Source organism: Haliotis asinina, chromosome 2 (assembly GCF_037392515.1).
Source record: "Haliotis asinina isolate JCU_RB_2024 chromosome 2, JCU_Hal_asi_v2, whole genome shotgun sequence".
In the NCBI taxonomy this organism is placed as follows: Eukaryota; Metazoa; Mollusca; class Gastropoda; order Lepetellida; family Haliotidae; genus Haliotis; species Haliotis asinina.
The window spans coordinates 71705765-71849943 of NC_090281.1; the positions used below are offsets into that span (position 1 = coordinate 71705765).

At 39.1% G+C, this 144179-nt stretch overlaps 1 protein-coding gene across 3 annotated transcripts; it reads left to right on the forward strand.

Annotated features, from left to right (window-relative positions):
• Nucleotides 1-27273: 27273 nt before the first annotated feature.
• On the forward strand, nt 27274-96979 carry LOC137274251 (glycine receptor subunit alpha-1-like). Of its 3 annotated transcripts, XM_067807342.1 has the most exons (9): nt 43597-44269; nt 54818-54919; nt 81874-81956; nt 85880-85947; nt 87870-88108; nt 88880-88962; nt 91007-91156; nt 91487-91881; nt 92616-96979. In XM_067807342.1, the coding sequence occupies exons 1-9, from the start codon at nt 44184-44186 to the stop codon at nt 92787-92789; spliced, it is 1380 nt and encodes a 459-aa protein (XP_067663443.1). In that variant the 5' UTR covers nt 43597-44183; the 3' UTR covers nt 92790-96979. The 3 variants fall into 3 exon arrangements, with proteins under 3 accessions (XP_067663444.1, XP_067663445.1, XP_067663443.1); XM_067807343.1 differs by lacking the exons at nt 43597-44269; nt 54818-54919 and adding an exon at nt 27274-27482; XM_067807344.1 differs by lacking the exon at nt 54818-54919 and having other exon boundaries at nt 43413-44269.
• Nucleotides 96980-144179: the final 47200 nt, after the last annotated feature.

Below are 144179 nucleotides of genomic sequence, written 5' to 3' on the forward strand. Positions count from 1 at the left end.
TAGCAGGCATATAGCTATTGTTGATTGCTGCTCAGACAGATACATGTCCAGACGACCGTCTGTGAAATGTCTGCAGACTAGTATTTGCTGTTTACTGAACAGAAACTCACAGTTAGTTATGCTGACTATCTATTTAGTTTGTCAGTGGTGTGCAGGTGATACAGAAACCATCCAACAATCATCTTGGCGCTTCCTATCAATTATTCACTAATAGTTTCTCCCCATTGTAAGAAACGTTGATAGCGCTGTGCATCTACTTCAGTTTCGTTGCCTGTTGTGAGTAGCCCAACGCATTCTTTATATGACCTTTATATGGAGTTTGCGCAAGTTCTTACTCATCGGAAATACATTACGAAACAGGATTTTTTTGCAGTTTACAAGAATGCCTTTGAGATTACATAGCGCTTTATGAGAATTCAGTAAGTTCTTTATGGTTTGGGGAGGAAGTATTGTTAAAGTTCTCCTTTCAGGCGTCGAATCGATGTACTCATAATTAAAATGGCGGTCATGTCAGAAATGTGCGCAATGTTCAAGTCCGCTTGTCGAAAAACTTGACAAATACACAAATATTTATTAACCTGATTAGGTTATGTACATTGTAAGTGTGTAACTACATGACACGTTTCCATCCAAAATAACTTTATCTGTGATAGTTTCCGGATGTGTACAATAGTACGTCAAGACGGTGTTAATAGAAACCTGATTTTACGTTCATTTGAATTCAGGGCATCTGGCCTTGATCCTAGAGCTGGAGTCAAAATATGGTCGAAGACAAGGTACTGTCGACGTAAGTGTTCACTATAGCTTTAATACTCTGATAGCTCTTGTCCTTCAGTGAGATTTATATACACTTCCTTTTGCCTATTGCTCAAGTGGTGCCACTCTTGCACGATATATGTATGGTAGAAATAGGAATGGCGCAAACATAATTGTCGGACTTGTTATTCATGGAAATAGTATAATAATCGATTCTGAGATGTCACCTACAACAGCATATTTACCGAATAGATACTCACGTACCAAATTCCTAAGTTGGGACAAATCAGCAGAAGAACAGTACACAGCTTGTAAAAGAAGTACAACATCCGGTAGCGACGTGCAGCCATACGCCCAATTTAGTTTCCGGTTCACCTTTAGGTACGCCAAACTTGGTGTAATCAGCTCCTGCGGTTCAAGAGAGAATACTGGGACAGTATACAGTTTAGACGTGTGTCCACGTTTCACCTGAAAGGTTCTAGGGGCATCTTGTGGAGCTTTTTAGTGACGGGTGCTCTGCCCAACGTCAGGTTGGAGGTGTTAAGACAAACTGATCACTGCAAGATGCAATGTGGTCTGTCGTGACATCGCTCCTTGCGCAAACACATGGACGTAATGTCCTATTGTCGCAGGATAATGTCGCCTCTAACTGTGTATGTGTTGTTGCAGAAAATATGAGGCATTATAACATTGCTATACTGCCATGATGGGCTGTCGATTTTTTTAAACTGAACACTGAACATATACTAGGAGGCTGTAGTTAAATGCAAGATGACCTCATTCTATTATATCGTGTAACACTGGTCCATTTTCAATACACTGTTCTGGTATACTGTTGTAGCCAGCGAAAAAGTAATATTGAAATGTGGTTTTGCGTATCATTACTCAAGATTAAATGTGTCACGAACTTTTTTCTGTAATCGCTAGAGGTTTATTCAAAATGCCACATTTGTTTCAGAATCTTCCAGGGATAAAAACAGTCTATGCCCTTTTCCGCAAACCATCACCACTTAACATGCGTAAATTAAATATTGAATAGAAAAGAGAGAATTTAAAAATATATTTTTCGTTACAAATGCCTCCTGTTTAATTGAAAAATGCTCACTTCTCTGGGTCAGTCGCAATCAAAATAATGTATAACTACAATACCTTCCCTCAGTGAAACTGCTGAACATTGTATTTATCGTAAGGTTTTCATTTCGACATATTGTTTGGAGACATTTTAAAAATAATTACATGCATATGGAGACATTTCCCTATGGTAGGGTAATATAGGTCCCCACTATCAGTGTCTGTCTAACCATGATAATATATGATTGTAAAATGCTTCCTCACTACCAGTGTTAATAAAGATTCTTGGGTGCTGTAGATCCCAGCTATCAGTGTCTCTGTTCCCACAAAGATTCCATTTTGTTTAACACATTTGTGCAAAGCCTTCAATAAACCCTCTTGATGTATGATCTAGTTGCATGTATTAGTTTCTTTCAACATAAACAAATACAAGTAATTTACGTATTACGTTACAATGACACCTTTATCAGTATGATAGCCCAAGTGAACTGTTTGAAGAGATGTGTTTGTCAAGAAGAAGGAGTCCAAATTCATACAGAAAGGCTCACCTTATTATAACTGCACCGTTTATATTCATGGAAATAGAAAATGTCAAACAACAGAATAAAAGAAAAAGAATGAAATGTTCTCCCTGTCTGACGATACTGTAAATTAGAAGAAGTCACTATTTGGCAAAGGCTAAACCTAAACTATTTTAAACATCTGTATGTTGTTCCTTTGTAATGAAAAAAGTCCCATTGGAGATAGCATTTATCTTTATTCCGACGCTCTGACGCAAATTGTCAGAGGTATATTTATTCAACGCCATTATTTAAACAATTCTTGACACCACATTATCTCTGGAATCGGAAATATCCGAAACGGTGTTTTCTGAATAATGTCATTACGTCCTTAAGGATGAAAAAGCGTAGAAATCATGTTTTGAAAGGTTTTGCCCATGGGAAGAGAACACGTTGTTATAAGGGATTTTCCTTCTATACGAAACTCTCAGGAAGCTATTCACATTGTCTAAACTGAAGTTGGTGTCACTCCCAATACCTTTGAAAATTGTGTAATAAGCAAAATAAAACTTCAGCGTCTCTGGATGATAGTATTCGTCAGAGATATACTAGGCCTGTTACATACTTGATGTAAAGTATGATTTCGACTTTCCCATCACCATGTGTGTATGAAACACTATTAAATTGTGAGGATAAAAGATGATGTGAAATAGATGTGAGTACATTGCCCCACCGGTGTCAAATGTGACAGGCAAGTAAAGTGTTCACTTTTAAAAATGCACAGGAACATACATGTCACAAGGGAAAACGGATATTGGAATCAGACAATTACGTGGGACTGGTGACTCCCAGGTAGCATCACTTTGAACGTCCAACCATAGCGTGTATGGCTTAAGTCCATTTTACCAGTATTTAGGGAACACCACAGGCTTCACACATTTTGCCCATGTGGAGAATCCAACCTGGGTGTCTAGCTCGACGTGGAAACACGTTATCCTCTTTGCCTTCATACCGCCCCCTCAACGCCAGGAGGGATAGTGGATCATAAAACTTGTACCAGAGCGTTGACTATACCATTGTGAATCTAAAGTGTAACTTTACTTGAAATGATATTCTGAAAGAAAATGCGGATAAAAACGTTTAAGCCCTGTAAGTTACCATCTCCTTTCTTAATATTTCTTCCCACACATGGAAGTGAAGCCCAGAACACGCCTGTTCCTATGTGATCAACGGTAGAGTTGATCTACCCTAATAAACAGATGCCCATAATGAAGAGTTAGGGCGACCACTTAGGGGTTGTTAAAAGCGCTCACTCCCCGACTAACCTTAATTACATTTTGATGAGAAATAACAGTCAATCGAGATGTGCCTTTATGTCGACAATGTCAGGAATCAATCTTGTTAACACTGCATGTTGAAGGCACTGAGTGGATGAGTAGGTTATAGGCAGCACTTACTGTAGTAGGATATTGATCCCAATACACAAATGTGTAAACACACCTTATCTATAAACACGTATATAGAGCGTCAACTCTGCAAAATAATCAGTTTCCGTCAGCTGCTAAAACAGATTCCTTAAGGGAACATAGTGGTGAAAATGGTTTACTGAAATGTGTGGTGCATCAGTTTTCGAGAAAATGCTAATCATGTACTGCGCTTCAGATACAATTGCCATGTGCATACAAATTTCTTTGTGTGGTGTGTTACGCCATGCAACAATGCTCATCAGACGGCGTTTTGAACCCAATCATCTACATCAGACAATCCAATGACACTATTGAGCGTTAAATGATACAACAGAATTACGAAATAGATGTGTACATGTGAAGTACAAAGAGTCACCAAATTGATAATTCACGTCTGAATTAACTACGTGACAATTCAGTCTGATTTGAAGGACCACCAACGCATAGTCAGTGTTTTGTAATCTTCTGTAGATCAATTGTCAGTTCAAATCCAGAAGAGAAACCAGGGAATTAGGACTAGTACAAAACAGGAACTTTCTTTTGATTGATTTACTAGGAACTGTTTCCTATTTCGTGAAGCCCACGTCGTGGTTTTAAAGGATCGGCTTAATATGTTCTCAGACAATGTGTGGGTTTCAAATTGCCTTTGGGATATTCAACGGAAGATTAATTTAAAGCATTCGGAGCTAAAGGGTGCGTCATTGTTATCCAGCACTTTACAACATATACATGTGTATGCAGTGCGTCGGTTTGAACATACACAGTTTAGGCCTATCACAATCTACGTAAAATCTAATTAAATATGTTTAAGCACGCTCTGGGCAAGTTAGTACACCGTTCCCATCAATTATGACAAAATATACTATTAAGTGCAAGGCTCTCGAGAGCCTTGTTAAACGCTGATGATAGTACTGGTGCTTGTCATGATGGCATGAACATATATCTACGAGATAGGTAATACTGCATAATTTAATTTACTGAAGTTTGGAGAGAATAGGACTTCGAAGTAACCGCGAAGTCATCGATTAATTTTGCTCTAGTGAAATCATATTTAAACAAAACGAAATAATGTTGTAGATGTTTTTCTTTTAGAAGTCAGCTTGAGTGACGAGATATAAAATGAAAACTTATAATGGGAAAAATCATAGAACGAACCTTCAATTATCTCCTCTTCTTGATGCAAGCTCACAAATTTGTGAATTTTGACGACAGGACCACACTTGCATCACTTGACTAAGATAATTCTGTCATGTTAGAAAGCTGATAGTATGGTTTGCGCCTTCTTTAGCAATATTCAAACACCGTCACGCAGAGGGGCACCAGAAATGCACTTCACACATTGTGCTATGAGAATCGAACCCGGGTCTTCGGCTTGACGGCATGAATTTTCCGGATACAATACATAGTGAATATTAGCGTATTCCCGTATGTTTCTGTTCTAAAGTCAGAAACTGACATAAAGATAACCAATGGCTAGCGCTGACAGAGTTAATCATTAAAACATTAATGAACTGCGATAAAGTGCGGGTTGATTCAACACTGAAACGACATTGAAAAACGAATGCCGGTCACCAAGGTAAATACATAAACGCATGGATCACATCTCTCAGGGTTCTCGATGCTGGAATGAGGCACATCACCAGGGGTGTCCACAAACTGAATAAAGTCATGACATGTGTATACTTCGTCCAGTTCAGATCAGCTTTACTACAGATTTACCACAATGTTGACTGTCTCAGTAAACAAACGATTGCACTTTGCCTTATCCTTATGAATCATAAAGTAAAACTATTATGTCTACATAGGAAATAATGTATATGATCGAATCTCAAACAACTCAGAATATTTATGTACGTAATGCACGAGTGATACAATCTTGGCAACTAATGTTCTCCATAGTGGGTGAATTTATCAGGTTCAGGTATGGGATTCAACTCTGCCCTCGAGTAAGGTTTTGCCCTTCCACAGAGACGTAGCTCATTTTCTGCTTCTGAGATTCATATACATAACATCAGTAGCTTCTTTTTAATTCAAGACAGAAGTGACATCCTCCCAGACAGACACACAGTCACCTATAAGTTCTTTAGTTCGATCTATGTTTTTGCTGTTTCTTTTGGCTTTCATCTTCCGACAAGGCATCAAGGAGCTGTATCTTTGGAAAACATGAAACACGTTCTTTTGAACTCTATGCGTGTGTATATGTCAATCCAAATCAGAGTGAGAAGGCTGTGATGTAAATATTGACGGTAACAAGGCAATGTTTATTTTCCTGTTTTTGCCATTTTACCACGTCGTCTCCTGGGGAACCTGTATCACCGAAATACCAACTGATGAAGAGAGGTGAATCCCCTTCCATATGACATGGTGTCAACGCTGTTAGCTTAAGAGATAGATTAAGATGCTTTAATACAATGTTGGTCATGCGAATATGACTGTAGTACCCATTGTATACAATTGTACTATGGGCCATGTGGCCTAAAGTACGGAATAAGCTGATGATTGGTGTCAACGATGTGTGTTTTTGCGTTAATTCAATGCTTTTTTTCTGTCCAAACTATAATAACTTACGTCTAAAAGTAAGAGATGTAACGTTAAAACGTAAGACGCATTTCCTGGACACCAAACAATAACAGCAATATTGAAACAGGATTTATAACAATGATTCACATGATTTAAACATTTCTACTTATAAGTTTCCATCCCCTTGGAACAACTGTTGCAAACTGAATATAGGTAATTTACATACGTCAATACACTATTACGGTAATTGGACTGCATCATTAAGTATGTAAGCCTGCTGGCCCGTGTTTAACAGGGGGGAAGTCACAGTTATATCGACAGCCGATGTGTCTTATTACATATTAGCTGGAACTCTGTGTAGTTTTCTACACCAGGGTCACACCCCAAATGCCATACCTTGAGGGGACCTAGTTGTTGAAGAGTTCGCTAGTAGCATGAGTACAATGTACGACGTCAATTTCTGGTGGAATCCACCGTGTTATTGCTGAAATACTGCCCAAAGCAGCGTAAAACTAAACCCACTTACGCTACTTTCTGATATCTTCAAAGCCTTGTGATATCTAACAAACACGGACGCCAGTTCTGCAAATTATGGCAATCGAAAGAGTCCCGACAAGAGTGTATACTTCGAGATCACATGTCACACGGTGGGATAATTAATTTCACGTTTGTTCAGTGTTTAAACGGTTAGCCATTTATGGCGAAGTGACTTTTTTGGGCATTAGGAATAACAGTAATGCAAGTACTCATACCTCATGCATGATGTCGACAATACTCGCAATCATTATATCAGTGATCATTAACAACATAATCGTTTTTAAACTAATGATAAAAAAGCATACACTTCCTTTCTCTCATCAACCTTCAACATTAACAATTAAACAAGTATAATTCACATCGCTGTTGGCTACACGCCCATGCGTGAAAAGCCACGGGTGTGACTAACGAGTCAACGACCTAAAACTGAATGCAGTTTCTAGAAAAGCAGAGCTGACACTATGTGTTAAGTATTTATAAGTTGGGAGAATGTGTACTAGTTTAATAACTCCTTATTCCAGCAAACCTAAACGTACAGGGCAAAGCAAACTGACGACAGAACGGGGTTGCTTGTACTATAGTTTATGTTTTCTTTTTGTATGTCGTATTGTAGATTTTGGTGTGTTCTCTTGAGTAATTATTATACGATGCCGTATTCTGATCGAGAGAAACCTGTGAAGCGTGCTATATGTCATCCCACATTTACATTGCAAAAGCGCGAGCCAAGACAGGAATTCTAAATTATGACAGGACAGAATCAATGATCTCACAGTATTAACAGAAATTTATATATGCCTACCTTCATCTGGTTCTCCGAGCTGTCGGCTTCATTTCAGCGTGAGATAATACATTATCAAACAGAAATGTAAATCCACGACGAAAACATGAAGCTGTAAACCCTGTTTAGAAATGCATACTTTATATATGTTACTAAATGGGAAACTTTGTAATTCGATCCAGTTTAATCTTGCACACAAGGTACAATAAGGTAAACAAACGACAAAACACACATACATTTTGATGCTAAATTAATTCGTATTTGCTTATGTTGAAAGAAGATTCATATTCAAAGGAAATAAGAGAGAGACCCCTGGGACATGTTATTGTTATCATACATTATCATGAAGTATTTTATAAAGGATTGTACGATAAAGTTCGGATAAACTTCGTTGGAATGAAAGATAAAGGTTCATGAATTCGAAGACTCTAGCTGTTGGTTGTGAACGTTAAATGAAGTGAATATTTAGCAAAACAAAACAAGCTGATATGACATCACTGTAAATCGATAAAGTATTATCAGGACCTAAAATCATCACGTTTGGAATAAATATTCTTAGACTAATATTAAATCCTTTGAAAACATAACGTGGGAAAAACATTATCTTCACGCCTCTTTTTGTGAACAGATAGAACGTCTTCAGCAGAAAACCACATCACATATACAATCCACACAACGCGCAGGGAACGACATGACTGCTACCTCTAAAGACTGAGATATACTAACAGTTTCTCTCATCTAATTTCATCTGTTCATCTAACAGCACAAACCACTTTTGTGGAATGGTGTGCAGCTATTATGATCCTGCAGTGATTATATTTTTCATGGACCAATGCTTCTTGGAATCACAAAGTGACAGTATGGTATATACACCTCGTCACAAGTATCCCACAACATATTTTAGAGTCAAATTAGAAAATATAATGTTCGGTTTTTACACTACAAGTACATGTTTAATATACTACACCTTGGTGAACAAAAGAATGAGCTGTATGTGCTTGCGTTGAGCATACTTGTTCCGGGGGGTTACTTTGCTAAAAAAGCAGTATACTCCTTTGGCGTATGTTATGTTGGCAGACACAGCTAAAATTTTGTTTAGACATGCATTGAAATGTCCCACAATCAATTGCCTCTGAACACAATATGGCAAATTATTGGCATGCTCGAGACTGGTATGTAACATCGTGCTATTGGGGCACAAATGAACATTAAGCAGCAGACTAATACGTAGGCATACTGCTTTCTGTGGAGCAAAGAATTCACCGAGGTCTGCATGTCTCAGATAAAAACAATGACAAGGAAGATCGTGCTCTCGTACGCCAAACTCTTTTTGTACACAGCTGGGACATGGATGACATCCATGCAACTGAGTATCCATCAGCAACATTAGCCGAAATTCTGCAGGCTTGAGAGTAAGACGACCAATCAGACGTATGCCAACAAATCAGCCCTTTCATGCATGTTCAGCCTGGTGCCAAGCACGAGCTCGCTGGAACCTGAGGACACAGAGAATGATCCACTGGTCCGATGAAAGCAGATGTTTGATGCATCATACGGACGGGAGGCACGGGTTTGGAGGCCGAGAGGCGCAGCATGTGATCAGAGGAACATCCAAACTGAGAGTTTGGATCCGTCATGGTGTTGTTCCAATGACTGTAAAAAATGACCTCATCACCCTTCCCGGGACAGCACCCGGAAGGACTCTCGCCACACTTCCAATCTTCCTGTACGATAATGCCAGCCCACATCCTGCTCCAGCTACTGTTCAGCATAGCCAAGACTATGCCACTGAGACACTACCATGGTCAGCCAGAAGTTCAGACATGAATCCTGTTGAGCATTTGTAGGCCATTTTGAGACGTAAGGTGAGAGCAAGGGATCCTCCAGCTCAGAACCTTCAGGAATTGAACTATTCATTGCATGATGGGTGGCACCAGTCATGGGAACAGAGAATCAGACGTCTGGTGACAAATATGAAACGACATGTAGTAAATGTTATCAAAGTGCGAGGTGGTTACACCAGATGCTGAATTAGCCACTCAGTGTGGACGTCACTACTGCGTTCGAGAATAATGAAATTTTAACTGTGTTGTGTGTCTGCTGTAACAACACCAACAACAGCAGCCATACTTACTTCAACTTACCTTACGGTGATTTTAGTGAACTTTAGTTTGCTACAATTAAACGCTCGATTAGTGCTGAAATCCCGCCTTGCGTTGTCAATTTGCTCACTGAACGCTCACATGAGGCCATATTAACAGTTTAATCTAAGCACCATTTTATGAGTTTGAAGATCCAATGTTAATTATTGAAAAAAATGTGGGCGGTGCGATATGTATCACGAGGTGCATATTTAGAAAGCAGTTTTACTTTCCACAGTAAATTAATGAGTTCAGTTTTACACAGTCTTTAGCAATATTCTAGCAATATCACGATGTGGGACACCAGAAATGGACGAGCATTGTACCCATGTGGGGAAACGAACTCGGGTATTCGGCCTGACGAGCGAACGCTTTAACCACTAAGCTTCTGAACTGCCGCACTTTTAATAGTAAAGTGCAACATATTTCTTATGGTATGTTCATGGAATAACATGTGATTCGAACGAATTCACATTGGAAACTGTTTGAATTTGGGAGGTTACCGAAATGTAGGTCGAAGGATAAAACGTAATCTGAGATTTAATCCAAAGATCAGTGATATTTACTGATATTAGTGACTGAGTGAGTAAGTATGGCTTTACGCCACTTTAGCGATATTCTAGCAATGTCACTTCAGGCGATAACACACATGGGCTGCACACATTATACCCATATGGGGAATCGAATCCTGGTCTTAAGCGTGATGAGTGGACACTAATCTTTAGGCTACCCCCTCGCCTCTGTGTGAAAGAAGAGGCATTTGATACCTGTCTGCTTGCCATTATGAAATATGTCCGTTTAGCATTTACTTGATGGGCACTGAGAAATCATGCCAAAATATTTACACGAGTTCGTTGACATAATACGTCAACACCTCCTGGCTACAATGAAGTGAAGTTTTTATCACAATATATGCACTGGGATCAAACAAACCAGTTTTTGTTATCGTCTAAAGTCCACGAACTAGGTTTTATAATGTGTTATAAGTATTGAGCTCTTTGTTACTACTTACGTATAGGGCTGAATCAAACAAATTTCATATCCTTGCAATGCCTTGTGCATACATTCTAAACACTGGTCCACAGATATCTGTCAGTCTACAAAACCGGTTAATGATAATAACACTGTGTTACTATTAGCTGACATACAAGACATGCCAGAAACAAGCTGTGTATATTGATATGGCCGTACTCCTTCACGAACAAAACATCACAGTTTATGATTACACAACCAGGCCTTATGTGACATCTACGAACAAAGAGTCGACGACTGTGAAAGTCATTAGTCAACGTCTAAAATAGCTCAAACTTCCACCAAAACTTTAAACCCAAATCCTTTCTGATTCCACTCGAATAAATCTCAAGGATAATACGTCTTAAACCGTGCCAAAGCGCCGCCGTCTCTTTTCCTAACATTTGCACAGAACTTACAGGAACTGTGGACACTGAGTATGCGCTATATATACGACATGAAGGTGAAGAGCAGAATACACAGAGGTTCCCCATGCAGAAAGGAAATTAAACAACACCCGTGTTGATCTTCGCCCCGATACACAGAAGCATTCAAAGCAACGGATTCTGAAACCACTTAGGGGTCGTTTAACCGCTTAGTTCCCGCGTAACCTTTGTTAGATTTTGATGAGAAATAATACGGAGTGGAGAAGTGTCTTTATGTCCTCGTTGTCAGGAATCAATCTATAGTTAAATAGTGCACTGAAAGGTGGTCCCAGTAGCACCTCCTTGCGGGGTAATACTGCTCCCAACACGTGAACCTGCAAACATACATACTACCTGTCAGTTTGGGTTGCATAATGGACGTGTACATATGAATTGAAGCGCATGAAAGTCATTAAACTGCTGTTGACTAAGTTAGAATCGAAAATGACATTGCAGTGTCAGAGCGGTGTAATGGACTTCCGATGTCAATTCGCATTCATAAATACACGTTCGAAATGAAATATAGAATTTGGGTCGTAATTTAACATTTCCGTGTATCCCCAGTGGTATATTTAATTTGGAGTTGTAAATCTCAATCTGAATTTGAAAAGACTGGCTGATTATGTTCCAAAAGCATTGTTTTCTTAATGAACTGTGTGTGTGTGCCTATTTAGATCATAGTGAGGGCAACTATACGACCACATTCGCAGTTTTAGGGAGTGCCAGTATTATCCAACACCATACAAGATATTGTAACTAAACTTTGAAAGTCTGCCTAACAAAATACATTTGATAAAACTACACGCTATTACGGCGCTCAAGTTGTAAATGAACTCTTGCGAAAACATCACGTAGCTCAAGTTCTTTATCATCAGAAAGGAAACTTTCAAATGCGTGGTTCTCGGAAAACGTAGAAAAGTTTAAGAATTTAATGATGCTTGTGACGTGAAAGAAAACCTCCACAACGCTACAATGCACCAAATACTGAGGCTTCTTCACGCAGACACATTAGAACAATGCGACCTCAACGGGCTCGTTGTTGATTTTGCTATTTTGTATTCGCCAACATAATTATCGAAAGGCAAAATCATGTAAGGCAGGTAGAAATCGTTCAGCATTTTAGACCAGATTGAGAAAAAAACATTAATAAAAGGAGGAAAATCTTTGAATTGAAAGGACTCATCTGTGCATAGGGAATTCTGACTCCGGGGTTGAGTTGGCAGCTTTGCACACTTGCCATATCATTTGTGTGTTTTCATCATTCAAAAGATGACTAGTTCCTGTACACTGTGACGCTCGTAGAAAGATCGGCTTGCTACGTCACAGACCTTGGTTTGATTTCCAGCAGAGCTGTTATGCATGAAGCCTGATGCCCGAAGTCTCTCGCAGAAATTTGCTGTAAAATGGAAGGGTTAAACGAGACTTATAGTACCTTGGTAAAGTTGAAGTTTGCCTACATTCTGCCAACCTGTGTGGAGTATCAAATAGGGATCACATGAGATGACAAGTGCTACATGCGCTAGTCACAATTTACACTTGAGGTCACGATATCCGGACGGGTTCACATTGGTTGGCAGAGTGTAGGTCAAATTTCACCTTTACTAAGGTAAGTCTCGTTTAACCTACCAACCAGTTACATGACGAAGGTCACTTGAGTCTTCAAAAGCAATATCGTGTCCAGGTCTTTAGTGAGCCGATAAAACAAGATCGAAAAGAATCTTATGGAAAAGACTCATTTTAGAGTATGCCAAAAGCTTTAAAAGAAAACCACATAAGACAATGTGCCTTGACAAATATTCCAACCAACAACTTTTGGTAACATCACTCAAAACAGAGTCATTAACATACTACTGTGCCTGGACTGATCACGTACTGCCTCTTACAAGACAGAATCGCCCGTGAGAAACTGTCTGAACTGCACTTAACCAAAGGTTTATTGTACTATTTGGCAAGCGTTTTAACTGATGACCACCGGCTCTCTGAAGAATGTTTGAAACAGGTACGCTTGACTTCATTGCAGCAGACACTGAAGCGTATCTCGTACTATGCGCTTTAAACCCATTTGTGTCTGTACCAGCACAGCTAAGACCAAGTCTAATCCATCTACTGACGGTATCTCGGGAAATTCGAGTATAACGTTGATTGTTCTAATCAAAAGTTTTGTTTCTAAGCCTCTCAACGTTCCAGCTCTAGCAATGTGCTCAGTAAGATCTGTGAAAAGACAAATGTTCCTATCCGGAGCGTAAGCATGTACATCCACTTGGGAAACGCTTTCCGACATCTTGCCTGTTTAATATGTTCTTGCAAGTAAAATGTCATACTTGAATACTTGTTTCTGATATCCATATGATCAATATCAAATAAATGCAGCGTTTGTTGTCTCTGGGCGGTAGTTAATGAAAACAGTAATAAACGTTTGATTGACAAATTCACTAATGAGAGCTTACGCACAGGCGTCAACTTTCTCAGGTAATCGAAAACAACATTCGCGTCCCATATGTCCGAATATCTAGGAGTAGCTTAGAAAACGCCTTTCATAAACCTCTCCACTAGTGGGTGTTCTCCGACGGGTACAGTAGCAGAAACGATTACCACAGACAAAGAACTCCTGGCTGTGTTAAGACTGCTATAACTCAAAACTTCTGAGCACAGTTCATACAAGAATTCTAATAGCATTTCTTGTTTCCTAGAACAAAACCTAATCCATCTGTCGCGGTATGTCTTGTTCTGTTTGCGAGTACTTCCTCGCCAGGACTGCAACATAACGTCGGCAACACGCGGAGATAATCCTCTCTCGTCCTAGCATTTCCTGAGACTGGGAAAACTCCTAATATCATCTGATTCAACTTTGGATGAGTGTCTCAACTCCATGGGAGGTAAAGGGCTTGGTTTTCCCCACAGATCATCCTGGGTCTGTCAAAGAGAAGGCGCAGTACATGAGAAAACCAATCTGCGTTGGCCATACTGCGGCTACAATGATACCAGTAGAATTATCAGCAGTGACTTTATGAATGCCTCGTGATGAGAGACACAAAGGTGGAAAACAATCAATGCATCAGCATGAATTGCCCAAGGGTCTGGATGTCATAATATATATCCATGGAGTTTATTGTTCAATCTTGTAGCAAACAAATCCATTTTGGGCACTACTGTATTAACAGATATAGCCTTTTCAAACACTGACATTTTAAGGGAAGACTCAGTCCTTCTAGAAGCATTTTCTGCTTTCACATTTTCAGTACCATCTTCATAACGATCAAGAAACTGTTTTGGTTTTACAGAGAGAAACTTCTGCCTTTCTTACTGAATTGTATGCATGACATATAAAGATCTGAAGATAATAGTTAATGTAGTCATCTTTAAAGTCCTGTCTTCGGCACTCCATGATTGTCGTTGGAGATGAATAATGGCATGGGATATTCGGGCTTGGTGAATTGATTGCCATATGTCAGCGTATCCAAACTGCTAATGTCGATGCTCATGACGTCAATCACCGGCGTTTCAGACCCAAACACGATGATTTACAAACCACTTTCATATAGCTGTATTATTGCTGGGTGCAGTGTCGTTTTAAACACCTAACAAAATTATCTTTCACCGACCATGTGCATGGTTTCTGGAAATATTCATAGTCTGTTCCAAACTCTCTTATTCCGCACATGCCTCCGTCATTTAGCTGGAACAGCAAGCAAAACACCATATGTCAAACAACATCGTTGAGTGCTAGTTACTGGGCAAAGTTTACTCATGTTTATATACTTAGTATTAAAAAAATAAGCGCCACCTAGTATCTTTTGCCACTATAGCTTGTGTGATAGGAAATCTTTCAGAAAACTAACAGTTATCATAATTAGGTTTAGTACTTTTCAGTTTATATACAAAAACCATTATTGAAATTATCTTTTAATTCAACCAGGATATATGTGCTTTTTGACAACTGGCTTTGTGTTTTTCTCAGACAAGTTACCTTTTTTTTTGAAACGTGAAAATCAGAAATGATTGTTATATGACAACATATCTGGCAGGTGAAAGATAAGTTTAATAGTGTTGCATAGGCAGGATGGGAATAGATATTTAGCTTTCAAAAGCAGTACCATCATATCTTTAACAACATTTCCTTTAATTTGAAATACAAGACTTAGTGATTATGATATCCACAAATCAATTACCAGGTGAACCTTCCCTAAATAAGGATTGATCTTCCCAGTTATTTCTGCCTAACATTTCCACAGTATCACATCTTAGTTTTGAAATAAGCTGTCGAACTTTTTATTCTGGATATATTAACCTTACCTTGTGCAGCACTTGTTTCATAACGGCGTTAGCATCTACACCGAAAAGTCGCTTACAGTAATAGTAAAGAAGTTGTAATCCACATTACTGTTGCATGTCACGGATCAAACGCCTCCATGGACCTGTTGACATAAGCGTGCCACACTACGTAAGGTAAACCACACATGCAGACCCATCATACAAGCTCTGGATACTATAAGCCTTGTCTTCTGTGGATGAACATACTGGATTGTATTTAGAGTCGGTTAGCCCAAAACGTCTTTGCTTACCTACTGTTTATCATAGGTGGTGTGTGACATATAACACAGATTGGTGTTGTAGTGAGAAGGGTTCAAATAACACAGAACGATAACACAGTGGTGATTGACCTTGTTCATGTTTTTTTCCATTGCTTTAATAATTTTAAAGCAATATCTCAACGGGGCATAGCAGAAGTGGGTTCCACACATTGTTTTCACGTGTTGAATAGAACCCATGTCTATGGTGTGACGAGCGCTCCGAAAGATAAAAGAAGATATTATATAATATTTCAGAGGAAACCCAAGATGCGGACTCTCCAGACACCAAAATCTGTGCTTGTTATGTAATGGAATCAGATATGATCGATTTCGGGATTGACTGGTCCAGACTCGATCGTTCACTGACTGACAAAAAGTTGGAATAATGTCGAGTGCAGCAATTAAATAAATGCCCCTTTCAGCCCACAACTGAATTAGAATTTCAAAGAGATATGATATATGCAATGCTAATCGCTGGCCTAATTCGTTTGTGAACGAGGCAATTCTCAAACTCTTCATGGATAACATAAGTCGTCGACACACTAATGAGAATGTCAGATAATGGCGAACAGTGGAGCTGGGACTGTCTAAAGGGAGACACTTGTCTTACCATGAATGTTTGGTTAGTGATTGGCGTGTAGAGATTGTGTTGCTTTCTAAATAACATTGAATATTTTGGAAACATCTTTTAGTCTGGTAGTGCGATTAGGGCATTGTTTGGCATCAGTCAATTTATGGGTGCATTGCCCTTCACGTGTAGAGTAGCAGTTTTTAGAGCCGAAGACTGTACTTTGTTGATAATGACTCAACTTGTAAATATCTTCATCACGCCTTGTATTTTTATCTTCAAACACAACCATGATATTGCTGGAATATTGGTACTCATTCACCGTCTCTTATTACGATCATTGGCCTGCCAGCAGAGTGCCCGTGCTCATTGGAATAACACAAAGGATACTCACATTTATGGAGTGTATCCCTCAACTAAGAGAAACCTGTCTATTCAGATAGTTTAGCCGAGTGAGAATGTTTCACGCAATACGTAATGATGAGGGTAATCGCCCCTTATCGAATCCTAAACCACTTACAATATTTGCCTACCTATTATACAAGTGTTACAGTCTTGGCAAATAATGCCTTCTATAGTGAGAGAAATTTTTCAGACTGGGAGATGGGATTCGAAAGCATAATCAGCACATCCAGTCATCAAAAGATTGAAACCGGCTGGCCACTCTTTTGACAAATAGGTAACACTGTCCTTGTGTGCGGTAAATGTTTCAGCTGTTTCTGAGATTCAAATACATGATCCAGCAGCTACAAAACCCTACCCTGCCAGGGTCTCGTAGCTGCTACCCTCCCAGGGTCTCGTAGCTGGTACCCTCCCAGACACGTGCACGTAGGGACTATAGTTTCATCACTATGCTATTACTGTTTCATTTGGCTTTCATCCTGTGACATGACATCTGGGAGTTAATTCTTTCGGAAACTTGAAACACGTTCCTCTGAACTCTGTTCATGTACATATGTCAGTCCAAATTGAGAGTGAGAAGGTTGTGATGAAACACTGACTTTGACGAGTCATGCCTCTGCCATTTTACCACAACGTCTTCCTCAGAGTAGTTGTTGGGGACCCTGTGTCGTATCATCGACCTTAAATATCAACCAATGAAGTGACCTGAACTCTCTTCCATATGACACGGTGTCATCTTTGCATTTTATCTATTTATTTTTTCATTTAATTTTTCTTAGTTTTTTCATTTTTGTTTCGTATCAAAAATTATAATAATGCATATCTGAAAGGATGAGATATGACGATAAACAGCGAGACGCTTTTTCTGACCAGCAATCAGTTGCAGGGATTCGACTGACATGGTATCTAGTGCATTATTTCTGGCAGAGCAATGAACACTACGAATAGACATGCCATATAACTACATGCTCTGAATTCTCCAACTGTAAACATCAGTAATGATAATATTATATATTGATTCATATAATTTATACATTTCTAGTTTCCGCTTTCATCCCCATTGAATAACTGTTGCAAACTTAATGAAAGTATTTACATTTGGCAATACACTATTACGATAATTGGACTGCATCATTACGGATGTAAGCCTTAACACAGCGGGAGGGAACTGTTGTTCAAGTATTGTTAGTCTCACTTACAACAATAACCCATGTCCCTCTTTTGGTAATAGCTGAAACTGTTTGTAGTCTTGTACTTTAGGGTACAATGTGCAACATAAATGTTTGGTGTCCCCCGCTGTGATTGGTGCTATATTGCCAAAAGCGTAAAAACTAGACTCACTCACGATAACTTAAAAACCATGTGATATCTGAAAACATTGATGTTAGTTCAGCATATTATGATAATTGAAAGCCTCCCTAGAGATGTCTCCACTTCCAGATCATATGTTACACGCTACTATAATTCCTTTAACGCCTGTTCGGTGTTGAAATGGTCAAATATTAATGGCGATAATGACGTTTTGTGCATTAGGAAATAACCATTTGTGTATTATAAAATCGCAAATGCTGATGCAAGTACTCATACCTCATAAATAATGCATATGTAGACACTGTCCACAATCACATTATATCAGTAATCATTAACAACACCATCATTTGAAACTAGTGGTCAACAAGCATTTATTTCCTATCTCTCATCTCCCTTTAACATTAACAATTAAACAAGTATAACTCACATCGCGGTTGGCAACACGTCCATGCGTGAAAAGCCACTCAGTGTGACCAACGAGTCCACGACCTACAGCTCAACGCAGTTTCTCGTTAAGCAGATTTGACACTATGCGTTAAGTATTTATAAGCTGGGAGTATGTGTACTAGTACGATGACTCCCTATTCCAATGAATCCAATCGAATATTGCCTACAGAACGGAGTTATAATGTAGTTTTGGTTTTCTTTTTGATATTTCGACCGTAAGGGTTATGGTATTTTTGCATCAGTTCTTTTGAGTAATTATTATACAATGCCGTGTTCAGATCCAGAGAAGCCCTGTGAAGCGTTCTATATGTGATCCTACATTGATATTTTCTTTGAAATACATTTTAGAAGCAGTGATCGATAACGGTGTCAGTACCTACACCGGAACTTCGCAAATCCATAGAACTTGGTTTTCCCACATTTATATTGCAACACAACGAGCCAAGAAAGGAATTCTAACTTATGACACGTCAACATCAATCATTTAAAAGACAGCAAATGTATATGTGGCTACCTTCATCTGGTTCCCAGAGATGACCTGTTGATCATGAACGTTGAATGAAGTTAATATTTATGAAAACAAAACTAACCGTTACAGCATACACATCACAACACCATATAAGGGCTCAGACTCAGATGATCAGTAGTAGTCAACAAGACTGTCTGTGGAATTAGATATAATTGAACATGTTTGTTCTGAATTATATTATTTACCATCGGATGTAATAGTAATGACGTTGTGTTTGAACGTTTCTGTTCGTTACTGCTGTGAGGTATTTACATGAATAACTATTTTTAAACTAAACTGCTAAGCAAAACAAAAAATATTCAGATTCTTTTTGACACTTGTTTTAAAAACATCTTCAGTAGAAAATGGATATGAAAATGACAGACGACATACATACTGACCACACAAAGTGCATGAAATTGACGTGATTGCCACCACTAGGAACTCAGATATACCGACCGGTAGCAAGCGGTCCTGCTTTTGATAGTAAATGGCAACATTTGACTTATGACTATACTATAGTTATGAAATAACATTTGAACGAATTCACATTGAAACATTTCGAGGTTACCAAACGTTACCAAGAAGTAGATCGAGACATAAAACATAAATAATCTGAAATTTAATCCAAAAATCCCTTATATTTACCTTGGAATGGCGTGTCACCTTTATAAGTAAATATAGACTACCTCTTGTGAACGAAGGGTCATATCAGGGCATGCACGCCTGCGTGTTTGGATGTTTCCATTACCAATTTTAAGCACAATCACACTTACGTACACTTGCTGAGTTCCAAATACAACACAGACTATGTATGTTAACATGGTCTTACTCTTTCACGAACAAAGCATCACTACCTATGATGACACAACCAGGCCTTATGTGACACCAACAAACACAAAAACCACGACTGTGGAAGGCATTAGTCAACGTCTAAAATAGCTCAAACTTTCACCAAAACTTTAAACATATTCTTTCAGGTTCAATTTAAATAAATACTTCTAAAACCCTGCCAAAGCGCCCCTGGTCCTTGACCATACATTTGCACAGAACTTACAGGAACTGTGGACACTGAGTATGCGCTATGTATAAAATTATACATACGACATGAAGGTAAAGAGCAGAATACACAGAGGTTCCCCATGCAGAAAGGAAATTAAACACCACTAGTGTTGATCTTCGCCCCGATACACAGAAGCATTCAAAGCAACGGATACTGAAACCGCTTAGGGGTCGTTTAACCGCTTAGTTTCCGCGTAACCTTTGTTAGATTTGATGAGAAATAATACGGAGTGGAGAAGTGTCTTTATGTCCTCGTTGTCAGGAATCAATCTATAGTTAAATAGTGCATTGAAAAGTGGTCCCAGTAGCACCTCCTTGCAGGGTGATACTGCTCCCAACACGTGAACCTGCAAACATACATACTACCTGTCAGTTTGGGTTGCATAATGGACGTGTACATATGAATTGAAGCGCTTGAAAGTCATTAAACTGCTGTTTACTAAGTAAGAATCGAAAATGACTTGAAGAACAGGCATTGCAGTGTCAGACCGGTGTAATGGACTTCCGATGTCAATTCGCATTCATAAATACGCGTTCAAATTGAAATATAGAATTTGGGTCGTAATTTAGCATTTCCGTGTATCCCCAGTGGTATATTTAATTTGTAAATCTCAATCTGGATTTGAAAGGATTGGCTGATTATGTTCCAAAAGCAATGTTTTGTTAATGAGTTGTGTGTGTGCCTATTATAGATCATGGTGGGGGCAACTACACGACCACATTCATAGATAATAGTGTTAGGGAAAGCCAGTATTATCCAACACCATACAAGATAATGTAATTAAACTTTGAAAGTCTGCCTAACATATACATTTGATGAAAGTAGGGTCTATTACAATGCTAAGACTAAAGGTGTAAATTAGCTCTTGGGAAAACATCACAAAGCTCAATTCTCTATTATCAGAAAAGTAACCTTTAGGTGCGTGGTTCTCGGGAAACGTAGGAAAGAATTAAGGATGTTTTTGACGTGAAAGAAAACCTTCGTAACGCTACAATGCACCAAATACTGAGGCTTCTTCACACAGATTAGGTCAAAGCGGCCTCAACGCTACTTGCTGTTTTAGCTATTTTGTATTCATAATTATTGAAAGGCACTAACCATTTGAGGAAGGTACGTATCGTTCATCAGTTTAGAGAAACCAGACCGAAAAAACAACATTCATATGTAACAGGAGGAGGATCTTTGAACTGAAACGACTCAGCTGAGCACAGAGAATTCTGACGCCTTAGGTCAGTTGGCAACTTGGCCATATCATGTATCTGTTGTGTCAAGCATACTCTCTCACGTTTTCGCCAACAATACTTGCAACCACGACACTAGAGAAGTACAGATTAAGTTTACTGTTTCTCTCAGACTTAAGAAAACGACTTCTCGCCAAGAGAACTACGACTTCCCTCTGCCGGAAGAGCTCTACGCTTTCATGTTTGCATGTTTGCGGAGTCTGCCATCCCCAAACACTGGCAACAATGACAGAGTGACCAAGGTAAATATAACATTAAGCACGTGGTGTATGTGCTTACGTCTTCGATTGATGTGCACAGCGGGATGTGCCGTACGAATGAAATGATGGAGAATGAAAATAGTTTATTTTTTAATACACCGAGGGGCATGTTAATGTTCTCATCATGTTGAACAATGATTTTGAAAAAAGAATATTTATCGTAGACACGAGCGATAAGAACTGTTTTAAACATTCGGGAAATAACGGGATCGCTGATGTGAGCACAGACTAACGTGAATCGTTTCTGATAGATTTTGAAAACTTTTCTCGTCGAGGGAGAGCAGTCGAGAATGAAAACACTGATATTCGCAACACAGATAATTTCAATATAGACATGCAGCAGAAGTAACATTGGTGCTTCAGCCCACTACATCAACCATAGATATATGTGAAACACTAGTACCACTATCATGCGGACGTTGCCACAAGAATCAGTGAGTGAGTGAGTGAGTGAGTGAGTGAGTGAGTGGTCACATACTCAAGCATATCATGGTGGGAACAGGTCCACGGCACTCTGTTTTTGCTATGAAGCATGACATATAGAGAACATGACAGTTGACGAAGTCATCTTTTAAAGCTCGCGAAGATCAACCGGCTTATATCAAGGATGTCTACAAATCAATACTGTCTACAACACATGGACTAGCTTGCTTGCTCATAGCCCGAGGTATGCCTTCTAATGTGCTCGATCGTCAAACTGGTTACTGTAAAAGCAGTGGTTACCGTAAGCAGTGTCTTGGATGAACATCAGTAGTGGACTATATAAAGAGCCAGTTCCCCACAACGGGGATACAAAAGTATTGGCTGACTTACAGTTAAACATAGGTGGTTTGTAACACAGCACAGCTACGTGTTGTAGTGAGATGGTTAAACACAGACGAGTAACACAGTGAGGGAGTGCGTTGATGTTTGTCCTTTGCTTTAGCAATTTTACAACAATATCTAAACGGGGAAAACCAGAAATGGGCTTCACAGATTGCTTCTACGTGTTAAATAGAACCCGGCCCCGTGGCGTGACAACTGGGTTAGCCTAAAATAAAAGCAAGGATTTGAGAGGAAACCTGTGACGATCAGAATTAGAATTAAATTTTTAGCAATATGAGTACTTGCCGCCCCGGGTTTGTCTGGTCCAGATTCGATCTTTCAGTGACTGAAAGTTGGAATTTTGTCGAATGCAGCGTTGAACAACAACCGCATTCAGTCGACAACCTTCCAATAATTCTTCACTATTACTGAGAGAAATTCTAGGAAATATTGTATGAACAATGTTACTCGCTGGCACAAGGGTTTAGTGGCAGTGTTCTTGGCAGCAGCGGCCACGTTCCCAAAGCCATCAAGGATAACAGAAGTCGTAGACACCCTAATGAGAATGTCAGATAATGGCGAACAGTGCAGCTGGTAATGTCTAAAGAGAGACACTTGTCTTACCATGAACGTCTGGATATTGATTAGCGTGTAGAGTTCGTGTTGATTTTTTAACATTGCTTATCCCTGGAAACAACCTTTGGTCTGGTGAGATTAGAAGAAAACTTTAGTGCATTGTTTGGCATCACGTTTTGGGTCCAGTGCCACTCAGGTTCAGAGTTGCAAAATAAAGAACTCAGTACTGTACTTCGTTGATACTGTCTCAACTTGTAATTATCTTCATCACGCTTTGTTTTGTTTTTTTGTTGTTGTTTTTTAATCTTCGAACACCACCGCGATATTTCTGGAATATCGGTAACGCAGCGTAAAACCATACTCGTTCACCGTCTCTTATCACGATCATGGGTTTGCCAGCAGAGTACCCGTGCTCATTGGCGTCAATGACTTAACGTCGACAGATATACAGTGAAACTTACATGAAATGGATCACGAGAGTCGGGCACGACACCAGGTGCTCGCGGACTGGTAGACCAGTAGGACACCCGAAGCGCAATTACTGTTGATTGTTTGCTGCCTGGCGCCGTACAATAATGCACGTGGATATTTATATTGCAATTCGTTTGTTTAACGCCTCACTCAGCAGTATTGCAGCTGAATGACGGTGGTCTGTAAATAATGGAGACTGGACCAGATATCCTAGTGATCAACAGCATGTGCATCGATGTACTGAAATGGGATAAGGTGACATGTGTGACACATGGTTACATCAAGTATGGGTTGCTGAAGATCAGTTCTAACCCTGACCTGCTTGTGTGTTTGGGGTTGATAAGTACCCTTAGCTAAAATGTGCACAGAGGCCTTTTGATGGGCCTTGATCTACTCGGTGCACCTTTTTCATTTAGGATAATGACAATGTTTGCCACAATGCCTTGATACCTCGAATGGTTAATGGTATTTCAGAAACATACCAATGAATAGACAGTAGTCAATGGAAAAAAGAGAAAATGATAACTATCAAAGGAACATTTTATTCGGGTCAAGCCAACACAACAGATGCTTGGTTAAGTGAGTTTAGTTTCAGAACGCTCTTAGCAATAGTCCAGCAATATCACAGTGGGAGGGGCACCAGAACTCCCTAACTTTAACTGAGTATAACGTAATATGACTAAACGTACAGTCATATATTTCCTTGAGAAGGACTTGGGTACGTTTACGTGAGCGTTGATACAAGACACAGGGATCGGTTACACGGTATCATAATTTATGGCACAAATCCAGGAAGTAAAACTTTATAAATTAAAATGTTAGGGTCTGAAGAATTATAGAGAGAACATGGTAATTCCACTCAATGTTTATATTGCAGATGGAATAGATTGCTACAACACGCACGTTGTGATGTAAAGCAAGAATTAAGGGTTTGTCTGAAAGACTAATCACCCGAAGCTATTTAGCTTTTCTACTCCAAGGAACGGCCGTGCAAACATCCAGCTTTTTGTGTTCTATGCATATTACCTTCATCATCGCCCGTGTTCACTTCATGCGTAGTTTATGAAAGGATTAGTGTATTGCCAAAGAGGCGGACTGCCCCAACCAGTCTAGGTTATTAGTTGGTGTAGAATTCTGTACATTGAAATGACAGAATAAGCTGGCGTTAATGAATAAGTGGTTGTATGGTGTTGCAGCTGTATGAAAGGGATATTGTTGTTAGTCGTATTTGGACCAGACACATTAGAGTTTGATGTGATGAGGGTTGATCTACGCCGCCAGAACATGATGACATCGGCAAATGTACACATTGTCACCCACCGATATTAGAAATCTGCTCTCACATTAATAACAGTCTGACTTGTGATGAGTGCACTACATATGTCACTGTACATAGTTGCGTCCCTTGGGCATGCCAGAATCCTATGATAGTTGGTTCGATTTCTGGTTCGCCACTATTATATGTCAAGATTTGTCTGACCATACTCCTACTCGAGGGTAATGATGGAAGTCTGCCACCTGCATGGTTCATCATTGAGCTGCCAAGACGCCATTTAAAGGATTTTAATACAGTTAAAAGCATCGTTAAAACGAAAGTCAATTACTCACGCACTCGCAACGAAAGACGAGCGCTGCAGTAATAATTACATGTATTTCATTTTATTACCTTACAGAGTCTGTCGCATGAATCTCCCATACGTTTTAAAGGATAAGCGAAAGCATGGTAGCCAAGTGGTTGATGCGTTCGCTCGTCACGCCGATTAACCAGGTTCGATTTCCTACATGGGTACAATGTGTGAAGCCCATTTCTGGTGTCTCCTGTCGTGTTTTCGCTGGAATATTACTGGGAGCGGTGTCAACCTAAACTTAAAGGAAGAGTGAAGAGTGACTTCCCGTAAGAAACGGCTCACTGGTGATTTCAAACTAAATGAGTTATCAGTGAATGATTCAAGAGATAAACTTGAGATCTGAGTCACTATTGGGTTCCTTGTTATACTTATCTCACACGTCGGGATGTTATTGAAATATAGACAAAGCAGTCGTAAAACCATTCACTCATGACATATCAGCTGTGGCATGTGACCACTTTCATAGTCGCATCTCGATACCATCGGGGCGCCGATCCCAGTTTTCAATGTTTAAACCCTTTATTTAAGTTATTAAGGCGAGAGACGCATATATGGGGCAATGTTAACCTCCTCACGGCGAGTGACCTGCCCGCCTGGGAAATGCATATGAATGTGTACGGGAGGTGTGATAACTGACCAACGTGGATTGTGGATGTGACGAGCGAACGCTTTGACCACTAGGCTACTGCGCTTGCCCTAGTTTGTTCAATGTGTACGGAATTTTTTGAAAAAGCTTAATGAACTCCTGATGGCCCACAATAAGCTGAATGTTTACGGGAATTAAAAGCTGACGAACTCGAATCACGTGCGTGACGAGCGAACGTGTTATCGACAAGTTACTCCATTGCCAACATTTAGCTGAGTGTTTATGGGGAGTGAGACTTAACGAACTCAAATCTTCAGCGTGACAAGTGAACGCTTTAACCACTCAGCTACTCCGCCGCCCCCCGTTAGAGGAATGTGTAAGTGGAGTGAAAATTGATGAACTCGGATCTTGATCGTTGACGAGCGAACACTTTAACCAGTAGGCGTCTCCACCGTCTATTGACAGCTGAATATATGTACGCACAGTGCAAATTTAAACATTTTATAGTTATTTACTGAAACTAACGAATACGGTATGTGGATGCCAAATCTCAAGCAGAGAGCGGGTTCTAACACGACTAAGGGACGCTACTGTGTAAAACGATACGTGCGGTCAACGTTGCCTTCCGTACATGTTGAACATTATTAGAACGGATTCACTTACAATAATGGGGACTCCTGGAAAGAGCAATAAACTCCGAATATCGACCCGTACATGACGTTATGTATGTTTATAATGCGCATGTAACACTTTAAAGGTAGCCTGGTAACATCGCCTTACCAAAGCGCTTGTTTTCCCATGTTATTCCAGATTCCATATGTAATAAGTTGGCGGGCCAAACCGACTTCTGGGCAATCCCAGAAATTAGTGGCAGCATACTGAAGCGGTTGGCTGCTTAATTCACCATGATTAAAATCAAGGTTTACTGGTTCGGGTAATCCCCGATGTAAATTGGTTTCATATTAAAAAGGGCAAATTCTCCAAAGATCTCAGGAAACGTTTTTCTATGGGATTATTCTTACTGTGAATCGATGCGGACACTGTGACGGTTGTGGAGGCTTTCTCGGCAACCTCAGATCGGTCATACTTAGATAACCAACACACGACGAAAATTGATCCGACGACAGAAGAAAGTGCTTGCGCCAGCAGAAGTGTCGGGTACAAAGAGCGGCTATTGGAATTTAGTCCATTTCAAACACCAGTGCGAGAAAACTGAACAGGTTGTGAAAAACACAGATGAAGAGGCAACAGAACAGCGTTCCCTCATAATCAGCAGCATGAACAGGCTTCGATCACCGGTGAAATCGGAACCCAGTAATTAGCGCTGCGCCGTGGTAATCTACGCTTACCTTTGCCGTTGAAGGCGGAGCTAACGCACGCGCAGAGGGTGTAAGATTGACAGGTGGGCTAGGCAGACAGCTGTTCAGCATTGAGAGTTTGCTGTGTGCGGAAGGATAAGTTATCAGAGATACGGGTTACTTTGTGGAGGATATTCTTTCACCGTTATTCAGCCCGGGGCTTGATCTGGTTCATCAGTAACTCCACGTACTTCAAACCTTGTAGTGACACGCAAAGCAGAGCTCGTGGAGCTATTGTTTTCACCAAGCTTCTCACCCCATCTCTCTGATTATAAAATAAGATACAGTTCTTACAAGAAGAAATTATTCAAGTTTCAAAATTGTAAACTCAAACCTTCATTTAAGATAACAGGCTTCCGTCTGACCTCTCCTCACAATGAGGACACGTGTAGGGTCCACTGGCTGGATATTCTTGGATCTCCTTTTTGTGATTGTGGTCTGCAGCATTGACGTAGCTGGCTCCGTGGACAAAAACAAAAAGAGGTGAGTGGGAATGTTTGTGATGACAACCATATTTCAGGATGAAGGAATGGACACGTGCCGGGAACCTAGCAACGTGTGCTTATAGAACCTCATAACAGCTATTTATGTTAATGTCGAAGTTATATATATTTGCGAATTATTTTTCACAGGATTTACAATTTATATTGTGAAGTTAAATCTGAAGTTTCATCACTGAGATCCCATATGTCACGAGTGTTTCTATTTCAGTGTTAACGTTACTTGCCATTATGATAACCTTGTGATTAATATACCATCTCGTATGGGAGGTCAAAGGCGCCTGTACTATAGTACGTGGAAGAATACGGCAACCATCTACTTTGAATGTTCAAATGATAAGGAACATGTTACCACGTCTACCTTTATCCAAACACGTGGTTCATCTTATGCCAGAATGTCAATGTATATTCATAGATATTGATATCGATATTGATATTGATATTCAATGTATATTCATCCCTCCACTAAGGTGGCTTGTGTTAATTAAGCTGTGGCGTTTCCGTTTAATACAATGACAGTCATACAGTCGACATTGTTGACACATTTTTGAAATATATGAAAAGGAAATAAACTTTATTCTACCCCCCACCCCCACCCTCACCTTCATCACAATGGACACGGGATACTAACACGATAACACATCGATTGTGAGAATTAAAATGATCTGACCAGGTACATGAAACAATTAATGGGTCTCACATGTCAAACTCTTGGGGAAATCAATCCTGGTACATAGGTTCAATGAGCGCTTAAGCCACAAAGTAGCATTTGATCAAAATGCATTTATGAAAATCTCATTAAAACCACTTTAGGAGAAATAATCATCGCATTTTCCTCTTTGATATATATTTACAAAACGTCTTCAGTTATATGAACATCGTGTTAACTACATCAATATTATGGCACGTATTGTGTTCAACATGGTGTAGCATAGTAAACCAGATATACGCGCTAAGATGCTGTTTCTGTCATAACAACGTGCAGGTTATTGATTAAATTGTCCCCGTTTTTATCACTTAAGTGGATTTCCCATACAGAACTCGCTTCCTCCATGCTCAGTAAGTTAACTTAATGGCCATCCCCATAATCACGTTCTGCTAATTTTGATAACTCCTCATTATATGGGAAGTGTTCCTTTGAAGGTGACTCTAGTCACGGAAGCGGTTATGTTCCCCCGTGTAAAAATCTCCTGGCTTGGACAAGCTGTGTGTATTGCAGGCTATTATTATCTCTCCAATCACCGACTGTGTTTATGACAGTGTTGTTCAACATAAACCTGACCACATTCTGGCATGCCCGTGCCATCTTCCGAATGACTCTAACAAACCTCTAGTGCTTTGCAGATGTCGTTCCATGGTATAAATGTTTAAGTGATCCTTAAGAAAACATTGCTTTCTGACCCATGTGCCAGTGGAAGGGATAGCAAAGGTAAAACCATCTTCCCAAGATTAAGACCTAATGAGAACATTACTCACTGTAAGCCTTGGGCAAAGGTCTGGGCCAAACAGAAGCCATTCTCCATCATATCGGTCTGAGATAACGTCACGAGCAAATTGCCGTGTGTTATCTGAGGCAATCGGTGCAGTATAAGACACGTATATGGTTATGTATCAGTCTCATTGTCACACTTAAGTGCCAGTTGATACTGACATCGTTCGTGGCCTTCTACTTTGCATTTAGCAAGCAACATACTTCATCTTGTCATCAGCTATACCATTAACCATAAATAGGTCTCATTATTCTGGGCCTAGATTTCCAAGCTCTCTTAGCGCTAAGATAGTCGTAAGTGCCATACGTTAACATTAATACACAACTATCTTCGCGCTAAGAGAGCTTCTAAACTCTAGGCACTGGTCATCAACAAGATGGTTGTTGGTTTGAATTCTGGATTTCCCCCACTGTATATACGATTTACTACTCGGGAATTCATCAAATTATGAACGTCTTTGAACCCATTGGTTGTGTGTAAATGTTTCTACTCATCGTTGTGACAGATAATAAGACAGTGGGAGAATCAAATTTTGAATTAGATTACCCCCTGTCGAATCTAAAGACTGCTACATAGTTACCATGGTAGCCTTGGGCATCGAACCACAGTCTGTGGTGTTGTGAATCTCTTTAACCTCCAGACCAGCACATAGATACCTATGAATGATTTACGATATTTGGAGACATGAGAACACATGTAACTAAATAAGATCCCCAAAATGATCTATCACATCGACATCATTCATCGCAAGAGACTGTGGCATAAACTAACAACACATGTAGCGCAACAATATTGCCCTGAATGACAGAGCATGTTCCTATTTGAATCTTATTTGTAACTAATGCATGTATTGAATATTTCTTGTTTGCCATTGGAAAAACATTATTCATATTCAGCCACCTCGCTTGGCAGGAGGATAACCATGAAATAAAGTTTATTATTCTGGATTGTGTGGTTTTTTCGTCAGAAGGAGTTCATTTAATATATGCATCAAACAGATCCTCCATTCCCTCAGGGAATATATTCTGTAGATGATTTGAATGGCATGATAACCTAGAAGAAGTTGTATGTTATTGTGAGTGGCTTGCAAACCCTTGCAAAGAACCATGGCTTTAACAAAACGTTGAGTTATTTGTCTTCAAATCGTGGAATGTTGCAGAATGACTTCTGTGGCTTCCTTGTTCATCTTCAATTTAAACTGAATACGTACAATAATCACAACACACGTCCCGGTTGTCTCGTTATGCATATCAAATGATGAAATGATGTAGAAGCAGGTGCTTGCTGTGAAGTATGGAGAAATGCAAATTGCTAAAAAATACTGTCTTTTGCTGTCGGCCCTTTGAAACGGTTTTGCACGTTCTTGTCCTCAAACAGCCCTTAACAGAAAGTGAGATGAGTATGCTGCTCATAATTGTAGCGACGGTTGAGGATGTACACATAACGTGTTTCGGTTTTGATCTGGAGTGAAAACTATGGGAAAATAACAAAGGAATCAATTCGTTAAGGGAAAATTGCCATTTCATGAGACCTCACAGACATGAGTGCATTCACGCTCGTATAAACATCATATACAGCGGTAAGGTATGAGAGCAACATTCATGGAACCCCACACTTGCGAAGCCTCAGATATTTTTATGATGCCGTTGTGGATCACAACGTAGCCCTGTCGTTGTGACTGAAGATCAAACTCAAGTCGTCCAAGAACCTCATAAAAATTTATAGAAGAACCGAAGTAAAACATGCAATTTCGAATACAGACAGCTTCTTGTAAAGCGGCATTATTGTATGCATAAGACATTATACATATACAAGAATCGGGTCACATCAAGGCCGTTTGAGTTATGCGTGTTCAAACGTATTGCTATAAGAGATTTCTTAACACGTTGGCTGGTTGGTTGGTTGTTTAACGCTGCATTCAGCCACAGTCCAGCTATAATGCGGCGGTCTAAAATCGAATCTGGACAATATAATCCAGTGATCAACAGCATGAGGATAGATCTAAGCGACTGTGACGTGAGACAGCGTGCCCGACCACACGATTCCGTCAGTAGCCTCTGACGATAAAAACAGGTTGCCAAGACCAGTTCTAGCCCGATTTTTTTCTCGACCTGAGACGTGGGTGCGTAGTGAAGTATTAATGGTGTTTACACAAGAGGAAGGTACCACTCGATGTAGACAGGTTACGTTGTGTGTTGTGTTTTATGGAGCACATGCACGGCCATGGCCTACGAGTCAGCATAGAATTGCTCGAAATGCTCAGGTACTCGACAGTTAATAGCTATGCCATTTCGTGCCGGGAACGTTTTTGCAGTAACAGGATAGATAGCAGAGCTCCCAGGAGAGGACACAATGACAGTCTTAGATATCATTTACAAATACATGTGTATCTGTAAATGCTAACTTCATCAATATACATTGTGCAAATAATTACCTGAAGACATTATGATCTTCAACGTTTAAGCATTAAGTAAAAGGCAATGCTGTAATGCTTATGGGTATCCAATTAAGGTTTTCTTGGCTCATTATAAGAAAATTATCCACTCAAGTCTGACATTTGTGTACATCACAGGTGTATGATAGATTTTATAACCAAAATGAATTTGTATGTCAGCTATTTTACATGGTTCCCTGCCGTAAGAGTTGTCAATCCATCACTTAAGAAGATGACGATAAACATGACTAACACATTTCGTTATGGATTCCTTCTGTGTAAAAATGTAAGGAAAGTGGGTGCATTTTTCAAAGTCATGTGTAGATCAATATGTCTGTATTTTATCATTTCTCCATTTCTCTTTATGTTGGTACTTGTAGTCTGCATGTATGATCTATAAGTGATTCTGATTTAGGTCCGATTTAATTAGTGTACAAGTAATGATTCCAAGGTATCTGTGTTTTCTTATATCAAGGACATTGAATTCTGGTAATGGAGGGACATCAATACTTTACAAGTGCACAGTTCTAAGTTTTCATATTGTGGACGTGTAGTCAATGTACAGTAGTCTCGGAATCGGACAGAGGTTCTACAGGCGGTGCCACGTGGTTGCTCTGTTCCAGCTGTTGTCAGAACCATGTGCTTCTGACTAATTGGTGTTTCTGAAAGGCGGTGGAGAACAGAGTTAATCATGTCCACATCGATTAAGTCTCACATCTATGCTTCAAAACCATTTTTCAACGCTGAGATATTTTTGCATAAGTGCATGTCCGCGACCCAGTATTATTATGTCTTTCCGTGTGCTCTCATTGCAATGCATGTTCGATATTAATTTCATTGCGGTTTTGTCCATGATACATAATTCATATTCTATTTATCATCATTATTACAGCATTGTTCTGTGCACTTAGATCTGGTTCGTTTAGACCACTGCGTTGTGACCTGATCATATATTGAGATCTTTTGTCCCTGTAGCAATGCAGAGTTACAGAGCCGTGTCTATGTTGATTCATCTTTTCCTGGTTGAGAAATGAGAGTTCCCGTCATTAATTCCACTGGTTACAAATGGTTTGAATTACTGTTCGAAGTTGCAGTTTGTACATGTTGATAGTATAATAGCTCCCTTTGTCACCAGTAGTGAATATGGCTTTGGGTAGTTGTATTTTAGTTTGATTGATGATAGTTATTTATTGGTGATCAAGACTCAACGTGTAATGTTATTGCACAAAACAAGAAGGTACATGTCGCTGTCGATACAATCGAACAATAATGTCAAGTATTATGCTCTATAGTATAGCGGATATCGACACATGCATATGAAATGGAATGTAGCCGTTTCAGAACTACTTCGTTAGTTCGAGGCACAACGACAATTGCATCTGGGAGTTTCCATAGTACCAGTGAAGGTGGCCATTCATCAAAAATGAACAAACGGTTCTATTTCACACTATTGTTGCTGATTTCGCCTTGGAGATTTTGTTCAAATTGTTTTAATATTGTCAGAAATTTGTTTGTGTTTTATACAGTTCATGGATGTGTGAAACATATTAGGGTTATCGTTCCTTGTCAGAAATATACATCATCACAAGGGATACCGGTCAAGTCAAACCGAAATAGCACACAATGTTCTGTAGGATATGGTTTTAGTAGTGTATCAATCTTCAAACAAAATATTGATTATCAGAAAGCATTTCTATGTCTTGCTCAAATAGTCAGGGCAAGACTTCACCACAGAAAAGTACCTCTAGGTATTGCCTCTCATGTACTGTGCTCTATGTGGGAATTTGGTTTTCCCATCTCCTGTGCTTATTAGGTCGAGCAACAAACCGTAGTTATCGGCCTCATTGAGCTTTAAATCATCTTTTGAATGCGTCAAAATATCTCACTGGGAAAGATTCATTGCACAGTGCTAAACTACACCACCCACTAAATCTAGGATTAACTAATTACCCAAGCATCAGATTCCCACGCACACTGTCATCCCTGACAACCCAAATTTATTAATTTACCTAATCATTCATCGTTCCTTATTGCTATCCTCTTCCAAAACCACTCTTGTCTTGTCCTTTTTCATCAACATAAGTTCATCCATAAGGGATTAGAGGTATTCATTGCAACACTTTAGTCTTTACACTTGTCTGTGTTTTTGTTCTTACGTACATATAAGAATTCCTGAGTGACACATTTTGTCTCTACGCGTATTTGTACCATATTACCTCCACCTATCACATATAGGTCGCTCACACAAGAGCACTCCCTAGGTTTACCTTTATCATATGGGTTCGACCGTGATCTAGGTACTGATGTGGCTATGCATCATCGAAAAGTATCACCTGTTATGTTAGCTCCCACCTCTAACTCATCTAGTCCTAACTACAATGGGTAACATTGGTTTACGTGTTGTACCGTTGTAAGGTTAAGGGTAAGGTTTCAAGAAAAAGGCTTCCTTGATTTCAGCTGTGTCATCACGCATCTGTTCCTCCCAATCCTGGCCTCTCCTCAGTAGGTTCATCTTCATCATTAGCCGTATCTTCCCGAGGCAACAAGGTCTTCCACCTCACTAATCTTGTTGTAAGTGCCGGGGGAGTGGGAGGGATGAGGTAAGGTGGTTGAGGTGAAAGGTTACCAGGAACCGTATGGTGCACACCTTTCCACGCACCATACACTCAAGGCCAGGCCTTGTATAATGTTCCCAGTCTGTACTGCCAGGGTGATAACAATAGATGTACCTTTCCACGCACCATACACTCATGGCCCGTCCTTGCATAATGTCCCGGTTACATCTAGAATGTAATTAAGCAACACTTCAAATGGGTATAGGATTTATAATGTGGAGTTAATTCAAATACCATACGTATTTCGTCACCTAAGGTTTAAATAATATTTGCTTATGAAAGCTTAGATGAAATTCAATTGGCAAAGTGTTTCTCCACGTACTGCCTCATATATAAATATATTTTCATTTTACGTGAAAAGTACATTGGGGGGATCATCGAAATTCAGTGATTATACTTGTCTACCATCTTCGTGTGAAGGATAAGCATGGCTGTCTGTACCGACTGTAGCTGACACTGACACAGTTAGCACCAAAAGACGCCGATGGGAATGTCACTGATGAGGATACTATGAAGTGAATGTTCTGGGCACCCTTCAGACCGTAAAGTTAATTCCATACTCAAACATGTCACCTGACACTAGTCCGTAAACTGTCACCAAAAAAAAATATGCACAAAAAAGAAGAAGATGAAGATTACATCAGTCAGGAATAAATTGTTTTGTGTTTTTGTGACTTGTTCCTACTTTTCATGAATTGCTCATCCAGGAAAGTTTCTTTTCTCGAAGTAACAATCACCCGCCATTATTCACCAAGAAACAGCATTAAACTGTACTAACCTTATCTGATAGCATTATTATTGGATTCATCCGTAGCAGTCATCGTTATATATTTTCTCTCCGTTAAGTTGTTCTTCTTATACTAAAGAACACCATCTTGGACAGGCGTATGCAATTCAGATTATCCATATCCAACCGTCATCTACGAATGCTTTAGTTTGTTTTAGCGACTTGGTACTTCCCAACAGACAATATGTGATATGCGGGTCGTGTTTTTGTGTGCTGCATTGTTCCCTGGTACATGTACGTGTTTTTGTTCTTGACATATCATCAGTATACATCGCTTGTAGTTACACGCTGGGCTGAATCATCTGCCCAATGCTTCTCATCGTTGGGTGAGCATTCATAGCATACCATCAACGCGAGGTGTACACTCTCCTATGTAAAAAGAACACAAGAGCCAAATTGTTACATACATCCCAATTCCCAATTTGTGTTTGGTGTGTTTCCTATTGTGTGGGATGCTGATATCAGATGGTACATGCCTGCTAGTTATTCTGTAATGGCAATATACCGTCCACATGGTCTCCAGCAAACGGTAAGAATGCTCAACATGCCAGTCAGTGATGGCACAAATATGAATTAGCAATTCTTGCATCCTGTCGTACATTGCAGAAGATGATTTGTGAAGGTCCAATGGAGCGGTCTAGAGCTGCCCTTGTGCCTGATGTTATGTTGCTTGGTTGGTCCTTTAAGGTCGCACTCTGCGGTCCGTGAACAGTCGAGCCTGGATAAGTATTGTTATATTATACGGCGGGTACTCAGGACCCTAAATCTGACAATATAGGGACTGAGCCCAAATGACAAAATTCTGCCCCAAACAGAACCGATTGTTAAGGTGTTAAGCCAGGATTCTATTTGAATGAAAATAACAACACCGTAGATATATGGAATGTTTGCTATGAGCGGCGTTGTTTGTACGCACCATCCGAATGTATCATATCATTTGTTCAACACAGGCAAAGGCAAGGCAAGTATTTCAACCGTGTGCATACTAATGGATGTTCATGTGCTTTTGTGTTCGCGTAAACGAACGGTACTCTTATCATTAATAATTAAGATACCGACTCTAACCTTCACTGTAAAAAGTGAACATTTAATGTACACAGTTACTTAATGTCTTTATAATCCATCATTTTCCAATTTTGCATGTACCCAAACACATTTCAAATATCACTTAAACATCCAGGTTCGGACTCACCAAATAGTCACACACATCATTAAAACACGCTCGACAGAGACTAACCACAGATGGACAATGCATCACTCTGCCTAATACTGGAATCCCCAATTGGTACCACTAGGATGTTTGCACACTCTGTATTCGGTACAAGTTGTAGGAGCTAGAGTGCGTGATTTATTTCTATTACAAAGCAAGGAATGTGTGTCTAGCAACGCTTTATGCATCATGTCAATATAATGGCACACGGGTAATTAGTATTATTGTTGCGCGTGTACTGAAGTCACCATGGTCCCCTTGCGAGGGATGCGAAGACTAATGCGATTTTTGGAACAATTACTGTGAGTGTTAATCAATAGAGTTTGGGAATCAGCGTTTTTAATTTTAACTCTGAAATGTTTGGAAAAGCTAATCAGAGTTTGGTTTTTCGGAATCCAGGTTGATGGGATATTGGAAATCTAACATAATAATCAAATCAATCTGTTATTGGAAATTCAAAAGTATGCATAATTGTAGCCGTGAAAAAAGTTGTATGCATAAATGATTCCATGTGGCGAAGAAAGAGACCACACTAGACGCCGTTTGAAATGAACGTTCCAGTGTATGTAGTGGAAGTACCGTTTGGAATGATGACTACACATGTACAACTGCTAGGTGATGATGGATGTAGTTGAAGTACCGTTTGGAATGATGACTACATTTGTACATCTGTTAGGTGATGATGAATGTAGTTGAAGTACCGTTTGGAATGATGACTACACATGTACAACTGCTAGGTGATGATGGATGTAGTTGAAGTACCGTTTGGAATGATGACTACACATGTACAAGTGTTAGGTGATGGTGAATGTAGTTGAAGTACCGTTTGGAATGATGACTACACATGTACATCTGTTAGGTGATGATGAATGTAGTTGAAGCACCTTTTGGAATGATGACTACACTTGTGCATCTGCTAGGTGATGATGAATGTAGCTGAAGTACCGTTTGGAATGATGACTACACATGTACATCTGTTAGGTGATGATGAATGTAGTTGAAGCACCTTTTGGAATGATGACTACACTTGTACATCTGTTAGGTGATGATGAATGTAGTTGAAGTAAGGTTTGGAATGATGACTACACATGTACATCTGCTAGGTGATGATGAATGTAGTTGAAGTACCGTTTGGAATGATGACTACACATGTACATCTGTTAGGTGATGATGAATGTAGTTGAAGTAAGGTTTGGAATGATGACTACACATGTACAAGTGTTAGGTTATGATGAATGTAGGGATGGTGAGTAAGTATGGTTTTACGCCGCTTTTAGCAACAATCCTGGAATATCACGACGGGAACACCAGAAACGGACTTCACACGTTGTGGTCTTCAGCGTGACGAGCGCACATATTAACCATTAGGCTTCCCTACTGCTCCAGGGACTGGGTGAATGTGTGAGGAAAAATGGAAAGGGGTGGGAGCGGGTGAAAAAGGGACGAGATTACGTAACCAGTTTAACAATTTAACGTTTTTCAGCCAAACGGTTTTATGTAGTAGAAGATAAATCACTCCAAATTAATTCCACATTACATAAGGAAATGAATACATGCTTTAAGGACGTGTCATTAGCATTACAATAAAAACGCCTGCTAGACGCACCATCATTTCCCTGTTACTCGTATCACATATTTTCCCTCTGAAGCCAAACGTGTAGCTCTCATAATATACTCGTAACACATACACAGCACAACGTTTAACAATGAATCTGCGAGTAGATAAACATATTGTTTTGTTGTAGTCAATATATCCCAGTGTAGTTAAACATTCATGAATCAACAAAATGAAAGAACGTCTTTCCAAGCCCAACATAAACAATCCTTTGCATGTGTTAAAAGCTCTTACCCTTGTTATGTCTTGCGACTCATTAATTGTTTAGGGGAATTTCCTTTGCAATGCATCACCCTGCTCCCAATAATGTTCCCTTAAGAGAAGCTTCTTCTCTTTACTCATGACTTGTTTTACTGAAGTATTACATGTAAAACGCATGCTACAATGGTCCGCCTATAGTTTGAACACGTTGCTGTAGATGCGAATGTATTTTCCACAATGGTGTGTTTTCCACGTGCTTGTTTGCCTTTGCATTCATCCATTACTGGTGACACCGATACGGCAGGATACGGTACCCTATCGCAAACAATATGTGCCAAGAACAGAAACATACTTATGTCTTTGTTGTGAAATGAACCCAGTTTACAGATTTTGCATAATTATTGTATTCTATTTATACAGAATGGATCTTCCGTAACCCAAACTTACCGTAAGATGCAACTAACTGGATAGGGCTGATCTGGTTCATACATGTCACATATGCTCATGCTGTTGATCACTGTATTGTCTGCTCCCGACTCGATTATTTACAAACCTCCGCCATATACCCGGAATGCTGCTCAGTGTGGCGTAAAGATAGACTCGCTCGTTATGATATTTGCCCGTTTGTTAGTTTCACATAATTATTTCTCTCCCTAATCAAGTCTAGGTAGTTAAAATGAAATTTCAAAACACCAAGGATAGGCTGTGACTCACGCATGTTTAAGAAGCGAAGTCAAGGACTTTAGACAAGATCGTAAGCCTGCCTCTGAAATTATCGGTGAAAACAACCTGGTGCAGATGTGTAAAGCTGAGCTGTTGGCTTACATATCGCAATCTTGCCAGATAACAGCTTAGCGTCATTCTATGGGAGGAAGTGTAGGCGTTCATGATTAAGACACATGATTATCGTGCTTCTAATCTGTTGATATCAAACAGAGATATGGACACTGTATCAGATAGCATGTGACTGATGCACCGTCGACAATCTATACCGGTTGGTGTAGATCTCTTGATTTTTTCGAAGGTTTTACAAGAATCATCCTTTTGATAATGTATATCTTTTGATGAGAAATATACGACTTCTCTGATGGGGTTTTACATACAAATCCGTTTCCCATTGTCAGGTCTGTCAGGTAACATTACAAGAAGACACAATACTTAGTGAGTGAATATCAATATGGTTTTTTAATAACCTTAATTATGCATAACAGCGAAAACACTCTTTCCCTAATCATAAGAAGCCTGTGTTTGCATGTTTGTTCTTTAACGTCGTTCTGATCCCGTTATATGAGGATGGTCTTGAAACAATGAAGCCTAGATCATAAAATCCATTGATTGAAATGATGAGCATTGATCTTCAAATATGTTCATGAATTAGACTGTCTATTTTAAAATCTCATGGTCCGCATGAATATGCTGCACTTACTTGAAGAATATAATGACATCAAGTGTTCGTGCGTCGTATCGAAACTATTTGTAGGTCACATTTATTAAGGGTCAGTGGGTAGTCTTGTGGTTAAAGTGGTCGTTCGTCAGGCTGAAGACCCTGGTTCGAATCCCCAAATGGATACAATGTATGAAACCCATTTCTGGTGTCCTCCGCCGTAAATATGCTAAAAGCAGCGCAAATCTGCACTCACTCAGTCACTACTGTCAGCAAAATGTTTAGGACTGATGCTCTCTGAACTATGTCTGAGGTAAAGGAACAGCGTGTTTATCATGGCAATATAGGTCTGTTAACGCTTCATGTTCACAGGGATACTGCTTTGCCAGGCACCAAACAAACACAAAATGGTGTGGGTGGTGGGGAATATAGTTTTCGCCTCGTTTTCTTGATATTTATGTTGAAAACAAACACAAGCTAACATAATTGAAAAGCTGAAAACAAAATTCGTATGTTGTGGACTCGATCGGATCCTCACGCAACCAAGGGACGTAATTCTTCACCGCGGCTTGACGCATATGAAGTATTTTTATTACATAATCAAGGCAAGCTTGGTTGACGATGGAAATGTACGTGAAATGTTAAGTTTGGAGCGCAGACGAGTTATGTTAAGTGGCAGTACGTTAACAGCATTTGTCTGAAGCCATGGTCAAACATATTGGGTTATCTGACATATGGATCATGGATACAATATACGCATTCTTCCCAACATACTACATATCTCATCCTGACAGAAGGCATTCCTTTTCCCATGCCGGAATCTAAAAAGAAGAATGAGCAACAATGCTGTGTTCATTCAAAAGTGTTCTGAATTTCCTGATAAATAAAACAAAATTAGTGCTCTCAGTTTAGGTTATTTCTGAAAATGCAGACCGCGCCCAGATAAAACGACCGACCCTTCAGTTAATACATCTACAATCGACACTTGCTATATACACAGGACAATCTAAACAAGAGTTTTGGATGCTCAGCAAGTTCTTGCTGCCGGTCCGAGTTCATTTTGACGAGATATAAGAGAGATCTCAACACTGCAAAGTGGGCTAACAAACTGCACATACACGCCCGCTAAGATAACACCAGAAGCAGTCGTTATGATAACAGTGTTATAGATGAAACATCAACGATCAATGCTATTAGGACTAATGAGAAACCACAAGCGTGCATTAACTGAAATCGTTGATTGTACTTAAGCCTTTAACAAAATATTTCGACGGGACATAAGGACCCCGTGAGCTAGAATTGCAGAAGAACAGTTCCAGAAATTCACCAAATCAGATAGCAATGTTTTCCTTCAAACTTGAGCCTATTCATCTCTACTGTACAGTCAATACTGTGAAATAATACGAAAACACTGGAAGTACCAGCAATGTTTTTTCAACTTTTTATGGAAGGAAATTGGTTCGTTATTGAATCTTTGTAACCAAGTTCAGTCGAAAAGGAAAATAAGGAATGGTCCAGAAAGCTTCTAGATAATCAGGTATACGAAAACAAATATATTGGCTTGATTGTGGTCAGAGCAGGACATTTGAAATGCAATAGCCCTTAATTTCTGATAACATTTTGTTCTTCTTATTTTATTTTGTGTTTGTAGTTTATCACAGCGGATAGACAGCTCGTGTGCACACAAACCAGCAATAGGTATAAGAGCAACAACGCAATCATTTGTAATTCGATGACACCCGATCAACCAAGCTATCAAATTTTAGAGGTTTTGTTCTGCGCGGGTACTATCTTAAATGGCCTTATTTCTAATAATACTTTGCCAATCTAATACGACACATAATCTCATGTTTTACATTTCACATAAAATATGCTTGAACCAGATCGTAAGTCTCTAATATAAAGAATGGACAGCTCTAACAGTCAGGTTGGATTCTTTGTGTCTACTGTTTACTGTCACGTTCAGCAACATTCCAGCCATATGACGAAAGCTTTCAATTAAGCTGGTCTCAATAAGACATTGTTTAGCTAGTTAACCAGACATCCGATCCCCCTCGCTATCCCTTTCGACCAAAGTATTCTTCTGGGGATATCACCACATGTATCCAGTGGTGCTGAACATAAAGCTGATAGTTTGCTGATGTCACACGACCTGTATCATCGGTCAACGCACAATACAAATCGATTCAAGTTTTGCTGATCATATGTACAGAACATTTCATGACAGTTAATGTAACTGCAAATGAATTACGCCAAAGAGTATTTTCAAACGTTTGGTAATTACTAGAATTAGTTTTCTGAAATTTGAAGGTGAGCCACACGGCCTAGGGGGTCTGTAGTTGAAAGGTTAGTATCAGCTTTCAGTATTTTATACATTTGCTGACTGACATTAGTCGGTACTGGGCGGAAATACAGTCTCAAAATAGCCTTTACGATGTCTGAGGAATATAACTTTTCTCCCACAGACCATCTGTCTGTATCTTTTGCCAATGGAAGTTTGTTATTCAAAGAGAACGTACAGCAATAGCCCACAAAATATATTTTTGTTGTTATTTCGTAATGGGGATCTGTTTTTTGTGTTTTTAAGAATAACAAAAACTTGTTTATCTGCATCATTTTTTAAAAAAAGGGTTACCATAACGTCCGTCTAGTTGGGCAGATGTTGTCATCGTATCAGTCATCCATGTACTTAAACATTCTGAACTTATTTCACCTTAAAAGAACCGGTCACACCGCTCCATGGATAAGATAAGATAAGATAAGATACTATAAGCTACTGAACTAGCGTTATAGAGCATCTGCCCGCCGAAGATTGGTGAAACGATTCACTTCTCGCGTCATACCTAGCGACATTAAAAGATGGTACTTGTTGTTATTCTGCCTGACGCTCGATGTTGAGGCTGTGGATGACAATCACCGCCCCCATCATTATCATCATCATCATCATCATTTTATGTGCAATTGGCATTTGTATGTTACTTTAATTTGTAATGAATTGGTTACGTGATAGAAATGACGTTTTGGAATATGCAGCACAGATATTGTCATGACAACTGTCATCATATCTAACCTGACTAATGACTATATCAGTACATGTTTTTACTGATTGTTTCCGGAAATGTAATGAACTTTTCTAGATATCAACGACTTAATGAAGGTATTAGATGAATTAATTTCCCGTCAATGCACATGGGATGTTTCTTGAATGGTACCACTTAGCATTTTAGTAGAGAACAGAATAATCATTGACAAATCTGTTTTACAAAATCGCAGTTCGTACATTAATGTTTGTAAAAGTAATAAAAACGTTTGCAAGTTGTGCAAGTACTTCATAGCCCAATCATTCATTTTAATCCTACACAGCGGTTGAGGTCAACAAGACCCCACTGAACTATTCTAAACGTCTTGCGTTAAACATTTGTAGGTCAGTTCCAAATTTGACACATCAGTGACAAATTGTATGTCCAATGCATTTCATTGGATTCATTCGCAATACAGGTTTTCCAGTAGTTTCGCCTGATTCTTTCAAGTGGACGGTTGTTGATTTCTGTGTGTCCTTGGGTTTCTGACGTTGTGCATGTTCTTCGCGAACATCTCCCAGTGTCACACCTAAACATGATATAGTGGAAATGGCTAAAGTGGGTCTGCAATCAGCAGAGATTCTTAGGAATATGGAAATGGTTTTGTCACTTTTATATTATTCGGGCTAATGAAATACACAAATATAATACACACGTGTGGGGAGGTCCACTAACGGATTCTCAATTGATTATACGATCCAAGGATTCAAAGAGTCAGGAATCATTTCTATAAAGGCGCACGTGATCACATGTTACAATAGGTTACGAAAGAAGTCGTGCTGAGAAATTATTTCCTTTGAGATCACGAGTCAATGCAACGGGAATGTTTGTGGGCGCCTATTACATTCACGACGGACAATTATTGACAGTAATTTATTGCATAAATCGATTGAATTGGTGGCAAATTCGTGAAGCTAACACGAGGGATATCCGTTCTGGTCTAACATAACACAGATCTGCAGAGGATAACGACGGTTTAAAAACATCAGTTCTTATGAGTCTGGTTACATCGAAAACTCACTGAATGCAGACAAGTTACCTCCGGTGCCCTGCTTATCTCATGCTGTGGTAGCGTTGCACTCGTGCGAACAGGTGCTAACTACCACGCAGTTGGTCAGACACGAAGTGGGTGTGACCCTTCCTTGTGCTTCTTACATGGTGATAGCCAATGAAACAGCCTAATGTTTAAGCTAAACAACGTACAGGGTATACATGGACAAGCCATGTTACCTGATTGAATCATTCAGTATACTTTATCGGCACTGCAAGACGATTGGAAATTTGATGAAGCGAAAGAGGTAATTGCACTGATCGTGCCTCCAGATGCGATATCTTAGGAACTCTGCCTTAAGGGATTCTCTGTTACTATGAAGCTGCAGTAACGCTCTGACTTCCTTATCCCCAGCACAGATGCTGCGATGATCACACCTGCCAACAAGAGGGTGCTTTTCTCACATGCACAATAAATGAATGGGCTTGAGAAGATGCGATTCCGTGGTTAAGATATCATCAATCAGCTTTGCGGTTACTCCAGAGGCTTGTGTTTGAGTATAGGTTTACGCTCCCGCTTGCTGCGCCAGAACATGTTCAGGCAACAGCGACGGAAAGTTCTGCAGATGCCTGTGTCTCGATTGTGATGCTGTCAGGCCCTGATGGTAAACTGTCAGTACAAGATTGGCCTTTGCCTGCTTCTCGTAACCATTCACATACAGTGTTCCAGCCGTACCTCAATTCTCGATGCTCCCTCGCTTCAAGAGTCACAAATCTTGAAAGAGGTGCAGATCTCAAGACTGGACGAAGCGACAGATTCACTATAGAGTGCTAAATGAGCTATGATCTGTACTTAAGGAGAAATTACATCAGCAAGGATGGAGATGTACAGATTCGTGACTTACTTGTTAATGAGTTCAATGGTAATCCACGGCGCTGTATCTGTGGAGAAGAGCGTAAAAAGGTAAGCGACATCAATGATGAAACTTATTTTTTATTGCTTCCCACGCACATGCATCTCCTTTTCTGTTCTCGTTGCTTTTGAGATGAAAACGGCTTTGGACACTTTTCCAGTACCTTTGTCTGAATCATGACGTTGATGACTTCTTTGGCATTTTATACAATAATGTAATCGTACATTCTAGGGCTATACATTAAACTGTGATTAGGTTACTAATTCCAGTATACACTTGGATTTTCAGGTCTAAACAATCGGTGAATGGCCAGTTATATGCATATGTTACACATAATCCGAAATGGCTGGCTGTGAGTAATGCTCGGTGATTTACAGTTTGCTGCTTATCTCCAACCATTTAAGAATTTTGTTTGTCAGACTAGAAGATCCATCAAATAATGATAACATAAATCTGTGTATACCCAACAGACAGTGTGATATACCCTTTCTGTAGTTTCCAATTAGCCCTTGAGCTCAAGCCAGGGTGTATGCAAGATACTGACACATCTGAGTAGTTAGACTGCTGCTGACTAGCGGCTTTCACGTCAAGATGCTGAACCAAGTGAAATTCCTCGTACAATCTCCGTTCTTCACAGTTATCCATATCAATAAGCCATATCAATAAGTACTGACAATGTCACTTCAGCACAATGAACTAACACGGAGATGTATTGGTGGGAACCGGCGTACCATTTCATGTTCAAACGCTTTCATTCAAACCATTGAAAATGCTGGATCCAGAACCCTGATGACGTGGGATCTTCATAACCTTCAGTTTATGAGGACTATGTAGATGAATTAAAACGACAAACAGTTCCGATGTATCATAACGGTTGTGAAACAGGGAATGACGAAGCTTCTTTGAGTGGCATTTTAGAAGCTGGGAAGCGCAATAGAGAACAAACTTTTGGGACAATAACTTCTTTTTTTTTCGTGAGAGCAACGTTTCTATACCGATTCTTGTACCGTTGTCAACCATTTATGCTTTTCAAAGGCAAAGGGGTCTGAATCGAAACGTTGCCCTCAGAAAGAAAAGTAGCTGCTATCCATAACGTTTGTTGTATAGACCTTATTTCACATTTACTTTAGTGTTTTAGCATTCACAACGGATGTTATATTCGGGGCAAGGTCTGTATAAAGGTGCAGAGAGGAATATAAATGAGAACGTTTATAATGAACGCGCTTATAACGAACTGACGGATATAACCAACTGTTTCTTTTGGTCCAGGCCACTAGGTGTATATTATTGATTGCTGATCCCTTTAAATTTGTTATAATCGTATAGGCCTGTAAAAGGAAGTACAACGGCCTCGTTGTAAAACATGCTGCGAGGCGGAAGTGTAATTAAGTTGGAAGTCCCATTCACGATTATTGCACTTATGTAGCGCACACATGCACGTGTACATTGATGCTTGTACAAGCCCCGGTTGATGTTTCGTTTCTTAATGTTTGCTCACTGGCATACCAGGCCGTATTTAAAAGTGGATACCCAAATCCGTATTCAGAGCATTTTGACTGGAGCCCTTGGATGTGGAGCTCCAGGCAGAGTTGCAACAAGTTTGGTCTTTTGAGGTCTTTCAGTGGGACAATGGCATGGCGTAATATTAGTGACATCGTTCCATTTCTGGCGTCTCTCACCATGCTATTCCTTAATATTGCTAAAAGTGTCGTAAACTAGACTCACTCACTCTCTTTCAGTATGGATCGAACCACCAAGCCATTCTTTCTTGATGGACGGTTAATCCACTTGACCAACGAGGTCGGCTTAGGCTACACAATGCTTTGTAACTATTGTTCGTACTGTCAGGTTATCTTTTTCAGATGTCATATCAAACTGACATTCAGATCCACAATACTCAGGATAATATTACTCTGTTACGTAACTGTACAATTATGCTGTATGTGTAACCGAGTGGGAATGTCAAATTTACCTAAGGAGAATAAGGAGGCAACCACACATCTGTCCGTCTGGTAATTCAGGTCTCCCGAGTACAAACCCTTTATTTAACTGAACCTACGGTAATAGCAGAGTACGTTTCATATGAAATATTTGCTGGGCCTTCGTTTCCATCACACATGTACTAAAATAGCCCATTAAGACCCTAAGTCAATACATATCTGTGTTAAGTCTTTTCGTTCCCTCGAATACCTTTAGCCATCTCTACATAAAACAGATGGAGTAATAATGAATATTTGCACTCCCAACCCAATGGTTTTTTACAGCAATCCACTAACCGCATTTGGGATCAAAATTGCAATTATACCTGAAAATCAATAGCCAAGAACGTCCATGTGATTGTAATCCCCTGCATTACAAGAAAATACCGAGCTGACTTTGTGGATAAAAGTATTTATCCATCATTTACATCTGGCACACGCACGCAATCCTAGATTCCACCAGTACGTAAATTTGGTCATCATTATTTTTGCTGATCCTTTCGGAAAGAATTAGCAATGAACACCGTTCATTCTTAAAGCAAACGTTATGAATGCAGTTCTTTGTTTCATTGATTACCTTATTTATTAAAGAGATGCATGGATTTAATCTGGAAATCAATTATGCTGCTCGCCTGTTTCCGTAGTTCCTGAAATAGTGAGATTCTGTTTCATTTCTAATTATATCTGTAATAGCGTCATTACCACAGTAGAGCTTAGATGGAGACAATCCTGTCTGGAAAATTGACCATTTCAATATCGCTGCGGATGATATAACTACTACCATTGTTGAACTGGGACACCAAGTCTGTGATGTGTCGATATAAATCACAAACTCGTGTTGATAAACATACGTATGATATGCGTCAGTATACAAGTAATACAATCATGTTCACGTAATGTAATCTTAAACAACATGCATCAAATTATCAGGAGGAATGTTTACGACTTAAATGTTGAAAATGTGCATTTGGGATACAAATTAAGAAACACCTTTGTCGTTTTCAAAAATCATTGCTTACTTTCGGAAGGATATAATTACAGTACAAAAAAACCAAACATTTTCTTTAATGCTTCTCCCAACCGAGCAAGTACCAAGTCGTTCAGTCAACTTTATAATGTATTTCTTGGCTTAGGCTTAACCCATCTTTAAGTGATACAGACTCGCTGAGTACATAACCCTAACATATGGTTAAATTAAAATGCATTTTCCAGGCGTACATTTGCTATTTTCGTCGTTTAAAAAAAGAAAAAGATAAACGACCTTTTAACTACTGGTCTGTGGGATGAATGTGCGCTATCTTCATGGAGCTGTCTTCTCGTTGGTGTCTATCATCTAGTGAGGGGGTTATCAGCCCTCCTGTGTTCTTCTCGCGTTAAGGAGGGTCGTTTAAATGACAATCGAGATGATAAGAACATGTTTGCCAGAACACGGATGCTGACGTTTCTCTGATGACTATTGATACTTTGCACATTCCAAGCCAAGCGTCCCGTGGTCTTCATATTGGCAACAGATGGGTCAGAAATACACGCTTGGTTTGAGAATTCCATACAACATACGCTCTGTTAAATTTTGTATTGCACGAAGACAGGAAAGATCAGATTTGTCAGAAATGTGATCAGGCATAAATCCGCTCAAGCTTTTCTATTTTGGTTGGTAGAACGCATTTTAAAATATTGCCCTTCTCGTTTGCCACTTAGCTACTGTGCAGGGTCACCGATGGCGCCTCGTTGCTGTATCTCCTATCGGTTCTGTGTGGTTTCGTATAAAGTGCCAACACTTAAATATCTATACTTCTAGGGCCATAATCGTAGTATTTTTATCCACCTTGTGAGACAAGAGTTCCAGCGACGGAGGTCTATCCATAGTAGACAGCTCTCTGTAAACTGTTTACCAGTACACCTTACATAAATAGAGATCCGGTATTAACATTTAACACTAACTTTTTTCAGACACGTCCACGTGGAGTCTCGTGATCTTTTACGCTTTAAATGGTTGCGTCTCTTTCACTTGTCAGACTAAGCAGATCGCGTTTTCGAACTTCATCAGATTTTCTCAAAACCTAATGTGTTCTCCAAATGGTAACCTTCTACGGCCTGGGTTTCGTCACATTTGGTTTTGACATACTCAAATACTGTTCAGTACGATTGACTCACATATTTATAATAACATCAATGTAATATCATATATACAAACCAAACTATACATTCAAAACATCTGAAAATGATAAATGGGTTAAATCAAGTTTCCAACCGAGAATGTTCCGTTTATCAAGAAAGCAAAAAGCCTCTTGACTCTTGTTGAGAAGTTGCTCGGTTTTGGGAAGGGTTTTGACGTTTTTATTCTCAAAGACTTAAAGCTCAGCTTAAATTTTCAGCAAACACACATGATACATGATTACGAACGTAAAGTCAGATCCAGATGGACCCACTGTGCATATCTGACGCATATCAGCATACGGACATCAAAACAGCACACGGCTGTCGACAGCAAAAGACATATCAGTGGCCCGCTGAAGTAGATTCCTCTATCAGCTGTTGATCCCTGTGGCTTCATTTGTACAGATATGAACATGTGTTTTTCCCTATCGGGCAACAGCGTATTACAATATGACGACTTTCGTCTGAGCTACTAATCTTAGTTTTGTCTTCAACACAGAAGGTATGTCCATTCCGTCGGTACCATCCAGGCGTTCGCTTTCTTGACTGTTTTACGTTTACGTACATATTGGAATGATTTAAAGAAATCGTAGGGCGGGAAACAATGGTTTATTGCAGTCTACGTACTGTGTGTATGCTTTGAGATGATTCAGACAGACATAGTTACAGTAATGAGAACATTGTAAAATCAACTGTTTGTGCCGCTGCAGTTGGATTGCGTTTAAAGAGATGTTAAATGCCATTGGATCCAGACTTCGCAAACTCACCTAAGAACAACGTGTTATTCGGCTTAGAGATGTGGATTCGTTAATGAAATGATAAGACTGACAGTCTTTACTGTAGGTCCGAATGGTACGTATTAATGACTTTTATCATAGCCATCAGATGTTACGTATAAGTGATGCTTTACTGCACACTGTTTACTCTAAAGCCATGTGAAATAGTTTTATTATATAGAAAACATAACATTCCTCAACAAAGCTAAGTCTAGACTCAGTGCCAGAAATATAATGATGGCTTTTATCTCAAGTCAGTGAGCATAATGCCATACATTATTCCGCACCCACGAACCAGAATCCACTATTTTTGTATTCAGCTTACTCATCCGACTAACTTTTACCACAGTATACATTCAGACGCATCACTGGAGACGTCTACCAGCTACATGGGGTTCAGATGAACAGCTTGCAACAGCTAAATATGAAACATCAATGCAGAGAATAACCAGGCTCGATTATCCGGCCAAATGTTTCCACTGGGCGTACAGGGCAGTACAGGGGGCAGTACAGCGGTGGCAATTATACGAATGGATAACTGAAAAATAGTGGTGTCCTGCCCTGTCGTGGTCTAATTCAGGAGACACAGACAGATAATGATTCTTTTAAAGCACTGGTTGTCAGGCGATTGTGTATTGAATCGTGTGCTGGGACAATGAACTGATGTTACTTTTGTCGTTTAAACACATTTATACAACCACCTAAGTGTCGAACGTTTTATGTGTCGAACGTTAATTTGTCTCGAATAAAAAGCTGGTAGTTGCGTATTCCCTCTTTGATTTCTCTTTTGTGTTGTGTCGAATCTCGCATAACCAGAAGTAATATCGTAGAGCCATTCACCGACACAACACTGTTTTACTGTATAAAAAATAGTATAAAAGCAAGACACAAGAACATTTGGTTGATACGGATGAACATAAAGATAAAATAACCTTTCATTCAGATATCGTTAATAAACAAACATGTTATTACAATTAAAGTGATATATATTATTCCATTTACTGTAACACATTTAGACAGCATAGCTTGACTCATATTGTCTTCATTTAGGACTACGTGAATTCAAACTGAGACCATATTATGTTGCATGCCTTCTGACCTCACTACCACGACCCAACTTCTTATTACTTTATTTCAATCATTTTTCTCAAATTCCACAATACGTTTGCAGGGTGTATCAAGAAATCACTTCAGTTTATCGTTCACAGACAATGACAACATACACACGGGAAGGAGGTCATATGTTGAAATATTATACTGGTAACAACTGCTTTTTTACTCATATATGATGACAAAATGCAGTTGCTTTGTTCGTCAATCTTTTTAAGGCAAGGAAACAAAGAAAAAACTAAGGAATTGCATAAAACATGATAAAATTCGACAAATATGGCCAAACAGATTTTCGTGAAATGGAACCAGTTTCAATCTGGAATGTAAGACAGGCCGTAAACGTGGGTCACCTTTCTTTGATGTCGTATTGAGGGCTGAAACACGTCAAGGAACGCTGGTTCATGCAAAGCTCTGAAACAAACATGACCAGGAATTCCAATACCGATAGGACATTGTTCTGAAGTCCGCATCGCATACTAACAGCTGCATCATGCCTTCTGTACTTCCTTTCTGTTTCCAATAACCATAAAAAACAATCAGTCGTATTTTGTCCTTCATCCACGATAATGTTAGGGATCACACTACCAAAGATCTAAAAGTATCTGAAAAATACGTGTTAAGTACAAACGTAAACTGTGACAGTGAAAGCTGCATAAGAAACCGATAAGCTCAATGTCGAATAAACAATAATCAAGTTGGTTCGAAATGTGGACATCCATCAAACATGTTGGCAGCTACTTCGATTTCAGGGCCATATATCGACTCTGATACTAAAGTTGGATCACCAGAATCGAAAGCAGTGTCGGTTTGATGATTGTTTGGGCTCAGAACGAAATCTTGGAAAACGCATTACCAGGCATCTTTTGTTTATATCGATTGTTTTTGCTCAAAAGACGTGTCAATTGCTGAGGTTTTATTGTTTAGGGGATGGCGGAGATACTTTCAGAGCTGTTGCTGATGGTTGAACACAAATCCTAATTGGTTGAAACAGAAATGATGTCCAGATATTTCTATTAACTGGACTAACGAAAGTTTCATACGTTGTTAACCTTAAGCTGTAACTGATAGGAAAGTCGCTGGATGGGATTGTTCCCTCTTTTGTTTCAGGCAGGTCTTAATATCATGTGATGATAGCCAGCGTTAATTCATAGGGGTCATATATACTGAATAGCAAAAGAAACGCAAGTTTAAAAAATAAAATTTCCTAAACGTAAACGGTAATGTCTATGTCTTCGAATAAAGAGCATGACAAAAACAGAGTTGCGTGTCTTCTGATATTCAGTATAAATTACCTTCTAAGTATCACGTATGTATTAGATATGTATCTGCATTTCTAAACCAAATGCACATTTATATAAAATCTATCTAAATGTTAAGAAGGCCTATTGTATTTCATATGATATTTTGTCATGAAACCAGTTTTCTCATAGAACTGTGGTTAATCTGTCATGTTACAAGTTCTTTTAACGGTATACGTTGATGGTCATTGTAGTAGTTGTTTGGAAAGCAGTGTATCTGGAAAAAACAGGTTTCACTGCCAGCAAGGCGTTATTACTTTTGTAAATATATGTGTCCCCGTTTGTTTTCAGACAGTGCTGCACCATAGCACTTCGATATGATAGACACTATTTATTAAAGGAAATTACGGGCCTATTATTTGTATGCAAGGAATAGCACAATACAGTCATTAGGACAAGGAAATACATTTGTAATGAAGATTTATAAGTAGACTCCTGTCAGATATTGAATCTAATAACCAAATCGTTCAATGTCAGCACAAAAGACCAGAACCAAATTGCCATTAGAGAAAAATTCAGATGTTTTTACACATTATCATAACAATATTGCTTTGCCCATTGCATAGAGAATTAGGCATTGTGTTGCCCAAACAAAACTACTTCCTACGTTTACAATAAGACCGACAATAAAACAGTCTCGGATCACTCGCCCGGGTCGAACGTCATATTGTGCAGATAAAATCTATTGCATGACCATTTATTACCTAGAGTTTTACCAGCTGTCCTGAGTCATGCAATTACTCACTTGGTAGAGTTAATTATTGTAATTGATTTGAAATTTACTACTCTTATTATGCATTGGCAAGGTTCACGGGTGATCAGTAGAGTGTCAAATCTAATCAGTATTTGATAAACTATGGTGATGTAATTGTAATCCATTAGACTGAGAAACACGCAAGTAATTAATATCATTGGGGCTTCTGCCTTCCATTCGATTGTCCAGTGAAGACTGAAATGTGTATGACCTATCGTGGTGTGCCACGTACTACTGCGTGGGTTGAATCCAACAAAACAAACACGCCTTGCTTTATGCAATTTCCACTGTGGAGAGTACTGTATCCTCACTGACTTTAAGTTATCCATTAATACCATCCCCACCCCCACCCCCACCCCCTTCTTCTCATCATTGATGCTTGATGACAGTTAATCAAGACTGATTATCATCTTGCGTTGATGTGTTACAAGATTTTGGTATGGAGATCATTGAATTACCACAGATCTGTTCATTTAAACATTTAATGCAAATTGGTTTATGGAGATAGCAATAGAACCATACTGTTTCACTCGAGTAAGCTTATCAAGGGAACCAAATTGCTTTCGTATTACCATTGGTGGTTGACTGCATCCAACCATTCAAGAAGTAAGAAGTAAGTTTATGAATATACTGTAAAATGAAACCGCTTTTTCAATGGAATCAAACTGCCTGCATATTAAACAAACGGCATTGATGGCTGACTGCATTCGAAGAAGTAAGAGTAAGTTTATGAATATATTGTAAAATATAACAACCTTAACAAAGGATTCGAATTGCTTTCATATTACCAAAAAGACGTTGATGGTTGACTGCATCCGAACAGCGTAGGAGTAAGAAGCAAGTTTATGAATATACTGTGAAATATAACGGCATCGTCAAAGAGATCATATTGCTTTCATATTACCAAAATGCATTGATGATTGACTGCATCCGATCATTGAAGATGTCTATAGCATTAACTATCATTATGGAAAACAAATACTCCTAGAAAGAAATCAACACACTGGTATCATTAATCTATGAAGACCAAGTTTCTAGTGTCCAGTTTCCACACACACAAGGATTGTTTCTTTGTTGTTACACATAAAATGAAAGTGATATTTTTGAAAACAGTTTCTGCATTTGGCCATCAAACTGAAAGCATCCGAACATATGCTACCAGGTGCTGTAGGCTGTGGACAAATGAAGGACATGTATCCATTCTTTAGTTGGTTAGTAGTCACACATAAGATGGGAATGACATATCAAGTCACGTATGTTCCAGAGGTAACCTAAATACCTTGGTTAACTGGAAGCAAGCATATAAATGAAGCTAGGTGTCGCTGTCTGTGAACATATTGTTCATCATTGTCTGTCATGTCTATCCATTATATACCCACATATGTGTCCTAGTTGTTCCACACCAGCTTCGGGATGTAAGTCATCGAAACACCTATGTTAATTGGTTAATACACAAGGTATTGCTGGTTATGTACATATGTCGCTCGTCCATAACATACTATTCTGATGTAATATAGATACTCACACTATCTGTGACAGATGATACCACATATATGCAACCACAGTATCTCTGTAACTTATTGGAAGCAACTAAAACCAGGTGTTGATGGCTATGTAGATAAATTAGGCATTTTTGTCCATACTCTATCCTTCTCTTGGGTTGTGGTCACACGCAAGATGTGAATAACATGTTGCTTTCCACGTGTGCCAAATCTGATCTCTATAGGTAACCGAAATACTTTGGTTAATTGGAAACAACTATATTCAAGCGACCAGGTGTTGAAGACTATATACAAATATATGTCATGTGACAATAATATACTGCTGTGTCTGTAGATACACATGGTAAAAATGACATCTTGCTTCACAGCTGAGCCAATTAGGCTGCTACAAGTAGGTTGCCGAAATACCATTGTTAATTGGTAGCAACTTCATTCATGCAATCTGGTGTTAAAGGATATGTACATGTTTATGTCATGTGTCCAAAACATACTGTTCTAGTTACCGACAATTGTCTTCACATCGGCTCCGAGATCTCTACAGTTAAAAGCTAAATGCAGACACATGTAAAAAAATGTAAAAGAAAAGTTGAAAGGCTGTTGCGAAATATAAGCAATGGTATTGTGTTGACAGAAACGATACACCACGCATATCTGCTCTTCGACATGATGCCATTGCGAAACATGTAAATGTATGCCATTTTTAATGATGAAATAGGGATAAGCGCTGCGTTCAAAACCAAATGAATATGGCTGTGACTGTTTGTACCAATCAGAACGTAAGGTGGTTTTGTTTTACTCTCCCTCTGAATAAATGAATACAACGCCAAAACAAATTATGATGAGTCGACCAGCCCTTGTTTTACTTCCCTCATATCGTGTACAGCGGATAAAACGAGTTGTTTTGGGATACCGGGCCCATAAATATTTGAGTGGAAATGCTTATAACGAACTTCGGATATAACGAACTGAAATAAGATGCCCTCTGAGTTCGTTATGACCGGAGTTTACTGTGACGTTTTTAGGTATGAGGCGGCCAGGGGATCGGACCACCGACCTTCCGCTCTAGGGGCCGACGCTCCTTCCAGTAGGTCACGGAGGCGATCAACGTCACAAGGACTATCTAGGTTAGTGGAATACTGGGGAAGGTATCAGAAGGTTAAGGTAGGCAGCTCTGATTATTGCCTGATAAAAGTTAAGCGACTTCTCAATGCAAAAGCCACCATCTCTTAACATAAATCATGATCATTGTAGTAATATTCCCATGTCCCTGCTGTAATCAGTATCATCGATACATAGAACGGTATCCATGTCGAGAATTACTATTCTACGACGTGATATAGCCAGACAGTCAGTGTCATTTGATACCTGCAATACATGGATAGTTCCAGTGATTGTTATCAGATAAAATGTTACCCAAATGTTTATTCTACGCGAACGCGTAATGAACATCAAAAACAACGTTATTACGAATGGGCGTTACAGAAAACGTTCCAAAAGGCATCATTTATATCAACAAGATCATATCAGACGGAAGCGAAAAAGTCATTAATTTTCATTCTGTATTGTTAAGCGTCATGATAATATTGACCAAAAAAGAGTGGTTGTAGTATTTAGGCCTCTAGATTAAACAGATGGGTGTAATATTGGCGATGACGTTCCGGTTTCAATGTTATCTGTAACTCAGTATACGAAACTGATCGACAAACAGAAGCCAAAGTACACAAAACAGTGAGGTCGAAGAATCCGTTGGATTCCGACTAGGGCGAAAGATTCCGAGTTAGTGATGTTTTCCGTTGAATATAAATTCGCTACGGTTCCTTCACCGTAAAGAGCCTGGGGTGCAAGTAAGCATGCTTACCCAAATTCCACTGATTGTCATGATGAACATCAAACACGTCCAGTCTGCTGTTGGAATTTCTTGGAAAGTCCTAGAGAAAAGCGAAAATTTTAAAGCAGATTCTATTTCTTTTTAATTCCATTGTACCACAGCCTACAAGACCATAATTTCAACTCATCGGTCCACGAAAAGGAGGTGAAACTTCATCTGTAACTTACTACAGCAAACTTTGATAGACAAACAGAAGCCAAAGTACTAATCGGAGATCGGAGATTCCATTGCATTTCGACCTGGTCGAAAGGTTTGTTTCATAAAGCGATTTCAGTGCTAAAACCATCGTTAATAGTCATTGGGGGTTTACTTTGGTTGGTTTCAAGTTCCACACCGCCCTGTACAATATTCAGTTTATGGCGGCGGACTGTATATGATCGGGTATGGACCAGACAATCCAGTGATCAGATCAACAACATGATCAACGATTCGTGCAAATGGATACAATGAGTCAAGCACGTCAACGAGCCTGGCCATCTGAGGATCAGTTGCTGATTACCGATTCCACCACGGGTTTTGAGGTCCTACGATATTGATAGAGTTGTCATCACTTCGTGGAAGAAGGTGCTGGGCACACCTGTCGTTGTAACGTTCTTGGTAGCGATTTTGCCAAACACATGACACTGAAATTCAAAACCTTTTGCAATACCAAGCCTTACAACCAGGGAGACCCTTTGAATTAGTGTCCGCAGCATTTCAATCCTCCACCCGAGTAGAGGAGACAGTGTATGACGACTGCAATCTCGTGTTTCGTGGTACGTTAATGAAAGTTAACAGCAGCTTTCATTGTACATATGGTCCCACGAGCCTCCTTTAACACCACCATTGTGAGGTTAACGTTATTTCTCAACTGAACACTGAAGGAACGTTAAACGTTGACAATTTCGGCCAGCCTTCCGAGTCGGGATACAGTGAATGAAGGGTATTTGGTGATGTTTTCCGTTGAGACAAAACATAAATTCACCTCAAGGATACGGTTTCTTCCCGTAAGGGACTTAGGGTGCAAGTACTCATGCCTACCCAAATTCCATTGACTTTCATGATGAACATCGAACACGTCCAATCTGCTGTTGGACTCTGTTGGAAAATTCTGGAGAAAAAAAAATATATCAGATTCTATTTCATTTTAATTCCTATCCGTTACAACCCTCAGAGCCATAATTTCAACGCGTCGGTCCCTTAGACACAGGTGAAATCTGATTACTATTTCTGGTCTTGTCATTGTAGCATTTTGTGTCACAGCCTCATGATGTATGTACGCTATGGTGCACTTTCGTCAGATGTCATGTAGAAACACATAGTGAAGTCGTTTTCATATATATACACGTAGAACAGATTTACCACCGACAACTCACATGCTTCTCTTATACTTTTGTGGTCTTTTATAACACTGAAACAAAGATGCCGCAAAAAGCAGACCTTCCTAGAAATGGATGTGCCAGTCTTATTCTATCCCTCAATCTGAGGTTACAATACCTAGTGTGTAGACAGTGATATACATATATATCGTCTTTTCTTAAATTTCAAGTTGGGGGCACGTTCAGGCATGGATTGACTTGTGACGTATGTCGGTTAATCTCTCTACCACAATTCCACCTAGAGATATAAACCATTTTTACGTAGAGAGGATATATGGGCGATAGTCTACTGGTGGAATATGACGCCCGTTATCAAAGAACCATTAGAGTACTTCTTAATCCCAGCAGATCACTGGTTTGAATACAAGCCCAGAATGAAGCATGAATGAATAATTCACTCTGTTTCAGGTTGTAGGTTAACTCTTACAAGAATACTGTTATCTGCATATACCATTATTGTATGTTTGTGTAAATGTAATGTAATTGTTGTAAATTGTCACTATGTTTAATTAGGTATGTTCACAAATTTAATTATAGGACGATGTATGTATATATGTATGTATGCATGCATGTATGCATGTATGCATGTATGCATGTATGCATGTAGGTAGGTAGGTACGTACGTACGTACGAATGTATGTGTGGATAAATTGATGGATTAATGCTTTTGACGATTCTGGTGCTTGTGTGTATGCATGTATGTTTTCTTAAATTGGTATTTACAAACAGGAACATTCCTCAGTAAATATACATTTACATGGATTCAAGGCTGGTAAAGGTTCCAGAGCCGTGTATTCAGTCATTTCCACTCTATCCTGATACATGCATCGTTCAAACATGGAACATTTTCTAATGTATTTGAATGTTGCTATATAGTAGTCCAGTATTATCAAATATATTTGCTACTTTGGGTATAACTTAAGCCTCTCTTGGTTGTTTCACGTATTAGGCTGTACATTCAGTTATAAACATGTATGGACAAACAAACATCAGTAGCCAAGTTGTTTACAGGTGTGAGTTAGTCTCCACTGAAAGGACCTGACAGTTCCATTAGACAGTATAAACAGTCTGTTTGTGGCCGACGTTGGTCGTCAGCTGGGATATCTGAAAACATATGTAGTCAGTCTTGACAGCTGCTGTTCCAACTTTGAAGCAAACGTGGGTTGTGATTTATCTTGCACCGCTGATCCTACGATAACAGTGTTTCCAGCACGGATCAACTATCTTTTTCGTAGCAAAAATAGTCTTTCAACTTTGATACAGATAACTGTGATAGCTACCTGAAATTATATCCAAAATATTTTTTTTCAAATGTTTCAATTAGTGGCAAGTTGATCGTGCGCGTGCGTGCCTGCGTGTTTGTTTGTTTGTCTCTCCCCATCTCTCTCTCACTCTCTCTCTCTCTCTCTCTCTCTGTCTCTCTCTATCTCGCCCTCTTTCTTTCTCCTTATTCTTGCAAGGCAGTTTTTAAAGCTCCGAGGGCAATAGCGGGACTTACCTTTATTATTCTTTCTTGTACCATGATGAAACCCAAGTGTTCAGTGATGACCCGAGCAAAAATGTTATAACCGAAACAAATACATCCAAGAAAGCATGGTATATGCATGTAGCATTTCTAGGTGACCACTGTTTCTGAAAATGAAGAACGTCTCTGGGCTCCTATTCATCATACTTTAGAACTGTTTTCTGTACAATATGTTTATTTCAATGACAAGATCTCACTCTGTGATGACTTCAATAGCTCATTAACATCAATACAGGCAACGCTGTATCAGCATTGCATGAACTGAGGTTATTCAGCTGTTCTGAAAATACAGAACAACAAAGTTTAAGGATTTGTTAACTGATTTATAGAGATGATAGCGCAAAGACCACTACAAAAAAAGTACTACCATGAGTGATCAAGACCATGTGACAGCCATGGTCATACATATTACACATGTACAAAGAATCAGACCGCAGGGCAAGAACACACTTAAAGACATGAATGGTGGGGTCAATAGTGTTTAATGTAATTTGATCTCACAGTTTGCTTTTAGGAACGACAACTGTTTGCCGTAATATCGACAGTTGTAACAAATGAGACAATTCTTGCACTGAGCTGTAAGCGATGCAAGGGCCATTTGGGACATTGCAGTTGCCTGAACTGGTGGGTTATTTCCTGACGGAGAGATAACTGGGTGACAGGCAGGAAGGTTAAGTAGCTCAATCACAGATAATTCAAGACACCTTATTTCACTCTTCCGTGGTTAGGAGTGGGGATTGAAGTCTCAAGTAATTGGTTTCCTCCAGTCACTTACTCACGCTGCTAACCGAACCTGTTTGAAATACAGTACATAATCCAGTTCCAAATGAGGTCTCAGTAAAGTATCACCGTGTGCGATAGATGTTTCATTCCTTCAGATGAAATGTTAAGCAGCCTAGTCCTAACCTAATCGCTGAGATGTGATTTGAAAGGAAAATATGTGTAGGCTTTTCGTGAACCGTAAATTCTTTTCAAATGTAGGATTAAGTGAGCGAATGAGTTTGATTTAACACCACGTTGAACATTATATCATGTCGTATTTGTTTGACGAGGGAAGAACGGTCAAACTGATGCAGGTCTTGGATGTTACCACATTGGTGACGCTGAGAACGCCTACAACCACATTTAGGAGAGATTTGAACTGCCAGTCATAAGACTCTGGAACGCCAAAAGGAGGCAACTATGGTCACGGATTGCGGCAAAGCAGGCCACGCGAGTCTCAGTTGAGGGAGTGAGCAAGGGTTTTACGCCACTTTTGACACATTTTGTAATATTCCATCAATGTACGACTCGGGACATCGGAAATGAGCATCACATATTGTACCCATGTCGGGAATCGAACCCGGGTCTTTGACGTGACGAGCGATCTCTTTAACCAGCAGACAATCCCACTGCTCGCTTAATTTACTGGAGCCAATGATAAGGGATCACTCACCACATTCAGGCAGGATATGGTACTCGATCCCGCGTTTACCCTTGATCCTTGAGAAATGTTACTGACGATTTCTTGTTTGTTTGTTGCGAGGATATGTGCATTCCCATGTAGCTGTTGCGTTGCGTATATACATGAATTGTTTAAGTTCATCTACCACAGCTGGTGCTTAGGTTGAGCTTGAGGCAAGACAAAGGTACAAAAACCCTGCCAGCTGTGGCGTCTTAGACAACAGAGAAGCTTCCGCTGTCTCTGAAGATACAATTCTGTACGTTAGTGACCGACAATTCGATATTGTTGGAGAAACCTCCGATTTTGTCTGGAAACTAGATATTACAGATGTTCCTGAAGAACAAGGTATTTTTCTAATTTTTAAATCTATAAGCAAATTTTTTAGACAACAAATCTTTCAATAATGTGTTCCTTGGCCGACAATTTCTTACTTTTTCAACAGCCTGAAGAACACTTTTCAGCGTGGATTAGACAGTTTCATATTTTCACATATATAGAAATGTCACCAGGTGTTCTCCAATAGGGCATTCATGATCTGTCCAAGGCTACATTCAATCGCCGAAATAAAGTTACCCTAAAATAGTTATGTATATTTCCACTAAATGAAAAGGAAAGTTCAAATATATTTGCTCATTTTCAGGAGCTTGCAGGCATTCTTGGTATGTGTTGGACTTCGTTTTAAAGGGTCTGAGAGGTAGACTAGCGGGCCCGGAGCAACCGCCACTTGTACAATCTAGATTAGGTGGGACCTAAGTACCACACAGACCTTCAAAGTCCTGTGTACTCGAACAGAATAACAACCACACAGGAAGCCACAATAAGTGTCGTGTTATGTTATAAAACTCACCCATTGTTATGTTGCTAAACATATTTGGGCATGTTTGTGGCATGTAAACTATGGAACATGATATGCTAATTACTTCTATTGTAATAAACAGTCAGGCCACCTGAGCGTTTAGTCATACACGCCATTCTATTATACACTGTCGCTCTTCGGAAGTACATAATAAATCTTGAGGCAATATGTTTTGACGTTAGTCTCTTGCTTATGTGAGGATGCATCGAATAATGGCAAGTGAAAACAAACTAAGATACATGTGGTAAACGGCTTGAAGGGGTCTGACTGGTGCTCATGGCGTGCTGCCATAGCTTTTCTCGCGAGACTTCGCTTGCAGCTTTGAGCCCGAGGATCCGTGAGCTAAACGAAAAGGGAAATCTAGCTTACCTTAATCGTCGAAATGGCGAGTTGCAGCATGTCAGGTCTGTAATTGGCCTATTTCACAGACATACGTGAAGAAAGAGTACGGTTTACGCCGCATTTTTAAAAAGAAAATAATACAAAAATACAATCATGTGTGAACGTTGTTTAAAGACTTCACCGGGCAAAGTTGTCCCGTTGCTTTATCGTCACGTATTGATTGGAAGAAACAGAACTGAAGATTTTGACTGAGATGTTTTTCTTAACGACAGGACCCGTGAAGATCTTGACCAGAGTTTATCTCCAGCAACCCACGCCTTTCATAAGAGGCGACTAACGGTGTCGAGTGGTCAGGTTCGCTGACGTGGTCACGTCATGTCATGTCATCGTATCCGAATTGCGTAGACGGATGTTCCTGATGTTGATCACTGAATTGTGTGGTCCAGACTCTATTATACACATACCGCGCATATAGCTGAAACTTTCTTAAGTGAGACAAACAACAACAAACAAACAAATCATAAAGACAGGAGTTAGAAAGGTACTTATCATTTTATTAAAGCCAGATTTAAAACCCTTTCCTTATTCTATAACATCTCTTCCAAAATCTCATGATACGAAATGAGCGTATCCTGACCCAGCAAAAGTCACAAACACATGTAAAGTCAGCATTTGAAATTAACCCATTTTGAAACGAAAATCGGGTCACTTAGAACGTTCACGGAAATGTCGCTCTCATTGCGGAGAAGTTGTTCATTCATATCTCCTTCCTTACTGATCCAGCTATATGCGTCTCAAAGAAGTGATGAGATAACACATTATCTAGAATAGGCGGTAGGGTAGCCTAATGGTTAGAGGGTTAGCTCGTCACACCGAAGACTCGGGTTCTATTCCCCCATGGGTATAGTGTGTAAAAAACATTTCTGGTGTCCCCAGCCATGACATCGATATTGCTGGGAGATTGCTAATAAGGGGCGTAAAACAAAACTCCCTCACTCACTTTAACTATAAGGCTGTGATGTACAGCTGGTTAAGATGTTATGTATCCCTTTTCATCAACGTATCTGAAAATATAATTTGAAATACTTTCTCAACATTTACACAATCACCCTGATGAAGGTCGCGTCTGAGATGTAAAGGAACTGTGGCCACATTGCTGATATAATCACATACTGAGGACGCGATGGAGTAGGTTATCTATCATCGAGTAAACATGATGAGGGGCGGCATATGTATAACAGTCGGTATACTCGGCACTTCAATGTTCCCTCTTAGTCATGCCTCTCGAGAAGGTGTTAAAAAATCAACAATGAAGTACATTGAACATTTGACCTTATGTTAGATTAATTAGCTAAGGCTGGCATGGACGCGTTTGCTAATTGCCTAACGCTGTTGTGTCATAAACAAGATACACTATGCACGGCAACTTGCTCCCATACGGATTTCCCTAGTTAAGAATAATTTTTGAAAAACATGAAAGTATATGAGGAAATATATGCACTGTAATAATATAACAAAAGGATAACAACTTTTGAATGCTTTGTGTGCACTTTGTAAGTGAGGATGGTATTATTTGTTGTAAAAATTGTATGTTCACCTCTTAAATAGTATGACTCTTAAATAGTATTCAACTTGTTTTTCGAAAGGCATTAATGATGGTATGTTCTCCAGACTACTCGTGCTACATTGCGAGGAGTATATTCACCAGTCTGCTTATGCTGCAAGAAAATTGCTTCGGCTTGTTTCTCGTGAGTCATGGCGGGTGATATATTCACGTAGTAACTTGCGCAACTTGACTGAATTGTATTCACACTGCTACTCGTTGTGCATGACATGTGTGACACGATGGATGGTATACACAATTGCCTACTCACCAAAAGACCAACGGTTAGTCGTCTTTGCTGTTCCAGTGACATGGCAAATGGTATGCTCACCTGGCTGTTTTCGTGATTTTGCAAAAGATGTATTCATCTGTCTACTCGAGTGGCCTTACGGAGCGTGTATTCACCTGTTAACTAATAATAGTATATAAAATTAGCTCACCAAAAAAACTAAGTCTCAGATGCTTCATATACGATGTACACAACTGTCCCCATTAGGAGTGCCAGAAATACATAATCATCGTTTTAAGTCCCTGATTCCTCGAGGTTTATCAACAAAATAACTGCTTCATCAAGTAGTAAACGTCTAGGACCTGCTTCACATCAGACCTTTTTTCCTATAACAAGCAGACACGCCATGATAAACCAGAAACACTCGGTGTGTTAAACCGAACTGCTCACTTGGTCCACACCCAAATAAACCTGCTACATAAGCAATATTACAGATAGGAGTGTGGTTAGGTTATGAGTGTGGACTACCTTCAGCGTCCATCATCACAAGACAAAGGTGTGCATATGTCATATTTCGTCAAGGGTAACAAGAATACGAACAGCCGCCAGATGATATATTGTGATTATAGCTGATTTCAACTTTTAACAACTAAAATAAATCACGAATACGACTTCGGTGTGAAAGTGTGGACATTTCGCAAGTCTTCACTATATTCTTTCACAAAGGTCTACTTACCAGTCATGTCATGTTGTTCACATGCAAACCACAAACACGGGTTTATATCTTTATGGTGCTGACTATAAAGAGTTACCTTGACTGCAGCAGGCATCTAGGTCTGCACAATCATCCCACTGAGGAACATCACGGTGGCAGCATAGAACGATAAGGTTGTTGGCAGCTCCTTCTGAATGCCTCTATAACTGCCTCCTCATCTGTAAGATATGTCTCCTACCGACATTACATCCTACAACCACAGGATGGTCATTGTGCCAGATTCAATGAGCCATTATGTCATTTTTTTTAAATTCGGGGACACATATGCCGCAATTAGCTTCTTCATCAGGATGACGTGATATCTCATTATCTGAATTAATTTCATATCCGCTGTAGATATGGGAATAATAATGATAGACTTCATGTGAAGAGAGGACAAGTGTGTTTTTTCTTGCCATCGTTGACTGACGAATATGATTTTTTATGATAGTGAAGTACCACAAGACGAGATAAACAACTGTCGAGTTAATTGACAAAACAAGACAAATGTTCTATTCATTATCAGTGTTTTGGGGTTTTTATATCTGTCGATGTTTACGATCTTCCTCTAAAAACATCCGTGATGTAAGGAATACGGAAATTAGTTCTTGTAAAAGAGGTTTTACTCCAGTGAGATAACCATTAACAGTTGCCCATTCCATGCAGTATTTCAACACGGAAATGCATGACACATGCGAGGTTGTAAGGAATATAGGGAAGTTGCAAAATTCGTAATTGTTCCATAGAGAACTGAAATGCCCCTTTGCTATGAAGACCTCAACCGACGGCTGTTTAAACAAATCTCAGGAACACATGAAAGATTACGACTGAATGGAACAACATAGCCTTTGCTTGCAATATAAATGCTGTTTGTGTGTTTGTTTCTTTGTGTGTGTGTATGTGTGTGTGTTTGCTTTTGTTTGGCTGGTTGGTTGATTGGTTGGGTGTTTTGGGTGTGGTGGTGTCTCTTAAATCACTGACATATGATTTATTTCATACTACTTAAGACACGTCTCTTTCTTCCACTTAGCAAATACTATTATTATACTGCTCGATACAGTATTACCGTCCAAACGCAGTTTAATTACCTCGTCCTCGCCACTGCAATTCACTGTTCACAGTTTCGTCTCTCATTGTGCGTTTGAATCGTATATCCGTCTTCATTATGGTTCTTAGTTTTCAGAACGAATTTGACCCTTTATTAAAGTGGTAAGCATCTTCGAACAGATATCTGCGTTGAACTGACACATCGAAACATCAATTCAGTAATGTTTAAATGTCTCGTGTTGCTGTTATTGTCGTTGTTGTTGTTGTTTAACATCGCTCTCAGCAATATTCTGGCTATATGGCAGCGGTCTGTACAAATCTGGAGCATCGATATCCACAGTTGGACACGGTGACATATGTCAACCAAGCGAGCGAGCCTAAAACCACCCGATCACGTTTTACGACAACAGCGGGTTCAAAAGATCTTCACGAGTCAATAATTAAAACTGGAGAGTTTTCTCCAGTTTCAAAACAGACTCCTAGTTGAATGTAAAAAATGTAGTTCCAAGATTATCTCGATCGTCCGTAAAAATTCAACAGCCACGAGGATATTCCTTTCTGAACTTTTCGCACCCCATAAAGACTGTAGTCACTTCAAATACATGTATTAAGGAACAAAGGATATGATATATAGACATGCATAGTCAGCAAAGTTAATCTATAATGGCGAACTTCGTTGTGTAGGTTAAAAACAGAAATATCTGAAGCTGCCTGTGTATTCTATACACAACATTGACCGCGTCAAGCTTCATTGTATGGCTGTCTGTACACATCCTCTTCCTGTCTGTCGTGACGCTAGTGTTTTATTCTGTTTTTTTTGTCATCGGTGCAGTCTGCTTGAATGCCCACTGATCGATAAGAACTCTTATGAAGAGGGATCATAAGTCACGCATCTTAATTTCTACATCACAAAAATGGAAATTTAGTGTTTGTGCAGTTCGAAATGCTGGATAGCATGTTTACCTTTGAAGGTATTTACATTCTATTTGTAAAAAAGTGATCCATCAACTTTTGATGTTGAGATGGTAAATGTTAGAACATTGGAACCCGTGTTTGTTAGCAACGCACCAGTGTTTCACTATTGGTTTTTCCAAACAAGAAGCACTCTCGTGAATCACCTGACTTCATTGAACTGGGAAAAAATGATGTAAACAACGGTTCCAATAGGATGTGAAAAGGTAGTTACGAGAAACATTACATCCGGTTACCGGATTTAATGACAGATGGATTTACCACTTGTAAACTTGGCTGTAATACGCCGTGTCAGCTTACTGCAAGAAAGCCCCAAGCTGAAAAATATAACAGAGTTTTACCTTAGTGTAACATGGGTAAAAACTAAGACTCACCTTGTGGCAATTCTTTGATTCGAACTCTTAAAAGTGGATAGTGGAAGCTAAGGAACTGATTCCGTGTTCCATTTGTAGCAGAGGTCTTTGAGTGAATGAGTATGGGTTTAGACGCTTTATACAGTGTCTCAGCAATATCACTGCCGGGTATACAGGATGCATGTGGGGAATCAAACCCGGGTGTTCAGCTTGACGATCGGACGCTTTAACCATTAGACTATGTCCATGTCCAGAACTCTATGTAATGTCCCGCGGAGGTTTTGTTTCTATAAATACGGTATTTACGAAGCAGTTGCATGATATGAAATATCTGTCAATGGGTATACATGTATAATCCTAATTTGGTAACCACAGCGTGCCCTTTATCAGGAAGTCGACCTCAGCCTCTTTCATCGTCACAGAGCTTAGCGTTTATTCTTGTATGTAGACTTTACGGACATAAAATGCGGAGAGGTTTAATTTCATTGCCAAAATTAGCAACCACCGATATTTAGGAGAACGACATTCAGCTAGAACATTAAACCATAAACCATAAAGTTTGCTGAGCTCAGAACATCAATATTCCGCCAAGAGTATTTTGTGTATTACAATAATTTTGTTACCCTTCCCGCGCCCTTAAAGCACATTAATATTCCTAATGATGAGTCAAATCTGGTAGGATTACAGAAAATCGAAGTGAACAGAAATATAAATGATAGATTCAGAATTTGAAAAATGGACCTTATGTAAAGCGGAGAATCGACCATTGAATAGTCAGACATTTGCTTCCATTTTCACGTCCATGTTGACGATTCGCCAGGCTTGGCTAAAATTAATTCACAATATGTCTACACGTTACAATTACATACTTGCCTCTACATGTACATAACGTTTTTCTGGTAAACACATATAAGATGATCCACGACCTGACAAATGACCCCAATTTGCATACTTGAGGGAGACAGATTGTCTGATAAATATCGAGAAGTTCATTTTCCCCGTGCGTTTCACGCATGAATTGTTATAGCACACTCGATTTGGGAACAGGTACAATCCTAACGAATTGGATCAACACAATATACTGAGCAAATATGCTTAGGAACACCGATCCATTTCACGAAGCAAATGGTTTTTTTTAAACAAAATTGTTGAATATCTAAAATGCTTGTCAATGCCCCAATCATCTATTTGTCTTCGTCTTAACTAACGGTTAGCGTGGAATATCAGTATCTTATGTCTGAAATAGCAGTCTTATCATTCGAAGGAATATGCGGTGTTGATTTCATGTCACGGTTAGCATGTATTGCACGTGCATAATCGTCAACCTACCTGTAGCAGCCAAGTGTACTCGCCCAATTCGTTGTACCATCTCTCTTCTCACAAATGCGTTTAGTGCGCAGGATCCTCTAATATGTGTCTAGCAGTAGTTGAGTTTCAATTTCTTTCGTACACCTTCCAACGTTACTACTTCGAAACTAAAATGACTTATGGTTTTGTTGTATTTTGGAAATTCAATATTATTACCATCATAACCAAAATATACTAGGTTTAAATCCGTTTCCTTTTTGCTCACGTGAGTACAGTAAGGTATTTGGTAAGTGATACAATGTGATTACTTATCGATACACCCGCAAGAGTGTAATGACAAACGAAACGAGTCTGCCATTCGCGCCATTTGATCCTTATAAGATGGTGATGCGAGATGGTGATGCGAGATGGTGATGCCGGCAGTTGACCACGCCGATGTAATGGTGACAAATCTGGAAATATATAACTTAGTGCAATTTTTGGATTCGAACGAAACCACACATACCTTCAACCAAACGATTGCAGAGACATAAGAGGCAGTTATATAAATCTAAAATCTAAAAGTATGATCACTCCGTCCATGTTGATATTGAAGGTCTTCAATGGAATACACACAAGGTTACTTTCACCGACCTGTATTGTTCGAAGTGTGTATTGTTTATTGTTTAGCATAACGCACTATTCCTGCTGCATCACGGCAGCCTTCATATAATTTATTCGAGATCAGACAAACCAATAATCACTATTATGAGCAGTCATAAGCGTACGATGATACTCAGTCACATAACTGTCACTGGTCTGCATTGTTCCGAAGCATGCTTTGTTTGTCTGTTTGTTCTTTTATTTAACGCTGTTCTCTGCAATACCACATATATGTTGAAAAGACCTGTAAATAATCATCTATGCACGAGGCAAATTACATGGTTAATGTAATGAGTAGCGAGCCACAGTATCGGTGCATGATGGCATGCAATAAACCAGGTCATCGAGTCTGATCACTCAATCCATCTGGTCGCCTCCTCTGACCACACAGCGGAGATGGTGTAGTCTAGTAGTTAAAGCGTTCGCTTGTCATGCCGAAGACATGGATTCGATTCTCACATGGGTACAATGTGTGAAGCCCATTTCTTGTGTCTCCTGCCGTGATATCACTGGAATATTGCTAAAATCGGCGTAAACCCATACTCAGTCAGTCTGACCAGATATGGTTGCATGGTTCTAATCCGGAGGGCATTCACTGGTACACGTAGACATAACGTACAATCATATGAAGGTATAAGATTCTGTCCCTAACAATCTTCGCATGCCAGAGAGGTGGAAACTAACGATACAATATGTTGCATCTTCAGAGTTAGACACTGTTTTGGGGTTGTTTTAATGGAAAGTGAACGTCTCATTACTTGACTAGATCTTGACTAGATATTTTTCTCTGTTTCGTATGGGCTCGGGTCGTTTATTTCAATAAACACAAAAGACATCCTCTGAACTCGATACTGTAACTCGTTACAACAATGGTACCAGGGAGCCGTAACTGAAATATACTAAGTTTCAGTTACTTGTGAAGTATATTATGTATTTCCAGTAACTTTTGGATGTTTGTGAACATTTGGTTAAGTCAGTACAAACGCATTCCTTCATTCCGAAGGTCGCCCTTTATGTACACGTTTCATCAATTACTGGAAGAAATGCTCTGATGGTCTTGTTCAATCTAGCAGGGGGAAATCAATGCATGAAATCCTATCTAGAACTGACTTAAACTTCAGCCCTGGCGTGCAAGCCTTCAACTGGAACAACCTTAAGTTACATTTAAGTCAATAACATATATTGCTCATTAGCAACCTCCAGGAAACAAGCACCGACTTCTCACGTCGAACACGTTAAAACTCTTTCGTCGATACCAAACGGAGTAAAAAGTTAAAATAAACATTGAAAAATTATGGTGGCATTTGAAAAGTTCTCGACCTCAGAGGTGACAAGAAAATTAGATCACGGTTCGAAAATGAAACATGCTCATAAAAATGTTACTCCCACTCTTTAGCGATGACAAATTTCTAAGCAAGCAAATAGCTTACACTAGTGATGTTTGCACCAGTGGTCATATCTTCAAAAAAATGCACGTTGGCTCCGATAACCCTTATATAATATCCCACAAAAATAGCTTTGCAACTTCTTCGTGTACGTCATTTATTCAAATATAAGTTCCTTAATGGAGGTGCAGAGTATGTGCCTAAGCCATTATCACCTGCTGAATTAACTGCCAGATTCGTCGATTAAACCTATAGGACGTGAAAGATGCGTGGACCAGCGGACCTGAAAATAAAACGTTTGTTTCAGCTGTTGGTTGGCTATTTGAAGTGGTGTCACTTGAACAGACAAGTATTACACAAGTGTATGTTTGAAGCGATGATTACACGCTGCTATCATCAGTGAACATTTTTAGAGCGTGTTGTCCTTTTCTGGTCTTCTCACTGAGGACGATCAATATATTTGTAGACGGTTTATGATACGTAACTATAAATAAGGTAGTGGATGTTATAGTCACCTGAAACGTAAAACGACAGTGTGTGGTGGTTTGTCAGGGAGAGAGGGAGAGAGAGAGAGAGAGAGAGAGAGAGAGAGAGAGAAAGGACAGAGACAAAGAGTGGTAAAGATGGGAAGAGAAAGAGACAGAATGAGGGAGAGAGGGCAAGGGGTATAGAGGGACAGAGAGGGATAGAGAGAAAGGGGAGTCAGAGAAAGGGAATACAGAGGGGATGAGTGATAGAGAGCGGTAGATAGAAAAAGAGGGAGAGAGACAGAAGACGAGTGGTAAAGAGTGGAAAAGAAAAAGAGAGATGGAGAGAGATTGAGGAACGGAAGGGAGAGACAGAGAGAGACACAGAGAGAGAGACAGAGACAGAGAGAGAGAGACGCCGAGATCGAGTATTTATACTAAACTTCAGGTAAACAACAAGTACCTTCTTTGAACGCTTTTAACGTCTTCAGGTATGACTCGGCCGGGTAGATATCGAATCGAAGTCCTCCCATTCTGTTGGCAGATGCACATCCGTTATATAGCGTAAACTGTTTTATGTAACTGCTACTCATTAGTACCCAATAACTACAAGCACACAAAATAGCATGATCAACTTGTCTGTTTCAATCACAGTTCGAATACCTATTCAACAACCTAAGTATATTTGCTCCCATAATCGGATCTATCCAGCCTTTCATTTCAACTATACTTTTTCAAATATTGACAATGAATACGTCTTAAAAAGCAGTTATAGACAGCGTTTCCGCACGAAACAATTGTTTTGCCACCCGTTGTGATTATTTGACGACTGTAATATTTATCTAGTTTTCATTCCCGTTTGAAGACACATTCTTAACTGGTATTCTAATTCTTTCATTTTAGCTTCAAATGTGTTACGATTCGAATCCAAGTTAAATAGACTAACATTGATATGAACTATCTGGTCGTATTGACATGACATTATGTTGACATTATTGAAGAGGTTCAGAAAGCAGATTTATGTGTCAGTTCAGTTTTTGCTAGCGTGGACCAAGAAGCTGTACGGATTAGACACCTGGAGCCGATCATAGAGTCGAATCGGTGTTTTTCTTCAGCATGGTGTGCGACTACCGTGTTAAACGTCTACGGCTTGCATCCCATGTGTACATCCCTCAACAGTTGAACAATGATGTATCTTAACTTTTGTTCAAAGAGTGTTGCAGAAAAGCGATAACACCTTTCCACACCCGCAACATTATAGTCGAGTGTACGATTACGACCATATCTTGAGCATATATGTAACGCATTGTCAAAAAGTGATGATAGCAGGTGTTTGTGAAAGGTAAGCGTATCCTGTCTCATTGTGGCACCTGCCATAAACACATGCGGAGGCTTGTCAATTAACCTGAAAAACACCTGTCGAGTCGAGTGTACGATTACGTCTTTATCTAGAGCAGTTTTATGCGTCGTTATAAAAAAGTAATGATTTTAGGTGTTTGTGAAAAATAAGCGTATTCTGCCTCACTGGCGACACTCGTCATAAACACATGCAAAGGCTAGTCACGCTAGACCTGAAATACTCCTGAAACACGTGCCAGAAGTAAAAGAAAGGTAATTGTATCTCTTATGATAATGAGTGTTGGATGCTAGACAAATTTAAAGAATATGTTTTGAGGTGATCAATGATGTTACTAAAACTAAAGAATATTGCGATGGTAAAAGTCACAATAACATAGTCTTAATAAAATCATTTTTGATTAAGCAAATTTAAAATTGAAATATACAGCAACTACACCAATGCTAAAATGTTGTAATGAGTGTCAGATGCGTCTTTAAGACCAAAACCGTAATTGCAAAAATTACACTGCGTTTACCCCACATTTACATGTTTTATGAGGTAACGGGAATGAAACCACGGTTATAACTCCTCGTCAGAACCAAATGAAGTAGGAAAATGCATGTAATAAAGGGTAATGTTTCACATCGTGCTTTAAAATTTCCATCTTGGCCAGGATCCAGCATGTACATAAAAGCCTACTTGTTACCTAACGCAGTACAAGCGATACTTGAAGGTTGTGGCATCTTCTGCCAGTTCTCCTGATATTACCATGGGGAGCCATCAGGCTGGTGATGAAGGGAGCCTGGAATTACTCAGAATTACTCGTAGACTGAGGGAAGGCAATGTCCTACAAAAGGATTTGTCGGTTTTCGAATGGAGGTCATTTTTGCATTTCGTTTGTACACACTGGTCAGTTGTTGTACAGAATCTCGTATCTGTATTCGTTAAGGTTCTTTTACGGGTTTGTGGGTGGGTGTGTTTTTATATGCAACATTTTGCGTGTATGTTCCTCATGCTGTTTGGACTCAGTTTGATAACCCCTATGGGTACAATGTGAGATCAATGATCATCGGTGGAATCAAAATGATGCCATATGATTGCCACGACATCTTGCTGTTTCATCAAAATACTGACAGTTACTTGATACGTGTAAGCGAGGCAAATTCTGGGTTTAAGGTGCAGTTCTTAGCGATAAACCATTCCTAAAGCTACACTGTAACATTACGAGGTTCTTGTCCTGGGCTCACATGCACAAAGTGTTCTTAGTGCTACAATGATTATAATTCCCATTCTCCAACATAGGCTTAAGATAGTCGTAGTAGCGCTAAGATTGCTTTGTGCAAGTGGGCCCAGGTTCGTTTAGCATTGTTCTTTTGTGTTTTGTAGGTTAGGAACAGAATACCGTGAACGTCCTCAACAGTTATTTTTTAGGTCCATAGTGAACTATCGTACTCGATTCACAACATTGTGCACCCATTTGGCAAACTGAGGGAAGATAATTTCTCAACTCGCTATATTATAACTGAAATGTCAAGGCTGTTCTTACTCGCATGGCAATTGGTCATCAACATTGTTGGTAAAATTCTAATCTTAGCCTAATCCAATGTTTATAATAGTCAACTTTTTTATAATCCAGTTATATTTCCGTAATTAAAGTCTATAAACTAAGCAGGACAGAAGAATGTATACACTTGAAGATTTGATTTGACAAATATATTACACACTTTCAAGACGTCAACAGATTGGCAAGGTGAAAAGCATAGCTATGAAGCCAAAGCGAAATATATCATCATTAGACCCCGTGGACACCCAGGATACAACTGGGCTTAGGCAGTCCATGCTTTTCGTAAGAGGCGACAAACAGAATCGGATGGTCAGGCGCGCTGCCTTGATTGACACATGTCATGGTATTTCAACTGCGTAGATTGTTGCTCATGATGTTGATCACTGGATTGTCTAGTTCAGACTCGAGTATTTACAGACCGCCGCCTTAAGCTGGAATGTAGCTGAGGGCAGTGTTACAGAAAAAAACATATATATCATCAGCAAGCATTGCATGACCATTTCTTGTTTGTTTCATTTTAGCGACTATTGAAAATAGATGTATCCGCTTTGCCCGGCAGTCATTGGATATCACTGCAAAATTATAGCAAACCAAGGAAGTTATGTATGTTTGCTTATTTTATGCACTTATGTATACCTGTCAAGCTAACATTTTTGATTACTTTGTTCAAACACTTAACTATCTGTTTTGAGTGGTAATGAGCTGTAGATGCAGGGAACCTTCTCAAACGGGAGTCGTTTTATGTCTTTGCAACATGTTTATGATAATGCTGCAATATTTATAGCCATACTATCGCAGGAGAAGTACTAGTAACCAGTATGTAGTGGACGCCCTTAACATGCAGCCATGGGCAGTTGCAACTGACTGTCGACTCTCGCATGGCAATGGACTTAAATGTTATGGCGACGTCACAAGTGATCGTAATGAACGTTGACATAAATTCAGTCTTATTCCACGGGATGAATACGTCTAGGGTTTATGTCTTGGAGCATGATGTTCAATTAAACAAGCGCTACTGAACTTTTCATACATATCAAGACCACAGTAGCTCAACAGGAGTGTTAAGCTCAGGGATTTGTTGCGGCCTCATCGGTAATAGTGTTACTCAGTATCACATCACGTCAAAATGGGATCCTTACCGCTTCAGGCTCTGTCTGCCATCACAAGGGATGGATATGAAGTAATTTCAGGGATTAGACAGATCAAGACGTAGACCCTTGAGCGTCAATCAAAGTGTTTGAGTGTCACAGACCGACTCGACAGCCTACGGTGGAAATTTCTTTCTCAGTCTACGATTAATGGTTTTACGTAACCTACGACTTCTCGATGGCTGGAATTGAGTCAAGTTTTGTCTCCTCCTTACTTCGTGAATTCTTATCCTAAATAATTTATACTTCTTACGTATGGGTGGTGATGTAGCCTAGTGGTAAAGCTTTCACTCCTCGGGTTCTGCTCTACACATGAGTACAGTGTGGGAGAACCATTCCTCCTCCACGGTGACATTACTAAGATGTTGCTAATGCGGCGTAAAACTAAAGTCAGTCACTCTTTCTACTTATATATGATGTATATTTAGACTTCATTTATCTATCCCTGCTAGGGATTTTATATAAAAAAATATTTAGTTTCTTAGTAGTTTCAGAAATATGGATATCGTGCCTAGCAAAACTCTGTGATAGACCGGAATACCAAGTAGATATATCCAAAACCATTGCGTGATAAACAAATATTCCAAAATATTTGAGTCAAGACTATATCAGCATGTATGTCGATTATTTGTTACTTTTAAACCTTTAGTGCTATCCTCATGCTAATAATGCGAAATGAACACCTGCACTAAACAAAAACCGTTGCAGTCAGTCTTAACTATATTGCAAATCTTCAAGATACTAATTCTGCAAATATAACTGATAATCATTGTACATGCTGTGGGGTTCATCCTACAAACAGCCCTCTTTGAGTCTGGATGTTTGCATGATGAGATCTAGCTTAGAGACGTTTCTAAAATATATTTCACTTTAACAAAATTGGGTGATTGTATTTAAAGTTAGTACCATGTTGGCCCAAGGTCTTGAAGACCCTTGCTGCAGGATACGTTCTTTGGCGAAGTAATCAAGTGTACGAGAAGCCATCCGGATATTTACAGAGGCTCTGACGTCTGTGCTGTCAGATTATATAATATGGAACATCCCTTGAAACACGGAAGCGTTGCTGCAGTCAAGCTCTTAGTTGGTAAGGCAGATAACACGCATCTCCAAACACGGAACCTTCAACGTCTGTCATCATGCGCTAAAATATGTTTATGTGTTTGGGGTAGAATTGTAGGTCCTTCGGAAAAGGAAACACTGATTTCCCTTGGCCACAATATTTAGCTAGCACCTATCAGTACCGATTCTGAAGGAAATGACAGACGCACTTTGAGGACAAACCTAAAGGACAAACATTGAGAAAAGTTATAGGTGTCATTTGGACAAATGAGATGGATGTGAGGCTTTTGTTGTGAATATGGTAGTTAAATTGGTTTGGTACCTATTCTGTCAGCCCGACGGTCGTCACAAGGTGACGACAAGGGGTAAATTATACCATTGAAGCCTCTCCTTCAAGAACGATTGTTTGTCCTCGTCGTCAGTATTTGGACAAGCTGTACAAACAGCCAGATACAACATGAGAGTAGTGGCCTTCATATTCCTTTGAAATATTTATACCATACACTTTATACGTAAGTATAAGTAGTTTTCCATCACAAAACCGGTTTTCCTGAAGGCTCCTTCAATATTTTCAACAATAACAACAGGCCATGTTTCTGTTGTTCACAGTTTGAACGGTCGTTAGTTACCAGTATTCATCGACTAGTCACTGATCTGACCTAACATGTCGTATACTGTCTGTTATCTGGTCGAGTTTAAAGTAATTATGGATGCAACCGATGCAATGACAATGCATACGCAAACAGAATTAAAGAACCCTTGGAATGTCTTCAAGAGTGGGCTTTGTCAGGATGTCAGAATGCTCAAATTGAAAAAAAGGGGAAACATAATTTAATTACACACACTCCATCCCAGCCAGCTCTCGTCCAAGGTTTGGTGCCTCGCCTGAAATGTGTCTACTTTCCACAGACACAGTACAACATATCCATTCTGTGCACGCAGGGTCACATGACATTTTACCAAATAACTCATGCTGTATGTCAGCTGTGGCAGAAGTCCGGCATCATCAGGCATCCTATTAGATTCTGCTTCAACCCATCTGTCATCACAATGTTAGCTATCCATAAAGATCCAGTTTGATGGGGGAAAAACAAACAAGAACATTATCCACGAGGCATGATGACAGGTCCTCAACCTTATAATAGTTAACTTTCCCTTTTTCTCAGGTATTATTCCAGTAGTACTGCTCTATTTCACAGCTACAGACAAGGTACAGACAAGAAGTTTTTTTCGCGAAGATTTTTAAGACCGTACTGCAACTCTTCCTCAAAGGTTTGATCGGAGTTTTAACATTGAAAAATTTCAATGTTCCAGTAAAGTTTGACCCTTGAAGGTCCGGGTTAGACTCGGTCTTCAACAACCCATGCTTGTCGTAAGAGGGGACTAACGGGATTGGATGGTCAGGCTCGAAGACTTGCTTGGCATACGTCATCATACCCCTTTTGCATTGATTGATGCTCATGTTGTTGATCACTGGATTGTCTGGTTGATCCATCACATTGCTGGAATAAAAGTCCTGTGTAAAACTAAATTCACTAACTCTACAACAAAGCATAGATTTACATGGTCCGAGATATTTGTGAATCCCGAGGACACTCCTGAATATTACATACCACTGAACTTTTGAAAGGTCATAGTATCATCATGTCATAGTATCCCAGTTGCATAGATCGATGTTGATGCTGTTCATCCCAGGATTGTCCGGCCCAAACTCGATTATTTACAGATCGCCTCCATATAGCTGGAATACTCCTGAGTGCGGCGTAAAACTAAACTCACTTACTCACAAGTTCATGTTTGGGAGTCATTTTCTAGTTGGACACGTCAGTGACAGAACGTAGTTTGGTGTCTGTACCCCATTCTGCTTTATTGCTTCTTTCTCTTGTGGTTTCAGATGATTACTTGACTTAACTTTGAGTGTGTTTGTGACTATTGACTTTGAACAGAATCAGATTGCTCAAGGCAATATTCCGTGCTGATGAAAATCCTTATCACAGGAAGTTTGAACAATTCCATGTTTATTTCAGGTAATTTGTGTACAAGGTGCACCTGCAAAACACAGTTTCCGTTCCATGTAAAATTTGATGCTTTCGTTCTTAGTACACATCCGCAAGGGTATATAACACACGAGAAGCTCAGTTCATGACTTCGTGAACTAGCTATCTCGCTAAATGAACGCGTATTCAATTAGATGTAATCTCACATTTTGTGTGTACTCCGTTCACTTTAAAAGCAATCTGAGTTTATATCCCGAGGGCTACAATGTGTATACAAATGGGAAATGGCCAGATATTTTTGCCACATCTGGTGTTTAGCTTAAGATTTCAGCGTTGGGCTTAACTATCTTCTGTACAATAACATAATGAGATATACGTCTGTTCAGCCTTCAATCACACCTCTCTTCATAAAAATATACTTTTTCATTCATTCCTCTAGAGGTTTTACGTATCATCGGATGATTACCGTGGTTCCCGCATTCACGGAGGTCGGATCGTCTCAGGGGCCAACTGTATAGGGCTGCCTGTACCAGAGCCTTGTGAGCGTGACTTCAAATAAAAGACTTCAGTCCAGCAGTATTTCATAAAAGGCTTTTTGGCACCATAGCCGGCATGAGACACAGTAGCCAGGTCCGGGTTAGAACTGGTATCCAGCAACCCATGATTAACAAGTTCGAGTGGCCACCCCCGACTTACGTGGCATATCATCTTATCCCAACTGCATAGATCGATGCTCATGCTATTAATCACTGAATTGGTCCAGACTCGATTATCTGCAGACCGCAAATGTAGCAGCCATCTGAGGCCTCCATCACTTTGTGTTGTCCTCACACGATGCTAACAAGCTGCAGAGAGTGAGTTGAGTGAATGTGGTTTTACGCCGCTGTTTACAACATTACAACAATATTACGGCGGGGGACACCAGAAATGTATCTCACACATTGTACCCATATTGGCAATCGAACCCGATTTTTCGGCGTGGCCAGCGAACGCTTCAACCACTAGGCTACCCTACTATCCTTAACGTGCTCCAAGGTAACTAAAGAACAACACACAGCTCATCCTCACTGCCAGCAGCGTCTAAGACGAGGGCTCTTCGTATTACTGTAGCAGTAAGCGATGTCGATTTGATGTGACAAATGTCCAATCGTCCGCTGAGTTATAGCTCTTTCCACGATAAACGCCTCATCTGTGTCCGGGAGAAGACCTGAGACCTGACCCGTATCCTGGCAGGCATTCGTTTCTCCTTTTCATCATCTATATCATACTCGTGGATAATGTCTGTCTGTCATGTGTGAATGCAGAGGGATATAGGGCAAAGGGTGCTGTCCAAAGTGTTACTAGATTATTCATCCCATTTTCTCATTTAGACAGGCCAATTCGTGAAGACAGGCAAATACTTGTCTGGTCAACATAGCCAACGATGTGTACGCCGTGTTTGTATCAGAACGTTGGACTATGTATATACATGTATGGCTTAAAATTATACACTGGTATAATACGCCTTCAGAATTTTAAAAGATTTGTTCAGATTTAAATTACATGCTGAAAGTAGAGATATATATTAAAAACCCATGAAGACAAATACAATACAATATGCTACAATATGACATGCGGTACAAATGCAATGGATGAGAATAACATTTCACTTATTTGAAAAAACTGAACTGCTGGAGCATGCTTGTGTCGAGTAATGGAGGTGAAAATAAAACTTCATTGCAGAAGGGAGACCAGGAACCGGGAACTTCGTTTCAGATAATGTCCACGTAGATAAACAGGAAACGGGATGGCTACAGCGTTTGGAGTTAGGGAGCCGCACCGTTCATTTTAACCCATTTCAACGAGAGTGTCAGTGGTCATTTAAGAAACTTTCAGGAGAAAGGGGGATGGGGAGGTGAACACCACTGCACATGCCCACATCCTCACTCCTCGGAACCGCCTATCGATTAGAGTGAAACGTCATTTCTGTATTTAAACATCTATTATAAGTGATATATGAAGTGATGTGACTTTGCAATCCTTTGTCGCCCTAGCGAGATTCAGAGACATCTGAAATACGAAATTGTAATGTTAACTAACTTATTCACATTTGTACAGAAACGAGAAATCCTACTTGAAAATTATGGCTACACAGAACGAAAAAAGACCCCTAATGTTACTCCGATATAACCGTAAATATATAGCACGTATCCGGAACAGTTCGTAATATCCAGAGGTTAGTTATAAACGAAGTCATTACACATGGATTAATAAAAATGGAAACGCTACCTTGCTGTTAGAATTAGTTTTAGGCATACATGAAAGAAGGAAATCAAATGAAAGATAGTAGATAGAAGATAGTAACGTGGACTTGTGAGCAAAACATTCTTAAAAACGCTATGATGTTCCAGTGAGGCTAGGTGACGTATATTGAAACGTCAGTTGGTGGGAACGCTTTATCCCACCTTAATCAAATCATTTTACCTTTTCCTTTTATGAGTTTACGCATCAATTTCCCTTTCATGGTCATCGCTTATCTATGCTTTAGTAGTAGCAATGTATTCTCTACGGCCTCACATTGAGTAATGAGTTCACAAAGGTCATTCTGAACGCCGTAAACAGATGGAATGATTACATGGTCAAGCTCTCGCGAGACTCAGTGCCGTCCTTTTATCAGAGCTATTCATACCATATTAATGATCGACCTGATAACCCGGCTCTTGATCAGGTTCATAAAAATCTACTACAATTGTCTTTTTTTCAATCATTACGACGTTACGTCTAATCGGTCTCGCTGAAAGCGACGTTATTGTAACATCAGTTTCCGTAATGACAATATTTAGGTTTTATTTTAATGTAACAGCGTAAATTTTTATTATTCATCCTGTCAAATACATGTCTCAATTACTTCATTCCAAGATATATCAGAATATCTCTGATGTATACGTATTTGAACGCTAGAAATGTTTCGTGCACAATAAGCAGGTACATATGTGTAATAACCAATTTTGCAGAGTTTTCAGAGTTTTGCTGAACCTTTCTGGTTAGAAATTAAGTAGCTTAGAACGAGGACGCTTGTTTTAACTATAATAGTTCAGGGAGAAAGTGTGCTTTATTACACTATACATGGTGGTAGAACGAACTGTATTTCTTTTCTAAGATGCCGTATTTAATAATTTCTAAGCCTGTTTTCGATTGATCTATGGCAGAAAACAAAGGACGGCGTCTGTGAGCTAAATTAAGAATCCTCGCACAGGGCTAACTGACGCGTTGTTCTTTTGACGTGTCAGCCCCCTACGTTAAGACAAACGTTACTCGAAAAACAAATGATGAACAGCTTGGTGACGGTTTATGTTCGGGTTAAATATCTTCTCTAGACCATTTTAATTACGTCTGTGATTCTCTTAAATCACACAAGGCAATATGACCGTCTCATTTCTACTACCAACGAAAGTTTAGATCAGTACATTCAACTGAAGCTGACAAATCTTGCGACATTCCACGATTGCATTGTGGGAATGTAAACACTGCAAACATTACCGTGTCTCTGTAAAGTTTTGAGTCGAGCTATGAGATATTTTATCCTTCGGAAAACGTAATGTTTCCACCAGTGATGTTAGCTGTGTGATGCAACTGCAAACCAAGAAACAGGAAGCGACGAAGCAGTTTACTGTGGGAGGCTGTACGAGGCGATGGCAACTGACATCCATCGTGACGTCGGTACATTGTGACGTAATGCAAAAAAGTTTGATCACGAGGGGGCAAACTGGAATGGCGCAGTGACGTCAACACATTGTGACGTAATGCAAAAGTGCACATTATGACAAAGTATTGTCGGCGCCTTTGATCTTTCACCGAAGCATCTTAGAATCCATAATACAGCGAGACAACGTTTAAATGGCGTTCACATACAGTATGCCAAGATGGGGATTTGAACACGAAACGAAGCATTTTGGGTGAACTGTTTAACCTATATGCTACCCACGGTTATCTAATCTATGCTAATCACAGTTAATGAGAAAACAACACTTACATGTAACCCACTTATTCGTAATAATGTACATGTGGTATCCTAAGGTTGGGCTAGACTGGAGTGAGTGAGGGAACAGAAGTCCTGTTACATCACGGCCCTATGGGCTTGATATGAGACAAAGGACTAAGTTGGAGTATGCTGGTGGATTGAGTGAGTGAGTGAGTTGGCTTCAACTCTGTTATGAGCATTGTTACTCGTGATCTTGATGTGGGAGGGAGACCCGTAGTAATTCATGTCATATACGTATATTACCTTGGTGTAGCCCACATGCACGGTTGGGACAGACAAACATTATCAGAACAAACAAGGATTCGAACCCACAATCATAGGTTTCGTTACGTGCCACGTGGACGCAGAGCTGATATTTTATGTTTCGCGACCACACAGCAATATCCCATCTATAAAGTGGTGGTCTGTAAATAATTGAGACTAGACCAGACAATCCAGTGATCAATAACATGAACATCGAGCTATGTATCGATGATATGTGGCAGTCAAATCTGCGAGTCTGGCCATATGATCCCGTAAGTCGCCTCTTGCGGTCACAGATATGACGATCTAAGCATAAATGTGACCGTAACTCCACTACCTTAACATAGACTTAATGTAGTCGTTAAGATTGTGTACACAACACCCTGAACAACAAATTAATCGAAATCGAACAGCAAATTCGTACCGCCTCCGAAACATTACAAAAGTTTGGACTATGCCAGTGCTTGTCTGTGTGTTACATGCTTGAGCATCACATTTGAACAATTCTCAACAAATGTTATTGTTATTTTTCAGATCCCAACTTTTGGAACTACTTCTGAACACCGCCAAAACAGGTGACCAGGATGTCAAGAACACGCCCCCGAACTATAACTCAGGTAACCGCTTGTTGCAGTCAACAGCAGTCATCTGTCTCAAACACCAGACCCTTCCAGTTCTTCTGTTTCTATCTCCGCGTTGATGTTATCAACGTGCCTGAAAGGCTGTAGTATGTGGGAACACAACTATAACACCTTGAGTTGCTGGGCTGCCATAATCCCCCCGATTCAAGTCCAAAATAGATTTAACAAGCACCAGGGCAAAGGGCTCTGGTGTTTCCTAGGCAATGATTCTTCATGGAATTGCACTCGTTCGTACTTCCAGGCCTTTAAGTTTCAACTACGTCACGTGCAAATTATAAAACGGAAAGTTTGTAAAAGGGTTTCGGACAGCCTTGCTTCACAACTTAACCTCTGAAAGTTTTACCCATGCATATATGTCAGTCATGAGAGGATATAGAAACAGGAGCTTCACTAAAAATATGATCGAGGTTACTTTCATTTTAACATTGTATCGCTTTTGTAGTAAAATCGTACTGATAGTCAGATGTATATGTATATGTTTGCTGCGTCGGGATTCTTGACGATAATATTTTAGATAAAAGATTTTAGATTAAGATAAATAATCCATTTTAACATTTATTCTCTAATATGGATTTGACTCGATTTAAACATATTTATTCAAGAGAATGGATATGCTTAAAACAAATCATGCCCAACTTACATGAACAATGTTAAAATGTGTGTTTTTCTTAAATTAAAATGTTTACAATGGTTCATTGATGATTTCCAACAATTCAACTTCTTTTAGTATGGATACCCTCTTTTGTTTCGTGAGTGCGACGTTTCCCTACAGAATTTTACACTGTTGCTAAGCAGACATGTAAAATGGGCTTGCAGAGGATGGATATATGCTGAATGTTACATAGAAAACAACATAATTTAAATAATTGACTAGGCAGTAAGCATATAAAGCCTGTTAGGAAAGGCGTGGAAGCCAGAGATGTACAAATCAAAGGGGAAAGTTTAGAAAGCAGAAGATGTTTACACAGTTGATTGAGCTTAGTGGAGCATTAGTCTTTAATGTTGAGGTTACTGAAATGCAGTTGAAGAGCCGCGTGGTGATACAGTGTGTGGACGAATGTTGCCTTAACTTCTTACGCTCTGGCATTAGAACTTGGTGCAAGCTCACGGGAACGTAGGGTCATTGGAGTTTGTTAAATAAGACAACTGCCTTACGGCCTCTAAGGCAGGTGGCGAAGTACACCAAATGTTTGAAATTGCATTTATTCCCAGGGATTTCACTTTTACCAGCTGTGGTCCAGTTCGCTCACTTGTAAAATACATCCCCACACTTATTGTTTCTTTTAAGAGCTTGCAGGAGCCATGCTGTCCAAAATATCTTAATCAATCAGCAGAATTCTGAATGTTTTCTTAAGAACTTTGGAATTGGGGTGAAACATAACGCATGTCAACCAGCTGGCTTACACGATGTGTGGGATGATAATTTATCATTCTTAAAAAATCATGTAATTGGTAATTCAAATTTAGGTTTGCTAATCCACCGTAAAATGAAGTGTTGAATGTTTTTTCTAAACAGACGTTGAAGAACGCCGGTCTTGTTTGAATTGCTTTGGGCAGTTCCCATGCTACTGTGAAATGTCTCTCTCCCCCTCCCCCAGTAACAGTACACGTTTCTGAATTGACTGTTAGCCACCGGCACCAAATATGTCAGCCAAAAACACGTAATAATAAGCAAGACAAAGGCCACTAGAGCTTCACATACATTAAGATAGGAAGGTAGTGCGGCTTTCTGCCTCATACAGTATCTGGTAGTCCAGGCTTTGTAAGTGGTAAACAGCCACGTACATAAATCAGAGGTACATCCGGTTGCGTTATTCATGTCGACTCGACCCACACGGCTAATAACGCCGATCCTTATTCTTCTTAAAGGTGTAATTGATGCAACATTGGATATCAATACGTCAAAAGGTACCATACGGATTTGATCGGCTGTATTGACATATATCCAGCATTTCTTCTACGGGTGTCAATGCTTCTTGTATAATAGGATACTGATCCCTGCTGTTATACATCATTCTGACAGTAAAAAATGAAGCTGATATTATTTTTTGAATAGTGTAGCAATTATAGGCATCTGGAACCCTTCATGAAATTTACACAGTTCCTCCCATCAATCCTTCAGTAAAACCCTGATGTTGGTCGGCTTCCAATTGAATTCCTTTCGGGCGTCGAGGGTCTTGTACGATCTGGAACTCTTGAGAGGAAATGTACCATTACGTTAGCATATTTTACTCAAACTGCACCTAGTTGTTGGAATTGTTCAAATTTTTCGATCAATTAATGCGTTTTTTATTACTAATATTTTATTCCTAGGTGTTTTTACATTAGAAGTGATGTACATTGATTTGAAGAGCATGCATTCCTTCTAATTTTGTTCTGTGGATTTTGAGTGCTTTGAGTGCAATGATTTTGTGAAACTATGGGTCATGTGTAAGAACAAGGTAGCCTTTACTGCAACCAAATAAAATAAGGTGCAGTTGAAAATTTAGTCTGCATGATTCTTGAACGTCTTGCTGATAGCACTATTGGAAAAGCGCAACCAAATTTATTTTAAGCCTTTTCAAAAGATGAACACATCATTGTAAATTTGGAGAAACACGGACCCTGATGTCACAGTAATTGTATGAGTGACTGCTTTCAGCAATATTCATGTCATATTAAACAGCACAGCGAAAGCCACGAGCACGTAAGTGCAGACTTACATGGAAACATTGTCGGGGCAAACTGAGATTCGAACCCAGAATTATAGATTCCATACGTACCCAAGGCACGCAACTTTGGGCAAAGCGAATTACAGTGCCTTGGACGACTGTCGACGGGCTGCCTCCGATGTTTAGAAATATATGTTGGCTTGATTGGGAATTCTTATTGATGAGATTTCCCTGTCCATATGTACATATTTTTCATGTGCAAAACGATTAGCCGAAGACAGTTTTCATGCTTTCACACCAAAGAATTATTCTTGAAATTAGAACAGGACCCTGAAGATCCGGGCTGGAATTGGTTACCATCAGCCCATGCTTTACTGGTCAGGCTTGCTAGCATGGTTGACACGTCATCGTATCCAAATCCGTTGACTGATGCTGCTACTCCGGATTGCCTGTTCCAGACACACTTACTAGTATTTACAGATCGCCGTAAAATGGCTGAAATATTGATGAGTGGAGCGATGAACAACAAACAAACTACCTCTTTCAGAAAAGGCGGGGCAGTCGGCTAAAATGAAGCTGACTTGTGTCATCTTCATATTATGTACAAGTGTAATTAATTGTAATTTCAATAAGGGTATGTTTATCTCACGCCTGTATTTAGTTGTCAAATCATTAAAGTAAAAGTGGTGTAGGGGAGAGTCATCGCCCCTGTTTTCTGTAATTATTATCTTGAATTAAACTGTTTTGTTTTGTTTTTTTCTGAATGATGTGATTTCCGTCTCATTCATAAAGGTTAAGTGGGATAGTCTAGGGGGTTCAACACTTGAAAAACGGGTACAATGTGTAACTGACATTTCTGGTGTACCCTGAACAACACTGGACAATACCTGAGCGGTGCTTTAAGTGCACACTCACTCACTCACTCACTCACTCACTCACTCACTCACTCTATTCCACCAGTGAGACTGTTCATGACGCACTGAGGTAAAATATGTCATTTCTCTTTAAGCTATATGGACATAGATACTCTAGCTAGATACTGGTAACAGGCAGCTAGGGTTGTATTCACCCTGGGGACATGAGAATACAATTTGCATGGACACAAGAACCGTTGACCAGACACATATGTATAATGCCGTGCGCACTGTTCTTATGTAGAGTCTTGCGCCAAATAGCAGACCATGTGTTTGGTGATGATATGGTTATTGTTTTAAATCACCACACTCATTTATGTTTTGTTGTTTTCAGAAACGGCAACAGATATCGAGGTTATGTTATACGTGGATAGCATTGACTCAATCAACGAAGCAAATATGGTATGTACCAATCCTGCAAGGCTCTGGTATATAATGTTATGTTTAAGCAGTAGAAATACAAAGACGCATTTCATACGAAATCTTTTTCCTAGATGTTACTTCCTAGGCTTACAAAGTGCACACTGCACATATTCATGCAGGAATGGTTCAGTGAAAGGATGAGAACTTTCTACAGAAAACTAAGTGAACCATGTGAGAGAAGAATGACAGCATATACACTGAAGAATTTATTTTCAACAGTCCATGCTTGCCGTAAGAGGCGACTTAAGTGCTAAAGCGAGCTGACGTGGTTAACACGTCATCGTAGCGCAGTTCCGTAGATCGATGCTCATGATGTTGATCACTGGGTTGGTGCACACCTGATTATTTACAGACTGCCACCCTATAGTTGGAATATTGCTGAGTGAGGTGTTACACATCCAAACAACCAATCATGTGCTTTTCAGAAAAACAGCTGGCGCCAAAGCTTTTCCCATGCTGAAGTGTTAATAAAGTGTTTCCTGTAATGTTCTAGTGTCCCTTATCATATCACTTGTTATCATAAGTTTGAAATATTCATGTAATTACACAAATAAAGCTTTGTATTTATTTATATGGATATGCTACTGATAACTTTCCTAAAGATTTCTAATTTATATAAGTAAAGATAATTTGGGCCAAAGGGGCCTTACCAAAACATTTCTTTGGTAGCAATTTACCGCATACTGAAGACATATCAAGCTCTCGGTTATATTAATAAATTCTTCTTAACACTTCCAACAGCGTTGGCATATCATGGACATTTCTTAAGATTCAATAAAGCAAGAAGAAAATTAGTGGTTTGCTTTGATATTTCTCGTGAATTCGAGACATGATAGTACACAGACGGTTTCTTATCTTTCTTCCTCACACATACTACTTTGTTGAAATCGACGAAAGATAATGTTATCTATTTTGAAAGGATTTGACCTGAAAACCATTCCCTGTTTTTAAAGGTTTAGATTATATTTGTAATTCCAAGGTCCAAACATTTCAAGCGATTTGTAAACAATTATATATCAAATAAATATACTGACAATAAAAGCCGACAGTGAAATTTAGTTCGTTCATCAAATACATGTTAGTCGATCATTTTTCGTTTTTCGCAAATATGTGTGACTACTTGCAGATCTGAACTAATTCGTTAAATTACAGACTGTCAGATCTGCCGGGCATAGCAGGGGCAACTGTTTTGACCTGGGCATAGATATCAGTTTTCCTTTTGCATAATTGCCAAGAAGAATACGAATTTCATCTTGAAGGTCAACTTTGTTTGACGATAATAACACATTTAAGACATTCATTCGAACCCCGTTAAGTCGAACTGTGAAATCGTTCGGAGTAACGCGTTGCTGTTTGTAGAGATAAACGAGCTCAGAAAAAAACCGTGCCGAATACGGTATTTTCGATTCAACTCGGTTTTGCTCTATGTAAAATTTTATGTTACCGTACATACGTATCAGTAACTAAATTATCTATATTGATATATGTATATTGATCAAATTGACCATGTTCGTTCATTAATAACGTGGACAAGCAAAACAGATACTGATTTCGAATTCAGTAAATATGTACAATGAATCAGTGTAGATGTCAGTAAATATGTAAAGATACATAATCCCTGACGGAATCAGTAATATACATAATCACTGAAAACATCAGAAAATATACATATATACTGATTATACACATTTGCTGAAACATTGGGTCGGTGGTGGTAACCCAGTGGGTAAAGTGTTAGCTCGTCACGCCGATGACCTGGGTTCGATTCCCCATGAGGGTAAAATGTGTAGTGGTATTGCTGGAATGTTGCAAAAAGCGGCGTAAAACCATGCTCACTCCCTCAGTACTGTATCAAATACAAATGTATCAGAACTCATGGCATTACTCCACTTGTGTTTCAGGACTTTACCTTAAGTGTCTTACTGCATCTACAATGGAAGGACACACGTCTAGTCAGCTTTAACATTGGTCCCTCATTTGGAAATCTTACTTTTCTCGAATTTGACTCACAAAGTATTCAAAGGATATGGGTGCCAGACATATTCTTCCCAAACGAGAAAAAGGCAAGCTTTCATGACGTCATGATGGCAAATCAGATGATGCGATTGTACCGTGACGGTTTGATTCTCTATATATCCAGGTAAGTAACGCATTGACGAATTTCATAAAGCTGTCTTCGGAAACTGGTCCTTCTTTAATATGTTGTTGATCAATTAGATTACTGTTTAACTTTGTTGCATTTCATACGCGAGAAAGTACCAGGATTTGAACTGTACGTTACGTGTCTGTGTTGGCCTTGCGATCATTGATTATTTGTTTGTTGTTTATCCCGACATTCTCCGCATAGCTATAGGTAACCGATTCTAGACGTGGCATTTTAAATATTTAAAGTGTTCGGAAGTCACTTCGAAGCCCCGGGTTCCATTCGAAAAGTGTTTTTCATTGGAACATCACAAAAGCCAAGTAAACCATACTCAATCACTCATCGGAGTGTGTCTCTCCACACAAAAAAGACAAACACAATGTCTCCTCACTTCAACCCCTACTCTCCTCATCAAGCATTCAGGACAACGATGGCAGCCACAGTGCGACTCTTGATGTTATTCGGAGTGCCCTTGCTACCAGACCTAAGCACCATCACATCAAAGAGCTGACACCCTTTCGAGAATCCACCAAATCATACCCTATCCTGCCTGTAATTTCTCCGACGCTGTCGTAATTAAATGTATTGCAACGATCCAAGATGCCTTTTGAAAGAGACCCGTACAGAGTCCACACAATGTACCAATGAAGATGTCCCTGGTCCAGATTAATCTAATTCCTGTATAGCAACCAAATAAGTGCCTTCGGGGTGAAACGATGAGATCAGCTTCGAATGGATTTTGATGCTCATTCTTTCGTTTAATTTCAGGTTATCGATGACCTTGAGTTGTCCTATGAACCTGCGGTACTATCCATTCGACAAACAATCGTGTTCGGTTCAGATCATGAGCTGTAAGTATTGTCATCACAGTAGCTGCGCCAAGGGAAATTGCTTTCGTCCCCTTGGGGTTGTATTTATAGACGGTTTCTCCCGTTCGTGATTGATTATCAAATGATGAACAGTGGGCACATCGTTGCATCATTAAACGCTGGTCACGCCCTTATGTAACCCTTGGGAGAGAAGATCGTAATGACACTGCCTGTTATAACCGTCTCCCTTTGAGCCATCACCCGATCGTCTGTTTGTTGAATTGACCAGATGACGGACATTAGATTGCGGTGCTCACGTTCTCGCTGATTTGATTGATTGGCAATATTACAATTGAAATTAATTGATTTTCTTTTTGTATGGGTAGATTTGATTAGGTTCAACACCAGTGTATGACTGAATACAGTTTTGTTAAAAAGAAAATGAAATTGATTGAAAGACTGAATCTGATGAGGTATTAGGTTTTAATTTAATTGCTTTCTTAGTTTCTTTTCCATCACATGGGATTGGACATGCGTATAAACAATACGAATCTGCGCTTAAAAGAAACTCAAGAAGGCATTTCATTGGGGCATTTGGATATTGCGTTTGGCTATTTCAATACAGTTTGGCTGAACTTGCCCAGGATCATCACCGAGAAGACGTGATCTATTCCTGTACATCCTGTAATGTAACTGTACATTGTGACTAAGTCTCAAGTCTCAACAGGCGCAGTGGCGTAACCTATTGCTAGTATTAAAGGCATTAGCTCTTCATACCGAAAACCTAGGTTCGATCCGTCACATGCGTGCATTGTGGCAAGCCAGTTTCTGGTGTCCCCAGCTGTGAAATTGCTGGAATATTGCTAAAATGGCAAATATATATAAAACTCTTGGGTCTATGGCCGGAAACGTCGGGCGTCAGTAAACACAGTTCTGCATATTTAGTTTTACACATTATTTGAATGTCCCCGTCCATTTGTCGCGATATCGCGGAGGTATTGCTTTATGAAATGGTGATTTCTCTTTCGACAACTATATATTTCCATGCAGCAAATAAACATCCAGATTGCGATGTTGCTATAGTCGGTGTAGCCATGCATTGAAATTGACCTACTTCCTTGACAAATCAATTGTAACTGTCACGTTTTATCGGAAATTATTTGGACTGATTTTTACAATACCGAATGAGCGTCCGAAAACATTTTTCTTCAAGAAATAACAGAAAAAGGATAATAATTGTCACAATATGGACAATACCTCTTTACCTGACAGGGATGTGCAGTGCAAAGTATCGTTTCGATTTTCTTATTTCTGAAATATTTACATATTTGGAGTTTAAGCAGAAACCAAAGGAAGTTGTGTTGAACCAAAAACTAGCTTTCTAAATTGGGGATGATCCCCGATTTCTCAAGGAGAGGCTCAGTGCAAAGTTCTATTTTGATATATTTAGAATTTTTAGAATTATCACAAACTCTTGATTGGAATAATGTCCGACATCAAAAACTAATCAACCAATAACTTTAAAATCATTTCATGGATATTTTTAAATTTGGTCAATGTATTCTTAGGTCATGAGGAAGGTGCCGTGTGCGATACAAATCGTGTATTTTTGTCAAAAATAATCATTATACATCGTTAGTCAGTTGATGTTAGGTGTCCCGGTCGGAATATTAGTGAGATCACATTGTTTGGCTTTAATGAATTGACATTTTTTTTATTTACAACTATCGCTAGTCTTTGACTTTAAAAGTTTATTATTTCACTGAGGCGATTGGAGTTCTAGTGAGCTCATATTTTTTTACTTTTCTGAATTAGTATATGTTTATATTTACAACTATCGTTAGTCTGTGGCTTTCAACCTTTATTATTGTTTTACAGTATTACATTTTAACTGTTTATATGTCTATGCGCCTGTCCAACAATGTAAAATAATAGATTTAGCTTATCGGCTGTGTGACCTTTGAGGACAAGGACCATTTCTCTTAACAACGCGTTCATTTATTAATTGTACCTCTTAACTCCCAGAGTGAAAACTTAGTCAGATGCAGGTATATGTCATAATGCATCTTAACATCGGTATTTACAGTCGGGTACGCCGAGGACAAACTAAACCTTAAATGGATGAATTCGTCCAACAGCGAGCCCGTTGTTGTTAACGACATCGTGGAGTTGCCTCAGTTTGAAGTGACAGGATCCGAACCCAACAGATGCAGGAAGAAATACCACCAGAGCACAGGTGAATATATGATCGATTAATATCAAGTTCTCATCAGAAAACCTCATCAGGGTTGTTTTCGAGCTGTTGGAGAATACAGTGTGTTCATCTTGAAATAAGGTATGTAATAAATCGGTATGGTGACGCTCATGTACCTCACACTTATATAAAAATTGGGTAAAATCCCAAACGAACACCAAAGCAAAATGATGACACTTTAGTATGTTCAACATGTAAATCAGTATCAAATTACGAAACTAAAATACTACGTTACGGTAAAAATGTACATCAAGTCCATTATGTTTTTACAGTGTGTATGTTATTTATGTTAATATTTTGTTTTGTTCACAGGCGTTCACAGCTGCCTACAGGCGAACTTCTTCCTCGCCCGGAACATCGGCTACTACGTGGTCCAGATGTACATCCCTAGCATACTCATCGTCATGCTGTCCTGGATCTCATTCTGGCTCACTGTCAACTCAGTTCCAGGCCGCATTTCATTGGGCGTGCTTACCGTACTCACCATGACAACTCAAAGTTCAGGGGTCAACGCCTCACTTCCGCGCGTGTCATACACCAAAGCTATTGACGTGTGGATGTCTACCTGTCTGGTGTTTGTTTTTGCGGCACTGCTTGAGTTTGCTATAGTCAACGTCTTGAGCCGCAAGGAAACCCTCTCTGGTTTCACAATACGCAATGTGTTCAGTATTCCTAGAGATTTGGAAAAAGGGGATCAGCTGAAAGAGGTAAATATAGCTTTGTGTTAGGAAGTGAGTTGCGTGGAAGTCGGTTAAATCCTGCTCTGAGTATGGCTTTAGCCGCTTTTAGCAATATTGCAGAAATATCACGGTGAGGGATACCAGAAATGGCCTTCACACATTGTACTCATGAGAGGAATCGAACCCGGGTCTTCAGCTTGACGCTCGAACGCTCTAACCACAAGGCTACCCCCAAAGACCCCGGGAACACCAGAAATGGACTTCACACGTTGTACCTATCTGGGAAATTCAGTTTTCTCATGAACTTATTGTTCCAGAAACCACTAAAACCTACATATTTATTCGGGATAAGAACATTAATTATATTTGAACATGGACATTTGAACAAGTTTAAAATAAAAGTCCAGATAATATTTGTGTTTGTTGTTTAACGCCGCACTCAACAATATTTCAGCTATAAGGCGGCGGCGGTGTGGAAATAATCCAGTCTGGACCATCAATATTCGCATTTGGGATACGATGACATGTGTCAACCAAGTCAGCGAGCCTGACCACCGACCCAGTCAGTCACATTTTACGACAATCATGCGTTTCTGAAGACCAATTATAACCCTGGACTTCAGAGGCATTCAGATTATGTGAAATCTTTACTAACCCATGCGCAAATTTCTCGCGAATCTGGAAATGACGTCTTTCGATGTGTTCTTCATTAATTTTGTTTTCCACTAGAATACTACATCAGAGTCTGTCTTCTCTTGCAGCAATCCTCACCGTTGGACGGCGGCACACCTCGAGACAGTTATAGTTCAAAGCGACCAGGCAAACGTGGAATAGTCTACGCCATGTACTTGGATGTGGCTTCAAGGATCGGCTTCCCCGTGGCATTCATATTGTTCATAATGGTGTACTGGCTGTATTACATCAACGTTGAATAACATTGAACTGGTGTACAAAGATGGACAATGGTGGACAAGCCTCCAGATTATCTAACATATGGAACATGATAACGAATGATTCCTGATGATGTATTGACAAACAACGGCGACAAGGGTTGTGATGCTGTATTTTGTGACGGACTAGAAGGAATAACTGTATTCCCATATGCATGGTTTAGACATTGCAACCAGGTGCGGAGTACTACATGAACTGCATAAAAGGTAATATATTGTGTATATACATGTGTATATACTACATGGCATATCTGAAGGTCAATGTACAGCTTACTGGACGGGATTCCTGTATTTATTTGGACTGTACCAGCTAATTAGCATATCTGAAGGTGAAGGAATAGCTTACTGAACGGAATGCCTTAGGTATTCGGACTATGCCAGCTTAATAGCACATATAACAGTGAATGTACAGCTTACTGGACGGGATTTGATATACAGACTGTATAGCATTTCTGAAGGTGAATGCAGAGCTTATTGGACAGAACTCCTGTGGTTATTTGGACTGTATCAACTATATTCCATATTTGAATGAGAATACTAAGGTTGTTGGACGCAACTCTTGTGGTTATTTGCACTATACCAACTAGTTTGCATATGTGAAGGTGAAAGGAAATCGTATATTGGACTGGATTCCTGTGGTGACGTGGATCATACCAAGAAAATAGCATATTTGAATGAGAAGACTTCTATGGGACGGAATTCCTATTTCTAGTTAGACTCGACCAACCATAAAGCGTATTTGAATGTGAATGCATAGGTTACTGGGCAGAATTCTTGTGGTTAGTTGGACTATACCAGCTATATAGCATATCTGAAGGTGAATGTATAGCTCAATGGGCGGAATTCTTGTGGTTATTTGAATTCTACCTGAATTTATAGTCTCTAGAAGTAGGTGTTGGCATTGCCAGAATGATTAAAATTGTACGAATGTGTCTTTTATCAGAGAAAAATATTTTCCGGTTGTCATTATGAGGTAAAGTCCTGTCAGTGAGAAGGGTATCAAAACAACAACAATAATATCTTCCGTGGTCAGTGTTTTGAAATTCTGGTGAAAATATTCGACCGGACGACATCTGCTTCCCTCGTGCAATTAACTGTTTGATGCTCTTCGTCGTCAACGGTGTTTATTCTGAGGGAACAAATAAGGGCTCGCATGAAAGCACAAGTGTTCGGTTGTGTGTTTCCAGGTTTCTACACAAGCTATGCGATACAAAGCTTGTGAAGACACCTGGCAAAAAAGGGACACTTGTGCTTTCACGATCATTGTGTGATCCCTTATTTTTGTCCCTCAGTATACTTTACATGTAGGTTTCTCAGACAGGTTGAGCAGCGACAATCATACTAAACCATATCAACACCTTTCTCACTGCAAGATATATAAATATCACCCGTGCAATGTTGATATTACTTGGTGTAGCTATGCCATTTGAAGAGTAGTTAAAGTGAGGTGTTTCGCAACACGATATTGGGCACTTCAGCCACACTGTACTACACATTTTCTCACTGTTGAATTTCTTTTTGTTAGCAATGCCATGATATGAATGGTCGTATGAGTGTTACCTTGTCTTACACATTTTTAAATTCTTGCCATGTTGCAATGTGTTATATACTATTGTTTATATTGTTTCATATGAATCACCACAGTACCGGTGACTGTCCCTTTGGTATTAGTCCATCTCTTGAGATGAATCCTTCAAATATATGGCACATTACATGTTGTTTGTGGTGATAAGTATGTTTCTGTATGCACAATGCAATGAACGTCACTCTGTGACTCGAAGCCATGAAACGTCGTAAACTGGAACTCGGTCAACTCGATGTTTAAAGTGGCGGTGAAGTGGCCTTTCGGCTAAAGTGTTGGCTCGTCACACAGATTGCTTTCATAGGTACAACGTCTGTAATTTATCTCTATTCAGCTTAAATGGCGTTTCAAAAATACTAGAATACTGTTAAAATCGGCATTGAAACCAAGTCACCCTTTCAAACCTTGTAGACTAAAGTATTTTAGTGACAGTATTTGGTTCGTGTCAGTGTGTTTCACTCTACGGTTTCCTGATCGTCTTCACAAACAATAAAGTTAACAATCGGTAGACGTCTTGAATCAAGATCCTTCTTCCTCGTTACCCTTACGCACACAGCAGCTGATCACTGAAGTATGCAATCCGGGTATTATTGAATAACACGGAACAGGAGATGTTTCAGTATCGCTTAAATGATTGTAGATTGTTTTCCCATTTAACACTCCCTCACTTAATTAGGTACCTGCTTTCTGGCAATACAAATCTCGAAGTCCAAACATTTCAATAATCACCGTCATGGCTTTAGCATACGTAGTTCTTGTGCAATACTGGTCAGATTATGACCTTTCGTAATAGCGATGCTCATTAGTCAATGTATCAACCCTCACCGCGTGGGAATATCTTCCGTTGATACTTTTTGTATGTCATTTCAGCGCTGTCTGAGCCCCGACCATAGTTCAAGAATTAAGTTCGAGAGTCTACTGAAAAATCAAAACGGCTTGTTCTTCACATCATATGAATTGTTGTCTGGACATGTGTATTGGGAAAAGCTTCAGTAATGTTTTATTAAGAATAAGTTTAAGCTTCTGTGTTTTTGAAGCAATAAATATATAATATACAACTTGTGATTGGATACCCTGATTTATTTATACATCCATACACACATGGCAGTTATATGTTATACTATTTATTCACCAATTACCGATGTAGTTGACCATCGTTTGTAGCTTCTATGTGTAAGATGTAGAACAACAAATCGACGTGCCTTCATGTTTTCCTAGAAGCTTCAGATATATGCATATTCTAGAATATTACATGTGTCTGTCCGATGCAAACCGTTAGAATAAAGTGAATGTTGTGTGCTAATCAAACCTGTATAAGATAATGAACATCCAATTTATTTTGCAAAGTTTGTTTAAACATGGTTTCGGCAGTATGCCCACAGTTCAGACGGGTCGATAAACAACTGTTGTGTAGATATAGAACACTGATCTCATATCGTTATCGTTAACTTGTTTTTGTCTTTCAGCTTATATCCATAAGCTCAATACACCTGTTAGCCTTTGCAAGCTAATCTGAGTGTTTCAGAAGGTCAAGTGCAATATTGGTGTTTGTCTTTGTCATGTTGCTTCTCGAAAAGAACCGACCTTCTTTGTTGGACAAATGATGCGTTTTAAGAAAGGAATGCTGCTTGAAGCCAATCACCATAGCTATAATTTGATTGAAGCCACTTGTTGAACCATATTATTAAAACAGTGAGGGTAATTTTAAGGCATTTAGTTGCTAACGAAGAATTTTAGCTTCTGCTTTTTACCATACTGATAGTATGACGGAACCAATATGATGAAATAACTCGATTACTAATTTCAAAGCATTTGGGTCCTCACCAACAGTTTTGGTTTCAGCCATTTACACAGTGATGATTTGACGGAACCAAGTTTAACAGATTAGTAGTATTGGGTGAGTTATGTCAGGGTATTTTAGTTGCTGTCCAAGAATTTAGCAATTACGTTTCCAAGAACCCGAAAGATATTAGGTCACGCACATTATTAGGTTTCTTGATTGGATGACAAACGAGTGGGTGGGGCTTGAGTTGCAGTTTTCCGTATGGTTGTCAACCAGTTTGTGTGTTCATACAAAAGTAAGAATTATATTAAGTTGTTGCTGGTGACTTCTGTATTTTAAAATTTCGAGTAAATGTTAATGTTTGCATAATGGGGTTTACGCGTTAAAAACGACATGAACAAACTGCTTTTACGTGTATTCAGAAATAAATTCAAAATATATTGGAAACTGTTCTGAATAATATCGCATGAGCAGTTTGAACCATTCTTAATGATAAAGACATAGATGCAAAATAAAATCATATTGCTATCGTTTGATATAATGGTATTTTCTTGTAACATATACCTTCCAGGTGTGAGTGAAAGGTAGGCATGTATTTATTAACAGGTATTTATTTAAAGCAGCTCGCATCTTAGCGTATTTCTACAATCACTTGGCACCAGACCCTTCAATCTTTCATGCAACACACTTGTCTTACTTTTCTTGTTATTCTGTTAGTCCACATCTGGTGGAAATTTGATTTATGTTCAGACGTGGAATCATTGTTTGAAAGACTGTTTGAATGATCAATAAAATCACAATATTTCTGTACGCAGTGTTCTGTTTGTAACATCTGACGGGAGTTGCTCACTCATGAAGTCCTGGTTCTATTCCGAAACCTTGTTCGGCATCTTCAGTAAATGTGGCGAAGTGATTCAGCTCTCAGACGTTCACCGATATGTGAAACTTACGAGCAACGATTGCGTTGAAGAACCAAGAAATATAATCGGGCCAAGCATGATTCGACCTCAGGATCACACGTTTCTTTCTAAAAGAAGTAACACTACACAGCAAAGGAGATTCATGCTCCCATTAATAGGTAAGGCACTGGTAGTAGAGATGTACACCCCTTTCAGCAGCGAAACGGGACCGATCCTGTCAAAAGAAGCTCAATATGCGCACAATAATGGACATTTTATATCTTTTGTATGTTGATATATTCCTGTTTTGTGTACTGCAGTCAGCCGGTGAAGAAGCGTTTTATACTATAATTAGAGAGAGATATGCTGTTAGATAAAAGACCGCTGCTGTTACTGATGACGTCATATATGATGTAATAAGGTGCCAGTGGTGACGTAAAAGAGACGCCATTGCTTATGTGACCACAAATAAAAGATAGCGAATGAAAAAGTATCAAGGAAATGCCATATTCGTAAGAATGCATAACTTCATCTATAACACACCTGTTTAACATACCACTGTTGAATAACAACAAACTCGTATTCCACAGTGTTTATAAAAACAGCGTTCTGGTTTCGTAACAAATATTGGAAACTCTAAACGCTTATTCCACGTAAATGATTGGCAAGTGAGCGAGTGAGTGAGTTTACTTTTACGCCGTACTCAGCAATATTCCAGTTATATGGCGGCGGTCAGTAGATAATCGAGTCTGGACCAGACAATCCAGTGATCAACAACATGAGCATCGATCTGCGCAATTGGGAACCGATGACATGTGTCAACCGAGTCAGCAAGCCTGACCACCTGATCCTGTTAGTCGCCTTTTATGGCAAGCATGGGTTGCTGGAGGCCTGTCCTACCCCGTGACCTTCACGGGTCTTGATTGGCAAGGTAAACAGTAATGCTGTTATGTAAGTTATGTTACGAGGCAGTGTTCCCTTGTGCATCGATGTTTTACTTGTTATACGCTATACCTTAGAGTGAGTGGGAGAGTTTATTTTTACGCCGCACTCAGCATCATTCCAGCTATATGGCGACAGTCTGTAAATAATCGAGTCTGGACCAGACAATCAGGTGATCAACAACATGAGCATCGATGTACGCCGTTGGGAACCGATGACATGTGTCAACAATGTCAGCAAGTCTGACCACCCGATACCGCTAATCGCCTTTACGACAAGCGTGGATATCAACTAAAGATCAATTCTAACCCGGATCTTCAAACCTGTACAGTTAGTGAGGGACAGGAGCGTGCTGTATTTAGATTGATTGTTCTGCCTCTTTGCTCATGACAGTGAAATATTGTACTCATACAGCTGACCTAGTTTATGTCGGGAGTTGAAGTCGATCGGATTAGGCTTTATAGGTTATTAACGCAAGTAACAACTTAATTATTTAACTTACTCTCGGTTCATTCCAGTTTTATGTAACTCGTCAATAGCATTTACTTGAGAGATAGCGTAAGTATTCTATCGTTTAGCGCTCTGCTTTATGAAATTTCCAAATAGTCTCTACATTGAGCTCAGTACACCCATTATGACACACATGAATGGAATAATTGCATAAATATCCGAAAGTAGTTAGTACTGTCAAAGTTGACCATTAATTTTCCATAGTGCTGTAACATCGAGCTACTCTTATTGTTCAACAGCACTGTAAAAGTGAGGTACTATTTTCCAATAGTGTTGTAAAAGCAGGTTTTTATTTATTACATTGTATTATGAAGCATCCAACGAAGCATACCCAAATGTCATGAGTAGCCCTAACAGGTATTACACACAAAAAATAAGAACAAAGAAAACGAGCTAATGTATAATTTAATTCGACATTTCCACATCTACTTTATCCTTGACAATATTAACGTGTATTCCCACACTGTAAATCCGGTGAATAAAGTATGCAATTAACTGCCCATAGGTTTGGAACATCTTTCAACTTAAGGGTCATTTAGTGTAGTATTATTCATTATCGAATAGCATTGCCTGTCACTGATGTGAGGAAACTGATCCCTGGGCTGTCTGCACGTGAGTAAGGATCCCCATGGTAATACTTACTGTCCTCTCCCCCTCGGTAACACTTTGCCGTTTCAATGCTTCAGTCCGACAGCCGACTACACTACTATGTTCATTGACGTCACTTCTAATTTCCCATTGAAAGGGTGAGACTAATGTTTAGCAATACTTGTATGTTGATTTGCTAAGAATGTCTCTTGCATGGGTAAATTTGTTCAATATATAAATTCCAGTGTCTAATGAATTGTTAAATGGAACTGTTCTTATGAAGTGTGGCCCTGGGATTTAACGGCATCATTGTGCTGAACTTCAGCAAAGGGATGTTAGCGACGGTAATTACCCTGACAGCCTGTGCCTTTCTTCCATAAATGTATTTTCTGCTTGTTGGGGGACTCATGAGAATAGGATAATGTACTAAACCATGTTCAGCACCATGTGTTGCATTTGACCACTTTCTAACAGGCATTGTGTAATAATGCAAATATAGTATAGGAAAATGTATCATAAATGGACATTGTTTCAGTTTCGCTGTAGCATTGCTATGCCCTAAACATTTAGACAGACAATTCAACGGCAATGATACAAACACGAGAAGGAGATGGCAATATCACGATATGTTTGTATTACGATCATTCATTTAAATCATATTTTAAGCTACACGCCAGAAACGATCCAGGTAATCTTTCCGAAAGGGCCTAGGACATAATGTACTGGGTAATCTTTAGCATGGGATCGTAATGGATATATTCAATTTGGTATTTGTCAGTTTCCCAACGACATTGTGCACATTTATCACAAATGCAACCCCATGTTTGTAAGGCTAATCAAATGGTTGAAAACAAAGGTGTATTTCATAGATAAATCGTTCCAAAAATGCCATGTCCAAATAATCGGAAACGCCATTCAGAGTATAGCGTGTGCAGCAGCAGCAGCAGCAGCAGTGTAATCGCTACGTGAAACAAGGAAGACGCCAAGACAAAGTTTCTCCGTATCCGATAATCTGCTTCTTGATGGGAAGACTTATGGCGGTTTCGTTGATAATAAACATGTCTGACTGGTGGCAGCAAAGGAAAATATGGCCTTAGAAAGCACATGCCATGATGGATTTTAAACAGAGTTTCTAAAACGGTTGTAAAGTAAATATAGATAAGTGTATTGAGCATGGGAACATCTGTATGAGCATTACGTCCAACGTGGGATCACGCTTCGTCTGACCCCGGTGGTAGTTCCAGAAACGCCTTCAAAAGCAAATGTTTCTCAGAGCACGTGCCAGGATGAGGATATCTGTATATGTGGAACAGACATACGAGGCACCGGTGCACAGTGTCTGTACATCAGAAGGTCGGCGTCATCATTCAACCATTGCTGAAGGAAGCTGTTGGTATTATGTTGTGATCTGTTAACAACAACTAAACATGCCACCCAAGCTGGCGAAGATGTATGTACATTTAGATACCGCTAAAGTGATCAGATGGATACTCAAACGATAAACTACAAATATGTTAAACTTGCCGAGTCAGTTTACAAGGCATTACCTAATGCATTTACAGTTTTCGGGATCTGTGTGTTGCTGGGTATAAGATGTTCCTGTATTTTGATCCAAAAGACAGAGAAGTTCATCACTTCTAGAGCTGGCCTCCCTTTGATGTGTTACAACGCCTGGAAAACTGCGCGATAAATGAAACCTGGCAGTCAGTATATCTGTCCATCACAATGTCATAGCACCGATGACACTATCCAGAATACATGTATTTCACGCCTAGCTGATCGAATCAGCTTTTCAAAACCAGTTTAGCATTGTGAATACTTGTGTGTTTGGCTAACGTATATCATGACGGAATTTCCAGATTCGAGTTTGGGTTCGACGCACGGGTGATATAAAGTACGAGCAACTCTTCATCACACGTTGAAACAATTTTTAATCTTCATTCAAACAGGAATCTTAGTCCTGAATTCTGCCCTGAATGTCTGACAGTTTCAAATACACCTGTAAATACTGTTTATGCGTTTCTGTACTAATTTCCATACTCAGAGCATAATACTCCAACATCATCTGTCATAATATCTATGACTTCATCACCCGGGATGATTCCCTATCACTCCAGACGGGACATGCAAAGTGCCACAGATCTTGTCGAAAAGTTTGATTTAGGTGCGCTCGTTAGATACCGCTCACAGGAGTTTACCTTTGTTGAGATTATTTGATTTCTCTCGTTTCTATTCCCGCTTGACAGCTTCAAGTCATCACACCTTTGACTGGTCCAGCTAAACGTCATTCTGTCGATCTGGTGTCATGTATTATGAGATTGAACATTCACAGGCGTATAATATTTACGCTTTGATATGAAGGTTCGGCACGAGAAATGTGCAGTCTGAGATTACCATAAAGAGAAATGTGTTGGCAAGCCCGGCCAAACTGTTTAAACTGTGCACAAGTGTCCGTTCCAGTTTGGTCCGATGATGGCCCTCAAGTGAATACAATGTCAATCGTGTTGTGAGAAAAATCGTTGTGCCTCACAGTTCAGACTAAAATGATTTTCCATAGTAAGATGGTTTGAAAAGAGGGATAGCAGCCTTTCCAAAAGTCAACTTTCCCAGTATTCTAGGGGCTCCATAATGTGGTGTCACAACTTCTGACGTACCACAGAACATGGACCTTCTGTGATATTCTGAAGACCATTATACGATTCATGCTGAAAACATACGATTGGTCCATTTGCCGTGGAAATTCATGGTCGCGGGGACACGACATTTCCAGATATGATGCACCAGAAACAGAAGTAATTTTTAATTCAACCATATCTTCGGATGATTTTGGAGAACTGGTGATTTGTCAACGCGTTTAAGATACGATAACATAAGATCATATTTTATTAACCGCGAAGAATTTCAGAGATATATAGGGAAATAATATAAAAAATACAGCTGAAATGTATGCAGTTTCTGTCATTTCAACTTCACCAAAAGCTATTTTCCCTGCAACATTCGCAACGTTTGTGGCGTGATATGTCTCCCATTTTCGCGAACACTTGACATCATCATTACTTATAAGTGATTCCTATCTCCATGCTCCTGATTATAACGGAGATGAAGACTGAATCGTAAAATCGACACTGACTTCAGCTCATGTTCTGTCGCTGTTATTTGTAAAATGGATCCACCTTGAATTTCTATCGCGATCCATTCACGTTATAGCATGTTACTGTGCCGCAATTGTTTCGTGATCATATCCAAACCTGACCCCGATCTCCCGATGACATCTTATCGCGATCAGGAGGAAATCACTTTTTAGTAGATGCCTGTTATAGCCTTCAATCTATGGTGGTTGCTTTTTTCCAAATTGTCATGAACCTTTTATGTTCTTAACAAATAAATGGTTGGTCGTTCACCTCTAATGAGAAGTCTTTTTATCGTAAAGTGTTGTGCGGACAAATCTAATGCAACACATAGAACGACAATGAATTACATGAGTAAAGCATTATGAATTTTCCATAAGGATATTAAAACGTTTTACCAAACATTTACAAAGCATTTCACATTTCAAAAATACCAAGACATTAGGGGAATACATGATCTTCACCGTCATCGTGGATAATACTGACCTATCAGAAACACTTTGGAGAGGTCTTGTTTGAATGTTGGTCTCAATCAGGTGTGATGTGTTAGATGGCCATGAGTTATTGATTGAACTTACGCTGAAATCTAATATCAGCCCATTTATTATTTATCACGTAGGCATTAGTTCCGGGCTGTCGGCATTGTAAAGGTCAAACTATTAGACACTGTTACAAACAGCGCCATAACACTAAGCATCATAATAGAATCCCGACTTTTCGAAAATCCACAAATCTCCAAGAAACGTACTATCTGCAATTATAATGTGAATAGTTACAGATGTTTATTTTGCCTTATTGTTGACATTATATTGGCTTGGCAGAATATTGCCAGATTTATGGACGGATGTAATTCGAAGCGTTGTACGAAGTAAGCATTGATGACAAAATTCCACTTACACGAAATACTATGAGGGAGTGAGTGAGTTTAGTTTTACACCGCACTCAAAATTCCAACTATATTGTGTCAGTCTGTAAATAGTCTTGAGCAGACAATCCGGTGATCAAAATCATGAGCATCGACCAACGCAATTGGGATACGATTGTTGTGTTAACCAAGGTATCGAGCTTGGAAAACTGCGCAATAAATGAAACCTGGCAGTCACCATATCATCATAACGATAAAAGTATCTTTGAGATGTCTGTCCATCACAATTTTATTGTGCTGATGACACTCTCCAGAATATTTTGCATCAGTTGCAGCATAACCATGCATATAGCTGATAGTATCATGGTTTCAAAACCAGTTTAGTATTATGTATACTCGATTGTTTGGCGATCATGAAGGGATTTTTAGATTCGAGTATGTCAGCTCCATACTTAGACGCACCAGTGACATAAAGTATGAACAACTCTCCCTCTCACGTTCAAACAATTTTTAATTTTCATTCAAATATGTTCAAATACACGCACCTGGAACAGTCATTTCAGTAGTGGGCAGCTTTCTTGGTAACCCTTTCATTACGAAACCCTTTCATTACGAAACCGTAGGAAATCAAAATACACTCTTCTAAAAAAGAAACGCAAACTCAAATGTCATTGAAAATATTTGGTCAAGCACGTGTAGGTCAGAGGAAATCAAAGATGCATGAATGATATATTGTGGAGGAATGTATTGCTATCTTGTCAATATTTCATGAGAATAACAGTCGTGCTGTCAGATTGCCTTGGACAAGCACAAGTTCCGATCTGCGCGTGTGTGAAATCTCTCCCCACACCACACAAAACCTTTGACTGTGTGTTCGAATCCTGGTTTCTAAGTATGACAGCTCCATATGATGTTATCAAATGTCAGAAACCGGTTTCAAAAGTGGTTTTCGTACAACGTTAAAGAGACACGCCGAGATAGAAATGCAATGTAAATGTTCAAATGTGACTTAAACCCAATTCGCTAATTCGTTTTCTAATATAAAGAGCGTGTAAATATACTTTAGAAGATATTGAAGTCCTGGGTTAAACCCTTTAAAGGTAACGATTTTGTATATATACATCAGTGCAAAGGAATAGCCAGTCTTCACCATCCCCAGGAGCAAATTCTGTTTGGTTTAAAGAGACAAATAGCTATGAATATTACAAGAACGAATCACTGAAAATCACGTTTTTCTTGGCCCGCAGAGGTGGTGGGGTAGGCCAGAGGACTGGTTAAACTGTTCGGGAAAAGAGACGGGTTCGATTCTCCACGTGGGTTCAGTGTGTGGGGCCCATTTCTGGCGTTCCCCGACGTGGTACTTCTGGAATATTGGTATATTGCCATTTGATACAGATATTTGTTTTCATAGTATGCACTTTTACTTCCATTGTTTATGCTTAATGGGCCATTTCGACTCACTAACTTTCAAAGTCAGACACTCTTGACCTCCACAGGACAGGAGGCCATTCCTCGAAGCGATCTACGACAGTCGTAAGTCTATGATAAGGTATGGGAGTTACGATCATCATGGCGCTATGATCGCTTTGTAGAACTTGACCCGGATTTTCGAAGGTCTCACACCGCTAAGATGGTCCTAAGTGTCATTCATTAACATTAACTATATGTCTTCCAAGTCCGATGTACATACATGCTAATATGATACAATTAACCTGCTCTGACCAGACCATCCCCGAGAGAGACTAACAGGATTGGCCACAAATGCGGGAGATTTGCTAATTTTATCAAAAACAATTGTGAATACACTGACTAACACCCTGGTGTAACGGATGTGGTCGTATAAGTGAGTTACCAACACGGGGCGTTTAAACGTGTCTGCTCTCCCGATCCTGTATGAGTAACCAGATAAATATGTATTTAACCATGTTACCCATACGTCGGTATTTTCTTGCATTATGCATGTTGGTGTAAGGTTTCTCCCAGGAACCGATACGCCAATCCCAGTCTGGCACCTATATTCGGACGCTAATTATCTTACGCATTTTCCATTTTCACTAGTCTGCTTCATTACCAACGAAAGACGGAGAGAGGTCACAATTAACATTACCAGCGAAGTATATCTGTTTAGTAGTTTAACAAATTGATCAGAAGTATTCAGGTACGATCAGTAAAACTGGCATTAGTACGATACCGTTAACTGAATATTAACGATAAGGTCAGGAAGACCTTGTTTTTATATATTAGTCAAACATCCTGTATGTAATAATAAAATAATTATAAATGCATTTATTTTGCACTAAACTCCATTCACTAAGTGAATGCCCATAGCGCTAACAATCAAAGCGCTGCACATTATTACCCGGATGAAGCTGACATCCTACCAAAATAAGAGGACGATAGACACTACACTAGGTTGATACTCACATGAATTATCCCACATGGTACCCATTTTCTGCTGGGTGTTTCTTTTCGCTTGTCCCTAAATGTCCCGAAGGTGAGACCACATGCCTCTCATGTGTGCGTCGTTGTGGGGTAGGGCTGATGTTCTAGAAACTCTCAGGAGTCAAGGACCCAAGGTCTCTACGTGCCCAGCGTTGCTTAACTTCAACTGAGTTGTTACCTGAACTCTATCCACAGAGCCACTCACCTTACAGATCTGTTTGCATATGCATGTAGCGTCATGAATGACTACATCCGTACAAGTCTTCACATTTCAATGGCAGTTTGACATTTGAACTATTACGTGATGTCAATGGTCATTTCACAACGTCCCGAGATATCAGTCTATCAGTCGATAACTTGCACGTCAACATTGGTTTCCTTAACATTTTTGTTATAAGCAAACATGCATATATCTTTCTCGGTGTCATTCATGCGACCTTTTCATTGCGGCTAGGTGTCAAACAGAGATTTCCGTGGTGTAGCTCAGCTACACGTTTTCCTGTAAGACTGATGATAGAGACATTGAGACATGTGATAAACTCATCAAGGTCATTTCAACCATTTCCTGATAAGAGATGTACGAAAACATGTCCATTCATAAATATCAGTCATCATGGCACTCTGAGTCCATGCAAAAAAAGATGCAACAATATATATCAACAGAAATGATTCTGATAATATCATCAAGTCGTGAAGAATAAACCACATAGCATCACGGGATGGATACTGACGACGTACCACGACAAGGCATGAAAACATAAAGAATGTATCCTTTCCATCACTTTCATATTGACACAAATGTTCATATTAAAGTGGCAACATAGGTACATACGCACATATGTGTGTACCTACCTGCCAACGTACACACATAAGGACCTGCGCACGTACGTCCATCCATACATCCATTCACCATACATACATCCATTCACCACACACACACACACACACACACACACACATGCCGGATTGTTTCCGTGAGCTTTAAAAGGATTTAGATTGTTTTTGTACTTTGGAAACGTGGTGTCTGAGGCGTATTTTAAAATATATTCGACTTCACTGATTGAATAAGTGTTTCGTGTTCGTCCTTTAGCAGTAATTGCACAGTCAATTTCACTTTACATTCTCTTTAACAATACTCAATATACATAGCAGAGGTTAAATTCCAATGACATAAACATGAATTTCCTAACAGAATCAATATACGTACATAACACGAAATCTAAACCTTACTGACTCATGCAAAGGTCACATACAAAAAATACAGTTGATATTTTCCAAAGGTTACGTTGGAAAGGAACAGTCTCCAAGAGGATGGAAATAACGATTTTTATTTGCTTTAGAGCTGAGTCTTGTGTTCGGTCCAGCGGTTGTGTAACATGATTGACAAGGAACGCTGGCCTAACTGCCAGAGAAGATGCCAATTACAGGAACAGGACACTTTTACATGACTAGCGCTGCATATCTAGCTGTCTGAGAGATCAGAGAGCGGCTTTACCAACATCTCGGCGGCCGCAAATAAAGTATGGAATACCACACTCACGTGCTGCTGCCCTGGTTGATTAAACATGCAGATTTTGGAACTTAAAATGAAATTTTCTGTTTCAGGTACATAATGCCAGAAAGACAGGGGTCTACGACTGGATATTCTTGGTACCTTTGTAAGGTCTTGGTGATGGTTACGAACCTCATAGAACCTATGATAGGGTTGTATTTTCACATGTATACTTATCTTTACATTTTTGATAAATACATACAGATTTTAATAACCATATTGTTGTATTTACAGATACGGTCGTTTAAAAATACTTTAAACAAAACTGTGAATGAAATCCCTTTGACTACGACCGTTCGGAGAAAGCACGCAGAAGGCCCGGGACAAGTCAAGAAAGGTCCGGCAAATTTTGTGTAATTCAGTTTAATTTAGCTTTGAATCTTAAGTGCCCATTAGGACCATTACAGCATTTCAAAACATTTTAAGTCATATAAATACTTTATGTTACCTTTGATGGCTTTTTGTGAAAGAAGTAAGAGCAAATAAGTAGAAACATACATGAAAGTAAAGTTTTCATCTTAAAAATATTGTGGGGCAATCTATGTTCACTATTTAACAAGTAACGTTTTACTTTAGGTTTAGAAGTATATCTTCATCTGCATTTACTTTGACTTGATTTGACCTGAAACGATTTTCAAGTCGTAAACGCACGTGAAAACTCTTTGAGATACATAAGCGGAATCGAGTACAAACGCATTTAAGATATATTCGATAAACCAGTGTATGATTCCGACTTTATTATAAACGCGTGTTTATGAATCACCTTGAAATACTGATGATACTAGGTGTTCGTAAAATGTGGTTTTGTTCTGGCTGATCTTTGGTATCCGTTGCAAAGACAATGTCTTAATGTGGACAAAAACGGGACACATGGTGTCCCAATAATAACAACCGTCAAAACATTCATTATTATCTCAACGCAGGGTGAAAGTGGCTGTAATCAAGTAGTTTGTTGAGGCACATACATCTTCATTTAGCACTATTTCTGAAAAACATCACATTAATAGAGAAGACTGATTCATTCTGATGTCCCGGTGTGAACTTCATGCTTCAGAACCAAACATCGTTTTTGATATTATGGAATCGATTATATATACTTCTATCCAAATACGAAATAAATTCCAGTATGTCCTTAAACACTAATGGTGTGTATCTTTAGTTATTATTTTTATTTTGTATTTTTATTTCCAGTTGCGTCACTCAGCTGGCATCAGTGGTGGAAATACTACGTTTATGTTGGTTTTATGTTTGGTTGGTAAGTTGGTAGTAGAAATGCGACGTTCATATTCTCCCATATGTTTTACGTTAATCACATATGTAATCAAAATAATTTGGAGAAGATACTGAACCCGAAAGTAAACCGTCATCAAACTGTTCATCATCTGTTTTGTCTGGTTACGTTCGTCTTACTGTCGGGCAGCAGAAACGTCAACGGAACAGGGCGTCAATGAGCCCTGTGCGAGGATTCTTAATTTAGGTCACCGACACCGTCCTTTGTTTTCTGCCTCAGATTAATCGAAATTAACCTTAGAAAGTATCACATTTGGCACCTTAGAAAAGATTAAAAGTTCGCTCTATCCCATTGTGTTTTGTAATAAAGTATAGTTTTGCCCCGAACAACTATAATTAAAGCACGAGGACGGGAGTACATTTAGATCAGGGCAAAACTATTCTTTATTTCAAAACACATTGGGGTAGAGCGAACTTTATTTCCTAAATGCAAACGTCCCTCTGAAATAAAGATGTTAATGCTATCCAAGGTTAACGTCAGAGCCGTATCTTTCCGGATGAGTAAAATAACGATTTTTTCTTGCTTCGGGCCCGAGTGTAGTTTACGGATCAATGGTTGTGTAACGTGATTGACAAGACACTGGTCAGCCTGTCAAGAAAGCTACCATTTATAGCCATCGTACACTTCCACATGAGCAGCGCTACATATTGGAGAGATCAGAGACCAGCCTTCCATTCATCCAGACTGACGCCATGGAGACAAGGAACCATACTGATGTAGCACTCTTCATGGTTTATGTAGGCCTCTACAATTTCTTAAACGATTTCCTGTTTCAGGTACGTCGTCATAATATTCAGTCAATATACAAGGCTACCATTTATTCGTATTTTGAAAACCTGTTACTATTTGTTCACAAATTTCACAGAAACACTTCTCGGTCCACATTGCAAAATAAAAAAAATCAATTTTGATTACAATTGTGATAAATTCCACGTTAATAGTGATAGAAGCCTCACTAAATTCCGATTTGTCGACAAACAATGCTTGAAATAAAGCTTTTTCATGAAATCATTTGGTTGCAATATGCTTGATATAGTAATGAGCTTTTACTATAGTGTCGAATTTCATTACACAGGAAACTACGAACTAGTCTGTAAACGACGAAATCAACAACTATTTTAATCGAAATGCGTATAACTAACCATTGTTCTGATCAGTTCAAATGTGCTTATCCTAGTTTACTGCAATTACCTCGGGGCCATGCAGCCGAAACTGCCTTGTGAAAAAATTAAAGATCTTCATGCAGATATCTCATTCCTACTGGGTACCCATTTAAGACTTGATGAACAGACTCATTTAAGGATTGACTGTGTATTTCTTTCGTTGCATTGAAGTATGAAACTAAAAACCAATGTGCAAACTATGAAACTAAACACCAATGCGCAAACTATGAAACTAAAAACCAATGTGCAAACTGTAAAGTTTGCACATTGGTTTTTAGTTTCATACTTCAATGCAACGAAAGAAATACACAGTCAATCCTTATAATTAAATTCAGCAACAAATACTATACCCTTTCAACAATATTTTCTTTAAATATAATCACATTCATCGAAACAGATATCTTTGTTACCACCGATTAACATTTTCTGTGTAAGAATTCGGTAATGGCGTCACATGACTCAGGTGACTCATTTACATAAAATGACACGCCTACCAAACCATTAGCCAATCAGCATACAGCACCACAAACAGCAGTCAGTCAACTAACCTATAGCTAACATCGGTCGGCGAATCAGGGTGGAACAACTCAACGTGACGCGTCCCGGTATCGGCAAAGTTTCAAGTTGAAACGTTTGAATTACTACCTGCGAACTGAAAGAGACAGTTTGAAAAGTGAGAATTGGAAATGAAGCCCGATGATATAAAGTTAGTGGAACTGAGATTGTAGTATTTGCGCAAGTAGAAAGAGGGTGTGATGTGACTGGGATTGCGATGCCATGAACTGATGTTCCAACGTGCGCATGCTCTTGTCGAGGCGTTGCAACGTTATTAACGTTCCCGGATAATTTTGAGTTGTTTGTTTATGTTAATCACAATGTATAGTCTGGTTCATAATTATTGAGAATTTTTCTTCTTACTTTGAGCTATCCTAACACCTCAACTGATTCACTGATACTTAAAACTAAGTAATGGTATAAGGGAGGTAACTCATCTTGGCCTACTGAGTATAGTACAATTAGAGTTACCTCCCCTGAATTTGTAGCAGACGTCATTTTCCTCAGCACTGTCAACAATCTCTGCTGAAGATAAAAGAAGGTTGATTTTTGAGTTGTGTAATCAAGGAATTGATGATGTAAATACATTGGCAGAGAGAACAGGAACTCCTCTTTCTACTGTGTATAGGATTAGGAAGAATTTTAAAGAGGGAAAGGATTTGGGGCACCAGAAAGGAGCAGGGAGACCCAGAAAATTGGACTTCTCAGATCGCGTCCGGCTGGGAATTTTAGCGTCTAAAAAGCAAAGGGCAAGCATCTCCAACATCAGGTATGAAATGATAGAAAGGGGATCAACAGTTGTATCAAAATCTACAGTTAGAAGAAATTTGATTGATCTTGGATGGGAGAAAAAGACTGGAATTCCTTCTCCTCTCATGAAACAAGAACATAAAGACAGGCGTGTTGAGTGGTGTTTGGCACATGAAAACTTTGACTGGGAAAATGTGATTTTTACTGATGAAAGCTCAATATGGGTATGTCTCAATAATGTGAAAATATGGACAAAGTCTGCGTCAGCACCGTTGTATCGACGACCTAAATACAGCCCAAAGTTTCATGTATGGAGAGGGATATCCTTATTAGGAACGACTGCGCTGTGTGTGTTTGAGGGAAATCTGACAAGTCAACGCTACACTAACATATTAGATAATTTTCTCCTTCCAAGTGCACATGTGTTTTATGGAAATGACTGGATTTTGCAGCAAGATAATGATCCTAAACACACCGCAAAACATGCCAAGCAGTGGTTTCAGGAGAAAAATGTGACTGCATTACCATTTCCTGCATATAGTCCTGACTTAAATCCCATTGAGAACATTTGGGGGGTGATGAAGGAATGTGTGAATCAAAAGGGGTTGACAAAAATTGAAGACATGAAGAGAGAAGTGGTCCGATACTGGGACAGCATAACTCACGAGACACTAACCTCTCTGATAGGAAGTATGCCTACCTGTCTTAGACTGTGCCGTGAAGCTCAAGGAGACTTGATAAAATATTAAATTGTTACCTACACAACATGAAAAGGTCAGTTCACTTTCACAATACATTCAATTTTATCTGATTTGTTCTCGTTTAATAATATGAAATGCTTTAGCTATTCTCAATAATTTTGAACCATACTGTATCACTTCAATGTTTACCCAAAGTTCATTAAGGTACCCGAGTGCAAGGGAATTCCCTCGCTGTGTAAAGGTATTCGCCGACATTCCTCAGGTCCGAAAGTAGTCCGGTTCGGTGGGCGTGGCTTATTCTTTTCAGATTCATTGGGAAATGAACTCAAAAGAAATGTTCCCAGTTAACCAACCAGATTGCCAGAATTTTAATGAACACAATAAAAATTTAATTATATTCTACGCAAAGTTACTTGCCTCAACAGAGACCAAGTGTAACCAAATGCTTCGGAGTGGAGCAGAACCGAACCCCAAGGACTATCAAGAACTATCAAGCTCCACATGGCCAACCGCATTATAGCCATCACCAACACATCGTAAATTCTCCTGATCTTTTGTGGTGCTCAGTACGTGAGGCCACATCCCTATTACTTCGAACAGAAAAAAGGGCAGCTATGGCAACATCACTGTGTGAATATGCTTGTACACTTAGAGGAGTGTATCAGCTTGTAGAGGATTTGGGGGAAGTGAAACAGCAATTTTGTTTATGGTAATAACTGGAAATTATACACAGAACTGAAATAAGTCACAGCAAACCAATGTTTGAAAGACAGATTTATTTGTAGCATTGGTTTAAAAAGAAAATAAGTGGTCGGAACTAGTAAAACGTATGCAGAGCTGCTCTCCACGAAAGTCCTGGTCCTAACCAGCATTGGTTTAGCTAACCTTTCTGCGGCATTAATTGAAAGATTAATGTGACCAGAACTGATACTTCCAAACGTCAACACCAGACAAAAATCCTGAACTGAGAGATTAGATAAAGGCGGTGATTCAGGTACGAACACATTAAGCATGATCAGCTCATGATCCATTTATTTTACCTGGCAGGTGACCCCGACAGGTGTTGACACACACTAAACTGTCAACGGATGTAGGAATGCAATATATTCGAGATGAAATCAGTTTAAGGAGAACCTGTTCTTTTTATTGGCATCTGCACATTCACTTCTAAATGATTAAGTGAAAGATTTAAAATGAATGTTGATACTTTATGAACCGGCGGTCTTGTTATCAATAAACAACCTCAACATCATTTCTGGTGTATTTATAACCATAGTTATTCTTCTAAGTTGTGTAATAGCCGAAGTTTACTTATCTAGTTGTTGTTTATGTAAACAAATGACATATCTGGGTTCAAAAGACAGGTTGTATTTGAACGTTTGAGATTCTGAGGTTATAATGCCACTTGGTACATTAAAGGTCACATGCGACCAAAAATTCAAACATAATCAAAACACAGTTATCACTGGTTCATGATATATAAAATGCATTGGTGATTGTGAAATAACAAATAAACAGAATTATAAGCGTACAATCGCAAATCAAACGTGCAATATTTTGTCCTAGGGTTTACCTCCCTCGAAACGAAGCAGCCGCGATACCGAACCCAGCCAGTGCCGTCGGGTGTGCAGTCAAGTGTAACGGGGCTTTCTCATTGGCAACTGGTTCATTTACCGATACGCTTAGCCGGCTCTTTGTTTATGGCCTGTGAGCCCGATAGGTGCACGTGGTAAGTAATTGTTGTTGTGCATTGCATATTGTCATCATCAGACAGGCAGGTAGACATATAGGTGTCAATAACATTGTGTTTTCTGTCTGACAGAGTCTGCTTATCACAATCAACATTTGTTTTTTTTAATGTAATGAGCAGATTATTTACTTGTTTATGTACACAACCAAGATTAAACTACTGCTCACGACCCCATACCCCGGGCATGCATACTGTTTCAAGCTCCGCGAACCCACTCCCAGCGCATGCGTTATGAGCGCAACGCAGCATAGCTGTTGAAACCAGTATTTTCCCCAGCGCGGGGGGGAAATTAGTGAATCGTTTGAACTCCGATTTCGCGGGCTTTTTTATCGCGTTTTTTTTCAACTTTATAGGGTGAATTGACATTTTTGAGGATTTGTTTCGGTAAGTGCACGCCAAAGGGTATCAGAATCTGCAAAGTTGTGTTTTAATGTGACCCTTAAAGAAACACTTAGCTGATGTTTTGCTATGTTACATGATAGAAACAAAGAGTCAAGCAACGCGATATCAATACTTGGAACTCCTCCGACCAAATATGAAATTATACCCTTTTAAAGATAATTAATTCATGCATCATAGCTGTCCGCGCCCAGTAGCGACACAATTCCTTGTACAGGCTGTCCCTTGGTCAAACAGGTCACGGAGTATGTTTTTTTCACCTGATTCATATACTGCCTGCACACGCTCCTGAGAATCAAAGCTTCCTTGCACAAACGGATACTAGCGCCAAGAACATCGTAGGCCTGTCTTAAAGTATAGAAACTACAACAATCTTAGCGATAAGATATAGCTTTGTGCAAAGAAGCCCTGTTCGTCTATAGAAACCCCATGGCATAAAAATCATGATTGTTAAACAGTTGTTGAGCAGATCAAAGGTAGCAGTTATGTCAAAAGAACAACTGATGTAAATAATGTGTCTGATGTTAACATCTACCAGCCAAATCAGCATGCACATGCTGCTGAGAGTATTTTACAACAGTGAGAGGACATAACCACGTGCAGCGCATCTCTCAGCGTCATAGCCTCTTATTTGCTGTTTACGCCTTTATTGCCAGTGAAAATCTCAAGCCACATACGAGGCTGTTCATCCTATCTGATTCAGGCATATTTGGAACATTTTGGACCGGAATAGGAATCACGGTATGCAATTAAAGAAATACTGTGTCATTGGCGTTCGCTGGATGAAGAACATTTACAGTTTCTAATGATGAATACATCATGGCACATGGATGACCGAAATTAGAACATGAAGTTCCCAAAGTAGCCTTCGCTTGTGTTCAGTATGTAAGTTAGAGTTCCTTGTATGAATGGATTTGAATTAAAGAGTTTAACCTTCGGCGTTGAGTTTAGTATAAATACCAATACAAATACATGCGACGTAAATGCAAGTACACAGTTATTTTGCGATGATGTAATACTTGAGGAACTGGGCAAGTAGTGTCCATACATTTGTGTACAACCCGTAGAGAAATAGAACTGCTGCCTAAATATGAACTGTTTATACTGACAAGAATATGAAGCATTATCCCCAAAGGGCAGATTACAAACATTAAGTCGTGCGATTGCTCCCAACGTTCCTATGTGCAGATGGTATACTTTTATCAGAGGACAGTATTTTATCTATCAAAAGCATGGATCGCTGAAAGTGAGATGGCACCAGATGTCAGCGAAAATGGTCGTGTTTGGCAAGCAGTCCTGTTGCAGCAACCGCCACTGACATAATCTACATAAAGAAGGACGTTTTTGTTCCTTAACGCACTGTAACAGTCGAATCTTACTTTTGGTGCATTCTTACCATTGACTCATGGAGCCTTCCTACAATTATGGCAGGTGCTTGTATCAATCTTCTTTCAAAACCAATCTCCCTATTATATTACCTTCAAGATACAGAACAATAACCACATCCAATTAAAGACATCTGAAATGCAAATCATTTTAAGGAAAAGAAAAGTGAATTATTTTGGACAACACAAACACAACTCGTATTTTGAAACACCAGACGCCTTAGATCAATAGTAAAAATAACAGTCATTTGATTCTGAATTAAACAAACGATTTCAGATTTATAAACAAATCCTACTGGATCATTCGGATTCATGTAATTATAAACGCTTATAACCAGTCTTGGTTATTCGAAAACAAAATCCTCGCGGAAAAGAGAAAACAGCATACATAGCACGCAAAAAATTAATTGTGTAAAATGTTAAGTTTGTCAATTAATGGTAAGAGTTATTTACACGTTACACACTACCAGCTTGAAGATGTGTCACACATATACTTCATTCCTAACCTGAACACACTCTAGGAATGGTAAGTACAATGGAATTCGATGTACATGACCAATCAAATATCGCGTCTGTGCAAAATATTGCCGACCATGCCACCCTGTCTCTACATTGAAAACTATTAGATCATATATACGATAAGGTAAAGAAGTCACTCTTTGCCTTGGGTATTATGTACTACAATCATGACAAATTATGGAGCAATATACAATTTTCTGTTCTCAGTCATCACGTTGTGTGTTTAACGCCATATATAGTTATCTTTCAACAGTATGTGGAGTCCATCAACACAAAGGCGTGGCCAGCGAATTTGAGTCCCAGAACAACGTCACTCGTGAATTCAATGTTATAATGTGAAAAGAGCGCAGGTACGGCTTAGGATTACCACTAATTGTTAGTCTCAGAAGTCCTTAAGGAATTAACAATAAACTTACTGCCAGTATGCTGTGATTGCTTTGCATCAACCCTGTTAGCAATAATGGATTTAGTATATTCCCAAGAGCACAGCGTTCAATGACTGATCATCTAAAATCTCTATTACAGGGGTTATGAAAACAGTTCTGAAGCACGGCAAAGGTTGTACTTTTAATACTTTTACAGGAATTCAACCGTGTCAATGTACACGTACAAATAGAAATCGTCAGTTAGTTAAAATGTACTATCACATTGGCAATATTTGGCTTGAAAAGTTATAAATCCAAATTATACGCAAATAAATTATGAAAAGCTCTCAACGAAGAGCAGTAAAACCAACTAGAATATCACAATATAAAGAATAAAAACTCCATCTCTCCCAAAAATTAGGTTTCAAGTTAGATAAAAAAAAACAGTGTAAAAATTGGCTATTGCTCGCCAACAACTGAAAGCAGATCGCCATATTAGGGACCATGGGGTATTACAGTACCTTTGAACAGAAATCGTAGGTCGGGGGAAAGTTTTTAGTTTCTAATGAAGCAATAACCAAGACGCTATCATCCATTAAGTTGTATGGTTCGTAAATGTCATTTCTTCAGTTGCATTGGGAACTGAGAGACAGGGAGATAACAGGACTCGCAGCAGCCTTCAGACGTCGAAGCCATATTTATCAAAATCGTCTGCAGGCCAAACGAAACTGAAACTGCAAATCAGATAATCTTTATCTGCTCTGTGCTTCAATTTAATCTTCAAGTGTCAAGTTGAGACTTGCACACAATCACTGTAGAAACCCGCGAAAAGGGAGCACCGTCAAGAGTTTCAGAATCATTTCAACTATTTAATAGAAAACTCTTTCCATTTCCCCTCGTGCGTGTACGTCAACTTAGTTAAAACAGGACAGCACACATCTGTTCACATCGCACTATATAATAAAAGTAGGGAAAGAAATGTGGCCTTTGTCAGGTAACTCAAGTCTTGAAAAAAGTAAAATGTCACTGCAACTTCTCTAGAGCCGATGGCATCTTGGCATCGCCATCAATTTGGATGTGGACCTCACACGTCCCATGACGTCACTGAAAAGTGTTGACGTGTCTGTTATTTCAGACCAAATTCTAGTAATGCATGCCAAAATTAGAAACTAGAAATGTGTATCCAGTGTTAGGCATCTGTGATATTTAATCAAGGGCACTCTCGTAAAAATGCAGGTGATTCTTTACCGTTCTTAAATGTACCCTTGCTTTTCTTTTTGTTGTTTTATTACACTGAGCACAACGGACTTGGGACACAATGATGGGTCAACAAAATCGATGAACCTGACACGGGTGCCCTTCTGAAACCTTTTCTCTTGGAGTAACCAAATCCAGAGGCATTAATAGACTGAGCATATAGTTATGTTCAGTGTATGTAATCTCCTCCGTCACAAAGATACATGGCCTTGCATGCAATGTTTCCTTGAGACATAATACCTTATCACAATGAAACATATTCACTATACTGGTTAGATAATAATGAACAATTATAACGACATTTGCTACGACTATTCAGACTCAACTTTTAACACATCCTCTGAGTATTAACAGAATCAAAACAAAGTTTAAATACGGCCATGTCCGTGCTATATGCATCGCATAGTGATGGAATATCTTAATGTCAGTATGAATGCATATATATGTATATATATACACACACACACACACACACACACACACACACACATATATATACATATACATACATACATACATACATACATACATACATACATACATACATATATATATATATATAGTTGTGCAACTGTTTATAAGTGACAGGGGTATACATTTTTCAACATTTTGTGTGTATATACACAAACTAATCTTGCAAATGATGTTGAAAAATGTATACCCCTGTCACTTATAAACAGTTGCACAACTATTCTGAAGTCTCCAATATATACTTGAGAGTATATCGTGTATTCCGTTTGCACAATAGGCTGATAAATCGTTGTTCCTCGATAATAACATGAAACAGACACTGTTCCCATTTTGTGCCGTGTAGAGCTTCGATGGAGCAGGCAACATGTCGTTTATTGCAATTGTGTCTCTTCAAATGAACTGATGCTGAACTCTGCTACAAGATGACCATGATGATTAATATTCTTATTAGTGATGTCACGACAGATGGCAGCGCTTTATTGAATTAACAAATACTCTGAACAACCACCATTTATTTGTCTGACAAGTCCATCAGTCTGTAACCATGAGGTATTTAACAACCGTGACAGCAAACGGCAACATTATCAGCTTGAACGCATCCAGGGAATGCTCACTTAGACGGTTCACTTTATTGCCAACGACAGTCGTTTACCAAGGGAACCGAATGCATTATACATTCCAGGAAGACAAGGAGATGAGATACCTTTATGGTAACTCCAAGCATGTGTAGATCGCTTGGGAATATGAGGTGATGCTGATGTGAAGAAGTAATGAATGAAAGGGTACACGTCAATGTTGACTAACTGATGGAGCCTGAAGAAAACACTGTTTCTTAATGTTACAGAAGAGAATATACGAGATACAAGACATAAGCTGTTATTTAAAGTAAATATGTATTTATACAATGAACTTCACATTTTATGTTCACAAAATGAAGCATCAGACAACGCCAAACCCTTTATTGTTCGATTCGAACCTTATCATAAGTACTTGTGTTCAGAACCTGAAAACCACTCCGCAACATTGGGAGAGTGAGTATGGTACTGCACCATTTTAGCAATATTCCAGGAAGAGCATGACTATGAACATTAGAAATGGAATTCTCGGATTGTAGTCATATAGGGAATCCATGCCGGGTATTTATGACGAGCGAATATTTAAACCATTAGGCATTCCCGCCGTATGCTATATGCATTTGACAAGGTTAAAGTTTGGCTACATTTTAATACAGTTCTAGGACAGAGAAACACAGAGTATGTTTTCAAGCACTATGTTGTCGCAAGAGGTGACTAACGCGATTTGGTGGTCAGACTCGCTGACTTGGTTGACACATATCATCGTATCCAGATCGCGTAGATCGATGTCCATGCTGTTGATCACTGGATTGTCTACTCCAGATTCGATTATCTACCGCCAGAAAGCTGGAATATTGCTGAGTGCGACGTAAAACTAAACTCATTCACTCATTCAAGCAAACCTTAAACACACACACACACACACACACACACACACACACACACACACTAACATTTTTTAAGTCTATGTTTCAGTTTCTTCTTGTTATAGGATATCGGTTAACAAATCGGTAAGGTCATCATGCAGTTCTCGTATCATTTACGAGAGACTCACAAATGTTTATGTTTCATTCTATTCCAGTCACATTGCTCGTTACGGATTTCACGAAGAAGTGTTAGATTCGGTATGAACCAGTGAAGGAAAACTGTGAGGAAATTACATTGAGACAATCTTCGTTAACGAATTCTTGAAAATACACACCTCGGACGACCGTGACTGACCCTAAGCAGTTTTATGCATCGGGATTTGGCTGTCTCATTGATAAGATTGGTCAATTTCATGTCTCTTTTGGAAGTTAATTTCGTTTCTCTAAGGACGACAACCAAATCTAAGTAGTGTCAAGAAAGATGGAAAACCTTCTCCCTTGATAAATCAATATGGTGGGGTGTGTCCTTAACCCCACTGACGTTAAGCACATTACTGTAATTCTGAAAGGGTTCAATCGGAGGACTAACACATTACAGTGCGGAAAGCGACGACAGATTCTACAGTGACGAAACGACTGTACCTGAAGTATTTATCCTCTGTGAGGGTTTTATCAGTATTTCAACTGCATCTCCAGTGATGGAATATACGACGGGTTTGGCACCGGCAATGAAGCCAATGTTTGAACCTAGCTCAAAGATGGGAAAACAGGCCACAGTCCCAAACGGGAAAGAAGTCCACACACACACACACACACACACACACACACACACACACAGAGAGAGAGAGAGAGAGAGAGAGAGAGAGAAAGAGAGAGAGAGAGAGACACAGAGAGAGAGACACAGAGAGAGAGAGACGGATGAGGACCTGTACTGACATAAGCTATAATGGAATATAATGGAATAACAATCATCGATGACGTCTGGTAGCACCTCTTATGATTTACATTGCTATTTTCATTAACACCAGTTAATATTAGTTTCAGAGCTTCAGACTTCACACATATCATTTGAGTGTTTCAATGAAACTCTTCTCGGTTATAATCTGTAAGTATATCAGTTAACTGATACTGAAATTCTGTTACAAGATAATAGTGATTCCATGTACACGTTGGCAATTACTGGAGTGATAAAAAGTCATATTTGCGTTTTACTAGCATTTGTGGTTCATGAGGGTCTTGTGTAAAATCAAGAACAACACAACAACACTCGGGCACTCGACGTCGCATTGGGACCATCATTTGTTTTTGTACATCCACTGAATATGACGTTCGCAAGGGAAATATTTATGCGAACAGCAGGCCAGTGTACACCAATTGCTAATAGGACACTAAATTATAGCGTACACCAAAACCCTGCTAAAGCCAATAAATGTTTAAGAAATACTGTGACTAAACTGCATAGTTTAAAAGATGATACCAAATGAACAGACGATCGTCGTATTATCTTTTACACCCGATATACCCGTAATAAGTGAAATATATATTATATTCTGAGTTAAAGCACTCAGGGTAACAGACGTAATACCAACTACACGTAGACATTCGTGTATGTTTAATAAAAAAGCCTTAAGCTTCATATACCATATATGCCAAAGTCAGAGTATTCTGGGGCACTTAATCATCTCCGTCAAAATGTCAAAACTAATTAATGACTCTCCTATGCCTTAAGTGGGCACATAGGTCCGTCATAAAATGTGTATTGACCTACATTTGTGTATGGGTTCTAAAACCTTCCGATTTACCTTTAAAGGAACCTGTTTAAAAGCGTACATTAATTGCTAAACTATCCTGAGCCATGTACCATATGGTTGGTTGAGCAACAATGGACAGCTTCCACAGTTACATTAGAGCAGGATGACTGCCACCTTTCAATCTGTCATCCAGAATGGCTAGAGCCATTCACCTCGTACAAACACATCAGGTCGTTATCAGCTTAATGTTGATCTATCGTTCTGTCTGTAGTGAAGACGTTCAGATGTGCTTGCTAATGTTACAGCATCTCACACTGCACTCACAGAATATTTTTCAGTGGGGTCTTGAAGCATGAACAGGCACGTTTGATTAAATTGAAAGTTCGATATATTCAAATTGTTGGAAAGGATAGTGAATTTCAAAAATTAATCATATTTTGAAATTGCTGAAATTTTGAAATTGTACTGACATAGGACACCGAAGGACATATAACTAGACATGTTGGCAATTTATTGGAGGCACTGAGTATATATATGATAAAGACGCATGGAGGTTGTCCGATAGACGTGTTTTATATTGCTCAGTTCTCATCTGGTTTATCAAATTACTTCAACACGAGACCTTTTTGTAGCTTCGATCAACGGAACAACCAAACTCAATATATAGCGTTGTATACCGTTGCAATCATATTACAGGCAAGCTAAATTTGATTATCATGGTAAAACACACAAAAAACTTTCAGTCTGAGACACCCTACAACATTAATCAATATTAAACTTGGGAAAGGCTGACATACTCAGGTTCACTGGAAAGTCAAACAAGAAATTACGTCGAGAAACGGTATGAAAGGATACGTTTTGTTCTGAAATTACGTTTTTGTCAGTTTTAAAAAGGAATTTGATTTAGACAGAATACATTACAAGTGAGTCAATGCAGTACAACGCAAAGGATAGGTACATGATAATGAAGACAGGGCCGCTTGAACAACGTGTTTGGCTATTTCATTTACATGCGAATGAGATGTATTCTAAGTTATTTATCAAAGCTTTCTTGAACAATAACTAATTTATATTTGCTACACTCTTTAACATTTAATTAATTAATATTAGGATGTATCATAGCTGTATCATCAGACAAGAGGACCAAACTTAACGCCACTCGTTCATCTGAATTCATATCGTATTGATCGTGTCGGTCATCTTGGAGATTCGGGTTAGAATTGATTTTCAGCAAACCCATGGTTTCGTCAGAAGCAGTAAATCCGGCGGTTATGTTCGCTGGTGTGACCGAAGCTTGCTTTCCAAATTTTGAAGGTCGATACTCATGGTGTCTGTCACTGGAATGTCTAGACACGATTTGTTTATTCATAGGATATATAAGGTACTGCTGTGTGCTTCGCTGAACGAAAAGCCCAAGGCATGTAGAGGTTGTATATAATATCTATCAAAAACTCGGTTCTGTTTCTTCTGACCAAACTAGTGACTAGTTGGACTAGTGAGTGAGTTCGCATGCAATGTGTTTCACTCAATTATGTTACCTGATTTGTCGAAATCATGCTCGTCCTCGTAGCTTAAACAAACTTGAAAAACGACAGCCTTTGACATCGTGGTAGACCAAAGAGGAGCTAAAACCAAATAAACCACATTCACTGTCATTCTATCAGGCATCACCATGTCCGCGAATTATTTGGTCGATTTTCGTCTCATGTCATAACAGTGGACAAACCTATTCATACTAATATCGACAGAATCCTTAAATGATGTTCCTTCTGACATCTGGAAAACAACCTTAACTTGGCTTAAGTGTCCCCTCAAAAAGTTAAGCACACTTGCGCGACCGCGATTATAATTGGTAAAATCATTTTGGTAATGAATCAAAACAGCTTCATAGGAAGCGAATGTATGGCAGCGGTTCTGACGTGGAGAACACTTGTGCATTTAACATGCAACAAGCCTCTCACGACTTGTTAAAATATTCTGGCAGGCGATGCTAAATACAGGAACAAACACAGATCATTACGAACAGTTACTGACAGTAATTCTTGTTCTGCGTCTCTTGTAGATGGTCTACCTGGATTTCTGGCGGCGAGAAATGGAAGAACGACCTGGCTCAAACCGTTCCATCACGAATCCCCGGATTCGGAACTCTTCAGACATCACCACTGTAGACAGTAAGAAGAGCGTCAGCCAAGCACCTAGGCTAATGTTGAAAATCCCGTAAAATACATATCTTTGAATTTTGAATGACACCAACAAAATTAATGATATTTAGGTGAACATGAGTATTTTGGTGCCCAGAACCCGGAAAGGTGTCAGGAGGGTGACCTATGATGCTGTCATTTACAAGCCTATCGGTGCTGTTGACTCGCGTTCTAAGAAAATGTTTGGTTTTAACCGCCAGCTACCACCAGTCACAGTAGTAGCAAAACTGCACCATTTAGAGGCACATGCTTAAAATAAGCAGCTTGAGATGCTCATCCTAAAATGTGTCTTAAGAGGGAATTAGATGATGAAATAATGATTATTTTTCTATAATCCTCAACGAAGGCATCCCATGCTCATCCTATTATAATTTTTTAATGATTATTTTTCTATATTCCCCATGATCATCCTATTATGTTTTGAAATGAATTAGAGGATGAAATAATGATTATTTGTCTATATTCCTCAGTGAAGACATCCCATGATCATCCTATCATATGTTTTGAAATGAATTAGAGGATGAAATAATGATTATTTGTCTATATTCCTCAGTGAAGACATCCCATGATCATCCTATCATATGTTTTGAAATGAATTAGATGATGAAATAATGATTATTTTTCTATATTCCTCAGTGAAGGCATCCCATGATCATCCTATTATATGTTTTGAAATGAATTAGATGATGAAATAATGATTATTTTTCTATATTCCTCAGTGAAGACATCCCATGATCATCCTATTATATGTTTTGAAATGAATTAGAGGATGAAATAATGATTATTTGTCTATATTCCTCAGTGAAGGCATCCCATGATCATCCTATTATATGTTTTGAAATGAATTAGAGGATGAAATAATGATTATTTGTCTATATTCCTCAGTGAAGACATCCCATGATCATCCTATTATATGTTTTGAAATGAATTAGAGGATGAAATAATGATTATTTGTCTATATTCCTCAGTGAAGGCATCCCATGATCATCCTATTATATGTTTTGAAATGAATTAGAGGATGAAATAATGATTATTTGTCTATATTCCTCAGTGAAGACATCCCATGATCATCCTATTATATGTTTTGAAATGAATTAGAGGATGAAATAATGATTATTTGTCTATATTCCTCAACGACGGCATCCCATGCTCATCCTATTATATGTTTTTTTAAATGAATTAGATGATGAAATAATGATTATTTGTCTATATTCCTCAACGTAGGCATCTCAGAAATTTAGGAACAAACCAGAACTGCCATCGACAGTTTGTATCACAGATCTCGGCAACCTCAAGCCTTCTGGAGGTCATACAGCAACGACCAGCAGCGAAGACCGCCATCGTGCTTGACAGTACAAAACACTGACAGCTAGGTATCTGGGAAGAATTCTGAGCACTGCAACTTGGCAGACAAGTCCACGAGACACACATTTGGACGTCTAACGACACAATTGAGAGGCATCAGTAAACTTATTCACCAACTGAAAATGGCAGTAGCACTCTTGACATGCAACATGCCACTATTAGTCTATAAACCGAACCGTTTGTTCCAATTAGCTATTATTCCACCAATGTTCCAAGTCACCGCAAGTGATCTAGCAAAGTACTATAGACATCAGGCTTTTGTATGAATATACAAATACTCTTAACAACCACCATGGAAAGCATTATATAATGATCATAGCATCTCACAAGCTGGTTGCAGACAGCTGGGGAACACCAGCTTTAACGTATCAAGGGAATGTTGGCTTCGAGTATACACGTCTGTCGTCTGTGACAGTCGCCTGCGAAAGGAGCTGAACACATTATCATTCTTGAAAGACAAGAAAATGAGACAGCTTCATGCAAACTCCGTGCATTTGTAGATCGCATTTGAGATTGCGGTGCAGAAGTTAACACATTAGATGGATCGGCAGTGTTAATCTGTCGATGGAGACTTTATTCACAAACAAATTAACATTTTATTTTATCAATGTAATGAAAGTGTTTTATCCATTTGAATTATTCATTCATTAGAAAAAGCAACGTTTTTATGTGAGATATTGTGTACAGAGATTCATAATACTTAGATATAAAGACATAACATTTTCGGTAAATAATCACCTGTCCTTAGTTCCATTTATTCTAAAAGACGTTTCATTGATATGAGTTTTATAAGATTTAGAATTGTCTCACCACAAACTATATGCGTCACTAACTGACTTATGATTGAAATATTCATGAATATACATGTCTGATGACACTAGTGACTGCCTGACTGTGGCTAGTTACTGAAGTCGATCCCAAAGGCACCTGACTACATACATGTTAACGGCATGAATGTTCCTACATTGTACCACAGCACCATTTCTATAGGAATACAGTAGGTTTTCTGTCGTTACATTCTACTGATACATAATCTTGTATGTAAGTTGATGATAAGGCATATCTGCTCAAATGCACTTATACAGATTCATAATACAGTCATAAGATTCGTTATGCTGACTGAATGTATGAGCTATTTCACGTATTTTGCAAGAGGGTAATACTTAAAAACGTGTAACTTGCAGACAGGAGCTGATTGAGTCATTACTTTAATCAATTATATGCAACAGTTCTCATAGAGACATCGGAAGAACCCAGTGAAATAATCTAAGGAAGAAGAAGTTAAACTTGATTTCCCATTGGAACTCTCTTCATTCCAGTTCTTTTCTTTTGGAATAAGTGGCTGACCGTTTTAAACTTGATGACCCGGGGGTTCATTTCTCACAGAAATAAATCCCGAGTTAAATGACAGAAGATCTACTTCAGCACAATAAATATCACATTTATACCAGAGTCATTAAATTTTAGTGGCGATGACAGTGGTGCTTGAATACACAGTAAATAAGTTTAGACCAAGTGGTTATTGGAGCAGTAATTCGGTCTCCGCTATTACATTAGTGCAGTGCGACTGACGTCTTCGAACTTGTCATCGACATTGATCGGAGCCATTCACATCACATAAAACATTTCATGTCGTTATCAAATTTATGCTTGGCCTTCTCTCTAAAAGGGCTCCCATGGAGGTGTTGTGAGAGCAAATCAAATTGCAATCCGTTCAGCGAATTCGATGACGCTTCAGCATTAACGTAACTTTTTATTGATTACAGTGCAGTCGTTCTTGAACATCGGATTCTTTATCATATATGAACACATTCGAAAGGGAACATGCGACTGAACTAAATTGTTAACGCATAAACAACGATCTCCATTATATGGTGACAAATATTTAGCTATTCAATTATATCAAAACCATCTTCCATAACTGTTTTAACGGGAATATGTGAAGCGTTTGCGATGCTTCAGGCAAAATTTTGAAACAGCATTTAATCATTCCCAGTTTGTTATGACGGGAATTGGAACATATATCTTGATCACGATGCACCAAATTTGAAAATGATCTTGTCCCTGTCGGAATTATGCTTAAAAACGTAGTAGCTAAATCTTTGAACGCAGCCCATGACATTTAGGCTCTGTATGTTTAGGAAGCTAATAGTATGATCCTGTTTCTTTCTCTTTCGACATGGTAACCCCCATCAATGTCACGAAGCAAACTAGTCATCCATCAAAAGAGCTATTCTGCAGCAGCACAGGCCGTCTTAAAGAGGAATGTATAGAAAAATAATTACTCGCTCTCTCAGGGAACTTTTGCGCTTCTAATACGAGTCAATCACAAAAGAGTTGCCAGTTCATTTAATTCTCCATTAATATTTGGAGTCAATTGTCTTTTCAAAAAATAATTCTGTAAAAGTCCTTTTGAGAAAAGTAAGTAACGGGGGTTTCCTTTACTAGTCAAATTTACATATAATTAGCAAAATGTCGGTTTGGATGGAAAGTAAAATAGTGCTTCGATAGTGACAATCAGGAAAACCTTCATGAATTTCATTAAACTGTGATACAACAGTAACTGACAAGTCAGTATCGGTATAATACGAACTGTTTATTTTTCTCAAAAGTATGCACCACCAGCAAGAATACAACGGAAGGACATCTGATGTGAGGACACAAACAACTGCAACACAATACAGAGTCAGTTTCAAGTGACATTATTATGGGCATGTGTGATCGGAAATTCAGGCTCATAGATAAGTTGGTGCGTTACAAAGTGGAAGCAGCCTGTTATACTAAATATCTCACGTCGTTATACACATTAATCACATACTGCGCCATCTGGAATACATACTGGTGTAGGTATCAGAAAGCAGATTCAATAGTCGCTCCTTGTATTCCGCACAACCAGTGTTGAATGTTAGAATAGTATCACGATGGTTATCAGTATGAAAAACTGAATTTAGTTCCAAAATTGTATTCAAATAACTTGATGTATTGAAAATGATTCACATATAGATTACCTTTTTCGTAATGAAGTACCCCAGGGATAAATAAGTGAAATCAGATTCAGTTGGAGATGTGCCGGGGACAGCAACATGTATGAACCTGAAGGGAGTGATGACGGTTTAACAGCCATCTTGTTATTGATGTACTGGTACTACTCCTGCGGCCAGTTCCATATTACAACGTTTTCAGTATCAATATTCACTTCGTCACTGTACAGTTGTTTATCCACATCTCCGATGATGAGTTCTACCAGAGGTATAGATTGCTTCTTACGAATCATCATCACTTCGTGAGTATCAATATATTTTGGTGGTGAATTATTCACTCAACAGCTGTAACATAAGGTAATGTATATTGGTTATGGGACGCATGTATATAGAACATGATGGACATGGGGGTTTAATGATTCAAAAGGTAAATAAGGAGACGCAAGCTAGCCCTCATCGCAGACTTGTCCCTTGGGGAAGGGACAAGACTAAGCGTTTGATATTTTGCTGTTGGAGGAATTAGGTACAATTCTGACACGATTACCACGTACATTACCATCTAGTAACTTTCAGGTCTGACATGAACAGTACTGTGTACGGTTTGGACGGTCACTGATACCTCCCCGTGCCCTGGGGATTTGTTCTGGGTTTGCTGCACTTGGGCGTCGAGAGTGTCACCGACGTTGTGTGTTTGTTGGTAGTAAGTCCACTGCTAATCTGCCTACATCAGATTGAGAAATATTCAACGTTAAGGCAAAACTATTCTGGGACATTTTTATTGCAAGTAAACGTTTCGTTATTATGTTCGTTCATAAATAAAATTCTGTTGATTAATTGTGTTTAATAACGCGTCTATAGTAACATTGGCTTACAGTCGAGTCTCAGTCACAGTGGTGAATCTGGCTTTACTCAGCACCAAGCACTTTATGAATGTTACAATATTGTGTTTGAAAACTTCATTAGAAACGCTCTTCGTACATAAATGAATTACTTTCCTTGCAAATAAAACTACAGACTATTCATTTTAATGGCATTCACTAACAGGCTATGTCCAATACAGTTGATGTGACGAACTACGATCCTTTCATGAAGAACAGGCAGACATGTGATGAGTACAGTGTGGGACAGAATAGATACAGTCGAGTTCTGCATCCCCTTGGTACAAATTTGTGTATTCTACAAAATCACGCTCTAACTGTCTGATATTCAAGATTCCAATCACCTTTCCATTGTCTTCACTGTAGTGACAAATTCCCAGACAGCATCCATATTCATTATAAAATTGTGATCCCAAATTATATCTGGCTGTTCAGGAGGTCCACAACAATATTTGAATATCTGATGTAGTCTTGGTAGTGACAGGTTCTGGAAGTTTAAGCATGAGCTGAAAAGCCCACGTTCAAGAACACTTTTTTGAAGAACTTGGATCAGATGGTGTTTGGTCAGGAAACTGAAAAATCATTTGTGTTGTTTTCATATAATCATTAAGGAGTTGTCCTTTTTTCCACAGTTTTAATCGAGGTAAGCGATAGAAAACCTATGTAATAATGTATTTTGTATCTGGACGTTTCCATGAAAATTCCTGTTGCAACGTTTTGAACCAACTGTGCTTTATGTTAACAGTAATAGGTCCTGTAACATTCGTGTGTCACTGTGGAACACGACTGTGTAAAAGGGATATGCCTGGTTAACAAGTATGCTTGGTAAATATGCAATGATGCAAGGTTATACTGGTACATTCTGATGAAACTATAAATAATTACTCAGATGTTATGAAATTTAGTCGATCTTACAAACACATCAACAAAATGACTACACTGATACTACTAAGTAGGCATAAAGGCTAAGAAGCAGAGAACTGACTTCCTGGAAAATACCATCTCCATGAACCAGAGGGTTGTCACTGATAGCATCATTGACATCAACAGTAGCTCACGAAGACTCGGTTGGGTGGCCTAGAATTTCACCGAACCTAAACAAAGTGTAAACACTCAAGTCAATAATCACCTTTTAACTGATTCTTATCACCTCTGATTTCAGTTATCTTGCAGGAAATTAACTTTGCGAAATCTATTTCAAACGTAACTGAAGCATACAATTGTGAGTCTCAAGATTCATGTTAGATTGTATCTGATCAGGAATTTCCATGGCAACGAAGGAAGTGCCAGCTCAAAGTCTTGAGGGAAGAATAAGGAACACAGTGAACCAAAATCTGGTGAATGAGAGTGGCTCAAGGGTTTCAGCGGAGATTGAACATAACTCTCTGTGATATATTACTATTGACACTGAACTGCACTATGTTTAGTGAATTGTATGTTAGGTTATGGTTAGGATTTAATGACATTTATAGCGAGATTACTTAAAGGTTCAGCATGCTAAAGATGGCGGTGACCGCCATCACGAAGGAACCGATGTGCTACTCAGCCAGTGGATAAATACTGATTTCAGTTTATGATACTACGAAACCGACCCAACTGGGACATACTTTACCATGTTCACATGTACATTATTTTCTAGAACACATTACATTGGGTGTACGACGACATTTGAAAAACAGTTCATATTGCTTGTGATGTGTGCGTAGCCATGGGCGTAGACTTGTGACATTTGAGTTGACTGTTCACGCTATAGGCTCGGCTAGGAAAGCTCAATACAATTTATCAAGCACATTTGTTATGTCTCTCGTCATGGTGTGTGTACAATGGTGGGGTGTTGTTTACTAAAATTACCGTTCTTGCTTTGAGCGTTTTGAGTGTCTTAGTATTATATATCCTCATATATAGTTGCATGTCTAAAATACAGAATATGAATTAATTATCATCTTGCGCTTACAATATGACAGGTCACACTTTTTTTATTCTGGCATATTTTAAGAAAAAATACCCCAAACGCATAATTTTTGCATAAAATAACTAAGTAACTCAATCCAGCAAATGGAGCAAAGTAAGATTGATATCCAAGAACTCTGACAGTCCTATAAAGATCACCATATTGTGAATCAATATCTCAACAAAAAGTAGAAAATTGAAAAGTATGTCTACCCGTCGAGACTTCTATATAAGTCAAGTGTCATTTTGCCAACAGTTTTGGGGGGTTTAATACAAACAATGGCTAAAACAACAGTAAACACATTTTTGTAGCATTGTCATGTATTAAAAGCATGTTTTTTGTTTTTCATAAACTACTAAAAGATGGTCGCCTCTTCTTCGTGTACATCACAACAGAAGAAATCCCAGAATGGTCAATATTTCACGGATCAGTTATCTCACAACCTCACTTACACCAGCAATGTCGGTTCCTATATTCCGCATCGCCATTACAAACTTACTCGGTTGTCACGATTGGGGTCACCGTGACTTGATACCAAGGAGGATACCGTGACATTGGCCACTAATCTCCGAAGATCCCACGGTGTCTCAAGCTGTCTTACGTATTTATTACACAGGCGAACAGCTGCGGGGATCTGGTCGGACTGACTTTATCATATCAGGAAGGTCAGCATGTTCTGGAAGGCAGGCCGCAAAGAAATCCTAGCGATAGACGTTCCTGAGATAATACATATTTTAATGTGTGTGGGCGGGGTGGGGTTGGGGTTATGATGGGGGTTTTGCTCACCGATTTGTTAATCGAATCTGAGAGTAATATAGAATGGTATATTCCCTAAAGGTAACAGATATTGCCTATATATTAGGCCTGGATTTTCTGTAATCTCTTTTCATTATCACATAAATCAACAAATCGTGAACGTTTTTCAAAGAAATGGCATTTATGTGAGCGTTTATATCCCGACTTGAACTTACTGATGTTTATCTTACATACATTTGTAAACGATGTGTACAAACAAGCTCCATGGCCCAAGAACGCTCAAATTCAGTCATCACATCATACGCAAAATAGTTTACAGTGAATTTGACGCTTAAGTCTGACTTGAAGAATTACAAAACTCCTGGGTTCAGAGTGACCTTCAATGATCAAGTAGGCAAAGCTGATGTTTACACTACAACAAGCCGCGTTCACAGTCACAAGTTTTCAAGAAATAGAAGGTATGAATTATTGTTTGGTCATGCAACAAGAATCAGGAATGAGGGAAAACCATCACCCTTCAGCATTATAAATAGAACTCAGCCTAATCAAGCTTGCAAAAATCTCCCCATATTTTCACACTTCCCCCAAAACAGAGACAATCGCCAACAACATCTTATGGAAAATTCCTACAAAACTTTGTTAAGAGTGCACTTGCTGCTGTATTCGTTAATTGGCTCTTTGACTTCATTAAGTGCAACTAACCTGAAAAGAAGTTTTTAGAACAAGGTATTTAAATTATAGTGCAAAATAAAATATATTTTATGTATTTTATGTAATTAAAGAATGAAAAATATCTACGTAACTTGATAATGTATCCGGATCAGGTTAGCAAAGAGTGACCTGTGACAGGGTTATATTGTGCGAAAATAAATTGGCTTCAATGACGAGTGGTGTAAGAAATGAATTTGCAGTATGTGACCACTACCATGTTGGCAATGTTGTACTTTCGTGCTTTCTAGCTCACCTGCAATACATACAGGTAACTTGCACTGATATAACTCTCTGTTTCCAAAATTAATTGTAACATTCTCGTTTTGTTTGTAAGGGACAGAGACTATTGTATGACTTCGGTATCTCCCTACAAATTAAGTATTGTACACATTTGAGTTAAACAAGATCCGTTGTTGGGGTGGGGGAGAGAGAGGCGGATGGTGGTCGGTGTGAAACTGGATCCCTGGTCTGTCTTTAACGCTTATTGCGACTGAGATGTTACAAGTATACTATTCTCAGACGCATACTTACGTCATTAACGTATCATATTGTCCACATTTCACTAAAATAACTACCATCTTGATGCATGCGAGTGAGCGTGTCCGTCCGGAAGTTCTTCAAGTGTATGATAGTCGTTTATATCAACACGTGTGTGTCCACCTTAAAGCATACTCCATCACTGACACTACTCAAAGTCCTGTTCACATGATCAATGAACACATCAATGATAATTTGACTGAGATGTTACACGCGACATAATTCCTATAATTTCAAGTATCAACAATAGTCTCAAGTGTGGTCGATCGATCGGTTTAATGAGATAAGAATTCAAACGTTTCTATTTTTTGGTATCTACATAGGAAATAATATAAAAAACCATTCGAAACTGTGATTCTGCTTTGTTTTACCTTTTTTTTGTAAATGAAAAAATGAAATGTTAAGAAAAAAGAAAATTGATGTCTGGCGCTTAACCTTCTTGAGACTTTTTACTTGTTGTCATGATCAGATTTCACATCCCAGCCCTGACATAGAAAGAAAGCAACTGGGTGAGCAGTTGGTAGGCCCCGAATTAGAGTCAACGAAAATGAAAAAAGAATTTCTTTTCAGATAGGCGGCCACATTACATTCGGTCTGGAAACACAGAAATAGAAGTTGCTGCTCTTACGATAAGAATATTAGCTTGAGCAATAATTCCAAAAAAGTGAAAAAAGTGATTTCGTCATTGAAGACAGTGGTGACAGTTTGGGTTGTAAATGGAACATGTAAAAATGACCTTTACAGCGTAGTCTGTTGGTTTAATGTGATATAGGTTCGGATTCGGTGTAACGTTTGTTAGGAACATCCTCGTAAACATGTGTAAGATAGTAAAGGGATAAATATGGGCTTGACCTCCGACACGTAATTTCCGTCTCCGCAGACAAAAGACACCTGTAATATCATGCTGCAAGTCTTCAGGTTATATATCGTGTGGAGTTTAAAGTCGGAAACCACACTGACAGCTGTTGCGTCTAAACAAGAAGTGTAAAACAGCATAGCTCACCGTGTCATTGGCTGTTTGAGGAGACATTCTGACGTCGGACTATGTGTTTCAATAATATGGCTTACAAGAAGAGCACATTATATCTCTATATCTCTATGTGCTGAAATCATTTTGTATCTTCTTTTATAGAGTGTGCTCAAGAGAGCGCGAGTTGGTGGGCGAAATGAGAGTGACTTTACATCGGTTTTACCAATAATGCTGCAATATCATAGATGCGATTTTAAATTGTACAAATGTGGCAAATCAACCTTGGGTCTCTTGGGCGCATCCCCCCTTCTCTACCTTACTTCCTTTCAGTCTGTAAAACATACAAAAATCAACCTGAAATTGAAAGAGCATCAGTAGCGCTTAGAAGTTACGAATGGACACAGTATGAGTATTGTTGTAGGCTACATTGATCCAGCAAGTTCTGGTGTCCCCTGCCGCGATATTGTTAGATATAGCAATATCACGGCAGGGGAAACACTATCATGGCATGGGACATCAGAAATGGGCTTCCCCATGTGGGGAATCAAACAAAAGGCTTCAGCTTGAATAGCGAACATTTTAACCCATAGGCTACCCAACTTTTTTACGTTAAAACAAGAACCCACGCACAACGATATGTTGCAAAATGAATATGGGTAGCAGTTGCCACTGATAGTTATCAGCTCATGATCAGTTGTTAACAGAAGGAGAAATCAGTCTCGTTGCTTCTGTGGAGCACTAACAACTGGAGCAAACTTAGATCTAAACATTTCATGCCGTTTTCAAAGGAATGACAGATCCCGTGGAACAGTGCGAGTGCAAATGGAATTGTCATTCATTACATCGCGATTGACTTTCACGATGCAGCAAATTCATCTAGCTAACGATTTTCAGTTGAAAGTTTTAAAGTTTCAATTTAATTAAAAAGTCTCAGGGTTAAAATTTGATAAATGTCGAGTTCATGATTGAACTTGTGTTGAAGACATAGTAAGTGGATTAACATTCAGATACTTGATTGTGTAACAGATGATTCAGTTAGCAGTTTATTGGCGTCATTACATTTGTTAATTTCGTAGATATATCCCTAATCTACTTCTAATTATCCATTTGTTGGAATAACTCGATTTATTCTGGATCATGTCAGATAATACCTTTATATTCGATTACACTGGAATAGATATTTTATAAACTATGTTTAGTTCAAAGCACAACAATGCGAGTTAAGGCACATTTGCATTCGCGGAGCCATAAGATACATGGGATTTGTTCTGATAATCGTACACGAATCATTATCAGTAATTTGACATAAACCGTTATTGGGGTTCGAATAATTACTGATTATCTGTATGTCATTTAAGCCCGAGGAATCCATAGACTTACATTAACTGAAAGAAGTGTGAGGGTTGTTTTGCATCATCCGTTATTGGTGAACTATTCCAACCTTCCACAGAGGAAACTGTCGATTAATACAATCTGAAACTCAATAAAAATCCTTTCACTGATTTCAGATGAACGCAAGTCCATACTGCGCCCAGTAACATCATCATTTCAGCATATACAGGGTTGGCTGAAAAGTTCTAAGCCTCACTGTGAAAAAAAGTTACAAAGTCCACGTTTGTATTTTATTTTTCTACAGAGTCCCCTTCCAAGTTCACACACTTTTGCCAGCGATGCTGCAAGGCCCGAATCCCGGTCAGGAAGAAATCTTCTTCAGCTACCCTAAAAAAATCAGTCACAGCGGAAATGACGTCATCATTACTTGCAAAATGGCGACCGGCGAGTTTCTTTTTCATTTTGGGGAACAGGTGGAAGTCAGAAGGAGCCAAATCAGGTGAATAAGGAGGATGGTCAATGAGTTCAAAGCCACAATCGCGGATTGTTGACATGGCCCTCGTCGCTTGGCTTTGATTGCTTCTCGCAACTCGTTCAGTAGATCAGCATAGTATCTGCCGTTGATAGTTTGACCTTTTTCAAGATAATCAATGAGCAGAATACCCCTGGAATCCCAAAAGACTGATGCCATCACCTTTCCAGCTGAAGGAACAGACTTGGCTTTCTTCGGAGCTGGTGAATCAGGATGCTTCCACTGTTTTGACTGTAGTTTTGTTTCTGGTTGAAAGTGATGTATCCAGGTCTCATCGATGGTTACAAATCGTGCCAGAAAATCATCGGGATCTGCTTCAAAACGACGCAAATTGGCAAGGGACGTCTGAAACCTGACACGTTTCTGTTCTGCTGTCAAGAGCTTTGGCACCCATCTTGCAGAAACTTTCGTCATTCCTAATTCGTTGGTGATAATATGCTCAACCCTCTCATGAGAGATGCCCACTACACTAGCAATATGTCGAGTAGTCAATCGTCGATCATCCATCAACATATCGAGCACTCGCGTGATGTTTTCTGGAGTGGTTGCTGTTGAAGGCCTTCCTGAGCGTGGGTCATCATCAAGGCTTTGTCTGCCACGCTTAAATTCTGCAGCCCACTTCTTTACTGTGGAAAATGAAGGAGCATCATTCCCTAGAGTGGAGACCATGTCAGCATGTATCTGTGTTGGGGACATCCCTTTCTTTTGCAAGTACTTGATGACTGCCCTGTTTTCAGTTTTGTCCATTTCTGGTGATTTCAGAGGGTAGGTTTACCAAAAGAGCTGTAGTTGAGATAAAACTATTAGTACGTTTGTAGTTCTTGTGTCTATGATTCACTAAATGATTGTCCTCATTTGTGGCAAACACCTGTCTCTACCTGGTGGGGAAAAACCACTCAGGCTGAAAACTTTTCAGCCAACCCTCGTAGCCAGTGGGTAATATTTATGTCAGGATGTTGTAAACTTGGAAAGTAATTAATAGTAAAGGAATGCCTGTAAACAAATTACGAAGGGCACCGGTTGTCAGGGAAACACATGATTCATTAAGTAAATTTGGAGATAGACGCTTGCGCATTAGTCATACGGCAACCTTAAGTGTACAACCTTGATCGTCTGTAAGTACTGTCATTACCAATTGTTATCTGAAGCAATAGGGTCTTTGCTAAGGAGGTGATTGTTCCAAAACACCCAAAGAGAGCTAAGGAAAACAGGTTACCTACTCTTAGTTACAAATCTCGAAAATTAGAGCGCCCAGTGCAGAGGGTTGCTGATGAAGCAGACGGGAATCACAAACGTGTGGGTGGATGAGTGAATTTAGTTAAGCGTTTAATGTTCGAGCATTCCCATAGTTGGGATGTTATACAATTATTTGAGTGAGTGACTGACTGAGTTTTCCACCGCGTTTAGCAAATATTTCAGCAATATCACAGAGGGGGACACCAGAAATGGGCTCCACACATTGTACCCATGTGGGGAATCGAACCCGGTTGTTCGGCGTGACGTGTAATCGCTTTAACCATCAGACTACCCCCCGCTCCAATAAACACGCGACCTCGGTCGTAGCTGGCATTGGGAAAAACCCAGATCACAGATACTCGAGACACAGACACGGCTGTTCACAAGTGTTTCGAAAGCTCATGCATCTTTTTATACTGAACCACGACAAACTAGCTCAATGAAATATGTCAACAAGTTAAAATGACAATGAGAACTGCATATTATTAAAACACATGCCAGCATCGCTGTTCAGATGTCTATGCAAAAAATACTGTATTATCACAATATCACAAATAAACAGAATAATACACCCGTGCATGATATTGTTACAAACATTACATTTTCTTCGTACATATTTTTCCCCCGAGACTTATTCATAAGAGATGTATGTCTAATTGCATACTTAATTTTCATTCAAATTACCTCATAACAAGCAATAAATAAATATTTTCAATGGCTTAACACAATGTAATGTCTATCTATCAATAGCCACATATTGTCTTTCTGAGAGAAAGATAACCCCATTGCATTTTGATATACAATGTAAGCTGTCAAAAACAGCATGTGCCCAGTCCGGCAAATTGTCAACACCGGCATAAATCCCCCATCCATGGCTTGTACATTTACCATCAGCTATACAATCCAGCACATAATGATAATCTGAGCAGAAATGGCAATACATTCTTCAGTACAGCAGCTGTGGTGACCAAGCCAGATATAGGATTTAAACATCATCGTTGGGAACAAGCATGTGGAGCTTCAGCTGTGTTTGTGTCCAGTTGTTTTTGAGTCCATAATCTTCACAATGCATCTAGGAAACTTTGAGAACATGGTTGAAGTGTTTGGACCATCAGAATTCTGATTTTTGCAGTATGATGAATGTGCCCCCGTCACAGCCCTACTATTAGATACTATGAATGTTTGTACATTTGGAAGTTACATTGAAATTCGTACTCGAAGAGCCTCTTGGGCGAATTCATGGGTCTTCAGTGCTGAAATAAGCAGGTGAACGTCCCGTTGTATTCATCACGAGTGATTTCCTAGGCCGGTGATTCAGGTGCTCAGAAACCTGGAACCAACTCATGGCAGAGACTTTTATGCAAAATTAAGTCATGGCACAGGAAATAAAATTTTGTCATCATCCGTCAGGATATGACAAAGTGTGATGTTAACATTGCTAAGGAGCGGCAGGGTGGAGACTAGTAGTCTTAGTGAAAGGAACACATTTTGTTTGAAAGGCTTGAGTGATGGGCAGGCATGTGTAAAATCTGTATGTAGAATCAAGGTTATGCTTACTATTAGCAATTCTAGAGAACATTGGACATATGTGGAATATTGTATGTTTTAATTTTTCACGCTTTTGTTCTTGGATTTAGTTGCTGTTATTTCTTTTTGGGGGTGTTTGTTGTTTTCGTTTGTTGTTTAGTCTATTTATTTTTCTTTTGTGCGAATAGAGAATCGACCTATCAACCTTCCGGTAGCGCTCTTTCTACTCCATCAAGGAGACGGTGGCTTGGAGGAAGGGCGTCTGTTTTATCCAACCTGTTATTGTCATGAATTGCTTGGAACAAATAATGTTGATGATGTGATAAAATGAATGGGCTGCGTTTACATTTGAAAGCTATAATCCCTTACGGAAGAGTTCCAGAGGAAATCAAATCACCATATTTTATGCTACATTGTGCAGGTCTGAAGTATAAGAAACTGACGCGTATTGACTGTAGTGCAAAACTGATTTTCAGTTTGTACAGAAGAAATAGTTCAGTCTGAAAGTAAACTGCCAAGCTATGAAAGTTGTAGTAGAATTACATGGTGTTAAAAACTTTGGGAATCAATTAACTCAATGAATTCCTTCATAATGAAGATAAATCGTGGTATAGTGTCGGTCACAGGTGTCAGTGATTTCATTTATTCAATTACACCTGAAACCTTTATGTCAAATGATCAAAAACAAGGTTTAAAGTGTTAATAATTCACTTTTCTTCAAGAATAAAACGATACAATACCTCTGAAGTTTGTTATTCAAACGCAAGAAACGTTTAAGTTCAGAACCTTTACGAGATCTAACAATATTTTCCTTTGTGTACTCCACCAAACAACTTACAACACTATCTTGCTGGCTCTTTGGAAGTTTGCAACTCCCTGCCTTCTTACTGACATACCAGATGACTTGATGATGAGGTGAAACTGGCTGTAACCTCGCGATGAAGACTGTCTCACAGAGACAGAGACTACTCCGCATCTTGACATGAAAGCCGAGCTGGTGCCACTCTTTTAGTATGACATGGTCAGGAGATATACCTACTGACCTTCAACTCTCAGCAGATATTATATCCACAGGACCGCTGAGACTGGTTACTGCTTGACGTCTAGATGTTTCACTGGACATGGGAAACACAAACGAATGAAGGGGTGTTGTAAAGAAAACAAATTCCTTCCGGTATAATATTTGTGGCAAAACGACAATAGTTTCATGTGCTCGCAACAATAGTTTTATGTACTTGGCTGTCTTCAAATATAACAAGAATCTATATGCGCAGTGTTTGTATTTGTTATTACTAATGTCTGCTCAACGTGATACATGTGCAAGTGCTAAATATGGAGGAAGGCATCCGTGTCTTACTCACACTGAATATTTTGGAACAGCGGTATGGCGAGATTTGTTCATTAGCAGTTTCACCAGAACGAGGGCGCCAGGTAATCTTTAAAAGCTACTTATGTAAAGTTCCCACAAATTATACGTTTGTTAGTTATCGTGTCTTTGCCAACGTCTCCGTAAGTGTACCTCTACACCAAGTCCAAACCCTGATGATAGTTATAGGCCAACAGCGTTACAGTCAAAGACAAAGCTAATTCCGACCACAGCAATTTATCTTATCAGTTTCAAAACTACATGGCTTCTTGAAACATTTATCTCTAACTGGACCGCAGATGGGTACATCAAATTCAAAACAGCAGTTTTCGTCAAATGTCACTCATCATATATATTTACTCGGAATGTTACCAAACTGAATATACCCACGAGCACAAACATCATTCATCATATATATTTACTCGGAATGTTACCAAACTGAATATACCCACGAGCACAAACATCATTCATCATATATATTTACTCGGAATGTTACCAAACCGAATATACCCACGAGCACAAACATCATTCATCATTCACATTCACAAATGTCTCATCACAAATATTTTTGACATGCATTTTTCATTGCTTGTAGATGTTAACAACTTTGCATATGGTTAGGGTATTATCAAAATGGTAGTCAGTTTTTTTTCCATAAGTTCTATGATTTAGAACTCCCAAAACACAACTGCAAGTGTTAATCTCTCATTTTCAGTTCTTTCGGACTATCCCCTTTTTTCGTGCATGCTTTTCGTTTTTCTAGTGTTTTCTTTCTAGACAACCCATTTGGACTAGTCGCATTTTAAACACCTACTTTCTTTCTCTTCGGATGAAGTTATGAATTGTAAACCCATTATATTAACTTCAACTTTGTGACACAAATAGAAACGTGCATTTACGCATCGTCTTCTTTGACGAGGCTCTAAAACATTTGTAATACGCCGTCAAGATCCAACTAAACACATACTTTGCAGCACTAGAAACAAGGGTATCCTTAAGACATACTGTTTCTCGGTAAAGTGTGTGAAGTAATTCCATCATCAACGGACAATGAAACTTTATGGAGACTGGAATTCTTCTGTAAACTGTTGACAGAACAACACTGTGGCCTATTTAGAAAGAACAAATTGGCAGAATGAGAGTTTTGTCAACTGCTATATAAGTTAATAGAACAAATACTTAACCTACATTGCCCAGGTTGTGGCTTTGAGTTAGTCTGTCTTGTTTGATTCTGTTGCAATGTCTAGGGCGTTATCTAAGGCGTAGACGTAGATCCATCTCGTCCCCAACATGCTCTATCGGGAAGAGATCCGGTGAATTTGCAGGCCAAAGCACTAAGAAATCCATAGCAACCTTCGTATGAGGGCGAGCATTGTCCTGTTGGAATGTTAACCCAGGGCCATGACGTTGCAGAAAAGGAATTGCCACAGTTCGAAGAATCTGATCTCTGTAGCCCACGTCAGTTACGTTGCACTGAACAATCACCAAAGGAGTTCTTTGGCGTGCTGTGATTCCACCCCAAATCATCACCCCCGAACCATCACCAAAGCGATTCATTTCCAAGACACGTGCCTGTGCATAACGTTCCCCTACGCGTCTAGAGGCACGTTGACGTCCATCACTATTGTTAAATCTGGACTCATCTGTAAAATGCGACATTCCCCAACGGAAAATCCCAATGGCCTTGGCCCTCGCATGCTACGCGGTTCAATTGCCGTTTTATTTTTTTTAAAACGATCGCAAGGGCAGGGGTTGAGTTTTCCAAAGTGACAGTATTGTGTGGCATTCATTGTCACTGTTTCTCTTTCCCGGAATTCACGTGCAACAAAGTATTGCACGTCTAATGGACGAAACCAGTGATGTTCTGGAATGTGGCACGTGCATGCATGTTGAATACGTGTCACTAGTCTCTGAGTTTAAATCCTTATGTGTCTATACAGGTTTGATAAATTTAGATTGTTAGTATTTACATGCACAGTGTCTTTATATGCCTAGTATAAAATAATAACAGAGCAACCTGCAAGTTTTAATTTTAAGGAAATGCACTGGAAGGTTTTACATATCAAACACATTGTGCAACTTATTTAGCCCATCATATATTCACGTTAGATTACAGTCTTTCATTGTTTTATGTTTTCTTCCTTGTTAATGAAATACTTAAATGGATGTCATAGAACGTAGCACTATCAGTCAAAATAGTTTAACGCAGATTCGAAATTGAACCAAACTGAAATGTAATTTTTGGCAACACATTTAGTGAAATGTATATATGGACATAACAAAAGACAGTTACTACTTGGCTTTATCTATTGCAGTGGAGTCCTTACTGTGCTGATTCTCAACGAACGGAACTAAAATTCGATTTTCTGTGTATAAAGTAACCTTAAGTGCTGCACACAATATGTCCTGTCGTGGGGCTCAGCAGTAATACACTCGCATTAGAGTAGAGCCATCTCCCAACTCAACACAATCACTGACTGGAACTATTCAAGTCACACAAAACTTTTCACATCGATATCAACATTATTGATCCACTTCTTATGTGAAGAGAACAAACTGCTCCTCTGGATATTGTAAATGGTAAGCTTGAATCAGTGTAAATACACTCGTGTTGAGCTTGACAGGATACACCAAAATAGTAATAGCAGGGCAACATGTTTGTTTCAGTTGAACATCAACGTGATCTGTTTACCTGTAGTGAACCGAGCGACCAGTTTTTCGATCGTTCATCAGCTACTCAATTTATTACACGTTTCCTACAACAATGTGAATTGATTTTACAACACAATAGAGCTAACAAAGACAAGCAGCAATGTTCTCTTTCTTTCCATCAAGCTATTACAAGGAAACCACCCAACCCGCATCCTGTGGATTTATTGTTGGAGTACGTTCCAAGGAAGGTATGCTTGTTGGACCTGGTGTCACAACCTGATAGCAGTCCATAAACACAAGATACTGCACTCTCCTTTCAACAAATATTTCACACGGTTATGAGAATAATTTGCAGATCTAATAAACTCATAACCAACAAACATAAAGGTTCGTTCAGTGCATTGCACGAACTGATGTTACGGTCCTTTGTCAACCCGACATAAAGCCAACGTGGACGCAAATGTGACCACCAAAGTGTTTTCCGTTGAACGTGACGTTTATCCACATCTTCTGTGTCGAAAACCGACATGTTTCTCATATCACATTGCCTGTAACTGGTTGGAAACAACGCTCTGTCCTTTTCCTTATGTCTATACTCATTATATCCGTTAGAGAGTTTCAACGACCGTTCGTAATATAAATCGTTTTTACTAGTATCTCTAACTAATACCAGTTGAGGGTTATATATGAATAAGCTCATTCTTAGAGTCACCTGAGTAACATAACCAGTCAGTAAATCAAAACCAAAAATATTACATGATGCAATGCAATGGTCACTGAATAGGCAACGAATTACTGGATTGTATCGTCCAATCATGATCAGTTAGAGGATGTTGACATACATGGCAGCGATAAAAGAGTTGAAAAGTCTTAACGAAAAAGTAAAACATAATGTCAGCAATAGAATTATAACTGATCCTTTCAAAGATAAAAATAACTACAGTATAATGTCGCACCATCAAATGATACCGATGTATGTTTTATCTCTTCCACATTCATGTAACTGTAATGGTATAATCTGTTTGTTGATTCTGAAAACTAAAATCAAACAGCTTTCTTTTTTGCTGTTGTGTATGCACAATCCGCTTTGGTGGTATATGTCAGAGTTGTTCGATTCTGGCTCAAAGTTTGTATGCGTCAGTATTTTGTCATTCTAGATGGCTTTATAATAACCCTAATTATTTTGAGCTGATTACTAACAACTCCCTAATCAGTAACTGATTAGTTACCATAACTGCTTTTCATTATCGGTGTTTCTGTTTGCTGAGTTGTAAAGTTACGAATCTCAGTGCAATACTTCGACCATTCTCTGACTCATAACAATGAAAATTAACAGATGTTCAAGTGACTTGCAACGGGAAGCTCTTTTGATTATCTACTGGATAATCAATATAAGATCGACACTATTTCTTAAGTGGCAAATCATAACATCCCAATCATCGTGAGTGAAATTTTGAAAACCAATCTCAAGGAAATGCCTATGATATGACAAGTACTGGGAAACATGTTAAAAGTGCAGTCATGAAGACCTTGGTGTCACGGTCACGAAGACCTTGGAAACGTTTTAGTCATAACATCTCTAAGTCCTGTCTAGACTTGGTTTCATGGTTCCTTCAACACCCATTTTCCAGCTGCCTAGCAGATGCAGCAGTACGGGCGTATGTCTCATCAATGTTGTATGATGAACGGCCACTATGAATGTTCTGGACTTTTATCTGACAGTCACGATGTTTTAAGAGTACATCGATCTGAATCAGGAACATTTTCCAATAATATTTACGTTATCTTTCATATATTCTGTCCAGCCGGAAGACGAAATATCGACAATTGAGGAAATATCCCGTTGCTTTCATACTTAACGTCATACAACCATGAGAAACAATCGCAGTGAACATTAAAATGACATCAAGAGGCAGATGACCATGCCATCGCTCTGTGATGATTATTTTGAGCGGGTCTCTATGCTACCCTCAGCCAACATAGGAACAAGTGTGCACTTACCTAACTTACCTAACGCTCTTATGCAACGGCGCCGAACCATAGAAGTCTAATTAATCTAGTCTAATTAATGAACGGTTTGGTGCCAATTCAAAAACTAACTGATTAGCTATTCAACACGTTAAACTATATATTATACAATATTATGGTCGTATGATTAAATATGCAGAAATGAACCTGTAACAGCACCAGGTGATTTTATATATGATGTTTAGGCAAAGGCTGAAAGATACATATATGTGTATCAAAATGGTAGTCTTTACTATGTTTTCAAAGTAAATTAAATCATTAAT

What these genes read in the sequence shown, in the direction of transcription:
- LOC137274251 (XM_067807342.1), top strand. Translation starts at nt 44,184, where the DNA reads ATGGAGATGTACAGATTCGTGACTTACTTGTTAATGAGTTCAATGGTA. An exon ending in TTGATTCTCTATATATCCAG is followed by an intron (nt 88,109 to 88,879) that starts GTAAGTAACGCA and finishes GTTTAATTTCAG; the next exon opens with GTTATCGATGACCTTGAGTT. An exon ending in AAGGGGATCAGCTGAAAGAG is followed by an intron (nt 91,882 to 92,615) that starts GTAAATATAGCT and finishes CTTCTCTTGCAG; the next exon opens with CAATCCTCACCGTTGGACGG.